We start from the raw sequence: 144,179 nt of genomic DNA, 5'->3' as shown, positions 1-144,179 counted from the left end.
GCTCAGGATATGGCACAAAGATAAGATAAAAAGCGTGTCACATTTTTCTAAGGGTTTGAGAGGTACTGATGTTATCTGCCTCTTGCAGTGCAGAACTTCTGAGTTTTAAGGTTAGATGCGTTGGATAGGTTTATTAGCCTTGGACTCCAAGCCTCCGTACGGGTGGGCTGGTTTTGACAACTGGACCAGGCTGTGAGTAAGGCACGTTCAAAGAGGAGCAGCTTTTTTGAGCAACCTCAATAAATCTTTGGGTATCTGGAAAGCAATGAGAAGGGGAGTACGCCTCTGTGGAACAAGGCCAATCTTCCATTAAGTGAATTTTGCTGTGCTGGATTGATGCTAATTTGCAGTGTGCATTTTGATGGGAAGAAACCATCATTTTAATTGAAGTGTTGGTTTTGCTGTAAGTCTCTTAGGCACTGCAATGCCACTTGCAGAAAAATCAACCTTTGGGCCACAACTTCTTGTTCTTTAGTCAGAAGCAAATACTTCTAGAAGTTTGATAAAGTCTACTTTAAGAAGCACATAGCACAGGCATTTTATCTGCTTTCAGAAATATTTACTAGCCTCAAAAGACACTTAAATTGTAGATTTAATCACCTGCGTATAAAGTTTACAGAAAAAGACACAAATCTTGCAGATCCGATATGTTCAGCACACTCACTACCCACAAGAGTGGTGGCCAATGTGTCTTTTTAAGGATCTGTTTTAGGGTTTCCTTATGTAGAAATCTTCCAGCAGCCAAGTAAGCAGCAGTGGCAATGCAGCATAAAAATTGTTCAAACACTGCCTAGCATTTACTCTTATGACTGATCTGCAGCACTGGATAGAAATAAATTGTTAATATATTTGTAAAATTCAAAATTTACTTAATATTACCCCTTGCAAAAGTGAGCTTGGACTCTGGTGCACACCAAATCACCCACCTTTTCATTCACCTCTCCCTGATCCCTGATATTTCTGGCTCGGTGCAGTTCTTCCTCTTTCCCAGACCTCCGTTTTCCAATACATCCCACCTAGCTCAGCTGGTTTTTGGCAGAAGGGGGACAGTGGGAACCGGCAGCTGGCAAGCAGCAGCTCCCAGCAGATGCGCAGCGCAGAGAAGGAAGGAAATTCTGCAGCAAATGGTACAGATGGAGCCTGACCCTATTGTGTTCGCTTGGCCCTGCCATTCAATGAACAAATCCTTTCCTTAGCCCTGAGCAGCTCTTTCTGCGGTTGCTTCAAACCCAAGGCTAGTCAACAACTCATTACACGACTGGACACTAAGAGTTTGCTTTCTTAAATGTCAGACTTGCCAAAGGTTTAGTCTGTCATGAGGAACAATAGCTTCTGCACGTATGAAGGAGTAACCCTTAGAAACAGTAAAATAATGGGAAAATGCTAAGAGTTACTTTAACAAGGTGTTAGGTAGGAGGTATTCCAGATGAAAATGCCTGAACATCTTTTTTTTCTTTTTTTTTTTTGATAAACACAGCTATCTTATTGCCACAGATTCCTGGCAAGCAAGGCGCACAAGCGTATATTACATATAATATGCAACAAGCTGTGCTAGCAAGCAAAAAACAACCCCAAAAGTCTAAAATCTATCTTCAAAAAACATCAGAAGAGAGCTTTTATATTAAATCATAGTGTTACATGCTCAGAAAATTGCCTCTGAGACAATTTATTAGACGAAGTTTTCTATTCAGCCTTAACCTACAACTTCCTGTTTACATGGAATTATATTATGTGGTTTATTTTCAGTCTTGTGTTTGTTTGCTTTTCTCTTCTTTTTTTTTCCAAATTATTTCAATGACTTGTAAAAGCTGATAGGGAAGTTCGTTCCAAGAAAGAAGTTAATGAAGGCAGCAGATCTTGATGCCTTACAGAATTAGAAAACTGTGTCCATGGAAACAAAAAGAGAAGTAAAACCTGAGATTCCCCTTTTCTTCTCTGCTGGATGACGTGATGAGAAATAATCAGTGTAGTGATATCTGAAGACAAATATTTTGTTGTAGCAACTCCAAGACATGAGGTGCCAGGAAACCAGCATCAGACAAGCTCCAAATGATGACACATACTAAAAGGTAACACCTGCCATTTCCCCAACCGCTGTGTCTTGGCATGCAGCTTTGCAACGAGTATCCCTAAACTATTGGTCTGCAGGTTTATATTGCATTTGTAGCTATTGGTTCTGTATAAAAACAGAAATTAGTTTTGGTACTGGCTCATCAAAATATGTCACGATAGCTCTTTAAACCATGAGTTAATGCATTACCATAACTTTAATGTTGCTAATGTCCCAAAATATGGTTTGGAAGATTATCTGCCTCACACAGCTACTTACGTTTTATTTGTTATTGTAATCTAGAAGGTTACAGCACATTTTGTGATCGTATGTCAGCAAGACTGATCTGGACTGGCTTTTTTTCCAACTGTGTTTTTATGTTCCCAGATTTTTTCATTTTCTATGGAGAACGGTGTGCATATACTAGAATTCCAGAGAATGCTGTATTTATAGCATATATTTTTTTAAATCTTTGTTTAAAGAAACACCATCTTAACAGGATAACTCCCCTCTCTTATTTCCCTCTGACATGACTCCCAACAGTCTTGTAACATCTTCCTTACTCCATTTAGAAACATTGGCCTCTCATCCTCCTACTTTTCCCAGAGAATACAGACCTGCTTTCCCTACTCTTTTTTAATAGATTGTTTTTTCTGTACCTCTCTTGGAGCAGTCTACTGAATCTTCTCTGTTGCCACAGATATAAGTTAACCACTTCTACTTTAATAACTTGTGGCAGCCCCTTCCTTTTAAACCTCTGCAGGTTTATACCCATTTGGGAAATTTGGAGGAACGATTTAGCAAATGTAGTCACAGCTATGAAACATGAGTCACACTGAGGTAAAATACACCCGTACACCCCCCACACATGCACATGCATACTGGTCATGAACAGAGCAGTTGGATTTAATTTTAGTGACCAAAAGCTAAGCCTTCCCACCTCCTCCAGCTAGGGGTTTGCTTTCAAAAACTTTCAGTTCTTCCAGACTGGGACCACAGGGACAAAAGGCCCAAACTTCATTTTGACCAGTAGCAACAAACTAAATGCTCAGAGTCCAGAAGACTACTACACAGCTACTGTTATTCTCTTTACTTTTTCAGCTGGTCAACCCAGTCCAGCCTTTCCTTCCTTCCTTCAACTGTTTTTGTACCTCCTATAACAGCAACCCTGTTCATTTAAAATGCAGAGCCCATTTATCCAGCTGTACTGCCTGATTGCCACACCAGTAGTGATCTGAAGCCTGGCTCTATCTCAGAATAATCTAAATAACTACATGAAGTGCAAGCCTAGCAAATGGTCAGCACAGGAACACCAGTAAGGTCTTCTCTGATTTAAAAATCAGTCTTTTCTTATTTATCTGCCCAGCTGACTAGAACCGAGCAGGAGATACTGAGCTATAGCAAAAGTGATGGTAATTTTCCATTAAATTATGCTGGGTAGCTTGAGCTAACTTAGTTGGAAATATGCCCTGTTACTTCGTCCTAGTCTGAAAAAATTCCTAAAGCTGAGTCTAGAGTTGGCAAGGCTTCAGAAGTACCTCCTAAGTGCACCAAAAAAACCTGTCTACCCCATGGCAGTGATTAATTTCCTTTGCATAGACTTCAACATACATCTTCTCCTGAAAGAAACAAAAGAGACAGATGCTTATGCTCTAACAAGAGCATATCTGGCTAAAAATGCTCCATAATCATACCTTTTTCAACTCTGAGTGACTTCATCTTTTAGATATCTTTGGGATATATTCTACAGGAAGGCTGACATCTGTCCTTTAACGGAGATTATCCAAACTCTTCATGCTATTTGAACATATTTCATTTCTAATCTCAGAGGGTCATTGACTTTATTGCAGTGTCAGAGATGTCCAGAGTGGGTGCTAAACAACATTATCTCCCAAACTGGAAGCACCATTATACTGTTATGCTACTGCAGTGTTCCCCTTGGGCTAATTAGCCCTGATTCAGGGGCACAACTGCTGCCAGGGTCCCCAGATAACTCACGCACAGAGCTAGCTCATGCACCTCTGCTGTCTAGACAAACCTGTAGTGTAATTTTTTCACTTGGGCTCCATAAAAAACTTTTTAGAAGTCCAGGATTATGAAGTCCTTGGCTTCCCTTTAAAATTCTCTCTGGAAATTCCTCCAGTTAGTCATGTGTGACTTCATACTTAATAGCTATAATTAAATCATAATTTACCCCGTGCTTTAACTACGATCTACATGAACAGCTTTGCTTTCCCTGGATAGGATAGTTACTTAAGTCAATAGTTTCCTGGCTATTCCATAGAAGCGACTCACATGGTAAAAGCAAGATTAACTTCTGGAGAGTGCTGAAACATCCTTCTTTCCAAAGGACAGTTAAAGTACTTGAACTCGTTTCTTTGCCTGGGGACAAAACCAAGAAGTCTTCCTGGCACAACAGCTTTACTATTTCTCCTAGTTTTTGCTTTTTTTTTTCAGCTTGCTTCTGGTAACATCTCAATTTCTTTGAGTAATTCTCCTTCCTATGGAGGAAAAAAAAAATCTTTCTTAAATCTACTCCTTTTCTTTACCTTATATGGTGAAAATTACTGTAATATTTTAGCAGTGTCTTTACAAACAAATTGCCACCTTTTGGAAGTCTGGTAGCCTCTTTCAGATGTTTCCTGTTTTTCCTATAACAAAAATGACTGACGTGTTATTGATTTCTGTGCAGTCTTCCTTTCTGTTGGTACCACCTGGTTCACAGCTATGGCACCATGTCACTGCTAAAGTGACACTCTGCTTAGGCTGACTGCTGGAAGAACAGACTGGTCCTGCCTCAAGAAGCACAAACAGATCACACATGCGGGGTACCGAAAGCCAAACACACTACAAACTTAACTGTGACTACTCAGGAAAGCCCACTCAAAGCATACCCAATACCTTGACCCACAGATCATGCTTGCATTGTCCTATTGCTTTTTTTTTTTTTTCCATTTTTCTATCTTTAAGGTCATTCCAGACAAGTTCCAATGTTTTCCCTTATCCTATGACATTTGGGCCCTGAATCGTGATTACAGCAATCTGAAAATGAACTTTCAAATCTATCATTATTAATAATTTTCAGCAAAGGTACCAAGCACATAGAACATGGTGCAAAAACAAGAAAAGATGAGTATTCTTGGGCTTTATTCTTGCCTTTTTTTAAAAAAATCTTGCTAGCTTTTTAAAATTCATCTCAAATTACTCATCCTTCTCTCCCACAGCTGCTGGAAATGGGTCATCTCCTAATTTTTTTCCCTCCCTGGCCAGTTCTGCTGCTTTTAGAATTCTCTTTCATCTTTATTTCTCCATCCTTGTACAAAATAGTTAACACTATTAAGTTAGAGATTTGCTCAGGCATGATTATCCACTGTAAACTTGGTTTACTGCGATACTGTTGATCAAGGTCCATATTTTAACTTTCCTACTGACTTCCCCAATATCCCTTTATAAGAACTGATGTACTTTGGTTGATCAAAAGTCTATCCAGCCCAATGTCCCAATCTTGATAATGGCTAGCAAAAGTTTTTTTTAAGAAATAGCAGAAGCATATGCAATTAATTCAGTGATCTTTCCCTGAGGTATCCGACCTGCTTCTGACAGCTTATGCACTTCCCGATCCAGAGGTTCCATCCAAAATAGTTGGCAGGGGCTGTTCTTGCAAGAATTTATCTGATCCCTTTTTGAACATATGTAAACTTCTGGCTTCCAGAATATCCTGTAGCAATGAGTTCCGCTATGTATGTATGTGTTGCGTGAAAACAATTTCATTTTGTGTGTGTTTTAAACCCAATCACTTAATTGGGTATGCTCTCATTTCCAAATTGCTACAAATAGTGAGTCATGGTTCCAAGTTTTTCTTCCCTTCACCATATATGATATTTGAACTTCTTCCATAGGCCCCAGTTCCTTTTTAAACTCAAATCCTTATCTATTTAATCTTCCTTTATCTGGAAGGAGATGAATAATTATTTCCAAAAGGCATCCAGGAACACCTCAAGCAGATCCACAGAGTATTTGATTTGGGGACCAACGCTCAGGTTCCAAGCACAGCCTCTCGGTTGTAAGACAGGTAGTGGTGCTCTGCATCACTCTCCAGCCATCTGTGTGTCTCTTTGGACTTATTACAATGTCTTTAAAGTCTAAAAAGTATGGGGTCACTTTGCAGCTTACCCTGTCAGAGAAGACTTACAGCTGTAAGCTGTGCATCAGAGTTATTTAGCAAAAAATATTGTAACGGGAGAGCACAGCACAGCATGGCAAAATCTCTCAGATCCAGCACATCTGGAGCTGAACTGAGCTTTTGGGACGTGCACGTAAGCAGCCAGGCAAGCACCTACTTAGTACTCAGCCATCTCTCCGTTACCACATTGCTTAAGAAAAATGTGTAATTACTCCAGCAAGCACTTTTACATGATATGTAGGCAGACTGTCTGTGCTACGCTTTAACAGCCTCTAGCTATAAATAACATTATTAGGAAAGCACATTGCCTTAGATGGAGAGAACAGAGATAATCACCTTTCTGACTGTCTAGAAACATATTTAGATTTCATATTTAAAGATTAAAAATAGACTCAACAAATGCATTCAGTTTTAGACATTGGATTAAGCTTCTTACCCAAATGATACAATTGACACAATAATGCCAACGGTTTATTAAAAGTTTTAAAACTCATTAAAATGCTGGTCAAAACCCTGAAACCTTAAAAGGCTCTTTAATTAAAAGGTGAAAATTAGGGCCATGACAGATTTGTTCCAGGAGGTAAAACACAGGTGGCTGACACAGCTACTCCCCAGCTGTGTACACGTACCACCCTCCCAGTGGACACCACTGCCCTGCAACTGGGGACAGCCCAACCACCCAGATTTCAGCCTGGGTTCCCACCCAGTACTGGGACTCATTTGTGTAAAATGTCAGCCTGCAAATTCTGGCTGATTTGGAGGGAGGGGGGCATTCTGCCTGACTCCCTGCCATGTCAGGGATGTTACGGGCTAAAGCCATGTCCCTGCTGTCCCTATCCCAGGATCAGCCTTGGGGCTACTTGGTGTGTCCTGCACTGTCTTCTTCCTGGAGTAAAATGGAAAAGCAGTGGCAGCAGCCTATTGCTCACATCTTTTTGCTCTCATACCTTCAGTTCTTCCTTCTTTACGTGGTGGGAAGAAAGACCCGGAGCCCTGTGCTTCTGTTTTTGCACCGCTCTGCCCATTCCTGCCTTTCGAGCACCGTTGGCCCATGGACACGCTGGCCTGCTGAAAAGTCTGACCATCCCACCTGGCAGAGCCTAACCTGGAAAACCTGAGAGCCATCTGCCCAACGAGCATCTCCCCAGCAGCTGGGTAACCACACAGCACGCAGCTCCCTGTGGGTAGCCACTTCAGCATTCATTCCGACCCAAGAAAGTGGCTATAGCTTTGTGGTAAGCTAAACAAATGAGCAAGTTTTCACCGAAGCCAGATTAACCCAGCCACCCTGCCCTCTTGCAGCGTGTGGACGTTGATGGACAGCTTTCACAAACGGTGTTAGGATGCACAGAAAGGTCTGCACCGGGTGTCAGTGGGACCGTTACAGCCCTTTGTGTTGTTTCTTTCGGTTCCGTCCACGGAAGGTCCAAGCAGCCTCAGAAAGAGCAGCATTGCTTCAAAGCCCGACCTGTGAGCAGCTGTAACCAGCAGCGGGTGGTCAGGTGGAATTTCACCAAGCGGATCTGCCTATCTCCATGGAAAAAATTAATTGGGCAGACTTATCAAAATAGTGAATTACCTATCGAACTAGGCTGGACTTCCACTTTCTGTTGTTAGAAATGCAAAATGAATACGTGCATACACTGAACCACAGCGCCTTAGCAAACAACGAGCAGAGGACGTAACTGGCCTGCAGCCCATGGAGGATATTCATTCACACAGGATACCTGCTCCGAACGCTCCTTGCTATAAAGTTTGTTTTGGTTGTTTTCTTGACAGAAGGGCAATCCCACACCCAGGCACTCCCCAGATGTTCTCAGCAGAGTTGTAAAACGAGCCCTCTGAGTCAGGAGTTACACTTCGTAGGTAAATACACCTGATAATGACCCACAGCCTCCCGAAAGACTTATATTCTACAAGGATATCTGGTGTGGGACTTGATCGGCATGCATGGCCTTGTGTAAGTACCAAATGCAGATGAGCTCTCCCATGTGAGATAAATTGGTTTTACAGTTTATGAAGAGTATAAATAAGGTAAAAAAATCTGTGTTTTTGTCTTCATCATTTGGTTCATGTGAAATAAAATATTTGCACCTTCTGTTGATTATCATGTACTTGCCTCTGCTCATCATCTGTTCACCTAGCCAGAATGATTGGTCCTTGATCTTCATGCCTTTCCAAACTTCATAGTAGCTGGCTTATTACCGTTGTTCATCTCAATTCCCTCTCGAGGAGAGAATGACCACAAATAGAGATGTGTCTAAACATAGAAACACTGAAGACATAAAAAAACACCTTTATGTTAATGGTTATATCACATGCATACAATATTAACCGAGTAGCTGAGAAAACAAGTGACATCCAAGTTAAAAACAAACAGCTTCATTATAAGCCAGGCAGTAAACAGACAGCTGGCTTCTAAAGGATATTCTACTTCCTGCTGCTTTCTACATACGTAATGTTTATTTTAAATTTCAGCGGGCTTATGCAAACTGGACAGCTCTACAAACTTCTGATTAGGTTGTTTAACTTTCTGGTGGACGAGGGGTACAAATCCCTCTTTGTGACAAAACCCAGAAGTTAAACGTATTGCAGACTCTTGCCATAGAGATTTGGCTCCTTAATTCAAACCGTAGCAGCTCAAGGCCCTGCTGTGATGGTGAGGAAAGAATCATCATCCTTGCTTACACACAACGTTCAGCCAGTGGATAATATCTGATATATGCAATTTTTGCTTGTTTGATTCTCAAAACATCTACTTTGCAATTGCTAAACAGGGAAATTGGAAGCTTCATAATAAGATCTTTCTTTAGTTAAACCAATTTCTCCCTAGATGATGAAGCTGTTACCACACTCTTTGATCAAACACAGTGCCTCTAAAGCAAAGTGAGTTACGCAGTCTTTTTGCATGAGCATTTCTTATAGAATTTTTTTAGATTAGTTTTAGTTGCTATTAATTCCCACGAATATTCCTGATCTAATCGCCTTTCTCACTAGGGGCATGACCCAGCTCTCAGCAAAATAGATGGGAACCTTTCCATTCATTTCAGTGGGAACTAAAGCGATCCCTAAAGATCAATTAACAGATCATTGTTTAGTTATGTGCAAAGCTCTGCTAGGGATGGATTTTACAACTATTTTGTAAAGGAGCCATCCAGAAACTGGAAGTTTGTTTCCTGTAATTCATGGCCCCATCGGGTAATGCAGTAGAATGCATTATGAGTGCTAATGTGAGCACCAATATCTAGACAAATATCTCGTTTATTCAGTGCCATCAGGGCTTTTGAGAAGAACACCCCATAAATTCTTAATTATAAGTACCTACAATAAGTGTCACTGAGACACACTGGATTGGAGTAGAAAACAAACAAGGTATCACATTCTGAGATCTTTTTAGTAGTGTTTAATTATTACACCTGAAGAGAGTACTGTCCTTCTTTTTGAAAGAAATATTTTTCCAAAGGTGACATTTACATAGATCATAAAATAAAGTCTCCTAATTAGAGCAGATGTGGGGAAGCCAATGCAGGAGAAAGGTTGCCTCACTGTTTTGTACTGCCTCCCAGCTACGAGAAGTAAAAACTGATTCTGATTTCCAGATAATCCACCTTTGTCCAGAACCAAATACCAACACTTCTTGAGGTTTTTGTTAAATCGGTAATAGTACCTAAATAGCATTTTGAAGAAATATTAGTTAGAGATGTGGAAAAAATGAAGAAATCAAATAAATTGCAACACATGCTTACCATGCCAGGCTGTCCAGGTATCTTTCCATGACATCTGTCTTTTAGGATGAATGAAAGGTGGGTAAATCATTTGAGGAGTGTCACTGGGAAATTCTTAATTCAACAAAGAGGCAATGGGTAGGGTTGAAAGGGGAACTTCTGGCTAGAGGAAGACTAGCTAAGGAGTTTCTAAAAGATCAGTCAGAGCCCATCTTGTTCAATACTGTCATCAGAGAATTTGGCACAGAAATAGAAATGAACTAATGAAAGCTGGTGACAATTCTTACTTGAAAGTATTTGTCATCACAGTGAGGGAGCAGGCTATTTTAAAGGAAGACTGGACAACTTTGAGCTCTAGACTAACAGAAATGGCATAAAATGCAACATTATGATTGCAAAGGCTTTCAATTACTTATAAGATTTTTTTGCTACAGCACGCTACTTGGAAATGAATGAGAGGGAGAAATAACTGAGAGCATCAGTTGCTCACAGGATGATTATGATCCATCAATGTGATGTGACTGTGAAGAAGGCAAGTGCAATCCCCATAAATCCTTTTTCCAGGAGAGATAAGAAACTATTAATGTCATTGTACTTGTGAAACCTCCTCTGTATATAGTTCTGATTGCTTGTGTTCAAGAAAGATGAATGTAAGCTGAAAGATATATAGTGAACAAAGTAATGACAAGCAACTGAAAGTCCTTAACTTGTCTAGCAAAACAAGAACTGCGAGGTGATCTGTTTGCTGCACCTCAGGGATAAAACAGAGGAGAGAGAAAAAATAGTAGAGCTAGAGGACAATGTCAGGATGATTAAGGCCAAGTATAAACTGGCCATGGGTGAACATAGCCTAGAAATTAGGAAAAATTTTGTAACCATTGGAATGCTATGACCTGGAACAGCTTTTCTCCTACAAGTGTGGGGCCGTACTTTTGCAGTGGAGCTTCATGAATCTGTAAAGAAGAGAATATAATGTGGCCACCTGAGATAGCAAAGATTTGCACTTCCATGCCAAAGGTCCGTATACATTGATTTCAGTCTTCACTTCACTTAAAATCTCCTGGGGTGTTTTTGATGAGTAGATAGGTGAATCTGGGTCACTCAGGGGCCCAGCTGTAGTTTTGCCACCAGCCCTTGAGGCTGATGACTGGTTGCAGCAAGTTCAAGAACAGATTAGCAATCAGACTGTGAGCCAGAGGTAGGATGGATGTAATCTTTGCCAGAATATTTTCCCTTGCTATGGCACCATACAGTATGAAGTGCACTGAAGAGATGGAACAAATTCTTTTTTCATTCCCTTCCCAGTCACCCCATATTTGCCTTCATAAATGTAGCCCATTACATTGACTGATGCATAAGTATTCCCAAAGGAGAAAAGCAGGATGATTCATATTCTTGACTTATTCCTGCTAACAGTTGAACCTAGGATTATTTTCTATGAGCTTTAAAAAAGCTTTACACAGGTAGAATCTACAGTGATAGCAGTGTTTCTTCAATAAACACTTTTTGGTATCGCCAAGATTTCTGTTCAGATCTATAGTCCTGCTAGGCATCTGTGTGGCTTACTTGTAAAAGCAAGAACTGTTGTTAGCAGGATTTAGATACCAGCAGTAATTTTTGTGTGGTTTACTTTCATTAGCAGTCTCCCCTTTTGCTGAAGGTATGTCCCGTGTTAACCTTCACAGTGTTGTGTGAAGTGCTGTTACCTTCGTTTTACACATGGGGACATGAGAGACTATATGACTTACTGGAAAAAAAAAAAAGCATAGAAATATTGTGAAGAGATCACAAGCAAGATCTCCCAAGGCCCGGAGTAGCATTCCAGCCATTGAATAACCCTTCTCTTTCACCCTAGAAAACTTCAGCTGAGGTTACCAGGGGTTCCTGCATGTGAAAGGCCAATGGGATTCATGCCTAGAATAGAAAGTACACAGTGAAGCCACATATATTTCTAGTCTGTGCAGCTGAAATGACAAACAAAAAGCCATCAATACTTCCTACGACATAGAAGAGATGTGGCTACAGAAGGACTCTTGGCACTCAAGCCCGTTAATTTTGGCTCTCTGAATAAAGGGTTGTGCTGTCCTGCAAAAAAAGGCTTTCTGTTTCTGTTGTAAAAGGGGCCGTGTAAGAACAGAGACAGGCAAATACACAAGAGAGCTTAAAGAAGGAAACCTCTGACGCACTATGTGTTTCAGATCTTTATCATTGATTTAACTTGTCCGTGGCAAGGAGCTGTTGTTTATAGACCTCATGTTCCTCTCTGATGAGTGATTTGGGCTGCGTTGATTTATAGAGTGAATGGTCTGACTATGTTTTTGAGTTATCTGCTTTGCCTACTTGCCCTGTAGAAGACACTCACAAGTTTTGTGGCTTCTCAAATTTTGTCTTATGTCCTCTGTTCAGGCTTAAGCACCTATTAGAAGTACGGGATAAAGTTATACTCACCCAGCTGTACTTTTAGGGACACGAGTCTGTCAGACACCTGAACATCCAGTACCAGCTGTTGGAGTTACACCCCTCAGACAGGTAATCTGAACAGCCCACTTACTGAGGCAGTCAGTTAGAGTTAGTCTATAAGCAACACCAAGATTAGGGTTGTGTTTGAAATCACTTTTTCTTGGAGAGTTAAGGTCTCTGAGAGACACCTGCAAGGAGAGATCTTGCAATATCCTTGAGGTCCAAACCCCCAGATTCTCATCTCTGGACAGGGTGAATCTGTACTTTTTCCTTACGTGGTACCCCTAGAGAAGGAACCAACCTTTTCTATTACAGCCTAGTGGCTCTAGTGTCTTTCTTTTGCCTGCAGAGGATTAGAGCCACATCTCCCCTGCAATGATTACATGGGTAGGCAGGTTATTGATTAGCCTGGAACTGAGAAGACTCTTCTCTCCCACTGCTAAAGTATGAAGCAAAAAAGGTAAAGACTGGTGAGAAAGAGAAGGAATGACTCCATGGTGCTAGCAGTCAGCCTGTCCCTTATACGAGAGCTCTGCAAAGCCATTGCAGTCCTCGCCCCTTGCTGAACAGTGGTGTGACTGACAAAAGAGATGAGTCCTCCTGCGAGTTGGGTTTGAAATCTCTCATGCCGAGAAGGGCTCCAGATCTTCTAGAGAAGAAATATAAGCCATTACAAAAAAGCTGGACTCCTAAATCTCTGGCTTTTCAAAAGAAAGTGGCCAGCACTGCTTTTCTGAAAGGCTTTATGCTGCCAGTGTATATTAAGGCTGCTCTGAGCATGAGGTGTCTCCCAAGGAACTTAGATGATGGAACAGCTACTGCTGGTCTCAGATGAAACCCACATGTCCGTTCGCTCAAAAGAGATCTCTGTGACAAACCACAGATGTATAACTCTAGGCACCAGGAAAATTAAAGGTTAAAGGAGTAAGCACATACTGAGGTTAGCAGCCTTTTCTACCAACAGGGTTTTCTATCATGAGTTTAGGTTAAGGTCTTCAGAAACACTTTGTTCCTGCTTTAGGATTAAAACCCTCCACGGTATATAGCCCTTGGTCCAGTCATGTGCATTAGCTGTAAAGTTCAAAATAAAAATAAGCATGAATTGTCAGCTTTGTCCACACAAAGATACTCATCGAAAGTGCAAATGCAAAAGGTCTCTGGAGGCTGTTACTCTGGATATGCACTGTGTCTGATTTGGGACTCTGCTGACTGCAGAGGCATGTAACTGAGAACAGATCCTCACTGTGTGCATCTAAATAAATATAAGCATTATCATCAGTTAACTCACCTTAGGAGACTTAAGTATTGAAGGTGTAAGTGAAGCTAAAGTGGTAAATAATGTGTAACGCTGCATTGCTACATACCAAAAAGCCTCTTGGCTTAATTCTTTGAACTCTGCCCGTTGGTACCGGTGATATCGTGGTATCGGTGTCTCCCAGGCACTGCATTGACATTCCTTGTGAATTCGCCAACCTAGCAAGAAGGCATAAAGAAATCACATTTAGAGGAACTTCCTTTTCACCCTGGTCACACTACGTTCTGAGAAAAACTGGCAGAAACCAGCTCTGAGGAAGAGCTTTGCCCTGCTTGGCAGCTGCGTTCTCTGTGCCGGCTGCCGGCGGAGCTCCAAGGTGATCTCACCATCACCTTCTCTTTAGCCTCATTTCCTGAGGAACTTGAGCTTCTCTGTTCGTGCTGTCTTTCCACTTGTATTTGTTTGTCTGTCATTCGCCTCCTACCCCGGTAGCTTTTAAATCTGACAGCTGCTGACAATCACGTCAGACAAAAAGGCAGCATTCCCAATGGGAGATGGGTTCCTACAAGCCTTGTGAAAATCAACAGGTGGGTAGAGGAAAGCGACTAATGCAAATTAGAGAAAAGAGAAGCAGAGGAAAGTTTCAATAAGAGCTCCGCAAGACCTTCTGGCTGGACGATTACCACGCATGTGTCTGCTTTCTGATCAGCATGCATATGGGCCACAGCATGTGCTACCTCCGCCCGTAGTCAAGGGACATGGGGGTGAAATGAGGTGAGGAAAAAATAGGGAAATAGGAGTAAGTTAGGATTAATGTGAGGATGTGTAGCAGACATGAGGGGACTGGGGAAGTCTTACGGGCTTTTGAGAGAAACTGTGATTATCATGGGAAGGTCAGATGGAAATCCATAGGAAGTTGGGCTTCCTTATTCTGCTTCTCATGAAACAGGATAAGTGATGTGTTTAGAACTGAACCAGCTCAAAGTAGAGTAGCAAAAATGCAGACCTTCAGAGTAGAGCCAAGCTACAATTTCATTAGATACTGTCTTCATTCCAGATTAGGCCAAATTTGTCACCAGATGCAGCTGCGCCTGTGCAGTAACCGTATTCAGAGTGAAAAGGGACTTGCAGCTAAGCTTTCAAGGCCCTCGCCAAGCAGCTCCACTGCTGAAAACTGACTATCTGAGTTTAAACTAAGGAAACGTTGGCTGCATCAAGTCCTGAATGTGGGTTGTTTTCAAGCATAAATGATACCCTTGCCATGGATGAAACAGGCCCCCATCAAAGATCAACAGACGTCTCCACTGTCACATACTTCAGCTCCCTCTTTGCTGCCAGCATCGGATCCTCTCATCATTCATGCTGCATATATGCTCGCTCACTCCCAGGCTCCCTTCTGAAGCAAAATGACTAGTTTCCTTGGAGAGGAAGCCTGGACGCTGTTGACAGAATAGTTTGCTCCAGGCTCCACTCCAGACAGACAAAACGGACTTGGACTGCGGCAGGTTTAACTCCCTCAGCCTACGAAAATTGTCTGACGTTATTCCAACAGGTCTTGTGTCCTCAGTCCCCTACGTGCGCCCATGGCACGCCACGAGCAAGCAATACATACTTTGAATTAGTAAATCACAAATGCTTAATAAGAAGCTCTCAGGGCCATGGAGAGCTCCAGAGGAGACCTGGGCCAAGAACGATCCCAAATCCGGCCACGCCGCCCTAAAGAGAGAAGTTACTCCTGAGCAACGTGGCCAGGAGTCATCTTGCACCACTTGGCCTGGGGTCAGAGACTACCCGTGGGGCAGCTGCCCTGGTAGCACAGACACGGCTCTGGAGAAGCCAGGGCAGACGCTGGAGCTCCCAAAAGAAGGGCTTTGCTTCCAGGCTTATGTCTGGAATGTAAACTATTCACACCAATAGGTGCCAGCCCTCGCCATCAGCTCTCACTTGGGAGACTCGGTCGGCCCCTCCAGCCCTTCTCCTCAGAAGGCGGTTAAAGTATTCTCTCAAAATAGATAATGAGGTAATAATTTTATTTTCCTAGTTGCTTAAGGAGAGTGTTAGAAGAGTTAATCCAGGGATCAAAGGTCTTTGTTAGCAGAGAGTCTTTTGAATCCCATGTGTGCTGGTCACAAAAATAACACAGAAAGCATACAGATCTGAAAATGACAGCCAGGAGAGAAGACAAATCAGCTACTACTTTCTAATGGCATTCAGTGTCTTTTAAATGTTTGGGTCAAGTTTGATTTCGCTGGTTTCTGTAATTTGTTGTGGGATTTAGCCAGCTGCTGAATCTTTTCACACAAGTAGAACTTCCCAAAAGGGCCTTAAACTCCAGTGATGAGTACAGTTATTTGTATGTCAACTGCAGCTTCTATTTATAGGATGATGAAAATATCCCCCAATCAGTAACTCTCTGAGAGACAAGCATTTCATAAAAATAGATTATAAAAAAACAAACAAAGAAGCAGGCATGTTTTAGGTTAACAAAAACATTGGTATTCCAAACTCTCCTCATAAGCCTTGCATTTAAGACACTGGTAAATTCAGATAGTAAACCCATTCAGACACAAACACACCAACTTTACATAGGATAAGGAATTGGGGTGTTCGGGGAAAAGGAATATTAATGTATCCTGTGGTGAATGAACACAAAAATAAGTGGAGGTTTTTAATGACTCATATAAAATTAAATTAACCACTTTCTGTGATACTCAGTAGAGCCTGCATGCAGGCACTTACCAGAGGTGTATGTGCTTTTAAAGGGTGTTGATTTAAGACCTGATTTGTTTGAAGACTGACTTGAAAGAATTTCAAAGGATGTAGCTTAATTAAAAATATTCCAAACTTTGCATTCCTCACAAAACCTTTTGACCTCTCACGACATTTGATGCTTGAAGGTGAGGAGTTGACTGACTGCTTCTCACTTCACCAAAGGCACTCCTGATCCTTCCCCCTATGCGACGACCATCATTAATTGTTGATAGGTGCTCATTACACCAACCTAAAACGAGCGTCTAGAGAAGCGGCAGGTTAGTACGCTGCAGGCACCCACTGCACCGGGGGTACGTTTTCCAGCTCATCCTCTCAAAGAGCCCAAGAACGGAGCGCGCACGCGAAGGTCCGCGCGTCGCCGCCGTCGCGAAGGCTGGCGTTCCCACCGACGGGAATCAAATGGAGCTATCCATTAACAGGCCAGCAAGGAGTCATTAGAGGGACTCCTCGGCCCCCCGCCGCCTCCCGTGATGGATGGCCGGCTGTCACCCCCTCCGAGGGGGCCTCTCCCCACGCAGGCTGTTTGCATTCAGTCAACACTTTGCTTTTATAGGCCTGTGGAGCCAAAGATTGCTAGACTTTTGAACCCCAGGCTAACTTCTGTCTGGCTACAGCCTCATTTTCTGGAGCCAAAATCTTTTTTAACAACTACACAATAACAAGTAATTAGGGTAAAGTCTGCTAATCTTCTCCTTTGGGCCTGGAGGTTGTGTATTCAGAATCCGTTGGGGTGAAGGTAGAATTACTGCCATCAAAGCCTGAGGTTACTTTGTAAAAGGGGTTGAACTCTAGGTCAAGGAAAGTTAACTGGACAAAGAGAGATCGGGGCAGATAGTGTTAAAATTAAAACCGTCCTACTGAGATAATGCAGAATTGACTGCTTTTGCTCTGGAAACTAGCTGAATGGAAGACGTGAAGGGAAGACTAGAGCATTTCTTTCAAAAGGTGAAAACATAGTTAGCAATAAAGGATCTATTGACTTACGTTCACTTGGGAATTTATTTTTAGTCTCTTTATTCAGCAAGACAAAGTAAAATATCTTATTTTTTATGTCACCTTGTATTTGGGCCACCCTGTTTCCTAAAGCTGTTTGATTTACTAAATTAAATATGCTATTTCTTAAATATCTTCTGTCTCTCTCCCAAAAGGCCCAGCGCAAAATTCATTAGAAATGGAGAGGTTTCTGCTCTTGACTTAAGAGTCCTGGGGACAAATGGGACCTGCTGGGTGGCCAGAAGGATAAACAAGCCCAGACTCACACGTACACGGTGGAAGAAACGTGCTCCAGAAGAGAGTGGTGTCCGTGCAGGGTCCTGGATACAGCACGAGGCTGATTTTTGTGCAGTGGAATTACCTCGCAGCTCAGTTCTCAGGGCAAAGATGTATTTAATGGTGCTGCAACTGCCGGCTGGATTAAGGCAAGCCCAGTAAAGCAGATACGGCTTTCTGCTTCCAAGCTGAGCTATCGGAAGGATCCTCTTGTGGGTCCTCTGAAAAGCTGAAGGCTCCTCGAGTAGGTGGTACAGGTACCATCATGGCAGAAAAAGTGTTTTGTACAAGACCGATGGTAGCAAACCCAACTCTCAGCTCTGTGGTGGGACGCCTGAGTGCACAGGGAAAGATGTCTCCAGGCACACATCTTCCCTGAGCTGTGGACAGGAGACTTTCCAGTCTCTCCAGAAAAAAAAGGCAATAGCCAGTCTTCTTTAGTTCCCTGTCATTTTGTTGGCATTTCCCAGGGGTTTCAGGAACCCCAGGCTGCTATTACCTTCATGGAAATGTAAACTTTCTCCATACATGAGCTAAATGAAAGAGGTTCCATCAGTAATAGCTTTCTTTTGTGATGGGTAGGTTTTGCATATATTTTCTTTTAATTTTATCAGAGTAAAATAAATTAGCGGTGATGACTAATCATGGACACAAAGCTTTTTTTTTTTTTTTTTTCTTTTAAAGCATTCTTCTGACATGGAGATAGAAAATGACAAGTGCATTTTTATGTTAATTATGGCCATGTCAATTACCCCAGATAGATGGCACAACAACAATGCCAAAATCCACCAAAGTGAAGGGTGCCTTTTTTTCTGAAACCTGGCGCAGGAGCAGTGTCCATGGTACAACAGACATTGGGATATGTTTCTTCAAGGTTCAGATTAGAAGTAACTGCTCTCTGCTGCACTAGCAGCAACATCAAAACTAGTTAACTTTTGCCTGGTTTAAATGCCTCACAGATTAAACTAACCAGTGTAACTGTACCGTGAAGAAATTCTGTATTTGTGTGAATATAAAAAATTGGTCTTTAGTCAGATACTTCTCAGACTGAAATGCAAACCTGTCTCCTAAGTCAAATGCCTCCATCCATAGTCTTCTCTGTTTTAACTCTGAAAAATGGTATTTTGCAGCTACCAGTGAAACATGCCCATCAAAACACTATAAAATACTTCTTCAATTAGGACAGCTTTTGGTTTTAGAATATGATTTATAAGCACATTGTGGCTGTTACACAAATGTCTGTTCAAAATGGGAAGAAAAAGTAGGCAGAAAATGATGCTGCAGAATAAAAAACTGGCTGCCCCCTCTGAGGAACTTGTAGTTTTGCATGTGGGTGTGTGAAGCTATTGGGCAGCTGGCAAGCCGGTTTGGGGGTCTTGCAGGCTTGTTTCCTTTAGGAAAGAAATCAAGTGTGTGAGTCTGGCATGCCCTCTGGTACCATCCCATTTTGATTCTTGAAGATTTTTTCCATGAACCCAACAGAAGCAGAGATCAGGAAGCACTTTCCTTGCCCAGAAACCCCCCAGACTGTCTTTCCAAATAATTCTATGCCTAGACACCCAGGCCATAGTTGGATTTTATAGCCAAGCCTATCTCAGTTCAAGCTAATGCCAAAAGATTCAGTTCTGTCTGTCCCTCTTTTGCCACTAATTGCATCCTCCTATTTCCAGCATTGCACGGCGTCTGATGCTTTTCAGGGCTAGATCACTAGAAAAAATATTAGTAAGTTTTGCAGAGCTTTGCAGACAGGCAAGTGTTTATGACAGCAAAGGAAGAAACAAGAGGACACAAGTGAAAACTGAGAAGAAGGAGAAAGGGAATAGACTGCCTTTTCAGAGGCATCTGATCATCTGATTGCCTGGCCTAGCATCAGACTGTACCCTGCACCCTGACTGTCTGCTCCAGCTCAATGTGATGACCATGACTGTTTCCCTTATAGTCCGGTGACTTTTTTCTTTTCTGTACAAACAACAGCTTGCCCATCATATTCTTGTTCTTGCACGCATAGACCAAGTATTTTAGTACTGCTCAAGCTTTGTCACACACTCCTTGCCTTGGGCCATAACCCATGCCTGCTTCCCACCATCTCTGTATGAAAGAGCATTTATTAAACTCTCCGGTACTGAGTCTGAAAGAAGCAAACCCACTGTCTTTAGCCAGGTCTGTGATTACCAACAGATCAAAGACCTGCCTGACAAAAATTGTGACTTCTAGGCAGACACTCGAGATACGAAAACACCTAGAAACTTCTACAGGGAATGAATCAATCCTCATCATCACCGTAGGTAGAAGGCGCAAGGAACAGAATCATCTGACATTCACTTTGGAACAATACAGGTTCCTTCCTATGTTTCTTGAAAAACAGTAACTCACATTTACAAGAATACATTAGAAAGTCTATTTTTCCTATTTTCCCTCAAGTAATGGCACTCACATGCACGGCTCCTGGGCCTGATTCATCACTGTATTAATTCAGCTTAATTTCAGGGACTTCATTTATAGTGCTGCAACAACATGAACTATGAATCCTGTCTGTGATGCTCTCAAAAGCAAAAGGGTAGGATGGACTTTTAAAGTGGCTCGTGACTTAGGACTGAGTTGCCTAAGTTCCCTGTTCGATGCTCCTCCGTGGGACCAGCTCCCTCCAGGGTGTGAGGGCTCTGCACTTCCCAAACAAACTGCTTCTTCCTTCCTTATGCTGAGCAGCCAAAACACAAGGGCATTTAGCTCATTAGTTAATTCAGAAAATTCTAGTAATGTGAGAAATTGCCCTGCCCAAGGATTCCTAGCTTCTTCCATCGTTAGTCAATATTATCAATTATTATGCAGCCTGCAGTGTGCAACGTGTCTTCACAGCCAGAAGAATGCCCCAGTGTCTGTTTTTCCCAATAGTTAAGCATGTGAATAACTTTACTGACAGGAATAAGCTCACTGAACTCTGTAATAAGACTCAGCAATCCAAGGATGTAGATGAGAACAGTCATTCTGGAATATAGCAACATGCACATTATTTGAGTCAAGCTACACACTGTACCTGGCTGTGCAGGACTCAGGAAAAAGGGAAATTTTCTTTTGACCTCAGATAATTATCCTATTTATTATTAACATCACAATAAGGTCCCATAGCTCTAACCAGCTCTCATTAGCCAAGGTACTGTATAAACATACCAGATGATTAAATCCCTGCCAAAGGGAGCTTACATACACTTTGAAGCATAAAAAAATGAGAATCCTGTTAATTTTATTCCACCATAATCGACAGGGTCTTTTAAAACCTTAATACTGTAATAACAAACCGAAGGCTTGAGTGTGATCTCTGCTACTCTTGTGTAAAGCCATAGGAATGCCATTCATTTAGACCTCAACAGAGAGGTTGAAATAGGTGTTGCTGGCACGAAGTAAAAACACTGTTAGAAGAATATTATTAAGGTTGCAAAGTCAAGCACTTTGAAGCTTAAAGAACTTGTGCACCTAGCTGCCACCTGAGACACCTCGAAGCGTACACAGTTTAAGTGCCCAGGAACCCCAGAAACAGCTACATTTTCTTATCTCTTGCCTTTCCAGCAACATCACCGAGGTACCCTGCTTTCTGTCAGCTGACATGCGTTTTCTCCTCTGCCAAACACCAAACCCATTCTAGGATGCCTGATCTCATCCACACTTTGCCTGGGGAAAAGAGGGATGTAAAGAATATTTATACCGCACAGCGCAGAGACACTCGAGACAGCTGTGATCGGTGCCGCTCACGGACAGAAACAGTATAGCTGTGCAATCAAACTTACCAATTTTGGGGAAAAATTACTGCACCATCCTCTGCCTCGCTGACACATCACCCATCCCCTCCCTCCTCCCAGGGGGGTCGCTGGCTGCCTGGTGGGGCTGGCAGCTCAACACCGGGAACCGGCTCGGCTAAATTTTACCGCTGCTAACTTTTAAAGAAAGTTCAAGATGCAGTTGCTTGGCATGTGCGAATCACCATCTTCCAACTGCTGAAATTTTGGGCAAAAGGAGCTTTTCACGGCAGCAGCGCCAGGCGCATTCCCGACACACCCTGCCAGATTTCATGTCCCTTCCTCCAGGCACAGAGTGCCAAAGATGTTCGAGGAAACAGTAACAGATTTTGTTACACAGACAAAAAACAAGGCATTTTCTTCAGAAAAAAAGGGCCAAGTCTTTTAGGATGACATTTTCAGAGGGATATTCATTTCTTTTCATCTTTATAGATCAGCCTGAGGCATTTATATTCAAGTCCAAACAAAGTCTAGCAAAGCTGTAAACCTCTGAAAAGAAAAGTCCTCTTTTAAGAGGAAGCACTGGTCCACCTTAATAATAGACATTGTCTACTGTCTGCTCTGACAGTAATTTGCAAATATAAAAAGCTTTTGTTCACATACAGTAGCCTGCAAAATTTCACTTAAAACAAAAAACCTGGGTGAGGAATTGTAAAGGTGTGTGTGAAAGACTAATTTGTTGTTCCTGTTTTGTATTCCCAGAAATCAGACACATTTTGTCTTTATTTATAACAAAAACGTCCTGCACAGAACCTGAGAATTACTCAATTCCTAATGCTTAAATTGAATATCAGCTCAGTGCTGGGCTTCAGCATGAGCTGAATTTCAGCCCAGGTGAGAGGTGCTGCGCTACATTTCTTCACAGAGAGCAGGGTTCGCCTAGAAATTCCTCAAACAAATGAATGTGGTAGAAATACTGCCACAGAAAATGCATTTTAGATCAGTGATAGCACAGGAAATCCTAATCAATCGAGAGACAGCTGAAGTCTCATTGATCCTGAATTTTTGTTGTTGTTGCTAGTAGGTCCCCAGGACACTAAAATTACCATTTTTTAAAATAAGGAGAAAAGTTCTCTCCCACCACATTGAGACATTTTGACTTCCTAGCTCTATGTCTAGTTCCAGAATCCAATAATATTACTGTATGCAGGGAAAAAGGATCTACAAAAATCACTAGTGCCCCTAATGGTCTCCATACAGCAGCAGATAATGTCTTCAGGGGGTTCAAGAGTGTTACGGCCACCAGTCTGCGGCAGAGTCTCCACTGGTAGTCTCTGCTGCTATCCTGATTTAAATCATTTGAGTGTCTGACCTACCAACTGAACAGCTAATGTGTTTTCACAAATACTAAATCCTAGTGCTTCCAGTCTGGTTTTGTCAGGACAGCGTTTCCCAGCAAAGGGAAAAAATGCCACCTTTAAACTATAAAGAACTTTTGCCCTGACTAAACCAAGTGTCAGCCATCAATATGTTTTTCAGATGGCTTCACTTGCAGATGGAAATTTATTTCCCACTGAGTTGAGGTCAGCAGGAAAAAAAGATGAAAAAAGAGACTTCCGTAATGCTCCAAAACACGGCTTTAGCAGAAAAACAGAGAAGTTCATTAAAATAAAAGTCTTGGAGTTAAGCAAGGACATCGCCCATGTGGGAAGGTGGAAGATCTCGGTAGCAGGACTTCCCAAAACACTTGTGCCTCTGGCAAAATGAGCAAAGTGCTTCGCCATGGTCTCCACATTATGGTAAACAGACCTCCCACGTAGCATCATTTTATGTCGCTGGTATCTGCAGTGCTGGAACAGCCTCGGATGGGAGAGTGCCAGCATTTCTGCGCGCTTCCTGCGCCCTGGGGATCGCAGCTGTGAAGTAGAGCAGGGCGCGCTTTCTGTTGCATCTCTCAAATATAGTCCTGAACGCAACTTCTGTCATTAAGAAATATTTCCTAAAGAGACACCATACCCCCACTCTCCGTCTGATAATCATCTCCTTGTGTTTGTGGTAAGTCAACATCCTTCATCTTTGCCTTATGAGGAAAAGCTATGGCTGTGAGCACTCCAAAATTCCCTCAGCGCTTGCAGATCCCTACGATAACAAACAACAGAAAGCATCTAACACGCTTTTTTCCTTCCCTTACAGAGACAACCACCTCACTCAGAAGAGTGCAGCTCCCACACCAGCTTTCTGCCTGTGCTATCGACTAAGTTACAGCACATGCTTCTCTCTCAAATTTGGCAACGAAGAAAGGAGACGCGTGATGCAGCACCATCCGTTTCTGGCTGCTGGGGCGAAGAGGAAAGGGCAGAGTTCATATACCCCAACGTCACCCCACGCCACGAGTGAAACACCAGTGGGTAGCCTTTATTTCCTCGCGGCTACGTGGCGTTTGGAGCAAATTCAGGCACCTTCCTTGAATGCAGCATCTCACTGGAGTCCCAGGAGTTACTCGTACGCGCTGCTGCGTGATGGAGGGGTCTGGCCCCATACTTGTGCTCCCGGGGTAACTGAGCGATGCTGAACACGCACACTCAAGGTCTAGGCGGGCACTGAACTGAGCTTAGCAATTTGTTCCACCATCTTCACTCAGGCAAAGCTTACAGTGATTTATAGCGGTGTGGAGAGGGGGCCTAAGCTGTAGCCTCATTTAAATGTTCACATGCAATTGTTTCTCCTGGAGCTCTGAATAAAGTGTCATCACGCTTCTCAACAGGGAGAAATTTTTGGATAAGCTTTTCAGAGAAGCTGAAGAAACGGTCTCCAGACACACGCTTGTTAAACCTGGCTTCAGTTTTGCTAGCAGAGCTGCCTTTGGCGGCCACGTTTTCGGTCTTTCCCCGCTTTCCTCACCCCTCCTCGCTCCTCAGAGCGGGGTCAGTGCCCTGTGACGCTGGATGGGTCCCGAGGAAAGGCTTCCTTGCACCCACCTTCCCCGTTAGCAGCTGGGTGCTACATAGAGAGGACCCAGGGAAGCCAAATCTACACAGCAACGGGGAACGGAGATGGGGAATAAGGTCATCCGCTAGGAAGCGGCAAGAGAACAGCAGTGGTATTGTCTTACTTCTTCCTCTCATATACACCTTTCTATAGCTCGCTACAACTGACCGAGTCCATGAGACTCATCCTGTTTTGCACTGTGAAAACAAAGAGGAGCAGGGAGGCTTAAGGCTGGGAGAAAGTGGAGTTGATTTAGGAAACAAGACAGACAGCAACCGAGTAACAGGGAAAAGAGGGTAAGAAAGGACCACGAAGCTTAGGAAAAGGTCTGTGGAAGGACAGAAGGCACGGAGGGAAGAGCAGCATTAAAAAAGGACAAGAAAGAGAATGGGGAAAGAGAAAACTACGGCTACAACAAGAAAAACCAGGAAGAGTAGGACGACATTTTGAAGGCGGCCATAAAGTGGTTTGAAAGGGGTGACCGGGAAAGAGGAACTGCAAGAAGGGGAACCAGCACAATGAGCTACCCGATGTTATTGCACAGAAAATGGAAAGCAAAGTGCTAATGTGCACCCAAACACTGAAGGGAACCTTGGCCTTACCAGAGCAAAGGGGACATGGATGCCACAGGACACAATTTCATCCTTTGCGTTAAAGGCACAGATGGATGGTGTGAGAAAGCTCCAATCGCTCCCAAGGGTGCAGTTTTCCTCCCCAGTATCTCCATAGCTTCTGAAGGAATTCAGTACCTCACACTCCTGCATCATCATATCAAGCAGGTTGCAATTTTTTGAGCTGCAAAGGGGGGATATTCCCCCCGCCCCTTTCCCCTATACACATCAGGCCTGTCCTTACAAGCACAAAGGATTTATTCTTCCCTTCACAAATTACTTTACCAGCTGAGGAACTACAATAGCTGCCAAACCCCCCAGAAGCTCAAGACCTCTGCCCCATCCCAGCAGGTTCTGAAATGAGGGAGGGGGGAAAGGAAGCGAGTTATTTTGAAACAAGTGCTGGGGGGGGGGAACAGCAGGAGCAAGCAGAGCCCGGCCTCGGAAAAGCTGGGAAACATTTTGTGTAGCAGGAACCATTCCCTTCACCGTGCTGGGGCAGAGTTACTGGGGAGCCTGAATGTTGCTGGTGAGAGCCCTCACCGCTTTTCCCTCCGAACCATTTGTAATTAAGAGCCAGCACGGGAGCGAGTGTGAACACCCTGCGCAAAAGCAGAGGTCGAACCAGGTTTTGGGTTGGCTCCAGTTCTGGTTTGGGTTTGCCTGGGACCGGAGCCGCTCTCGCCCAGTCCTGGTTCGAGTTCAGCCGAGGTTTCTGACTAACTAACAGCCCTGGTTCAGGCCTCGCTCGAGGAAAAATCTGGAACAAGTTTTCTGCCTGACTCTGCTCTGTGTGTGTGTGAGCAAAGCTGGTCGTCTTTGCTTGCTTGTCCCGAAAGATGATGAATTGCAGAAGCACCGAGCTGGTGTTAGTCATTCGGTGCAGCAGGAAGGAAGCAGGAAACCCTTGTGAGCACCAACTTTTCAAAGCAGCTCGCAAAAAAAAAGCCAAAGCCCTCCTCTCCTACGCCGCTCTTTACCTCCTCACCTTACCGGCCACCTCGTCGCAATTAACATCCGCGACTCGTTCAGCCGGAAATATTTGCCCGGTGCAAACAGCTGAGGCATTCGGCATCGGCCCCTTTCTCCGGGCGAGGGGGTATTAAAAAAAAAAAAGGGGGGGGGAGGGAAGAGGAGCCCTCCACTTGCTGAACGGCAGAGGCCTGATTGCACTCAACAGGTTCAGTTCACGCTGTGACCCTGCCCGGCTTCCTGCTATTCAGATGTGTTACTTCCCCTTTGTGGTAATGGCCTGTGGCAGCCGGCCAGAAAACACTATTAATTTCAGAAGTGGCCTGACAACAAACCCGCAGCGAAACGAGAGGAAGTGGCGGGGAGGCCATCTGTTGACTTCAGCAGAACAGTAGGGACACGGCTCTGTAGGTTCTACAAGGAAAGCAGATTAATAATCCACAAAGAGGAAACTGGCTAAAATTATCCACAGACCGTATTAAAAAAAAAAAAAAAAAAAAAAAAGAATAAAAGAAAAAAAAAAAACGAGGGAGTCACTTGAGCTGCAGCTGGACAGGAAATTGCTAGAGCTGCTTGCAAATCTCCACTTTGAACAGAGCAGCATAGGGAATGCCAAGAGCGGAAACCGTTCAAAACTGGATTAGCACAAGCCAAGTTTAACTGCAACCCACTTCTACTTTCACAGTTTATGCACTCAATCTAGGCCACTACTGCATGAGACACTGACTCACTTTTTTCCCATGTTTTGTTTGCTTTGCTTTTCACACACTTGCAGTTTCTAAAATTACTTGAAATGTGCTCCGGCTGCCAGGAATTCTGCAGAACCCCGGCCGACAGCCCCAGCTGCAGCATCAGCCCATCACCACGGTACCGCACGCGGATTTTGGCACCACCCTACCTTGGGCCACTTCTCCTCAGGAAGGATGTTAATAAGTTGCAGCAGGAAGTTTTGCAATCGCTATAATCCCCCTTTTTCCTTCTGCAGAGACGGGACTACTTGAAGGGGCCAAAGAGGAAATGAGGTGACTGAGGGTATAGAGAGACTTTTCCTCCTTGCCTTCACCTGCTAAGTTGCAACAGAGCTGAACAGCGACAGAAAAATCATTTACAGGCTGCAGACTGTTGATGGATCTCTGTGAAGGGAGTTCCTGCCAGACAGAAAAGGAGAACACGAACCCATCTCCTGGCACCTGTAACAGAGTGGCCCAAACTTGTAAATAAACCCAAAAACCAGCAGCTTCTTACTCAGAGAGGAGGGGAAAAAAAAGAAAAAAAAAAAAAAAAAGATCCTTATGGCCCAGGGTCAGGTGCATCCCTGGGGTAGCAAAGGGATGCCAGAATATTTTGCAATTAACCTAAAGGCCTTCAAAAGCATTCCCTTCACCAAAGCAAGACAAGAATCCAGCACATGCACTGTTTATTCATTTAGGCACCAGTGGAGCAAAGGGGAAATCAAGGCTTTATTGTCTTAGGGGCTGTACAAAAGCTATTGAAAGCAATCATTACCTTTAAACATAACCATATGTGTATGTGCAATTAACTACACCCACACGGAGGGGAAAGGGGGAATAAGCCAGCCAGGTTCTCAATAGCCAAAAATAGTTATTTATTTATTAATAATTTAAGGTTTTACATTCTTATAATAAATTCCATCTTAAAACTTTTACACCGTGAATTAGACTCTCCCTTATTGGCAACCATGTGCAGGTTCACTGTGCGTACACACAGGTACAAATGCTTGCACATACTTCCAGTTTTATACAAAAGAAAAAAAAAAAGAAAAAGATGCAAAATATTGCATTTGAGGTGAAGCTCCCTGAAGAATTTGTACAGAGGTAATGCACTGTTTAGCACATCTGAAAGTTTTAAAAAGTGATCAAAAATCTTTCGCATTCAAAGACAAACCTCCTCCCAGATGATCTATTTACAAAAGGTAAGGCAAAAAAATTAATTTAATTTAAAAAATATATATATATCATGTGGAAACTACATCAAGAGTGTGAGGAGAAAAAAAAAAAAAATCACCACAAGGAAAAGAAAGATATATGAAAGAAGAGACTGTACTTGCTCACAAAACGTGTTTTGCAAACTTCTCACCATTGCTATTTCTCCCTCACGGAAAGCTTGCTTCAGTTGAACAATAAAATTAAGCATGCTGCAAATATATTATTTGCAATTAAAAAAAAAAAAAAACAAACAAATAAAGCAGAACTTATGAAGAGAACAAAAACAGAGATGTCCCTTGGATTGATTTCTTGAATACATGTGAATTAAAAAAAAAAAAAAATTGCAAATCGATTTAAGATTAAATATTTACATTGATCAAGTAGAATACTACCGAGCTCCCGGCAACCAAGTACTCCAAATACGCTAAGCTGAAATCTCTTTCTTTGGCTCCTCTAAATTAAAACAAACCAACAAAAATAACCGGTCTTCACTGAAGACAAAGCCGCGCGTCACAGATCCGAAAGCAGAGAGGGATGCGGGACGGTTCCAGTCTCTAGAGAACACGTGCTCAGCCTGGCCGCCCTGACCCTCCGCCCCTGGAAGCCCTCGCACCCAAGGCGCCGGCGCGAGCAGGGACGAGCGCGCTCCCCGCCTGCCGCCTGGTCGCCGCGGTCCTTCCCGGAGAGCTCACCAACCTTCCCTCCCTTCGCACCAGCCAATTCCACACCGTGTCACCTTTCCTAGCCCGCGCTGGCGGCTGCTTTTTTTGGATAGCAGAGGCCAGAAAAAGAGAAAGCTGCGTTTGCTTTGTGGCCGCCAAAGAGAAACCGTTGAGGAGTGATCCCACGAAACGGACAGGAGAAGGGAGGCGGCGGGAGCTCACGTGGACTGCAGGGAATCCACCTGGAAGACGTTCTGGTTGGAAGGGGTGGTGAAGTACAGCTGCTGGTTCGGCACTCGATTGTCACAGGGGCTGCTCAGCCCCAGAGTCCGCTCAAAGTCCAGCAGCTGACCCATGAAGTTGAAGTTGGGCGAAATGTTGGACTTCTTCATCTTGACGATATCGTAGGCGTCGTTCATGGACAAGTTGAGCTTCTGCATGAGGTAGGCCACCGTCACCGTGACCGAGCGGCTGATCCCCGCCAAGCAATGCACCAGGACGCCGCAGTTCTTCCCCCGTGCTTCATCTGTGTGGAGACAAAGAGAAGGACACGTAAGACAGGGGGTTGGTAACAGATCCCTCAAAGCAAGGGAGATTAGTATCCAGTAGGAAGGACGGACGATTCGGATCCCAGCGGCCAGCAGCGCAACGCAAGAGTTAACTTCACCGGCTGGAAACCAGGACAAGAGGAGAATCCACCCCCCTACGTCCATGCACTCGAGTCCGAGAGCTGAGAAAACTAAGAATGAGACAAAGGGAGCAGGATACGCCGCATGACACTGTTTTTAAAGTCAGTTTTAAAAGACACGCTTTCGCCTGGAGATTTGCCTTAAATTCTTGCAGTCCCCTTGCCCCGGCATGGAAATCCTGCAATGTGTCACTGAATGCCTTTTATACAGACCAGCAGACTGCAAAGGTCTATTAAATTATTCTCCAACTGTTGTGCAGCTAACAATGGAGGTATTCAGGCATTTTAAAAGAATGAGGGAAGTCACTGGGGACAGCCCATTAGGAGGAACAGGATGTCAACATTGGTTGAAAATGGGTTCCTTTGTAATAGGAAATGCATTACAATGCCTGGAGATTAGTTTCTTTGTGGCTTCCAGCCCACATTTCTTCCTGCTGGGCTCAGATTACCTACATTCTCCCCTATTACCGGTATCATTCAACCGGATTACAGCACAGCTTCCCAACAGATAATGCGATGCCCACCCCACCTCACCCCGATGGGGTGAGTTTAGTCCTCCCCGAAGCCAAGGAGAGTGAGAATTTTAACCAGGACTCCTTGAGCCCAAGGGGACGTGTTTCCAAAGCTGACGGATAACGTCTAAGGGCTGGCTAACCGAGGCAGCGAGCCCGAGAGGTATATCATTATTACCACGAGATTTAATTAAAACTCTGACTATACATTTGCCAGGGCTACCGCTTATGAATAACTTGTATTTAAAAGCTAAAGTTAGCTTCCCGGAGAGTTTCTTTTTATTACGCTGCTCTTCAGTAACCTCAAGAAGGGAAAAAAAAAAACCAACAAACCAAGAAAAAAAAGAAAAGGACGAATAAGCCATCAAGCCCGGACTCATTCACACACACACCCCCCCCCCAGGAAGAGATTTAAAAGCACACACAGCTCAGGAAGGAATCCCTCAGCCAGCCACCCCAGGTATGCATTTGCAACCTGCAAACATCCGCTTAAAATTAAGCGGGGCTCCTCAAGAACCCCCCGACAAGTCCCCTCCTGCCCCTCAACTTAAGCCAGCTTTTAAAACCCGAAAGCAGGGCATCCCCCAGAATCCCCGCTACCGCTTCTCCCTCGAAATCTTTAGAATTCTGCCCAAGAAATTGAATTCTGCCCCTCGCCATAGAGCTGTTAGCAAATAGCCGGGTCTCACCTATAAAGGAGATGGCCTCGGGAAAGAACTGAGACAGATTTTGGCTCCAGTGGTCAGAGATGGGGATCTGTTTGTACTTGAATTCGCCGGCGTTTTCAAAGAGATTAGGCAGGTTGGGGGTAACATTCAAGATGTATTTAATGCCGAACTCTTCTAAAACGTCCAGGTTAGTGGAGTCCTTGGCACAGCCTAAGTAGAGGTAGGGTAAAATCTCCACCGGGAAGGAAGGCTGGTTGTTGGAGAGAGGGCTGCCATCGGAGTCGGTGGCACTATTGGGGTCTCTGTCAATGTCAGATTCAATGTCTGAAGAGGAATCGGAGCTGATTCGGAGGCCTCCCAAGCCCAGGACTGGCAAAGGAGGAGAGCTGCTGCTACACGAACTGTCTAGGTTAGTTTCGCAGTGCAGGGCGAACTCGGCCTGGAACTTGCTGAAACCACCTGGGGAGAAAAGCAAAGCGGGGGGGGGGGGGGGAAGGGGAAAAAAAAAAAAAATGCAACCTGATACAAGATGGCAAACCGACTTACTGCCCTGGGACAGCCCTGTCTGCAGAGGGGCATTTGTTTCCCACCCTCTCGAGCCCCGGGAAAAAAGGAAAAAAATAATAAAAAAATAAATGTCACACTTTCACACAGACAGACTAACCTAAAAGAAGGTTTAAGAAAATCGCTCGCTGCGGCGGCGAGCTCGACACATTCCAGCTTAAAGCTCTGTGCCGCTTCGCCACCTCCGGAGAGATGGTTGGGCGACAAATTCCTCCTGCCCCCCCCCCCCGGTTCATACCGGGACCCCCGTTAGCCCCGTCCTCCCCCCCCCCGCTACGGCCATTCCGGTCCTCGAGGTCCCTTTAAACAAAGCGAGGACAGGGATACTGGGCTGGGAAGGGGAAAAGGCCAAGGGGAAAAGCCCCCCCAGCCCAGCTTGGTGTCCTCCCGGAGGGAGATGCCGGGGGGGGCCACACACTGCGGCCGCTTCCCCGGGCAAAGAACGGCGGGGGTCCGCTTCCCCGACACCCCCAGCCCCGGTTCCCCGGGCAGACAAGCCCGTTCTCTCTCCCAAGCCCTAACGACCCCTCTCACCTTCCAAATAAAACGCTTTACAGCCTTCGTCTTTGAGGCGCTTGAGGAGCAACCCCAGCACGGATTCTCCCCCGGTGTTTTCGTTCCAATCGCGGCTGTGCTCGTCGTACAGCACCACGGTGTCGGTGCCGCACCGGCGGGCGAAGCGTTCCCGGTCTTCCTCGCTGCTGGAAACGAGGGAGCGAAGGGGCAGGTTGCCCTTCTGCAACCGCCGCAGCATGATGCCGGGGATGGCCACGTTGATGGCCGATTCGATGTGGGACGATTCGTACAACTCCTGCGGCCGACAGTCCATCAGGAGGAGCCGGTCGTTGCCCATCTCCAGCTGCTCGTTGAGCCACGCCACGGATTTACTAATCGCCATTTCCGACGCGAAAGGGACGGGTCTGAACGTATCTAGCATGAGGAAGGGCTGGGGGGGTAAAGGGAAGGGGGGGGGAGAGGAGAGTGCTCTGGAAGCCCCTCTCTCGCTCACAGAGGCATGAGGCTGGGCTGCACCGCTCCAACTCCGCACAACTTATCTCCCTCCTCCCCAGGAAAATGAATCACGCAGCTCCCCCCCCCCCCCTCCCCACGCCTCGCCTCCCCCACGCCGGGCGGCGGTGGAGTCACGGGGAGGGAGAGAGAAGCAACCCCGGGGTGTGTGTGTGTGTGTGTGTGTGTCTAAGTAGAAGTGTCTCCGTGCGTGTGCGCAGCCAGCCTGCCCGCTCCCCTCCTCTTCTTCTTCTTCCTCCTTTTTTTTTTTTTTTGTCAATGAATCCCTGAATGAACCTGCCCTAATCGCCGCGGCAGCCCGAGCCCTTGGGGGCTTTTTCCTCCGGCCCGGAGGGAATGAAATCCAATGAACGGTGGCGCCGAGCTGGGGCTTAGCGCGGAGACACCGGTGCCGTGTCCGTCTTCCCGGTTTTTTCCCCCCGCGCTCCCGGCCCCGCAGCGCAGCCCCGGCCGCGGCCGCGCTCAGCCCGCCGGCTCCTCAATGGGTACAACCGCGGCGCCGTCTCAATGGAGACGTTCTCCGCCCCGGCCAATAGGGAAGCGCGGAAGGGGGTTGTTGCCGCGGCGACGGGCCGGCTGGAACAGGTTGTGTTGATGAATCGTTAATGAGTTTGTCATTCACAAAAACGGAAAGGAATTTCCGCTCCGGATAAGCCGAGTGCAAACAAGCGGCAGCCGCGGCGCGGCGGGGGGGGGACGGGGACGGGGACGGGGACGGGGACGGGGACGCGGGGGCAGGTGAGGGGGCGCGGTCCTCCCCTCCTTTCCCTTCCCTTCCCTCCTTTCCCTTCCCTCCTTTCCTTTCCCTCTTTTCCTTTCCTTTCCCTCTTTTCCTTTCCTTTCCCTCCTTTCCTTTCCTTTCCCTCTTTTCCTTTCTTTTCCCTCTTTTCCCTTCCTTTCCCTCTTTTCCTTTCCCTTCCTTTCCCTCTTTTCCTTTCCCTTCCTTTCCCTCTTTTCCTTTCCCTTCCTTTCCCTCTTTTCCTTTCCCTTCCTTTCCCTCTTTTCCTTTCCCTTCCTTTCCCTCTTTTCCTTTCCCTTCCTTTCCCTCTTTTCCTTTCCCTTCCTTTCCCTCTTTTCCTTTCCCTTCCTTTCCCTCTTTTCCTTTCCCTTCCTTTCCCTCTTTTCCTTTCCCTTCCTTTCCCTCTTTTCCTTTCCCTTCCTTTCCCTCTTTCCCTTTCCCTTCCTTTCCCTCTTTCCCTTTCCCTTCCTTTCCCTCTTTCCCTTTCCCTTCCCTTCCCTCTTTTCCTTTCCCTTTCCCTTCCCTTCCCTCTTTTCCTTTCCCTTCTCCTTGGACACCCGCTGTGGGGTGGCCGCCGGCGGTTGAACAAAAGGGCATTTATTTTTTTTTTCCTCTCCCTCCATATTTTCTCTCCTTAAATCTGACGCCGCGGAGAGCCGGCTGAGTGTCGTTGTTGTCCCCCGTCCCCCCGTCCCCTCAATTCCCCAGCGCTGATCGCAGCTTGGCTTTTCATTAGGGTGTTCCGGGAATCCCATTTTTAGGGAGGCGGGTAGCCTCTGTCCTCAGCTGATCTCTCCACGGGTGAAGGGTAAACCCCGAGCTAATCTCTTCCTACGCGGCCCGGCTTTATCCGCCGGGGAACCAGCACCGCTTCAGGAACAAACCTGCGGGGGTTATTCAAACCCAGGTGGGTCACCCTAAATAAACGGGACCGGGGAAAAAGCCTCCAGGTAGCCTGGAATGGAACGGTGCTCGCCCGGTTGTGGCGGAGGGGGGGCAGTGGTGGGGGGGAACCCGGAGGAGTGGGGTTGTTCCAAGTGAAAAGCCAGGAGTGGAAATAAATGGGGAGAAGCTTGGTCTAGGTGCTAATCGCGTCGCCAGCATCTGCTTGGGGGTCAAAGTGAAGAGGCTGATCTCGTTTACACCGCTGCTGTGCTTTAGGGCTCGTTCTTTTTAAGCCCAGCTTCAAAAGGTTCCTTAGGTAGCGAGCAGAGAGCGTTCACCCAGGGAAGAGACAGTGGCGTGGACAGTCCGGCGTGTTCTGCGCAGAAAACGTCCGTGACGTTAGCGACAGTTGGCGCGTCGGTCGCTGCAGTTTCAAGGCAGGCTGACACCCAGATGGTATTAATGACATCCTCCCCAGCGGGGATTTTGCGAGGATCCCCGCTTGTTACCTTTTTCAAAGGCCTGCGAGTGGGACTGAAGCATTGCACAAACCTTGCGCTGCCCCTAAGCAGGGGGATTTGGCCAGGCTGATGCGCGACTCGCTGGGCGCACACCACATACCTTGTCCCGCCGCTCAGTGGGGGCAAATCGTCCAGTCCACCTCGCCCACCTCTCATTGAAGAGCTGTCAGGCTGTTCTACCAGGTGCTTTTCTTGCTGTTCAGCTCTGTGTATTCAGGGTATGGTGTTTAAATGTTCAGAGCGGTGATAGATCAAAGCAAGGAGCCTTTGATTTTTATTTATTTATTTGTTGATTCCGCCCCCCCCTCCTCTCTGCTATATTTAAGTCTTTTGTTTTCACCCACGTCAGGGCTCAGGCAGGAAAGCAAATTCTTTGGGGCTGGCGCTGTTTGTCACTCTGCATTAGTATGACAAATAGCACAGTCCTAGTAAAATGAATAATCAGGTCATAATTTAAGCACTATTTGTTTTTTGTCCGCCCCCCCCCCCCTTAAAATTGGCACCTTGTTTATTCTTTATCCTTCTTCTCAAGTCTATCAGATCAACATTTGTTCAAATTTTACAAAGTAATATAACCTCAACCTTACAAAGTGTGGATTTCAGGCTTAAGAAATGAAAGTTCTGGAAATGGAAGTTCTGCAAAGCATGAGTGACTGAAATAGAAATTCTCAAACTGCCTCAGCTGTAGTTATCTCTTAAGGTGCAGTATAATGGGATGCTTGTCTTACAACCATCTCAAACGTTTCTTATTACTCATTTATTCTAATAATAAGCTGTATTTTCTCTGTCAACCTTCATCCCAACAGGAGCCACAGCCAGAAGAATCCTCAAATGATCAATTGTCACGTAGGGATCAACTTAGAAAACAAGCAGAAGGAGTCCTATTAAGCTATAGTGAATGTGACCTGAAAGTTAAAGACGGGGACAATTTCAGTATAACATTGTGACAATTCCCAGCAAGCTTGACACAATGATAAATACAATTTGTTCCTTGTAATCCATGTTATTATTAATTAACATGGTTCTTGGGGGTTACGTTGTACTTTGATTACATTTTTAAAAATGAAGATGCATAGAAAAACATCAGCACACTGCAGAGTTAGGATTCGAAGAAAACAGAACAAGCCCCAAATTACTTCCATCAAACACTTCCATATTCATATAAGGTAAACTTGCCTCCCTGATGACTAAAATATTTTAGGAAGAAAATATGTTCTGATTATCATCTTCAGGGCATCTTCAGTGACGTTTTATGGCAGTGGTTTAAAATAAAAATCTTAGTCATTCAACATTTTAACTGAAAGCTACATATTATGCAAGCAGTTTATCAAACCCATTGAGATACCTGCCTAGTAGTAATGCAACAATAAATAATGATAGCATTTAAAGAGATTTTTATCATTGGTACTGTCAGATCTGATTGAAATGTTATGAGCATTGAGGTTAAGTATATGGAGGCAATAGAACGTTAGATGAAGCACGCTCGAGAGAGTTGTATTTCCCAAGTGGAGCTGGGGGCAGAGACTTGTAATGATGATGGCTGTAGCCAGCTCATTGCATGGCAGCAGTCTGAGGGTGGTATTTGGCGAGTTGGGAGCCAGGCAGGAGATTCTGCACTCCAGGAGAGTTAAACAAGTAAAAATAGACACCCTTAGAATTTGTAGTAGTGCCTCCCTCAGCACACGCCACCTGAAGAACTCTAAAGGAGAATGAAAACTACGTGGCACATTGTTATTTTTGTCTTTGCACGCATCTACGCGCTCGCTTCTCCTCTCTCTGTCTGAACCACGCTGTCCTGTCCGTCGCTGAGGGATGCAGGAGAGGATTTGGTTAACCGTGCTACCATTTGATGCTGTATCAGAGACCAGATCTACAACCCAAGCCTCACCAGGAGGTCACTTATCCTTCAACTTCCAGAAGTTTTTATAGTACCTAGGGAGTAAGAAGTGCCTATTCCTGTTAATCATGATCCCTTCATTCATCCAGTCGCTGGCGCAGTTAGCTTTTGAACCCTGAAATGTTTATTTCTGGGTGGGGTTTGTTTTATTTTGTTTTGGTTTTGTACCTCCCTGGCTGCACATGAAACCTCTTCAGCCCAGCTCAAAGCTTATTCATCATGAAAAGCCTATTTTGCTGGCTTTTGGACCGTAAACCTTTTGTTCATTCTTAGCATGTGTAGAGGCCTGAATAGATCTCCATGAGTGCTTATAACCTGCGCTTGTCTTGGCCAGAGATGCAGACACAGAGGACAAAAGCCTTGCATGGCTGACGGACATCAGAGTTTAGTGCTGCTTTGCCCAATTCCTTCCTGTCTCTCCCTGTAATAGAAGCTCTGTCCCGGAATTAGGCAGCCAGGCTATCTACATAGTGTAATGGGAGAGAGAAGCACCAAAAAGGCAGGTATCGATGACATTTTGAAACCAGGCCAACTGGGCCACTGTGAGATGCTTCACAGCCTGGGATACTGAGGCAGCGACGCAGAGGCGTCCTCAGGGGGCTAAGTACTGATGAAGTTTCTTCTTGCATTAGACATCAGGGATGGGAAAGTGGTTTTCCTTATGTAAGTGTTTTCTTCCTCTAAAGATGCAAGTTCATGCCTCTCTTCTACTTGATTTGGAGCAGAATTGGATAGGAGCCTGTCTTTCTATGAGAAGATGGGGCCTAAAATAGGAAAGGTTTTTCTGCTTCTTTGGCCAGACCTTTCCCCTGTTGCATCGATCAATATTTACGAAAGCAGGGACTCCAGCCTTGGTTTTCCACGTCCTGCCGATGACCCAAATCAAAGTGGCGGAGACACTTTCAGTCTCTGCACTGGTTAATGTCGGACGAGTGAAGGACGCTCGGGGATTGCCTGCTGGAGAAGGCCAAGGAGCGTGAAACATGCTGGCATCAGGATTTTGGATGAGATGCCAACTCGACTCAACTCTGGGAATGCAAGAGCTTGGAAAATGTGGTGGAGACAGGTTTCTCCACTGACAGGTCACACGCAGGCAGGAATTTTGAGGATCTCGACTGTCAGCTTTGACTGAAACAGCAGATGCCTGTGATTCAGCTGGGTAGTCATGCAGCTTTAGATGTCAGAAGGTAGATGTTCACAGTTTAGCTAGTTATTTCTCTTAATGATCACTTTCAGGGGGTCTTCAGAGGGGACAAACTGCACCCTGGAGCTGCTCAGTTCCCTTCACTGTCTCTAAATGGTGCCTGGTGTAACCAGCCCTTACTTTTAGGTTCTCACCTCTGGGTTTATCTGTAAGTCTCTCTCACAGTTCCTTTTAATTTCAGTAAAAGTGAGAATTAATGCTCTGCCTGTGTTGGTTTGTGTGAATGATCTATTTGAAAACAGAAATAAACAAATCATCCTAGACCAAACTGGCCATAAAGTACAGTGCATTCGGTGCAAAACTGGTTAGTGCGGGGTGCCTCAAAGGAAGAACGAAAGTGCCTTATAAAGCATTTTATTTGTTTTATGTAAAGCACAAACAATTTATGGAAATGGCATTTAACTGATTATTCAATGTCCAATTATTCACATCTAAAATAATTCCTGAAGTTGGAGAAATAAAACACTGAATGACTCCATTTAGGAAATCCTTTTGACTCAAGTGCTTTCCTTGAAACAGCAAATAGCTGGATGACCTCAAGCACATATTTAATTGTGCCTTGTAATAAAGTAATGTAATTAGCAATTACTTAGGAATGACGCTTTAAAATACTTAACAGCTACTACAGGCATTCATTTATTCAAGAGGTTTTGTTTTCTTTTGACTTCTTGTAGTATAAACTGAGTTCCCTTCTGAACGTAGCTTACACGTGAGCTCGCCAAATGGCTCCTCAGGGTCTGCAAAGGTGAGCAGATTTGTTTGACAGCAGATCGCTAATGGCTGTAGGGTTTTCCTTTCTTAGAGGATAAAACTAAGCTTGCAGGAGGGCAGCGCAAGGCACACATTTAGCCAGGCTCACAGTGTATTTGCCAAGCACACGGGCCAGCACTTTAATCTTTTTTTTTTTCTTTTTTTTTTCCTTTTTTTTTTTCCCCACCAGGTACTGAAATGGGTAGTGGCAGGTTTGGTGGCACTGACCTGTGTATCACTTCACGGTGGTTTACATTTTGCTGGCAATAGAAACATAGCACAGGTGGGCAGCTCTGTCTTAATAAACATGAAGAGAACAGAAGGCTATATGTGTGCACAGTTTTCTTATCATTAATTACATGTTAATTTGAAAGCCTTCAAATAAAAAATGGACTGTATAATAGAGGCAAAAAAGAGAAGCAGACTAGATTTATTTAAAAGTGCTACTGGACTGCGATTGCATAAAAATACTGATATGCCCTTACATTTGGAGAGAGTGATTAAATTAACAAATTGGCTTACTAGTTGGAATCCAGATTTACATGGGTTCTGTTACCTTAGCTGAAGAAAATAGCAACTCCTGTTGAAAAGTCCTGATCCACGGTGTGGGAATATCATGCTATTTGTATAGGGACAACAATGTGCTTAAATTATTTCTTTGCCACTACCAAAGAGTTCAGTAGTGCCCAAAGCCTGTTCTCATGTTTTGCATGCCGGTGTTTCTCTCTGCTATTCAGGGACAGCCTGTATCACGCTATACTGGGGACATACATCACACCAGATGAGGCTGCTGAGAAAATGCGATAATCTCTTTAGTGCTGCCCATTTGGATGTGCTTGGAAGGGCTTACTAGGCACTAACATGTGGGCTTACCTGGGGAGGCATTAGTGCTATGGCTAAAGTACGTTCCCTCAATAGCGCTGTCCCATTTTCATCCCGTTCACTCGTCCTACAAGGAAGCAGACCTGACAGCATCAGCCAAGTGTAGAAAGCAACTCTCTCTTCCCAACGCTAAAGATTTCTTTTCCTCTGCGTTTACGAGCTCCCCTGCTCCCAAATCTCTCCCTCGTTCCCACCATGGGAATAAAGCCTACCCTGGGGACGACTGAAGGCTTGTTCTAGACCGTGAAAAGAGTAAACAAGGACTGCGTTTGCACAGTGCAGGGTCAGTCAGCTGTGCAGGGAGCAGAGCAGGGACAGCAAATTACGCAAGAGCAAGATCTTCATCCTGGGCCAGGCGTATTCAGGAAAAGAAATGCCGCGCAGCTATCTTATATTCTGGTTCCAAAGAGAGGCAATTAGGAGTCCAACCCAGGCATGAACAATTCGATTTCCGCTGTCTGTTTTTTATATGGCCACTGGAATGTGTCCTGGGGACCCGCCGGAGCCGAGCGCCCAGTTTGGCTCCAGGATGTCACAGGGGGAGAGATGCGGACAGATATATGTCCTGGCACCTCCGACTCCCATTTAGCACATCTGCTTTACTTTTCACAGGCAAAATGTCCTGCGTGGGGACCTCTCCTGGGCCAGGCAGGACCTGCACCAAATGGGGTAAATGCAGGGACAGAGGCAAGAGTTTCCCTATTACTGAGTCTGGGGGTTTCCCCGGTGACCTGCTGCCATCAAACACAGACTGGTAAAAGCTTATCAGCTTATCGAGGGGGAGGCACCAAACCACCTAGGTCCCAAAATGTCCTACTCTGTTAAAAAAAAAGGGCTCAAATCGCATGCCGAATTTGAAGCACCAGCGGCATTGCTGGCTTCCAGGGGACAGCATGTGACGCAAGTCTTCATGTCCTGCGGTGCAAGCGCCTGTCTTTCTGGTTTAGTTTGCTGCATTTTGCACCACCCTCTCCCCCCTCCAAAAAAAACCCAAAAACAACCAAAAAAACAGGACATAAAAAGAAAACTGCCAAACTACAGTGGTCTCAAAGGGTCAGTCACCACAACTCCGAAGTCCCACAGGTCAGCCTAGTAATTTCTTTTCATCTGGAAGCTCGAGAGACTTTGGTTGGTGGGAGAGGGAAACCAGTAGAAAGAATTTGGTGTAAACAGAACAAATAAGGAAAGGATAATGCCCTAAACATGGAGCAGTATTAAAAATGTCTCGGACAGTATTGTGTTGTGCACATCACTAGGAAAGGGTATATTTAAGGCGTAGAGTCCTTTTGAAAGGCATACATCTCAAGGTATAGCCATAAATGGGTACGGTAGTTATTTCTTCATCTTTGCTTCAGTATTTAAGAGCTTTGCAGTATACAACATACCTTGAAGACTGGGTGTGTACAAGCGTTATCTCTGCAAATGTTGACAAGCGAATTGCTGCGAAGTTTATCCTGGCTTTAGTATGCTTAGATATTGATGAGGACTTAATGGCAGGACTGTCCCATCCAAATACCAGGGTGTCACCTGGTATGTCAGAGCACAATGGCATGATGATTACAGCACCGGTCATGGTCACAGTTTATGTTACTGGTTTGGTACATTGGTGCCACCAGCATACCGCAAAGGTAAATTATATTAAATTATTACTTTCTCTGAGCAGTTTTGTAGTATAGCTGTAAAGTATAAACCACTTTCACAACGTTTCCTATTCTGGCTAAACTGTGGACGTAAATCTCTGTTCAAGTGTTCACAAGAGGTTGTAGAGGTGCCCACACCCCTATGCTTTCCAGTGACACACGGGAGCCTCCCTGCTCTTCCTTGGAGGTTTTGTCTGGTAATTGTTATAAACATTGGTCTGTTACTTTGGTTTTGCTTCTGGTCCTGTTTTGCGCCAATCTTCTTCATATCATGTGGCAGTCCCATCAGATCAGAGAAGTTAAGCCTTTATCCCAACGGAATTTGAATGGGAATAAGACAGAAGCGTGCAGAAGGCAAGGACCAGGGTTCAGCAGCGCCCTGCTCCCTTTCCAGCCCGCGCCAGGCCAGTGCCTCTGCACAGGGCTAGGATGAGCCGCGTGGAGGGGAGCACTGTCCTGCAGATCAAAAAGTTGGCGGCCAGCTGTAATAACTGGGTTCAGAAAGGCGAACATGACAGCAGGGAGGTCAACACTGAGTAGGTTGGAGGTACAGTTGCTTCTGTGTCTTGTTTCAGCAAGGAGAATTCGGAAGACCGTGACCAGCCACATCTAATCCCAGTCCTGCCCTTGTACGGGGCTCAGGCAGAGTTTTGGGAGAGCAGATACCCTCCGCAGCACTGCCAGTTTTGGCTGCTTCCTCCATGATGGGTGGGCAGGATCCCGAAGATACAGATTATCCTTCCCCCCCCCCGAGTGAAGTGTAACTTTATTGAATCAGGGAAATCACATTAGAATTACGCTGTGGATGATGTATCCAAGATGGTTAGGTCTTCAGCTACGTAGAGGAACGCTCAGTGAGTCAGCCCTGCAATTTTTGGTGGAGTAGGTCTATTCCGGCGTGTGGGTGTTCGCAGAACAATTACGTAAGTGTCAGGGTAGTGAGGAACTTTTGACATTTCTGGCAGCTTAACGGAGTTCTTTTCAGTCAAAAATACACTAATTGTTGTTCTCTTGCATTAAACACACATCATTGCCTTAACTGGATTTGGGGGGCATTTTTTTCAGCGTCAGTTGTCAGGGCAAGATATTGGAGCGGTTTTATTCTTGAGAAAACAGGAGATTTTTCACAGTTACAGTGAGACGAACATTTGTGAGAACTGTTTTAAATCATATAAGAGGGTGCGAAAGTTGCTATGCCATATGCCTGGAATTTACTATGGTAAAGCTAATTGCTGCCACTGAATGCAAGGGCCCGTCAGCATTTTCATCATCACACCCACCCTCAACACCTTTTCTCTCTCTCTTTTTTTTTTTTTTCCCCTGAGTTTTAGTTTGCCTGACTTTTTTGCCTATATAGTTTTTGGCCTGCAGAATGCTAATGCAACCTCCAAACTAACACTTGAAATGCCTTATGGCCCATATTCAAGGTGAGTAGGTTCGGTACCCCACTGAAGTGTGGTAGATTAAATTACAAGGCGACTGCTTTTCTACATGTATTTCAGAGGGAAAGAAGCAGAACTGGTTTGTCTCCCAAGAGCAAGATACCAAAATTAGTCAGACTAGGTCAGTGTCCAAATGGCATCTTCAGAGACAATTTCTCTCTAAAAATTAAATATGAAAGAAACAAAAGCTGATAGCTGTTTTCTTTCTTATTTGATCCGAGTTGTGCCTTTGGTACCAAAATCCTCCAGTCAAACTAGCCGATGGCTTTTTTTTTAATCTGGATAAATATGAAATATTTCAAATGATCATGACCTTGGTATACTGTGTCTTCTTCTACATGGTACAATTAATGAGCCAGGTCACAACTCTGAATGGTGCTGGGCATCCAGCTGACATGCCTGAGCGATCAGCTAGCAAAACAGCATTTGTCCACGGATCTTGGAGAGTCAAATAGCTTTAGGATGTTTTTCACCTATAAAAGTATACTTTCTGAAGTCGGTCAGAGAAAAGGGCTCTGTTACATGTTCTGTGGGTTCAGAGGAAGAACTGAACCTACCAGCTGTGTGGGTGCTTGTCCACACACAGCACGCTGGCTGTGTTAGGAAATCCTTACCGAGACTGGAAGTATGTAAGAAGAGGACTTCACCAGTGACAGTATGTGGTGAGGAATCCCTGGGATAACCTGTGTTCTTTGGGCTCCAACCAATATATTTTTGGCCAGGAATTTTCCTAATTAGTGAGGACAACTTTGGCCTGGATGTTCTGGTTTCATGGTATGTACATTATGCCAGCTCAGACTCTTAGCATAAGGGGGTACCTTTTATGACTTGTTTCTGAAAATAGCAGACTTGAAGTTTGAATCTGAAGTCACTGCAATCATCCAATTGCTTCTGTAAAACTTAGAAAATTCTGGAGATCTGCAGCGTGAATCCATGGCCTTATATCACTCGCAGTCTGGTGGACTGAAGGGATTCATTGTTCTGGTGTGTGCAGGAGGAATTGCTTAAATCCAGTGAGCAAAAACAAAGGGACTCTCAGTGCCTCATATTTCCTCCCCAGGATTTATGCAAAGTAAATAAAGGAACCGAGTCTTCTGCCTTGAGTGCTCGGGATGAGAGCACTCTTCACTCCAGCCCAGTGCTTTCAACCGCCACCCGTGTTGATTCATGCAGTTACTCAGAGAAAACTGGAGGCAAATAAGCATGAGTTCTTGCATACCAAGAGCTCTCTATGCTCACTGATAAAATTAATGTCTTTTAGAATCAGACACAGGCTGATTATTTAAGAACAATTGCTCCTGCTCCTTTGAGGCTCATTAACAACACACGTGATGCCTCAGCTATGTCAAGTGGACAAGAACTGTTACGTACAGGTAGGGAGAGTTCACCTACCCACACCATCCAGCTTCAGGGCAACTCAGAAACGTACAACGGGATATTTCCTTGGAAGGGTTTTGTTAGCTGGACTTTTTTTTTCCTGAAAACTTACAAAAGTGAATGTATGAATACTGACTGCATTATTAGTTGGTAAAGCTAAGAGATATATTGCTATGGGAAAATACTGATTACGATCTGCTAATTGTCAGGTGCATACCTGTCCCTCTCTATTGAGGAGATATCACTTGAGTCAATCACTTTGATGCTATTTATCTCATCTGAGTAAGATGGGCAGTATTCTCCAGCTAGAGACTGGACTAGAAACAAATAGAGCAGTAGGTATTCTGGTCTTAGTGGTGAGGCAAGTGTAGGTGAATTGACCCAATTCCCTTCGTCGATATGTTCCACAAAAAATAGCAACTGTGACATTAAAATAGTAGCAAGAAACAATAGGAAAATTCATTGCCATTAGAATAACAGCAGTCTATGCTGTGAAAACCACTTTAGATGTAGTGCCTCGCCTCCCTGTGAGTGGTGTTATGGTGGTTTTTCAGACTAGGTTAGCTGACATAGTAAGGCGAAAGCAGTGCCTGGAATAGGACCCATGAAGTTGATTGGCTTTTTGCTCTTATAAGCATAGCCCATATCGATTTTGCAACTGAGTCCTGCAAAAATATATTGCATATTACTTTGGAAGGCAAATGAGGCCAAAATTGCAGAGGAATTAACCAAGGGCTTTTTGTTCTCAGGGTTTGGAGTTGATCAGTCGCTCTGATCATCCAATAAGCTCGATTCAGCACATCATTGCCTTTAGAAAGAAAGGGAAAGTGAACTTCTGACCACAAAGGCAGTAGAGATGAGATGGGAGAAACATGCCGGAGGGATCTGGTCCAGCTGTGGCAAGGTGAGCTCCAACCAGGGATTACAAGCCAGGTGAAGGTGACCCCAAAACCTCCCCTATGCCAACAGCTGCCCTGTGGATCTGTGCAGCTCCAGCCCCGTGCCCTTTGTCTCCTTTCCTCCCAAATTCCCACTTGACCTTCATACTCAGGCCTCCAAAAACGTGTGAGCTGCCTCCATTCACTACGGGTTGAAGAGTTTGCCTGCGAGCGATTCCTGGGCATCTGATGTGTGTCCTACATGCACTGTTGGAGACGCACCGGTGAAAGGGTTACGCGGGGGAACGAAGGATTTGCTGAGGTTGTTTTTGCCTAAGGCCACCCCTTAGAGCAAGAGCTCGTCTGGGAGCAGGCGGGAGACTTTTTTGCTCACTCGCTCGGGGTGGGGTGATGAAGGGCGGCTGAGGTCAGGAAGGAAGGAGCAAGGTCTCGACAAAATGGGGCTGAACCTGAGATACCAGCCCCGGCGAAACGTGGTCTCTCTCTCTGAGAACAGGCTGCCCACCTAGTCCCGTCTCCGTCTGAGCTCTTTTTAACGGCATGGGGAGAAAATGCCTTAGCTGACATATTCTTAGATAGAGACTATTTTCTTTAGCTCCTCCTAATCTGCCCAGCAACGGCGTTTGTGGAAACTCAAGGTGTCTATTTTCGTTTCTGCCGCTGGGTGAAAGGGCACCTCGCAGTTCTCCATGGGCACGGTCTGGTTCGCTCTCGGAGGAAGTACGAACCGCATCTCCAGAAGTGGCAGGAGGACTTTGGTCTCTGACTTCTTTCCTTCCCTCATGTCCAAAGAAGGTTTTCTAGGAAGCAATTTCTTTGGGTTTTTTTGGAAGACGTAGCACTTCCAGGAACCTACAGTCACCGTATACTTGGAAGAGAGAAGATGGGTGTATCAATCATTTCAGAGAAATCTAAATAATTCCTAAGAAGATCTGTATGTCAAAGATTTCCTCCAAGGGTTTTCTTAGCACAAGGTCCATGTTCTTCTGAAATTTCCCATATGTTTTCAGGACTTTCATAAGAAAATGTGGGCTATATTTCCTGTGGAGTGGCCCTTGGACCAGGGTGAATTTTTACCTTCCAAGAATCAACTTCAGCTGAAGCAACCCAAAGATCACGTCAAAACTTTTTTTTTTTTTTTTTTTTTTTTTTGCCCCGCTGTCAGTGACATTTGTGAATGATGGAAAACCATCCATATGGCTAAACAGACTATCTCCACTCCCCCACAAGTAGTGACTTAGAGGATGAAAGTAATATTCATCCTGATCATCTGTTTTGTAACAGGATATTTATCTCAAGCTTTCAAGAATGTCATTATTATTGGGGGAGGAGGGGAATGGGCAGTAAGGCAGAATCTGTAATAGATTATTGATGCTGGGAAGCGAGTAAGCCGGAGGGAAGGAAACCTGCCTAAACCCCACTAGTCCTGCTATCGCCCAGATAATACGAGGACCCGTGATAATACGAGGAGGAGGAGGAAGCATTCTCACCGTGGTCAATTAGGAGTCCAAGGAGACTAAGTGGGGTTTGAAAAAACAGTAAGACCCTGAAAAGAAGAGGAGGGACGACACATCTAATGTGTGTGAAGAGAGGACTGGTTAGGACAGGGACTAGGGACAAGTAGAAGTGTTTCTGTGAGCACATCCTTGAAAAGCTAATCCTGTTGCGCTGCAGGGAGGCTGGCAGTGCAGGAGACTCAATCTCAGCTCTGGGACTCTGGTCCAGTTAAGCAACCGGCACAGTTCTGATTGATGCCGGCCCAGAGTACGGCTCAGTGGTTGTGGCCGCCTAAAACCGACCTAATTTAAACTCCATTTCTGAACTAAGGAGCATGAAAATTTCAAAGCTTTTTGCTTCCAGTCAGGACTTCCAGGGGTGGTATTAATAGCTTTGCTGAACTGTACGCCATTGATTTAAAGCACCTGTGCTTCTGAAAGTCAGGATTTTATCAATTTTTTATCACTTACACAGGAAGCAGTGCTGGGCTTAATGCTATTTATCCAGCTGGACGTATTGACTTTGACTTAGGAGATCAAAGCATTTGGGTTAGGGATTGTGTAACATCTTCCTATAAGAACTGTCAGGGGTAAATTTACCAAAGCCTGAAACTTTGATTGATGATCATTTTGCATGAGCGTTCAGCATCAGGAAGTACACAACAGACCCTTTCTCTTAATGGAGCTGCAGGCTGTGGCACCTTTAAGCACACATATTTTGAAATACGTTTCATCACCTCCTGGAACATAACAGTACACAAAACCCTGGAGGTACACTTGAAAGTGAGCTTTCCCTCGGCTCCAAGGAGGTGACCCAAGACCCTTTAAGATGCATCTTGCTGTAGTGCAAATTGGGAGCCAGTAAGAAGGATAAGTTTATTTTTTTTTTCTTTTGCCATTGTAATAACAGCATTTCCCAATAGGTAAAAGGCTGGAAAGTGCTAGCTTAGGAGCTCAGACTCCCATGAGTCCTCCCTGCAGCACTGCAGGCAACAGCACAGCTTGGCAGATAGATGCAGCCCTTCCTCCGAGGCGAGATAAAAGAGACTTGACTTCTTGTCCCAGCTTAAGGTGAGACGTATCACCTACTATGAACCGACTTCCCCCATCTATTTATATGTGAAGGGTACCAAATACACTTGTGAAACACTTTGGCATCTTATATCACCAATTATTGAGGGTTTATCCACATCCTCTAACTTTTAAGAGGCAGGACACTGGCCCCCTTCACTAGGGTGATGAGAAGAGACCGCACAGAGCAGAGCTCGGCAGGGCAGCCTCATTTAGGGGCTCTAGCTGCCCCCTAAGAGAGAATATCTTCTGCTGTTGGCATAAAGGGAACCGTGGAGAGTAATCTCCTGCCTCTGTGTCAAACGAAGCTGTCCAAAATATCTGTCCCAGCCTCAGTGGAATTAAAATGATAGCGGTCCCCTCATCACAGGAGGTGTTGTCAGCATGGATGTACTCTTTGGATAGTTGCCCTTGCTGCAGTAGTAGGGGGCATGTACAGAACTAAAATAGATGAAATACGACAGATGGTTGTCTGAGTTTTTCTCTCAACATAAAATTAAAACCCAGTAAGTTATATAGCATTATACTGGCCCTATTACTGTCCATCCGTGGACTTGAAAGCCAGGCAGAGCTTTGAGCTGCTCAGAAAATTATTACTGTTGCACAAGACAGTGTTACTCCTTTTTTTTTGGCTAGGTGCTCAGAGTGCAAACTGTGCCCAAGAGATGGACCAGCCCTACTTTGGCCTGTCCAGCCCGCGCGCAGCTGTGTTACTGCGGTGCGCAGAGGTCTGCTGTCCTGCAGAAAGGCGGCAGTTTGAGAAATGTTCTGTGGGCTTTTCCTTTCTTTTCCTTTTGTTTTTTCTTTTTAGCTACAAACAAACAAAACCTAAATGTTTGAGGTGCAGATTGCATGGCTCAAGGACTCAGGATGATTAAAAGCAGGAGCCATACAGAGACATCCAGAAATGATTGTTTTTAACAAGACAGGAACTTTGTCTGAAAACAGGATGACCTGCTGCAAAAGACGCCAACAAATCCCTGTAGAGCTTTAGAAAAAAACAAGCAGGCGCCTGAGTGTGCTTTAAAAAAAAAAAAAAAAAAAAAAAAAAATCCTGCCTAGTAATAAAAAGGGATGTGAGGGTAAACAGGAAAAGAGCACTCCACACTGCGAGCAGCCTGGAGGAGGAGAGGCTGGGAAGAGCTCTGATCTGAAAACCTGATAGGGAAACTGAAGGGAAAGATTTCTTAATAGTCCCCAGGACAAACTCCCTGTGAAAACACAGCCTCGATGCAGCTTCGGGGTGGCAGCCGCCTATTAGTTCCCGTGCGCCTTCGTACCGGTGGTGTGGAGGGTTTGGGAGGGTAGTGTGGGCTCTGCAGGTTTTGTTGGCTGTTTTCCGTGGCTGTAAAGAAATGTCGTTTCTGACTTGCGTGAAATACAGGCTTAAGAGGCATTTCTACTGCATAACTGTATTTCCTGACGGTGAGGTTAGCGCAGTTCTGCACACCTGTGCTGCAGTTATACTGCAGTATGGCTCACTCTCCCAATTTCAGTGTGAATCTCATGACATATGTTGTTTTCCGCTCAGCCCTAGCTCCTCAAGTCTTGCGATTTCATGATAATCTTGATTTCCATGTATCTGAAACAAGCCTTTCTAGCCTTCATGCCTAAGAAAGAAAAGCTTGAAATCATCCAGGCAGCTTACGATAATGCGTAGACTAGAAACCCCTATTGTTGCTGGGTTTTGGATGGTGAATGTTAAAATCAAATACTATTGTGAGGAATTAGGATATGGATATTGGGGCTTGATCACGTTGACAACTGCTTGTTGGCAGAGTTTGCAGACTCAGATATTAAGCGGGTTTCTCATACCCTCAGTGAGACACCCGTAGCGATAAACGTGATGGGATATATATGCACCATCAGGCCCAGGGACGGCCAAATCCTTTGCAGCAGGTTTCTCCTCAGTGCTGCTCCAAAGCCAAACACTTCTTCTTTTCTGTTTCGGTGGGTCCCGTGGAAAACGCCGCAGTTCAAACACCTATGGCCTTACAGGTGCGGATGGGAGCTACAGGGAGGTTTTTGGGTGGCCTCCCCTGGACGTAACCCTAAATCCTCGGTGATGCAACTCGGGTGCTCCGATGCTCCTCCGGGTCCCCGCCAGCGTTTGCCAGCCTTGCCCTGGGAGTGCCGCCGCGTCCCTCTGTACCAGGCTGCCTTCCAGAGAGGCTTCCAGTCTTTTTGAGTGGGGGGAAGCGGGGAAGGAAGACTTGTTTGTGAGCTCTTCCGATAATGGAAAAGACATTAGTCTCCACCCTCTTCTGGGTATTGCTTTAAGTTTGACCAAGAACAGCTTCTCCTCACCGAGGAGGAGGAGGAGGAAGATGGGTGCTGGGGATGCTCGGCGCGGCGGCTGCCCTCAAGTTGGGCATCTCAGATTGGGGACCACAGGGGTGACAGCGACCCCCGCGCGCTTTTTTGGCCCCTGCGTCTGGTGCAAAATGTTTCCCCGCTCAGGAGCTGTTTGGTTTCGATTTGCGATGGGTTCACCTGCACCGTTCCGTTTTGCAACTGCTTTCTCAGGTAGCCCAGTACCTTGGGCACGGGTTTTTAATTTGCTTTTTTATTATGTAATGGACATGGGGTTTGTTCTTTGCTTTGGTATAAATGAAAGGTAATTTGCTACTGGTAACATATGTGACTGCCCACAGATAAAATACTTATCTGTGCCCTGCAGCACCCTTCAGCACTGCGCTACCTGAGACTAAGAATTACACAGTAGACACTATGATCAGAGAAATTTCCAATTTCTGAGAAATGAAATTAAAACTGAATTAATTTTTTATCTCATCGAGATGGGTAGAAATACCAGCTGCTTAGTCCACCGGTTACCTAATTATCTGATCCTCACACGCACGCTCACAGGGACACAAACAGCTGTAGCAGCACGCTTTGGTTGGCTTCTGTAACTTCCAAACTCACTATGAACACAGAAAACAAAAACCTACTTGCGGGGTGTAGATAAGCGTGACTGTGGAAGGTTCTTGAGGATTTTATTCTTACAAGATGTTCTTGTCCTCCTCAGACAAGCAAAGACATGATATCATTTATGTTGGTCTAAGAAAAATTAATTCTAAGTAGACATGTCAAGGCCATGACAGCTTGATTTAAAAAAGATTGTAAAATAAGTGTGCAAGATACTTAAATACATCATTGGGGGGGGGGGGGAAGTTAATTCCTTCTCCATAAGCAAGAGATGCTTTAAACTCTGCCTGAAAATGAATACAAATTGCCAAAGGAGCACAGCAGAAGCAGTGTCACTGGAGATCTAACATGGCAAAAAATGTTTCATTTATGTTAAAAAATGGTGAGTTCAGGGGAGCTGCTTAGATTTCTGCAAATACTTTTTTTTTTTTCGCATAGCCCTGTCTTAAGTAAGAGGTAATGGCTTCTGTCTGTCACTTTTTATTTGAACAGTGAATCTTATGAGCCTATTTTTTGTGTGTGTGTGTGTTTGCATTTGAAGACATTTTAACTCTTGCGAATGAATTGCTCACCTCAGCTTCTTGGAAGGGAGTCGTGGAGGACTGATGTCCTTAGCTCAGGATAACTTTTAGGCCATTCACTCTAATGGACTATGAAGTAATTGGCTATTTTGGTGCTGCCCGGCGGGGTCTCTGGCTTGGCCCGGCGTTGCTCCCTCAGTGGCTGCCACGCCAGCTCCCCGCAAACGCCTGGAAGCACAGACCTTCTTCATTGACAAAAAAGGCCATTCAAAAAATTTTGCTGCCAAAAGCTCACCAGTTTGGGCCGTGAAAACACAACCTCTTCACAACACCACCCTCGGTCCAGGGGGGGGACGCTGCCCTTTGCAGGGTCCGGCCAGGCAGCACAAAAATTCGTGGTGGGCACGGAGAGGTGCGGGACGGCGTTGGCGTCCCTGGCAGGGCTGCCTTGTGCCAAACTTGTGCCGAGAGGTTCTGAGCTACGGGGGGACGTCGCTCGGAAAGGATCATTGCGATGAAGCTCTTTTTCTTTGTATTCCGACCCGTCGCGGATTACCTTTTCTTCTTGCGCCAGACAGTATTTTGCGTCGTCCTTGCCATATGGAAGAAAGGAATGATGCCGTTCTGATGCGCTGCCATAAAAATATGAAATGTTGTTTGTGTGATCGTCAGAGTAGATTAGAACTGGGAATTTCCACTTTAGGGGAGATTTCTGACATGTTGAAATTTGTTTTCCTTTCAATCTAGACAAGCTACAGTAGTGTCAAGTTTTCCTACAAATTAGAAATCCTGTCAGAAATGGATTTGTAAAATATGTAAATGTTTTAATAATCTTTATAAACAGTGCTTCAAAGCAAGATGTTCATTGATAACTTCCTTTTATTATTTCAGTTACTTTGATCTTTAAAAGTCAAATTTGATTTTTTTGGCCATTTCGATTCCCAAAATACTCTGTGAAGAAGGACTCTCAGAGACAGCACTGGCATCACTGCTCCCTCTGAAGTCAACACTGACTTCTGGGAAGAGAACATGACAAGAACACAAGTGCTTTTAGCAAGCCCAATGTTGAAGCATGCTGTTTAGCACAAGGAGTTAAAAAAGAAATACTGTGAAGATGGGAGCCCTGGGTAAGCATCTCTCCAGCGATAACGTGTCATCTATGATCAGTTATACCTGAGTTGCGAGGCGTGATGATGGAGCGGCCAGCGCAGGGGTTATTATGGTAAGGGTCTGTTTTCCAAAATGACGTATGGATCTCCTTTACAGGAGGTTGGCTACCTCTGGTAATGGAAATATTACAGACAACACAAGTACGATTGCTTCTAATTCTCACGGAAGGTTTAGATATTGCCACGTTACCTTCCCAGCACTCTGGTTTCTGAAGAGACGTGTTGGCTGCGGTGGCAGCAAGCCAGCGCTCCCCAGGGCAGGTTCTCCTCTCCGGCTAATAAATCCTCCGGGAGCTGGGCTGGGAGCACAGTGCAGTGAGCTGGCACTTCAGTGGCTTGAAGAAGAACTGGCCTGAGCGTAAGGTTCGTGCTCCGGCAGAGCCGCGCTGGAGACAGCCGAGGTCTCTCCGCGTCGGGAGGCGGCACGCTCACCTCCCAGCCAGATCTGCGTAGAGCCAGCGGGTTTGGGCTTAGCCCCAGGAGGACACAGCCATCCTAATTCTTGTCTTACCTGGCTCTGGAAGCGGTACAGGCATGTCTGCGTGGTGCTTCCCCCGAGCCAGGAATCCCGGCTGGATTGAGCCATCTCCCATGGATTGAGCTCATGGATTGAGCTACCATACCCGATGGTAGCGTTCGTCCCCCAGTCGGCTCAGCAGCCCAGACACTGGGATAGCAACAGACTTAGAGAGACCAGCCGGCATCGTTATACCTCTGTAAGAATTAGACAAGTTCGTTACTCGTACAAGGGCACTTACAGTCCAGGGGAGATTGGACTTTGCGTCACGGAGTTGACACGCTGTGGCCTGGAGTGTGCCAGCCCAGTCCCATGTGAGGATGGCTTCTTACCCCTTCCCACCTCCATTTCTTAATCAGACATAAGCAACGCAATGCTGAAAGGTGCAAAGCAAAATGTAAAATGATTTATTAGGGTACATTATACCAGTGCTCAAAAACAACGCAGCAAACAGAAGAACAGCAAACGACATAGAACTGTATCCCCATGTATTTTGGGTAAGAGTTTGCAGTAGCCCAGAACCGATTTCTGAGACATTTGACATACAAAGTGCACGTTATGGCCTTTCCTGGTACGAAATTCAGAACATTTTCAAAGTTTCTTGGCAGTGCAGACGGCAAGTTACTGTTGATTAGATGAAGTGATGCCACAAGTGGGAAGTGATAGATGAGGAGACAACGACAGCTCTCGTGGCGCAGACGGATGCATCTCCAGTGCAGCACAGGGACAGATGTACCTTGTTCAGTCCAAAATCACTTGTAAGTTGTTATTGTCCAGTGTCACTGCTGAGTGAAAGAAAGCCGAACTGATTACTAATACAGAGTCTCCAGTCCTTTTCCCGTAGTCTGACTCTATACATCATAGCTCCAGGTTAAATCATATGTATTCAGAACGAACGTAAAATAGCGACAGAGCTCAGAAGTGCAGATGACTGGGGAATCGTACGCTAATGAGATAAAAATTGTATTTTTCCTCCCAAATGCAAAGGGTCTATTTAAAGAAGAGAATTTTCCTTGGAGGAAAGACCTTTTCTGAGGGTTTTTTTTCCACTGTTTTTCAGCGTCATTCCAGCCCAGCCAAATAAGCCAGGCTACCAGGAACAGGGCAGTATCACCTGCGAGCGATGGGGAAGGGGAGGAAGATGGTCAGGGACAAGTTGCTGGGGGAGATACCTGCAGCTTTGGCAGGGTGTCGAGCTAATTCCTGAAGAAATCCAAGCAGAGTCCAACTGGAGTCGAGAGCTGCTGCATGAGGGGGAGGAGGAGACAGGGATGGATTTTCTTTCCCCAAAATGATGCTGTGTTAGAAGAGGACCAATAACTATAAGGAAAAAAGAAATTGTCCTGGTTTCAGCTGGGATAGAGTTAATTTTCTTTCTAGTAGCTGGTACAGTGCTGTGTTTTGCGTTCAGTATGAGAAGAATGTTGATAACACACTGATGTTTTCAGTGGTTGCTGGGTAGTGTTTAGATTAAGTCAAGGCTTTTTCAGCTTCTCATGCCCAGCCAGCGAGAAGGCTGGAGGGGCACAAGAAACTGGGAGGGGACACAGCCAGGACCACTGACCCAAACTGGCCAAAGGGGTATTCCATTCCGTGTGACATCAGGCCCACTATATAAACTGGGGGGGAGCGGGGCTGGGGGGATCACCACTCGGGGACTAGCTGGGCGTTGGTTGGCAGGTGGTGAGCAATTGCATTGTGCATCACTTATTTTGTATATTCCAGTTCTTTTATTATTATTAAATTCTTCCTTTCTGTCCTATTAAACTGTCTTTATCTCAACCCACGAGTTTTACTGTTTTTGGCTTCTCTCCCCCATCCCAATGGGTTGGGGAGGGTAAGCGAGCGGCTGCGTGGTGCTGAGTTGCCAGCTGGGGTTAAACCACGACAGAAATATAAGGGACAAGTGGAGAAAATGCTTAGTAAGGGACAGAAAATGCCAGGCCTTCTCATGGTGCGCTGACTCCCTTGCCAAGCAGCTGTGTCCTGCAGCTGATGGATAATCCTGGACTGGGAACAGCCAGCCAGGGAAGGCATTTCATGAGTGGGGTGTCTACGAGGCAGTACTTCATCTCCAGGCCTCGGTGGAGGCAAGGGAGCAGAGATAATGTCCTGATGGGTAATAGCAGGCATAGATGCGATGTTCTTTCATCATGCTTGTTTACGGTGCGGCAGCTGGGCTGAACACGCTCATTTATATTGCATTGCACGGTGCACAAGTGCTCAGCAAACAGAGGCAGGTATCTGAAAACAAGGCATTAATAAAGGCTGCAGATCATGGGGAACTGAACCTGGTCGCAAATAGGCTTTAATATTGCACCGCAGGACAGTAGCTCCCGCACTAAAGCAAAGAAAGGGCTTGAATACGTGGGCTGCTGGCTTCGCGCACTCTGCAAGGACCACCACACTGATGTTTATAAATCGTTCTAGAGGGGGTCTGAGAATAGCACAGGGGCTGAGCAAGGGCAGACTTGGTCTCCAGCAACCACTGCGGTTGAATTTAGGGGGTGAGGTGACTGCATTGGGCTTGGACCACCCAGCAGCAGTCTGAACCTGGCCGGTCATGCTGGGCTACGTACCTGTGTAGACTTAACTTGAGCAAAGTGCTCCACTGGGGCTACCACAGCCTGGGCAGCCTTTGCTGGTGGGACTTTCTGAAGAGAGTAGAAGAAAAACAAGCTGGACGAGCAAGGAGGAGAGATTTCGGACTGTACTGTAAAGAACCCAAACTACAGCAAAACATCTGGAAACGCGCTTCCTGAGAGCAAACTGTTGCACGTGAAATGCTATGCTATGGTAGGGAGTTGAATTAAAAAAGCTCGGTGACTTTGCAGATGAACGACCAAAGCGCCGACACGAGAAGATGAGCTCTTGGTTTGCCATAAAGGCGTTTGTTAAGCTTTCAAGTGTCGAGCAACAGGATTGTAAAACGTCTTCCAATTTGGTGGTGAGAGGCGGCTGAGAAGCAGGGGTACTCGTCTGAATTAAAAATCAACTTTTGCGAGACTGGCGTTCCTGGCAGGTTCCACCTGCTTCCCACCCCGTGCCTTGCTGCCACTCTGTCTGGAGCAACGTGCTCTTAACAATAGCTGGTGGCTGGAAGGTACAGCGTGTGCTACGCTCTCATTTCCCCTTCCTCCCAGCCTGATTGTTATTGCAGCAGTCGGCAGCGAGAAGGGCTCTTTAACGCCATTAAGCCGTGAGAAACCGCGGCTGCGACAGCGAGGGTCTGACTTCACGAAATACGAAGTTGAAGGAAAATCTTTAAAGAGAGAAAATGCCTTCCTGTAAGTACTTTGTACTGTAAAGCGTATGTATACACACAAACGCTCCCATGCACGTGCTTCCCGGAGGACGTGTGCGTCCACGGGGGGGGAAATCCTGCCTGCACCAAAGTCAACGACAAAAATTCCCACTGACCTTGGCAGGGCTTCGGCCACCATCTATGCACGTGGTGGGACGTCGTGCAAGGGCTGGGGGACGCAAGAGCATTTACTCGCTGCGGGGCTGGGGGACGTCAGCCTGAGCCACGCTAGCCGTGCACCGAAATACGGCCGGGGAGCGAGGGCTCGTCCTCGAGCCGAGACCCACGCACCAGCGGTGGCACATCGCCGTGTTGTCACGGCTTTCTGCGGCACGTCGGAGCCGGAGCAGCTTCGCCTGCTTGCAAGTTATGAGAGTATTCCCAGGCAGGGACCTTGCCTGCCTCAAGAGACTGGCAGGGGTCTTTGCTTGCTTGTTTGGTTTTGGCTTGGGGACTTTTTCTTTGTTTGTTTGCTCCCTTGTTTGTTTGTCTTTTAACATTCGTTTGGATTAGTGTAAAAATCGGTGAACCGCCTTCATTTACTCTGCTCCCAAAATAGGTAGGATAGTTTTCCAGGGTCAATTAGAAGGGCCGACAGGCCCTTGGGTAACCCTAATCCTGCATTCACGGATTTCATCCAGCTTATTTTACCCTTGGCTCTGCCTTTGGTGAGGCAGAAGTTCAAGAAACCTACTTCTACAATTGACTTTAGTGGTTACGGTCTTGAAAACTACTATTTTAAGGTTGATTATAATTCTATTCCAGTGATTTTTTTCAACTGTTTCGAATTTGTGCAGCTCTAAGCATCTCTCAGTGACAATACAGATGGAAATTTAAGATCCTAGCATAATGAATATAAATCTTGGTTTCCTTAGATACCTAATGGAGATCCATTAAAAGTAATTTAGGGGCCCAAGGTTTAAAGACCTGCTCTAGTATGTTTAGCTATAATGTGCCAAAACTGAAGTGGCTATTTTCACATCAATCCCTGCATGCAGTGGGCCAGCCACCTGATTTTATTAACATAAAAATGCGTATTGTATTTATGGATTCCTCCTGTTGATACCTATCATTTTGGAATAGCTGGATTCTCATTTTTTCTGTCCTTCTCTGGCACCGCAAGCATCACAAACAAGCATCACCATATGACAGACACTTACCTGCCACCTTCATCCTGACCACACACGTCCCAGCTGGGACTCCTCTGTGGGGTACAGAATTAGGTGACTCCCAAAGCCGGAGCTGTGATTCCTGCAGGAAAGCACGATGTATCCATGCCTGGGACCAGATTTGGGGCAGTATGCCAAGTTCTTTTGAGAATTTGGCCCTAACTCTAATTACCATAGCTGATGGTTGCCCGCTTCTGAAAAATCTGCTGCGATGTTACGGGTGCTGAACGTTCGGAAAATCTGGTGATAAAGACCAGGCGGTCGGTGGAGTGCTGCCTCGGTTCGAGGGTGACGTGAAGGACAGCAGAACGGGGGCTGTTAGTAAAAGAAAGCAGAAACGCGTTCAGAGTAATAGACGGTGTCTGGTCAAGATTCCAAATACCTGGCGAAACCAAACCGAACCAGGAGTATTACTAACAAATGTCAAGCATACCTAGTTCTGTGTAACAGGTATAAAATGCTAAATCACTTCCAGAGCAAACGGTCTGAATTACCTTTGCAAAAGACTAGCCTGTCCTCAGCTCCTGCAGAAGAGCTCTGAACTAAAATCCTGCATCCAGAGCCTTCCCGCTGCTCTGGGCAAATGGATCCTCACTTGCATGCAGAGCTGTCACCCCTCAGCCATGCTCTGCATTTCACTGGAAAAGCTGGTAATATTGCAAACTACTGAAGAAGAAAAACTGCTGATCTGCTTTAGAGTTCTGAGGTCTGGGTGGGTGAAATTCATTACGATTTAATGAAATTTTGGTTTTCATTCATTTTAAAGACGTGTATGAACTACTTTCAGAATGTCATTATCATCTGTAATTTTTTTTCCAGTGAATAATCTTTACACTTGCTATTTACATATTCTTTACGCTCTCCTTTTGTCACACCCTGTATATGGAAGCCTGTACAGGATAACGCATAAAGGATTGTGGTAGCCACTCTATAAAGATGTAAAGTGCAGTCACTGCCACTGTACCTACAAACCAGATTCTATCAAATTTACCTTCAAACAGGGATCTCAGCTGCCCCTGAACGTATCTGGATGACCCCCACATGTGTTAGCAATATGCTGCAATGACATACATGTGTTCCCACACGGCCTATCCCCGCACTGATGGCACAGGTTTCTTTGTTCGGAATCACATTATGCATGTGTTTGTTATTCATGTTTCTGCTTCCCCAACTTTCCTTTGATGTAAATTTAATACAACTTTTTTCATCATTATTTGAAACAGAAACTCTGGGACAAAAGGAGCATCAAATATAGGATATACTGAATAACATTAGGCAATGTTTTATACTTTTTCTGCAAGTCTAAGCCATAATAAAAAATGCATATTTCTCAGAAGAAAAAGAAAAGTCTTGACTTTTATTCAGGAGTTGCAGACTTGGCGTTAGGGTCAGGCTGGGATGCCGTGGCAGTGAGCTGACCGACGTCTACCGCAGAGGGTTTGCGTCAAGGGAGGCAGGAGGAGATCCAGATTGCCTTCATCTGAGCTAGAGACATTTTATTTTAAGTGGACATTAGCTTCTAAGCCCCCTGCAACTCCTATACTGTGTCATATTCGGCTCTGGGAAATGAATGGAAAGACGCTGATGTGAAGGCTGAGAAGGATGCTTAATCTTAAGCTTTACATTCCTCTTTAAATGTTTCTGAGCGATACCTTCACCTGTTACTAGCTTGCACAGCGTACGAAGATAACGCTCCTCTGTGTTTAACCTTTAAACGGAATTTCTGGGATTACTGGCCCTGGTTCCCAAAGTGACTGTGAGAAATGAACTGGGCAGATGGGAGCAGGCTTTCCCAGTGGATGCCACAGAACATTTCTGTAATGATTTAAAGCCATGTTAAACAATAGCTTGTTCACATTCAAATGCAGAGCATCCCAAGATGCTGCGTGAGGCAGGGGAGAGAACTGAAATGGCTTTTGCGGAGATGCTAGGCATAATTAAAGGCTTATGTCTGAATCTTACAGCTAACAAACTGCTGTACAACAAGGGAAACAGCTCCCGAAGTAGCTTTTTACAAAACACTAAATATACTATCATAACAATAAAACCTAACTATCCAGCTGCTGGTGAGTTATGTACGTGTGGTACTGTGGTCATCACATCCCCTTGAATCCAGCCCTTTCTGCTGCTGGAAAATAGCAGAGGTCCTCCAAGGAGCAGCTGAAAAGTTTAATAAAAATAAGTCGGAGCCGCTTAATCTGCTTTCGCAATCTGGCTGCGCTTTTTCTGAAAATCATGATTGTTCCTTTGGCAAAGTTCAGGGCGAAGTGAGGGCTGTTAGCATGGCCCCAAAGAGGGGGGAGAAAAAGCCGCTTGCCGTCTCCCCTTTTGACATGACAAATAAAGGCAAATGTGTGAAGGTATTAGAGCCCCACTGCAGAGCAGGAAGAGGAAAACAAATGGCACCGCACCATATGCCCGTAATCCCAATTAAAATGCATTCAAATTCATTTCTCTTCTCCTCAGCTTCCCTTTTCCACCCCAGTGAACAAGCATGTTTGACAACAGAGTGTGGGAATTTCTAGTTCACCGAGCAGGTTCCCTTTCTCTTTGCCCTTGCATCTACCTGAGGCCGCCGCTCCAAACCTTGGCCGTACACCCCGAAGCGATCCCTGTCCCCCCTCGCCATAGAGCCCGGCGTTGAGCACTGGGACTCTGGCAAAAAGCAAATTGCGAAGCAGCCGACACGGCTTGAGGTGAAGCATTTTCAGTGGCAGTGCCGGGCTTTGTCGGAAATCAAACCTTTTAGGCTCCCGGTTGATGCTGTGCTTAGCTCACCACATTTTCCAGGCACGGAGCTTCCCGTGCTTGAGGAACACACACGGGGAAGAATTTGGAAGGTGAGTGGGACCTCCTGCCTTCAACGGGCACGGAGCAGCAGGCACGGCAGCCAAGGTGATGCCCACTCAGTGTCACCGGCAAGAAGGGGGCAGGGGAAAAATGTGCCGCCGCAGGGTACTTAGGAGGCTGGAAAATGTCTCGGAGTCAGCAGGGTGGTGAACACACGAGAGGAAGGCAGCGTGGGCTGTTCATTAGAGGCTGAACGGATCGAGAGAGGGAGAGGATGTTAGCGTAGCAAATCAATCTGCAAGCATCAAATTGATTTTAAAAAAATGCAATAGGATGCGCTTACCATTAGAAAATCAAATAGGAAGAGCAACAAATAAACGCGGTCTACAGTTCATAAAACCATGGTTAGATAGATAGCAGAACCCTTTTCTCAGGCAGGATAGCAGGCAATCTCATCTGCAGCTTTTCACATTTCTACTTTTCACAGTGCCAACGCAGAACTAATTACTTCCCTCTAAAGGCCCTTCCCTCTCCTCTTCATCTTCCTGTTGGCATAAAAGCTACTGACTGGACTTACAATCACAGCATTGCTTTTCACTGTCTCTTGCTTCAAACTCTGTTGCTTTCTCCCTTGGAGCATCTCAGAACTCAAACAAGAATTCAAAACACTTGCTTATAACTTCACAGTCTCCAGGTTTTGGGTTTTACATCCCCCTCCTTGCCAGCCTTTTCACATCTCCATCCCACTGCTTCCTACACAGAGTACAGCTGCCAGGTTGATGATACAGATGCAGAGATAAAATTCAATTCTCAAGAGCTGCCTTAGGAAAATGATTTTAACATACAGTTCCAGAGAGTTTTCTCTGTATGCATCTTTTTTTATGCTTTTAGATTCACCACATCGACCTTTGCCTCTTGAGCAGGTGGAGCAACCAACGGCAGTAGCAGGGTCTTATCCTCTGTGCCTCACCCATGCCGCAGGGAAGATACCAAGCAAGTGGCTCGATAGAGGTTTAGGCGAGCAAGAAGCTGCTCTGCAAACCGGTAGGAAACAAAGTCTAATGGACCAGGGTCATTTCTTCAAGTTGCCTCAAGCTTGACTTCTCCCAACACTACAAATCTCCTCACTCCTGCTTCAAACTCATCGGTGTCTCATACCGTCCCCATCCTCTCTGCAGTTCTCAGATCTTCTCTTCTGTCTCCTTACCCCAGTCTCAATCTCCATGCTGAGCTATGGTCCCACTGTAACCCCATTTCGTCTGGCCTGGGTCGTTCTCTGTCACAGCTATCGGTGAGCTGCCTGCCTGTGTCCTCAGAAGAAACGTCTCCTACACCAGTTCGCTCCCATCAGCTGTCCGTACGCTTTCTGATGCCAGAAGGTCTCCGGGAAAGATCCAAAAGGGGGTCACATATTATTTCATTCTTCAAAAAGGCTGAAAATCTCTAGAAAATTTCATCCTGAAAAGGATACCTAGCATGGAAAATTTCATTCAAATGTTGGGAAATTTGTGGGAATGGCCTCCTGCAAAAAGAAATGTAGGAAATGAGGGCTATTTGTGGCACTCCTAGTCTGTGATTGAAATAATTATAGGAGCTCTTGCCCACCTCTTTGGTAACCAGGAGTAAGGGCTCCCCAATGAGCTAAGTGATTCTGCATGTCAAGCCATACTAGTGCTGTATGAACTCTAATATTTACTTAAAATCCTCTTGTAGAAAATGTACTGGTTCAAACTTGATCCCATAGCTGCTGCAGACAATGTCATTATTATACAGCTCGTTATCCCACGACAGCTGGCAGAAATGAGCTTGGTAAATCACACACAACTTTGAAAATGTGCCTGCACTTCTGTGTTACCCCTCGTGACTTCTTAATGGCCACTTGGACAAGCATCTACCAAATAATATCGGCACCAACGCTTCGGGCCGATCAAAAGAAATGAGTGAACATGAGGCAGGTTCCTCCTGGTGTGTGCTGAGGTTATGCCCATGGTCATTTTTTGCTGTGTGACGGTGGAGGCCACGGTGTCTTTGTTGGGTGAGGTAACCCACGAGAGAAATCTGTGTGGAGACCCAACATTTTGAGGTTGCCTCATGGTACTCAGGGTTTGGCAGGCCCGTGGTTTATACAACATTAATCCCAAACTGATGCTTTTGGGAAACTCCACCCATGAGCGATCCAGAAAACTTCCTGATATGCCCAACAAGACTTTAGCCAAGCGTGTTAATTGTAGGCTGCAAAATATTTTTTCAGAGGAAAGGGACAGGAGAGAAGAGAGGGTGAAAACAGAGAGAGGAAGAGATAAGCAAAGAACTGGTGGGCTACAGTAGGATGGACAACATAGGCAGAACAAAGTATTAGTGACGAAGGAGGCAGAGATTGTGGGTACGTTTGGGAAGACTGTTCAACCTAGTTATGAGAGGCTGTACTTAAGCAGAATGGGGTTCATGTTTGTCCTCTCCCTCTCTCTCTGCCTGCATTCAGCTTCTGCTGGCGTTGCCTCTTCCACTCACACCCCTAAAACTTAAAGCCTCTTCTTCTCCTTGGAGGTTTCAGGGTCTGGCAGGGTCAGCATTGCCTAGAAAATTACACTGGGGCACAACCCTTTCTTCCCCATTCTCTCTATAGCTCCTGGCCATGCTGTGACAGCAATACAGTCTGATCCTCTTGGCTGCACCAGCCTTTTGGACAACCCACTTTTGGATGTAATGGGTTTCCTGATTGAGAAAATATCATTAAAACTGAGAGGTCTGGAAAAAATGAGATAACTCTAATGCTTAAAGAGAATATTAAAATGATGCTTACAGCTGGGTTCTGTTGTTTGGTAACACCAAGACCAAATCAGCTCCAGAGTTTAAATCACCAGATCTTCTCAATGTTGACCAAATGCTGCTTCTCCATCGGATGCTTTTCAAAGCCAAGTGAACCCAAGTACACAGAGACAATTAACAAACTGATGGAACTCATAGGCTGATGGAAAAAACCACGTATAGGAGCTTGTTAGAGGTTGAGAGTCTGGACTACAAAGGCAGATAAAGTTGACTGCCTACAGCGTGAGCCCTGAGGTGAATTAGAATTTATCTGCTTTCCCCAGCTTGCTCTACCTATTGAGCCCCCCGGATCCTGGGCACACGCCTGCACAAGCTCCTGCCCTCAGATAACCCCACATTAAAGAGAAAAAATGAAACAACCGGCCCCCCCCAGGTGATTCAGACTGAAGTGCAGAGAAATATCTCTGGCTCCAAGGGAAGATGGAGCAGATAAACCAGGGAGCAGCAGTCAAAGCACAAGCAGCCAGCCACAGAGATGGCTTTCTACAGTCTACCTCTGTGCCTAAGGTTCCAAGAAAACCACCTCAGCCCCATAATTCCAGCAGCCACGAGTGCTCAGAAGACACTGGAGAGGTTTCTGTACCAGAAACTGGCCTGGGAGAAGCGAGTGGAGGAGACAGTGCTGAAGGGCACTGCTAGTACAGAGAAACTGCCATGCAATTAGGCATTTTAGAAAATAGAGAGGAGGAGACAATACTGGCATCGGAAGGTGTCCCGAAAATGCTCAGAAATGAAGCTCAATGTGGTATGAGAAATATTTTACTTCCAGGGCAGTTTAACCTGAGCAGCTTCTCTGGGAGGGAGGAAAGTTGCTCTGTGTCTCCCACATAAAAACCCAAGGGGCTGGGCTGCGTGAGGTCCTTATTATCAAAATACCTAATTCTGAACAATCAGAAAAAGCCAGGCAGAGCCAATGTGTATTTCTCCCAAGACCTTTTCCCTCTAATTTAAAAAAAAAAAAAAAAGAAGTCAGGAAGAATCACAGGTTCAGTCCAGAGCCGTCCTGGAGCCTGGAGAGCTGCCAGGCGAGCTGGCAGGAAATCAGGCGGGTTTGTGGTGGAAACCTGCCTGTGTTTCATCGGAAGTTCATCCAAACAGAGACGCTTCTGCGAAACATTTTGCTTACAACAAATCAGCATTCGCTGACAAAAACTTGTGCTGTCGGAAACCTCCCAGCCAGCGTTTCTTATGGCATAATCATTCCTTAAATAAAAAAAAAAAAAAAAAAAAGAAAGAAACTGGATGTGTCACAGCTAACACTAATGGGCTACATTATATGTAGTTTTGTAAGTGCCTCCTTATATAGGGCAAATCTTAAAAATGGCATTTCAGTCTGGTTTTTCACGATGAGTGCTGAAAGCTCAGCTTTGTTACCCTACAATGTACACAAATGTAAAAGCAATGGTGAGATGCTAGGTGAGAACGGAGCGATTTTATTGTATGCATCATGTTTTCATTCTGAATAGCATTTTTCAGATATTACAGATTGTTAGTTTTGTATTCCTCTCTGTTCCTCCCAAATCCATTAGACAGAAAAATATGGATAATTCCCTCCCAATACTCAGATTATGTAACAAGGGCATAACTTGTCTCATTTTGAAATTACTGACTTAAGCATTTAGAGAAAAGAGAGAAATGTGCAAAACACATACACAACTTGGAATAGCTGCATAGCTGAGAGTATTTTTCTTTACAAAAGAAAAAAAAAACCAAAATGAGGGATATTTCCTTGTTTATGGTTTTGAATGGTACTGGAAACCTCTCTCATTTTAGCATCTCTTCCAAAGGAGCACCCAAAACGATGTAGGATAAGGTCTGCATACAAATTGGGGACTTAGTTCTGCATACTCTTCATTTACCTGAGTGCCAGAGCCAGAAGTGGGAGGTTCTAATTCAGATAGCTGTGATATAAATAGCAAAGTACTCATTTAAACTAACCAGAAGCTCGCGTTATAACGGCTATATTTGTTTTCCACATACCTTTGAAAGAAAGCAGCCATCAGCTGCCATTCAAATTTTCTTTCCTTGCTCCCCAGTGATGTGAACACAGCGCACAGGATTAAGACATTTTTCAGCCCGTAACTTCAATCATGTGAGAAGTCCCGCTGATTTCAGCCAGCGACTTCCTATTGAGTCAGCAAAGTGCTTCTGCCTGCCTGTGATTTTAAGATGACTAATCTCCCTGGCTGCCTCTGCGCCCGCAGGTAGGTTCGGTGGGCAGGATGTCCTGAGCCCCCCCCGGTCCCCAGCAGACGCCCTTGGCTCCATCCCGACTCTGGGCTGGGACGAGGTTGGCGTGACCACGAGGCCCCACGTGCTGTTGTGCTTTCGTTCGGAAAGAAATCCCCGTGGCCGGAGCTGGCAAGAAGCGGAGCGTACTTTTGCGAGACTCCGCAGCCGGGGCGATGGGGGGGACGAGCGGTGGGGCAGCGACGCTGCTGCGTGGCCAAAAGCCCAGCTTCGTGCTGAGCGTTACCCACATGCCGAAACTCTTTGGTCACTTGGAGCGGTACGAGATCAGCCCTGGCTCAAAGGAGGCTGTCACAACTCCTCTAATGAACCTCTCACGGTCTTTCAATAATGCAGCTATTTATAGGCTCGGTCTATACTGAATAGGTTGCAGAAGCTGCACAAAAGCTCACAGTGTTTCAGCGATGAAGCTGTAGAGGGACATCAGCGCAGGCCGAAACCACTTAGTACGGTTACACGCAATCAAATATTATCATCTACTACGCTTCGCCTGATTACACTCACTGCTTAACTGAAAAGTTAATGGCATCCTACTACATTTATAAAATTTTCTTAGAAGTGAAAGCTGGTTTTATGAAGTACAAGAATTTTCAAGCCTTACAGATTAAGAGCTAAGCCCTGCTTTTTCTCAAAACACCAATTTTTAGGTGTAGCATCACTTAATTTCAATAGAATACCCCCAGTAATCAGTGCAGAACTTGGACATAGTCAGGAACCATCAGCAACCATTTCATCTTTCTCTTTCAAGTTGATCTTTTTAGGCTCTAGCAAACACCCTGGGTCTTGTGCTCCCAGCATGTATCATAGGGTGAAAAATATTAATAAAAAAAAATTATTAAAAAACTGTTTGACAAGTGCTCTCGTGAGGAAGAATTGCTGCTGGGAGCGTTCTGTCCTTTTTGCCACCCAAGCACATTGCATCTTAAACGTTTCTTTTTGAGAGGTGCGAGATGAAGGTAGCACGAAGCAGCAGGACCCTTTGCACATGGCTCACCTGAATCTTTCTTAGAAGAAATCAGAAAAAGGATTTTACTGCTTTGACCTTCCCAGACTTCTGTCTCTGTGACACTTGTTCATAAAGTCCCACTATACAGCAGAGCGCTGCAAACAGGCTTTGATTATGAATCTTATGAATCTTATAAATCTTCTTCTGAATCTTAGGAGAGAATTGATGTTCTCTCTGATACAGGTATTGGAATAAGCGCTGTAAGCCTTCGGCTTCCACCACTGTGGCCAGAAAAGGCTTCAGTGACCCCCTCTAGCGCAGAGACTCACAGTTCCTGCTACTTTCTCTTTGTCCTAAGGTTTTCTCTGTCTAAAAGGAGCAGAGATTTCCTCTGGGGATTAGGAAAAGGAAAAAACTCGAGACAGAGGTACTATTTCATTACAATACAAAGCACAAAAGGATGAAAAAGATAGCTAATGGTTGTCTTTTCTTCTTCTCTTCTGGCACTTGCTTCCTCTTTAGCAGCTTTGAAGAGAAGTTGGGTCCCTCTGTTTTACCCAGGTCTGTAAGGGCACAAGCCACAAAGGGACTTACAACCTCAACTACTCCTCTGAGTTGCAGAATCCTGTATTTAGGTGGCATCCAGACCCTCGGCCTTTCTTCTCAGCCCTCTCCTGCCTCTGCAAGGACGCTGAGCCCTCTGATGCCCAGGTCCCCGCTGTAGGCGTGGGAAAATTGTGCGAGCCCAGTCGCCAGCAGACGCGGTATCCCCCTTAACGCCAAAGCTCCCGAGGGATTCCTAAATTAGATGTTCCTGCACTGGTCTAGACTGTCGCTGCTTCCCAGACAGCCAAATTTTACGTTCACAATCCACAGGTGAGAGAGAGGGACTTCTGAAGGGCAAGCTTAGGTTAGGCACATGGATCCAAACTGAAGTCTCTGCTCCAGTGGGCTCATAGAAGTAGCCTGGAAATTCCCAGAGACCCTTGGAATCAAACTATTAAACTATCAAACAACAGCTCTTTTGACCCTGACACACCCAGATGGTTTTTTCCACTTGTTTTATTAATTTTTGTTTCTGAAGACAGGGAAAATGAAGTGAGGCAAGGTGAAGACCTTGATCTGATCACGTAGCTTTGTGGCAGGAAACGTGTTAGTGAAAATAAGCAATTTTTCTGCTTTAAGTTGCATTTACAAATACACTGATGGTACCTTGTCCAGAACTGCTAACTCTCCTATAAAAGAAAGATTTTGGAAGGGATGACACGTTTTCTCTTGTACAAGGTTTCTCGGTGCTCACCAGTAAAATTTTTCAATACCAATAAATAATCAAAGACCTTATTTTCATATTATTAAGACGTTTAAGTGTGAGTACAATACTAGGTTATAAGTATGTTCTGTAACAGGTAATAAATGCAGCTTATCACTCACTGACTAGTTTAGAAACTCTTTTTTTGGCTGGATTTAAAATTTCTGGTGAAATTGGTGAGGAGTGTACTCAGCACATCCTAGTAGCTGAGTCAACTGAAATTGCACCTGTTCTTGGATGCAAGTCATAACAAATGCAACCCATATACATTGTAAAGAAAAAGACTTGTATGCACTTTTTCCAATTAACATCTGCCTTTTGGCAAGTCATTAACCTATTTTCTCACAAAGAAACGGCTTCAATTGTATTATGCATCCGAAGCGTGCAAAAGTCCCTGAGGGGGCACTCTGACAAAAACATACTGTTCCTGGATCCAACGTGAACATACATATTCATTAATTGTTTGGGGCAAAGAGTACAGAATTTCTGATTTTTACAAGTCTTACAAGGTAAACAGGTTACATAAAGCTATGTCCCTGGAAACACATTCACATCCCAGCTACTGTCGCTCAGTAGAAAACTCAAGAGGGGTTTTGTGCTATGATATAGCAATGAAAACAATCCAGCAACACTGTAATAAGACCTCTAGGAAGAAAAAAACCTGTTTACCCTAAAAATAGTACAGTGTATTTATTTATTTAAATAAATTTATTTATTTATTTAAATAAATAAAGGTGGGAAGTTGTATTTCTTGAATCCCTCATGCTACAGGGATCTGTTCAGGCCATCCTAAAATGGTGAGGAGAACCTATTCTACCACAATTTCTCCAGCTGGAAGATTAGCTTAATCAAAATTTAAAACTACAGTTTAAGTTTCTTGCCATAAAGATAATGAAACAATTAATTATTACCTTACACATGTAAAAGCAGGAAACAACAATCCCCCAAAGATGAGGGAGTTGTTCAGATACATTTGCCTCCAGGAACTGGTTTTCCAAAACTGTAAGTTTATAAAAAAATATGTCAGCAGTACTAAAAAGTAAAAGTAAATACTGAAGATTTTTGGAGAATGTAATGGTGTGTTTAAAAGAAAAACAAAAACAACCAACCAACCAACCACCCCACCACCCCCAATGAAACAACCTTCAAAAAATAAAAAAGAAAAAATCCAGAATACAGTTTGAGTTGTCAGGTTTGTCCATAAAGCACAATGATGATTGGCATAAACTGATGTCTCGGTCTGACTTTGCCCTGGTATTTAAAAACCTCTATGTTCGGATCAAAAGAAAAAGTGAAATGCCTTAAGGTCCAACGTTGCAACATTTAACCATTTGATGTCTGCCCCCATGGTGATAATTAGGAATTTCTAAACATGCTCCCAAAGGAAGTGCATATTGCCATCCATAATGAAAAACTGAGAAAAATCCCTTTATTGCCTCAACGACATGCTTTATGTAATGCCCAAGATAAAAGTTCCATTAAAATTCCACTAAACTTTGATGGGAATTACAAATAAAATTTAAGACACAGTAGTAACTCACGGCATTTCTTTCAATTTGGAAGAGTGTTTTTGTTTCGAAACGTCTACAGAAGCATGTACGATGAGTTGCTGAGCTACTGCATAATGCTTTGGCACTTCAGGAATTTGAAGTTGGGTTCCTCCAGAGACAGGCAGGAGAGGTTATTTCTGCTGCCACCTTCTCTCTCTCCCCCGCAAACCTTGGGAATCTACTGCACGTCATTCAGACATTGGCGTTAAATTTTTCAGTAAGTAATTGAGCTGGTTTTGCAGTTAAAATTTTTTTGCAGTCTTTCTCCAGCAGGGTGGCCTATTTACATTTACTATCCGAGGGTTAACTTAGCTGGAGGAAAGCTGGACTGCACCAGCTACGTGGTTTAGAACAAGTATGGATTCTCAGTACTTCACTGCACTCTGCAATACAGATACACTCTTCGTAATCATTTAAAGACCTGTGCAATTATTTTTCCACATGGTGCAGAAGCACAAGGCTAAACAGCAGTCATTTTCCTCTAGCTCTATAAGTTAATTCAAATTAATCAAGTCACCAGTTATTTGCTGGAGCACAAACCCTGGAGTAAATGCTTGTGAGCGTAACCAGCCTCTTCAGGTGCTTTTAAAGGAAGTTTTTCTATTCTATGGCTTTATTTGAAATGATATGGATCAAAAGAATGAGATAACTAGCTCACATCAATGTTCCTTTAAAAGAAACATCATATTAGCTGGCTGTGGTTCTGTTTTAGGAGAGCCATCACAGCTTGAGGAAAATACCTCCATCCTGTTCTCAACCAAGCATCTCTAGTTATACAGACATGCGTGTTGAGTTTCAGTATCAACAGACCACCTGATGGAATGACAAGAACATATCTTAATTTGGAAATGTTATGTTAGTTCACCAGATTCACAAACAGCAGAGGAATAAACTGGATTAAGTAGTGAATGCTCCAGATAATAAGTACTGAAAAGGAAGAAGGATTAGTGATAGGAAATAAGGCAGAAAGGAAAACTTCAACAGAGATTGTATTAAAAAAATACAGAAGTAAAAGACATTTCCAAATCTCGTTGATAAATAATCCTGAAAAGCTTATAAAAAAAGTCTACAGATTTAAAACATATATATATGTAGTCCACCCAGAGAAAACAAGAAACAAGCAAAGGTTTTCAATAGTTACATGGTTTTGTGTCTTCTAATGGAGCCAAGAAAAGGCAGAGACCACGAGAGTATTTGCAAATGCATAAAGCAAAGTACATCTGACCTTAAAGACAGTATTTACATAACTATGCATTATATAGCATTATAAACAATTGCATAATCAAAGGTCAGGCTCTTTACACTGGAATAGGTAAGACCATCCTTTCACAAAAAATCTGTGGTTAAGATGCTGCATAGAAAGTTGCATCTAAAATTTTTTATAAGAGGCTGCTTTTTCATGATAAAGAGTACTACTTAAGACTGAGCTGAAAATATGTCGTACTTGTTGGTAAAATTCAGTCTACCAAGCAAGTGAGGTCATGTCTGGCTATCTGAAGGTGATTACTATGAGAGAAAATGAAAAGTTATAAAAGAAAAATTGACTGCTCATTGCTTTGGCTCGAACCGCAACAGTATTTACACAGTGAACTTCTGTACTTAAGCTGCTCTATTGATGTTAATGAGGTTCGGCCTGGGAAATGGGCTTTATCTATATACAGTCAGTTGCTGAATTGGATTAAAATGTTCCCCCCATTTCAAGTGTCCTATATTTCAACATACAAAATGTGAAGTTGCAGAACTGGATGACTACCAAGTTTTGATTGTGGATTTACAACAGGTGTTCTGCAATTGCCATTTAAAAAAATAATAGGTAGCCATAAAGAAGAACAGATTCTACTAAAAGCATATTTCTATTAAAAAACAAGACCTACAATCATGTTTCTAAAAAGTGCATTTTTATAAAAAAAAAAACAACAAAACCAACAAAATCTTCATACATTGCAAAGTCTTTCCTGATTTATGGCTTCATTCATAACACATTAACTGATGGGGAACATTCATAGCATGCAAAACTTGAGCACCTGTGGAGGTCCTTGGAGGATAAGAAACCTCTGTATTTATGATATAGATTTCACATCATTTTGTGTTTGGTTCAAATACATTCTTCAGAAGTACAAAGCTGATTTTTATTTTTCTAAATGTAAAAAATGAATTTTGATGGGGATGAGATAAGCAGAAGTGCTTGACTGCATCAGTCTTGCAGCTCAACTCACACAGATACAATTATAGTTTCAAAGCTTAAATGACTTCATTTTCATATTTGTAACTAGAAGTTTTTACACTACACCTTACAATCATCACTAAAATGTTTAGAAGATATGGAGTAATTGTTGCTACTTTCTGATAAAATATTTGGGAGTATGTAAGGGACAAAGAAAACCTCTAGCATTTTTGGAGTTAGAGTTATTTAATTTACAAATTTGAGTAACATTGCCTTCACACAAAGCGCATTTTTTCACAATCCTTACCTCACTTAAAAAACCTGTATGGTGCGCTTCCATAATAACTGCTATTCATATAAAAACACATAGTTTGTTGCTTAGTCATATTCAAAGATCTTATTAGTTTGAAATAAGAGTCCTGTAATGTTCAATGGGAATTATTTTATAAAATATTAGTTTTGGCTGGGCTATACTTTATTCAATATACAACCAGAATATTTGCTGGCTACCAATGTTTAAAAAGTATTGTATTTTTTTTTCCTTCAGTTTTTATTACATTGACTTGTTAGAAAAGAAGGATTTTTTGCTTATAGCAAAATCCAATGAAGTAACATTTATTATTTCCTTGTGAATATATGAAACATTCATCAATACGGTTCATTTTCATCTTTTATTCTTCCTGTCTTCCCTGAAGTAACATTTTTTGCTGATTTTCTAAGCATTCTTTCAATTTATCTTCAGTCAAAGTCAGACGTTGTTCCAGGATTGAAATAGTCTGCATGAAGAGGACAGTAATTTCAATTTGTTTTTATATTACTCACACAGTATTATAAAAGCATGCAACATAGTAATGTAAGAAAAATTGTTTTAACTCAACAGGAAAAAAAATCCTAAGATAGCTTTTCCTCAGCTATTCCACTATTTACAACTGTATTTAAAAATAATGGCTTTGTATCTATGGAGATCATCTAAAGGTTTAAAACTGTTTTCACAAAATATTTTCTCAGAGAGAGAGAAATATATACATGCGTATATAAATTGCTCTGAAATACTATGAGAAAGTTGCATCCATATTTCTATAGAAAACCAGCCATTGCTGGTGACCCCAAATGATGTCTTCCAAAAACCTAAAAGAAACTTCCAAGGCGTCCCCCCAAAAAAAGGAAGTGAGAAGAAAAAATATTATTCAAAGGCATTCTCCAAGAGATTACCTTCATCAGAAAACGTAGGTTTCTGGACACATACTGGCAGTTTCCTTTTAATCCAACTTACTACACAAATCATTTTCAACTGATGACTTGACTCCACACTTCCCAAAATTTATTTCTTGAGTTAACATATACATTGCAAAAGAACATAGAAAAAAACCCTTAGCCACTCCCTTTTGATTTGGTTTAATGTTAATATATTACAGACTAGAGAGTGGTATCTTAAACCATAGATTGGCTAAACCTGGATTACTAAAAAGAAGTATTGAGCATTTGCAAACAAGTGACTCTGAGCCACTGGCTGAGACTGGTATTTGTGCAGTTTCACTGACACCAGGAATTATTGCACTGATTAGATTCCCACCTAAGCCAACACCTTGAACACTAAGTTTGAAAAGGGATTTAATGGTACATTGCCAATTTACTTTGTTCATCCCCTGCTAATGCAATGCCTTCAAGCTGGAATCTGACAACGTCTGCTAAACAACTGGCTTCTGGCAAAGCTACACGAGATCTTGCTACTGAAAAATAGTGACTCTTTTCCTCCAGAGTTAAAAATACAGCAATAATCTTTATGATTATGTAGCAGGAAGCTTTCACTTCAGCAAACACAATATGTGCGATCAATACTTGCTGAAAGGAAAAAACCAAAAGTCACTTGACTATACAACTATTCAAAATAATCCCATAGACTTTAACATTCTGATTTATGAATGTGGTTCTGTTGGTGGGGGTTTTTTTCCCCATTGACAGCATTATCTTTTTCCACTGCAAGTGTTATCTGTTATTGCATACTTACGAGAGTTAAAACATCCAGCTGCCCCACAATGTGCTCCAAAGCATTACCCAGGGAGGGGGAGATGCCTGTTTGCGTGTCCCCATTATGCACGGCTGATTCGCTCCCATTCTCCGACTTCTTTTTTGAACTTGTTGCCAAGACTGAAGCAGGGCGATACTGCAGATCTTCACTGCCGACATCATCCTTGAATACAGAAACACCATTTGAAGATTCAGTTGCCTTTGTCTTCATTTAATTGGAGCCATACAAGAAGATGGGCAGTAAAGTCTGGCTTTTAATTTTTAAAAAAATCTGTTTACACATACATGGACACACACAAGGGCCTTCAGATTTGCTTCTTGTACCAGGTCGAACTCATAATGCTTCAAATCATTCCGACCTAAGAAAGAATTTCATCTGTGATGGATGAGGCAGTAAGAGAAATCTCAGCAGTCTTTAGGTACATGTTTCAGGTACTTATGATTGAGGAACTACCTGCTGTACTACTAGAGTTTGAATTAAAGCTCGAATACATACTACTGCTGACTGGAGTTTTCTTCAAAAAGTCAGCTGTAGTTCACAAAGGAATTTATTCAGAGCAGTCATATGGATTAAAAATCCATACATTACTAGAAGTTCGCAAGGGTTCCTTCTGACTTCATAGTACAAAACCTTTGTTTAGTATGAATTAACTTCTTTCAGAGTAAAAAATAAAATTAAGTAGTTTTTAGTTGTTTATTTGGTGGCATTATATTCTCAGAAACTGATTCCTTCAGAAAATGGGAAGAGGAAACAACAGAATAGACCCACACAATGCAAAGTTAAGAGAGAAATAACTCTGATGTATAAACATTGCTCCAGGGTAAGTGAGAGAGCATGATCCTCCCAATCACTTCTGGCTTTGTGCCTTGAAGTTCTTAATGGCACTTTTGAGTCATGAAAGGTTAAATTGTCACTAATTCATTAGAAGGTCCTTCATAAGAGCTTTACCTGATTTATTAATCACTTTTTGAGATTTCTTTGAGAACTTTTTATACTTTCAGATAATTTTAGTTTATTTTTACACTAAAATAAACTGAGGCAGTCAAGTTTTATTATCTCTAATTGTATTTCCAATATCCACAACATGTACAAAATAAAACTTTTAAATGGTTACAATTTAACACTTTCTCTGAAATTTATCAACAGCTGATGAAAATATCCATTAGCTATGCAAAGGGTAAATTTTAGTCTTACCTGGTGTATTTAAAATACACAATATTTACAATGCACCCCAAATATATTTATGTTGTAAAGCTGAACAGATTTTCAAAAGGAAGAGTCTTAAAATCAGTGTCAGCCATTAAAAAAACCAAACTCTCCTAAGTCTATAAAATAATCTTGTAGAATATAAAGTGCTAGGCAGAATTAGTGGCAAACCTTTACAAGATTACTAGGCAAGTTGATGAGTTTCCATCAAGAATGATTTATGTGTAGTTGACCCTGCCTTTGAATCAGGTCGGATCGGAGCGATGGATGAAATACTACTACTCCTGCTATGATAATATCATGATTTTAAATATAAGTAATACTAAATCATACCAACATTATCAGGAACTTATACTGCTGCATTATCCACAATACTATTTGTGGCTTCAGTGCCATCCTGCACTCTCCTGACCAACTACCATGCTCTGTTCTCTGGACTCACTGCTGCTGATTCTCCAAAATCTTTTCTTCCCTAAGTGCTGGGGCTGTGCTATCTACACCAATGAGAGAGAACCAAGCAAGAGAAAAGTTGTGCCCGCACCTATCTGGAGGGGCTTTTCTTTTTACTAGCAAAGCACAAGAGCAAACCAAAGATGCCACACACACGGAGTCAGCAGAAAACCGGAGGGGAATGGCTGAAAGCAGAGACTGTGGTGGGGGAAGAGCATTTCCTATCTGAGGGCAAAGAAGAAAGTCTCACCGCCCTCTCTGGATTAAAAGCTCCCTTGTTCCATTAAGTTCTGCAAGGACAGGTCTCAGCCACGAAGCAAGAACCCATGAAGTGCAGAGCACGGGGTCGATGGGGCTAGAGGGAGATACCCGTGCATATATTTCAGACCTTAACTTACAACGCTACAAAACCACATGGAACCCTTCTCAGGGTTTGATAGTACCATGGTATTTGGTGATATGCCACTTTCATTGATTTCATTATGATGAAAGAAACAGATAAATGAACTAGAAGATACCTCCAGTTCCTTTTCAGCCCTCTTTTCTGTGCTTGGTGACTGATTTATGCAAATGAACTAAGCATGTCAAGTAATAAAGGTCTAGTGCAACTAATACTGAAATCCATCAGTGATTTGTATTGATACTGGGCTGTGTCAAAAAATAAAAGGGTGCTAGATGTCCAACTACAGATTTCACACATCAAACATCCGAGGCTGTTCTACAGAATGTCCTAATGGTTACAACATTTGCATTGGACTATAGAGCCTTCTCAGTCTAAAGCTATTTAAACTCATAGCACAATGCTTTGTCAGCCAGGCTGTTGCCTTTTAAAGGCATGAAACTGTGGAAGGAAGGGCACTCTCTCCAGCCATGCTGTTCGAGTTTTGCCACTGGTCAACAGAAAGCAGCTTTAGTTCAGTGGTGAGGATGTTCAGTCAGGAACAGGTACGTCCTGTTCCCATGAGAGGCTTTATATTTTATATAAAGGAGATACAATGAATAAAAACTCCATAGGAGAAAGGATTTGAACCCAGAACTTCCCCACAACTAACTAGATGGTTTAGTTGCATCTCTCTTTCCAGTACCATGAATTTCAGTTTCTTCTCAGTATGAAAAATCTTGTGATGTCAACTTCAAATTATTCCAAAGAATTGTGTATTGTGAAGGAGTCACTCGTTAGCACAAAAGGAAACAGAATACAAATGATTTGATTTTTGGACAAGGTAGGAAGGAAACAAATTTCCCATTTAATTTTACTCTGCTTTAGCTCCTTGCTTTAAAGTGTTAAAAGTCCTCAAAAGAAATATCTCAGACTATTCTGGCTCACAATGCATCCCCTGTACTTTTAGATGAGCATGAAGTATATAGGATTATTGCATCTTAAGACTGTCCATATCTTCCCTTTGCAGATTTCGTTATATGAGATACCATTAATTCTATCCTAGAAGAGCTCAGATTCACTCTGTTATTTCTGACTTACCAAGTTATATCTGAGGTCCTTGGGAAACAGGATTAATGGAAGCTTTATGGCACGCTTACTACATCACAAGGTGGAGATAGTCTCAAACGCTGATTAACATGGAAAAGATTAAGCTCAGTTTGGCATTCAAATGTTAAAGAAAAAAAGTATTGCTGTACATTAAAGAATTCCTGCCTTACAACCAATCATACTATGAAGAACATCCTTGTATTTAACTACAACAGGAGAGTCTGTCAGAATAGATGACTTAATGAGATTTCTATAGAAAGATAGTGAGATTACAGAAACCTTGCTTCTGTCCGTAAATCTTGACTGCTTGCCCAGAAGCTTCCAAACCTCAGCCAGGATTAGCTAAATTTGACAGAGATGTAGAAGGGTCACTGATTAAGTTGCAACAAATTTCAGGAAAGTTGGAGGCAGGGTAGATGGGACATGCTGCAGGAAAGAGAGGTAGAACTCACGCATTTGGATGGCAGCACTAAACCTGCCCGGTTATCACATGCAGAAACCATTTCAAACCTAGTGTAGTTTGTCTAATATTAACAAGGCTACTTGTACTAATGTTTTGAGAAGTACATTCATTTTCTTGCCGTTTGAACGATACAAGTAATTAAATAACACAGCCAAAGCAGATGTAACTGCAAACTTCAACTGCTATCTCTCTGACTTTGCTTAAAAGCATACTGCTTTGCAAGTTCAGTGGCCTGTGGATAATCTATTAATTCTCAAGTACTTCAAAATAATAAAAAATAGATTAAACATTCAATGGCACTCAAATTAAAAATTTGCTGTCTGTGATTTGAAGTATTAGGATTTTAAAATAATTTAAATTAATGGAGCAGGAAAGGAAAAATGATCTGAGGTTATTAGACATTGACAAGTTCTTCTAAAACCAGTTCTATTCTGAGGTTGGTGTTTCTCAGTTTCTTTTCAAACAAGCCTGCTGTACTTCAGACTGAAATAAAGTAGAGATTTCAGTTTAAGCTCCCACAAAGTAATTACAAATTGTGCTATTAAAGCCAACCTAAAGAGATTCTTCCAACCCAAGGAGGAAAGCTGTCAATTCAGGTAAACAGAGCAAATGCTAAGTTACTAAAAATCTCACCAAACATTTTTTCTTACAGTAAAATTGATCCAAAATTCAATGTATCAGACTAATAGGCTGTGGAGAATGCTTTGTAGCTCAGTAAATTGCCACCAACACTGCCAAGTCAGAGTAGTGGAAAAGTGTTCTTGTAATTTAGTGGGTTAAGCAGGAAACTGAGATTCTTCTGTTATATACTCAAAGACGTATAGGGACAATGTGACACAAAAGTGCTTATATAAATAAGGCAAAGGCCGCGATGTTTGTCAAGTCTGAAAGGATCAAATACAGATAAGCAAATAATTGAACTTTCAAAATTAGCAAGAGAGAAATTAAATAAGATAGTTTCAAATTTTCAACTTTCCTAAGAAGTTGTGCCAAACCAGTTGTTATTTTTATCACATCCTGGAAATTTGTAGAGATTTTTAAATGTTGTCATACATCAAGTACACTCTATACCCTTGAGGTGCCTGCTTTATATTTTAACCTTTTCTAGTATCTAAATTTACAATCTCCTCCAGACCAGTGAAGGGTCCAAACCTGCTGAAATCTAATGCAACACAAACGCCAAAATGTTGTTATAAAGGAGTGACACTGGTCTCAGTAGATTTCCTTTCCTTCTGGATACCAATCAATTCATGTCCACCACTTTCATTCAGCTTAATCTTTTATAAAAAAGTTCTTCAAAAGAAACTCTTTCTACCCAACAGTCTATTTTACATAGAGTGTTTCAAGAACTAGATGTTCCATTTCCTTCAAATTAGCCCATTTCTAAAGTACTTTAAATACTACCAATTCATAAACAACAATTCTATACGTTGCCAGCAATGTAGTAAAAATGCCTTATAATTCAAAAAACCAAGCTCTTCTGAAAGACTTCAGAGCTACAGCTTATTTTGAGAGAAGAAATTTGAATGAGGCAATCAGTTTTAAATTGTTACTTCTGAGCAAAGCTAAAAAGAAAATTAAAATGTGTACAGTGTTTCCATTCACAGCCCGTTAGTAATAAAATGGACTCACATTTGGGCAACTTCATGCGAGTTACAAATAAGGAGGAGAAGGAACAGATTTAATTAATCAATAGGAAGTTATTACCATGACATTACCAAGCAGATGTTCAGTAGAAAATTAAATTTAGCTTATAAATGATGTCACAAACAGCAAACTATAACTGCTCATCTTTGTTTTCTGTCAAGCAAAATAGCCAAAACTCTGTGGGTGGTACTTCATCAATTTGTGAAAAATCCTTACACATAACCTTATCACCTCTGCCTATTCCCAAATGTTTTCCCATGAAACATCCACAGATCAGACAGAAGAACTCTGCATCCCAGTTTCCCTTTGCTTCATGATGTGTAAGAATAGAATCTGAGTAAAATGCATCCATATATAAAGATGCCTGAGCATCTATTTATAGAGGAAAAACATTCCCTTGAGGAAAAAAAATACAAAAAAACCCAAGTCTCTGTCACTAAAATGAAAATCATTAGTCTTCAATCTTCTAAGAGCTTCGAATTCAGACAACATAGACAACGGCTTCCAAATGAATATCTTAATGTTCTTATAATTAAGATGGGCTTATACAAAAAAGTGACATTGGTAAGCTTCCTAATGAATCACAAAAATTGGCATAGTCTACTTTTTAAAAATAATCCTTTAAATTTTGAACACATGGTACATTTGCCTACTAATACTAAAACATTTCTGATACTGTGATTAAAACAAGTACAAACAATTAGTCATAAGTAGGGCATTAAGCTCAAACAGACCAAAGAGCAAAGGCATAAGAGAGTAGTCTCCCATCTTACCAGACCTTGATTTTCCACGTTTTTTTGTTACTTGAAATCATGGGAAGTTTCTCAGAAGTAACACTACTATCATTATCACTGCTTTTTCCTCCATCTTATGAACGTACCCTTGAACAAAAATGGTTCACTGTGGATGTACTAAATTGATCCACTCGGAAGATTTTTTTTTTCTCTGTTTTTTTCCGTAGGCCATAATTATTCACAGATCGCTTCTATTGCTTTGAAATTATTTTTTTCAGTCAATAAGCGATCTACATAAAACAGAGCTCTCTGATCTATTAGGCTAGCACTGAGTATGTTAAATCACAATCTGTTTTATCAGTTTCTACTGCAGAAAACTTCCCTGTAGTTTCAGCTGATGACAGCACTCTTCATTTCCTCTCCTCTCGCACGCACATGAATCAGCACAGCAAAAAACTGCCATGTGCCAAACTGCAGCTTTCTGCCCCTTGCTATCTGACGAGGTAGTTCTGGCAGAACTTATTTGCAAACTTTAATCAAAGTTTTGCATTCGAGCAGTAAAATACAGATAAATTATGCAGCGCATAAAACCAAAGTTCTACCAAGGATTTATAGCTTGAGCAGATCTCTTTCAGAACAACTCGTAACACGGAATTTCACACTTAATTCAAAGTCTTTCATGGCTTCTTATGCATCTCAGTCTTCTCTAGCTCTTAAAAGATTGTCCAAGCTAAAACCAAAAATTGGAAGCACTTAATGTAAGTGCACCTCATCCAATCTGATAAGGAAATATTTGGTCTCCTGCTCTCTGGCACAGGAATCTTCACTGAAGGTAGCACAACATGCAGTTTAGAACCTGACCACGAGTAGTAGGGTCAGGATACGACCTCACAGCCGACAAACCAAGCCAGACTATCAGACTGTATTTCTTAGCAAAAAAGGGATTTTCACCTAAAATGGAATAGCACTTTCTTAAGTCTTGAAAACAACAAATTCAGCCTGAAGCTAACTGAGTTTATAAGGGTCACGAGGCCAGTACAGTACAATGAAAACTAGTTGCTACTGTGTTTGTTTTGTTTTTTAAATATCAGTACAAAATTAACTGAAATCCTGATGCACTTACAGCTATGGTCTGATCAATCAGATTTCTTTCTTTCTTTCAGGATTACAGCTATCTTTAAATTTAGCATTGCTGTAATGCCATGAAATAATGAACTCTTCTGTTTACAGGCACATCTCAAGATATCCTGAATAGATAGTTTTATGTAAAGAAATTATATCATACAAGTGTTCTTTCACACACATAACGAGAAACTGGCTACGTGGTTTTGTTATGTCAGCTTTTTCCCAGATTGCTGCTGATGGTCTGAGAAAACACAGTAAAACAGCACATATTCAATGCACTGAGTATTTTGCAGTTCCACATATACATAAACTAGTACAGAACAAAAAATTTTCTCCAGATTCCATTCACATTGAGAGAACACAGAAAACGAACCAAAAATAAGCCTTGTATTCTCCCAGAAATATAAAAATTAATTATATTTCCCCAATAAAAACCTCATAGAAGTCCACAAATACTTGAGTGCATCCAGTTAGAAACAAATAATATTTCTGAAATATTTTTCTAAATTCTTAGATCATCAGTAATACCTAGGCTTTATTTAAAAACAGATAAAAAAAATTTTTTGCTTGCTCATTGATGTTAATTTCTAACATCAAGAGTTCCCTGCACAGTTAGAGTCTGATTCAGTAAAAGGATCCACAAAAACTGAATAGCTATGCTGTTTCCACTGGATTTACATAAACCTAACCCTTAAAATGAAATACCATACCTAAATACAGTAGCTATACAGCTTGTAAAGGAAGAAAAAAACACAGCCCCCTCAAACATGTTCTAGTCAAATCAGCATTTAGAGAAAACTGAGGATTTCCCCCCCACAAAACAAGCAATACTGCTGGAAAGTTAATAAATAAAAAAATAAATGTCATGAACATCTCACACAAACTAGACAGAAATCATCAGAGGTTCAACTTCCAAAGGTGAGAATAACCCTGCCAGGAAGTCAATTCTAAATATAACAACAGTTCAGGAAGACCATATTCAAACACTTTCATAAATTATAAAAATACTTGCACCACAGGCACCGAAAATAACAATATGGAATAAAGGTAAAGGAAGGTAATAAACGTCTTAATATAGCTTCAGCAAGAAGCTTTGTAAAGCTGAGGACAGATAACGTGAAACCATAGAAACATTCCCACTATCCACAATTAGAAAATAAAGTAGCCAATTTTAATTCAGCCAAATTACTTTGGACTGCATGTGTGCACATCCAAGGGAACATCTTATAGCTAAAATCAATGCTGAAGCTTCAAGTGATGCCTCCTTTTTACCCATATAGAGTCCTAATAAAAAAATATATTACATACTCTGCTTGACCTTCTTATCCATACTAGGGCAGGGAAAAGCTGAAGGAGGGCAGGAGGAATACTTGTAACAGAAATCGGAAATATCATGAAATAGATACTAGAAATGAAATAACGACAGCAAATGAATAACCCTATATGGACAAGGCCTCCTTTCTAAAACTATAAATAGAATATTCTGCTAGATTTGATACTACAAATGCTAACGAATAAAACCAGAAGTAAAAAACCCTCGGACTTTCCTAGCATGTGGGCAAACTCCCTATGCTCCAAGTAGCAGATTGTGGAGGTTGACAGAGGGCATCCAACACCCGGAGGGAAGGAGGCAGGATCACCTCGAGTGGGAGCCCAGCATCCTCCCCAGGAACACATCTACGCAGAGAAGTGACAGCCGTTCCTCTGCAGTGCCTGCTCACGGCTCCTCTCCGTCCTCTTCCCTTTTCTTAAGAGACTGACTGAGAGTCTCTGCTTTAGACCAGGAGCTGGCTAAATAAGTCTGACTGCACTATACAAAGAAACAATAGCTGGTAACAGCATGAATTATCGTGCAGACTCTTAAAATATATATATATAAGGGCTAACACTTAATCCATCTCATTCAAATGGCTGGCAAAGTCACCTAGTATATTCATTGGTGGTGTTCAAAATGAATTTACAATGAGAAGAGATCGTTCAACAAACCCAAAGGAATTTCTTGTTCTTGAAGGCATGCTTACTCCTAGGAAAACCAAACCACAACCAATTTTCTTAAGTTTAATTTTTCAAACTAACTCATATGCTTTACACTCTGTAATTGATTTCTCTTAGGTAAGTGTCTCTTAACCTGTTGGGGCAAAACAAATCTTGATCAAGTTACACTGTACATAAACGAGAAGAGCTAAATGATCATACTTCTGTCTTAAACTCCACCTCAATAAGAACGAAGACAAAATCCTGAAGAGACAGACTCTGCCATGACAGGGAGAAGGATTGAAGGACGTGAGTAACCTCCTCCAAAAAAAGAGAAGAGCAGAAAGCTGAGAGGAGCTGCAATCCCTGCGCGCCAGTCTCCACAGACCAGGGTCTGGTGGGATGCTGCTGCACGGGAAAACCAGGGGAGAGCTGTCTGTGCTGCAGAGCCTGCCTTCACGCACACACATATGCACCACATTAACACACTACACACATATTACATACTACACACATATTACATACTACATTAGCCAGAGCCCCCTGCTGTAGAAGGGGCACATACGATTTTTGCCAGCCCACGCGTGTGTACTCATATACTCCTCCCTATCTACACACAACCTTCTTTCAAAGTTACAGGCAAAGCCAACAGTGGCTCCTTTTGCTGCACCTGTACCAAGGGGTTTTGTCAGGGTAATGGGGTCAGTGCTATGGTATTAAATTATTTTTTTTTTTTTTGGGCCTTCATACCAACATAACTTGTGTCAATAAAACTTTGTTGCATAGACAAACCTAGCGTGCGTCCCGTTACTGGAGGCTAGGAGATGCAGGGTGTCCACACACAGATTTCACAGAGAAATTCTCTGTTATTAGCTGAGATCCGGCAGTTTTGACTTCCCTTCAGAGCAGGGGTAACACCAGGAGGGTGTACCACTTGACCGGCTGGCTATCAACCATACCATTGGGTTTTTACTTCTATGAAGCAAACAATCTCCTTCAAATTATTTACAAGAAAATATCAAGGAGTAAAAAGCATTAGAAACTAAGTTAGCAATCCAGCATAGTAGAGTCCAAAGTTAAATCCAACAGAGCCAGCACAATTGCTTGAAGACTTTGCCAAAGAGCCAGATGCTACTATTAGGGAAAAAAAAAAGAAAAAAAAAAAAGATGCCCAATATTTCACAGCTTGGAACTGAAATCCCCTGACTATAGCCAGGAAAAAATATTTTACTACATAATAGAGGAACAATGTTCCTCAGCATTTGGCCAAGGCTTTTGTTAATAAAACGGTACACCTATAATGGACGATGAAGAATGGTCTGACAAGCACATCAAATACTTCAACAGTGTCACAGAAAAATCCCACAAGGATAAAATGAAGCTTCAAAATTTTCCTTGAAAAGTCAAATTTATGTGCTTTTGTTAGGTTTCATTTAATACCTGGAGAGAGAAGCAAAAGCCTACACTGAGCTATTTCAGTGCTCAGCATTAGTAATACGCTGAAGGTTTGGACAAGCTGTCCAAAATTGTCCAGGTGAAAACAATATTCAGCACTGCTGAGCTTAGTTCAGAGGTGATATTTTCAAAAATTGCTTTAGCAGCACTAGCATAACTTTGTATTTAAGTCAGTTGAATTTTACAGCTCACTGTGTGGGAATCAAATTAAGAAACTCCAGAAACTGAGAAATTTGAGAATTGCATACAAATATCCAAGAAATGTTAACTTTGGAGTGGTCTGACACGCCTGTTATACTCTTGAAAAATCATTTATTTTAATTAGTATTCTATTACAAACTTCTGTCAAAATACACACATTGTTCAACACCAATTAAAATGCTAAATGTGTTGGCACATAAGATTGGTAGGTAGATAGGTTCTGCTGGGCTGCATTAAAAAAGGAATTCAACAATGATAAAAATTACAGTTAAAGCATTAGGGTTGCCAATAATAGCTTTATTTTGAAATGCTCCATAATTTCTCCCATGTTGGGCTGTGACAGTTGGAACTTTGAGAAAACCAAAATAAACACCTTACTGATTTAAGAATATGTTCTGCAGTTCTGCCAGTTCGTTAAAATGAGAATTCAAATTAAAAAAACCCAAAGAAATATCTCGGTGATAAGCTGAGAGAGTGGGCTTCATTGCTCAAGCAATTCATTAGCTACCAGTTCTAAAGATTTATCTTCTCCCTATTTGACACTTGGTATTTGTATTTTAGCCAATTTCTTCCGACCTAAAGTGACAAAAATTAACAAACTATTGGAGGTGACTAACTGTCAGCATGGGATAAACGGCAACACCGCTCTGACTGAATTCGGGTGGTCGGGGCAGGTACGGTGCCTGACTAAGTGAGTTACAATTCCAAGAACATTTGTTATTCTTAAATTTCACAGGAACATACCACTAGAAGAGGTCTTGATCACTGAATCTGGCCTTCCGGTACGAGAAGGAGTTTGCCTCTATACCATTCTCATTGAGCAATCTCTTGTTTTGGAACTGACAACATCTCCCATAGTGAATTTTTTATGACTATTTATTTTAATTTTAAAAAAAACCCCATAAATATGGACAAAACTTATTTTATACAGATTGTGTTCTAGCCAAGTAAAAGCATAAAACCTTCCCACTTTTGCCTCAAAAGCTGCTCTTAATATCACAATGGTCACACCCACACCGCTGTTGACTTTTGTTAAAATAAATATGGATAAATAAATAACAAAAGTAGTCAGCTAAAATTTAGGGGTTTGTTTTCCACTTCTGCAAATGATGCTGGGAGAAAGCCCCTTTTTTCCTTAGTTCTTTGTGTAAGAATATCTTATGGATTAAGAACCTGATTCATATTATTAGTGACGTGACAGGGCTGGCTAATGTGCAGTCAGCTTTTCCTCCCTGCCAAGCCAAGAGAGGGGAAAAAAAGAAAAAAAATAATCTAGTACAAACTCCTGCCTCTCTCAGCAGCAAAATGCTACGAGGCCAACAACTTGAGGATGCTCTGCATCATGATTCTTACAGGATTCCTTTGGCACCGAGCTGCAGAGAGGCAGTCGGCGAACACAGCAGAAGGGAAGCAACCTCCCTGGTCTAGTGGCCGCGACAATTCACAACTTTGTGTTCCAGATGCAATCGCTGTCACACCTTATTACTCTTTCTTGTTACAAGAGAAAACTCCACTTCCAGTTCTGTTTTGAGTAGCGATGCTTATGTGACCAGAAAAGCTGAGGCACTACAAGCAGATACACAACTCATAAGAAACAAGACCAATGCTTACTCCTTCGTTCAGCAAGGTGTAGCACCTCTTGCACAGAAGAGGTTCTGAAGAACAGGCTCACTGTGGATTGGCACATCTCTCCTTTTAATGTATATAAGTAGAAAATAATAATGTAATTTATGATTTTTCAAAAAAATAGCATAACATCACACAGGGAAGTAAAAAAATACATACACAAAGAAATATCTCCTTAGAATATAAGGATATATATAAAAGCCTATATATACACTTTTACGTATGTATTTTTATATGTAACATTTTTCTATGTGTGTGTATATACATACATGGATATACTCCATATATATATATATGCATACACACACTTATATAAAACACCTTACAAACTCTTGTTACCTTAGAATAGAAATAAACTACAGCTCTGTCCCCTATAACATGCAAAGTTTTAAAACTGTTTGTCGTATATATATATAAAAAATAGGAAAATAAATGGAAAACACTACATAAAGGGTTTACCATTTGAAGATAAATACTAAATTCCACTGGTCACAGTGTATTATTTTATTCACACATCCACCCAGGTTTAAATTAATTTGTTAAATACCCATGCAATTCTTCTGCACACATTCCATGTTTAATTATGTTTGCCTGCTACATTACTAGCACTTGTGGTGTGTTTGGGGTTTTATGTTTGTTTTGAACAGCCAAATTTAAAACATTGACTAACATTAGTATTCTCTATGTGTTCAACATGGGAAAAACTATGACAACACACTTATATATACTAAGTAATTGTTTAACTTGCTCACCTTCTCATTGCTCTAGTGTACAAAAAGTGTCTTGGAATTACATTTGCATTAGTGACATCCAGGTCAGAACCATCACACTCTAAACCAGTATTCAATATCAATTTTCTTTATATAGGTCTACACAATTCAGTATATTCTAGCATGAATGCTGTATCAAAGTCCTGACAAAAAAATGAATCTACATCGTCAACCGTTTCTTTTTGGTGTAAAGGAACATTCTTTTAACGTGACTAATCACACTGGCAGCCAAAACAGGAGCGTCAGTATGTTCCACAAGTAGGACCGAAAGCCACAGTACATGTACAACTTGGAGCTGAAGCACAAGGGTAGAACTTGCTCGTGTCACTATATCTCCATAAACTACCACATCTCTGGTCTGGAAATCTGGTGCACTGGTTAGACCAGGACAAAGAGAAACTGGAAAATTTTATTCTACTCCTGCTTCTGATTTCTTTGACATTGAGGTCTAATGCTTTACTGAGCAACAGAACAGAAATTTTGTTAAGAATCACCATGGATTCAAATTAAAGCTCTCTTGCTTTGTAATGATGACTAAGTTGCAGTCTCTCTACAACTTTTCTGTTTTTAGAAAAAACTCCCTTATTTGTACTAATACTATGAGCTTTTAAAACTTCTGAAAGGAAAATTACTTTGGTATTTTATTATCACCAGCAGCAGCCTGGCGAAAGCAAGAATTTATGGAACTGTATGTCCATGCAAGGTACAAAAGGATGCATCATTTCCCATACTGTAATGAAAACACAGCATCACTAGCACTCCCTGTCAATCTATGTCCCCGCATCTTAAGGAAAATAATTTCTAATAATAATAATGGACAACATGAACACAAATCTTTCCTAGAGATCGATCAAATTAAGCGCATAACACTTACTTATAAGACACTCCTACTATGAACAGCAGCTCAGATTCTGAAATGTGCTTGTGCTCCCTCGTGCTCATGGCCATGTGGCACTTTCTTTGAAAGTAAAGCATATTTCTCTAAATGGTTTGGTTGTACGGGTTAGAGTTGGATTAAGGATATAACTGAATTGAATGAAAGATATTTAAAGATATAAAGAATATCTAAATACTTCACTAAATTAGCATTAATAAAAAACTGCATTAAATCCTATCCGCTGGGGTATAGATAAGAAATACAAACACAACTATGCTAAAGTGCATGCAAAACAAAATATCATACTGTCACATCCCCTTTATTAATTTATTTTGATTAAGGTTGACCGTGTGCTTGCAACTGCATAGAAGAACTAAACAACATGTAATCAATTGTATGGTATCAGTTATGACAGGTAGTGGTCTAGTCAAGATGCCACACTCGGTGGGATATGGAAGACAGAATATCCCGACTGTGTGCCGCACTCTGTACTTGATGTTAAAATGACAATAAAAACGATAGCAGTTGGCACTATAATCCCAGATCAACAGCTGACATTCCAGTCCTAAACGCCAAATTCCTGTTGGGGATTTAGAGCCTTCACGGATAAAATATACTGTTGCTTTTTACAGCTGTAAAAAGCAGAATAATACAAATGACCATAAATTAGAAGTGATGAAACACAGCTGATCAGGATAATTGAAGGACTCAGCAAAAACTCCATAGGCATTAGAATTAGGAGCAATAAAAAGGACGTTTCAGCCCACTTTCCTAAGGCAACAATGCTGAGACTATCACTTCTGTCTGCTTGTCCCCACACCTCATTTTGAGGTTTTGAACTTGTTGCAGATTTAAGAGGGTCTGATGGAGGAAGAGATATCCTAGAGAGAGCTCATTTCAGATAAGTTTCCAGAGAATAGATTGCCAGCTAAAGAAGAGAAATCAGTAAGTACTCCCAGTGGGAGAAAGGCTCTGGCATAAGTTTACACATTATTGGAGACCAGAGAATGCATATGAGAGAAACAGAACTTCTAATTATCTCAAAGCAAGGAAAAAGCTTCAAATAAAACCTTACAGTCAGCTATGAAACACAGATTTGTAGGAAGCTAGGCTACATAACTTCTGTTACTCAAGGATTATTTGTACTTTACAAATATCAGGAACAAAAGAAGTCCTAGCAATGGCATACTTATTAGCTAGAGGTTTTAAAGAGTGACGCAGAAATTTTTTGAAGTCGTTAATTAAGTATTTTTATCTTCCATTTTGGAAGATAATAAATGCTGTAATTGTATTTCTGGCAAAATACTTTATTCCAGCTGTAGCAAAAAAGACTGTTAAACAATTTACACTGTATGTAAATATTGTTGATTACTGGGTTACATAGTTTGATCTCAATGGTTTTGAAATAACTTACCAAGTAAGGTAATGATGTTGACGTTTAATATGTCCTGTAATAATGGGGAAATACCAGGGGAGTAGGGAAGCTGTCATCCCATCAGTTGTTAGAAAGGATAAACAGGATAACTGGGTGGTCACAGGTCACAGTCAGCTTGAGAATTGTGTCAGGGAAAAACATTCAAAAGTTGATTTAGGACATACATAGCAAAGATTTAAGGCATAACGTCAAGCAAATCAATATGGTTTAAGAAAGAAAAGAAATGGTGTGTCAAACTGAAGACGTCTCTAGTGAAATATTTAGTCAAACTGTTCCTGATAAAAGTACTTTTTTTTTTAAATCCATAATATGCATGCTACAATTTTAATTAACACATTTCAGCTTGTAATGCAGTATGAAGTCAATTATCTAGCTAATGTTTCTTCAAAAACAGATAGATCAGAAACTACAGAATTATGCTACTTTTAGTGATTCCACTGAAATCGGTTCTTGCTTCAGTCGCATGCAAAACGTACTAGTGATCTGGAAGATCAAGTTTACAGACAACACAAAAAGGCATACTGGAAACCTACCAAAATAGTCAGGGTTACTTGGGAATTGGACTTTATTCAGCTATCCAAATACAACCTTCTGTACACAGGAAAGATCTCAGAGATGAAGACACTCTGGACTAATACACTATAGGAAGCAGAGATGTTGAAAAGAATTACGATAACGTAATATATAACTGAGTGAAATGATAAAACTATGATGTGATAAGGTTATCGAGTGATGAATTACAGTAACTTCTTACATGTCGTTATAACCAGCTGAAAGTACTGAGCAAGAGGTAGTATTGTACTGTTACACTATACTGGCAAAAACTGGAAGCATGGACACAGAATTCCTGTCCTAAGAGACATGTAAGAAATGAGGAAACACCTATAAGAACAAATCATGGCTTCGAAGAGTAATCTTTTCAGTGAGGAACATTTGATACTGGTTTGTCCTTAACCTATTCTTAGATAAAGTAAGTAATTCCCTTAAATCTCTGTGTCAAGAAAGGGGTCTTCCTCTACAATAAAGATACTGTAATAGCCAACTCAGAGTTGCACTGTAGCGCCTGTGTTTCAGGTATCTGATGCGCAATGTGGGATGACATCTCAGCATCCAGGCAGCACAACCCCCGTGCAGTTAGAACAACCAGAGGACAGCATCCATCTATCCCTCCCTCCCTCGCACCAACCCAAGCTGGTACAACCAGAGTACCGTACTGTGAGGGGATAAAAAACCAAACCAAACCAAAACCCCAAACCAAACCCCAAAGGTACAGCTTTTCAGAACAGTGATGCCATGTGTCTCCACTTATGGCATCAATCACATAGCTCCTACATTCTTTTATTTATTGATTTATTGCAAAATGCATAAAGGCAATGGGATCCAGTGTTTCTTTTCCAGAAGAGCACCCTAATCACTAACCGTGAACTGCTTCTCACTTGCTTTGCTCTGATGCCATATGCTTTCAGCTTTTACAATGCTTCAAATTCAAGCATGAAAGATGGAGCTGCCTCCACTCTGCCTCTGTCTGGTTACCTGCTGTTTAGGCTATAGCCATCAGACACAAGCAAGCAAGCTGAATCCTCTTAGGCTGAAAAAAATAGCTGAATCCAACACACCTACTGCATGAACGAAAGGAAGCCATTACTACCACCTCCTTTGCTTGCATTTTTCCATTGCATCTTAAAAAAAGATGATGTTCAGATGTGTCACGCATGTAACACACCTGTACGTGTCACAGCACAATCACATTGAACACATGGCTCATGGACACTGGGCAACCTCAGTTAGGTTACAGCCAGTGCTAATCTCTTACTTAATCTCCAAATAATTTTTTCTCATTATTTCCTTTGTGCCGGTATTACTGTTTGGATAGCTGAGCAGATCAGGGAATTGACTTGGATGGAATTAACCAGACAAAACCAGTCATTAAGTTAAAATGACTGTGAAACCATGCTTTATAATTGTCCTACCTAATTTCTGACCCCAAAACTATTTTGGTAGAAGATACAAGCCAAGATGCTTTCAGAGCTTTTCTATATCAAACATCTATCTGACGAAGGAACATTTTTGCCCTTGGTGCCAAATTTTATTTGAAAAGTCTCAGTCTTGTTTTAAGCAACCTATGTCATTTTGGGATCTGACTCAGTGTTTCCATTATCTCACATGAAGCAAGTAACTACTTCTCTTATGGCAAACTAGATAGTAACGCAGCAAGTTTTGCAAGGAGAGATGTGTTGTATTAGAACAATTGATATATTTGGAAAACACACCAGCTTTTAGGCAGAAAGCACCCTCTGGGTTTAGATATCACTGTAATCTAACTGATAATAGAATTTGCTAGCACTTGTTCAAGCCCTGTCATTTAGGAAAAATAAGATTTAAACAGCATTAAAATGTTTGCTTTTGTAACAAATGTGCATTAACCATTCTGAATAGCATTGGTTATATCTATCTCTCTATATTTCATTTCATATTCAAGGTTCTACCACACAGTTGCAAGCATGCTGTGCTAAACTTAGACTCCAGTAGTATTTAAGAACAAAGGGTAATTCAAGGGCAGTATTTTAGCTTTAGCGTCTTGTTTTCTGACATGCTTGATCTGTAGCTCAGCTTTATTATCCAACTTAAGATAAACAAAAATAAAACCTTGCAATCTTCTCTAAGAGAGTCACGCAATATGAACCAATCTAAACATTCCCTTGTTTCTCAGTCCCCCAAAATGTGCAGTCTCAGAATTATTGAAGTCCCGTGAATACCAAGAAGTCCCAAACTTAACTTGTGCTACTGCATGAAAAAAAATTAAAACAGGTGTTTACGGAGTAACGGAGCTACTGAATGCTAACTTCATTAACTTCCATTAAGCTAAATGACTCACAAATGGCATTTAGATCAGTAGTAAATCATCATCTAGGTCAGCAGGAAGCTCATTACAGACTGACAATCCAAGTGACAGAAACACTTTTCTACAAGTGCTATAGTAGTAATTTCCTGTGTGAAAGGCTCGCCGCTGTTCCTGCATTCCTCAGGGGACACTTCTTCTCAGAGGATGTTACTCTTCCTCAGGAAGAGGAAGGAACCAGTTGTTATGGGATGTGTGGGCTGAGAGCTGTCGGGCATTTTCTGCATGCCGCAGAATCAGCTGTGAGAACGGTGAATACAGCTTGGATTCCCAGCCCGAGCGGGGCAAAACACTGCTTGGGCAGACAAGGTCAGAGCGTACGCGGACAGTATCTCAGGAAGTTGAAACAGAAATAATACCTGGAACTTCCATCCTTCTAGTTCCCAGAAATGTGCTGATTTGCTAAAGGAACAATATAGAGACGCGGATCAACTTGAAAAGCATTCCTGAAGCGTTGCACTGTTGCCATGAGTAAGACCTTATACAAAGTAAAATATTGCCAGTTCTAAAAGTGATCCGCAACAAGCCAGTTATCTCACAAAACAGTACCAACAGTCCAGCAATAGCATCTGTTCATAGTGTCACTATGGGCAAAGGCAACATAATCAAACAAACTGCCTTGTGAGGAAACTAAACACTGAAGCTTGATCTTTTATATGGCGGCAGGAGGGAGATTTTTTCCTGTTAGGTCCCTCTCCTGAGGTTCCTGCCCTACAGTAACTCAAGCTCCCTCCGTATGTGCTGTGACGCTCTTATGGGGCAGGTCACCAGTAGTTAGTCTGTGTCTAGTCCAGTATCAGTGAATTCAGTGTCACATCCCACTGGCTTTTTCTTTAGTGGCAGCACTAATATATTTCCTTATTCTACTAACTGCTTATTTCCAGATTTGGTTTAAAAACAGCCCCACCAACTATTTGATTCAAAAATTATTAGGGAGATAGGACAGAGACAGACAAATAAACAGTACAACCTCATAAGGTACATTTCCTCAGGAAAGCAGGCTAAAAATAGTATAGGAAATATTATATTCTTGCACTCTCTAGTGCTCAAATTCAGAATTCTGTCTCCAATGAAAACTTGACTTTCTCTCAAGCTCCAGTTCACTCAAAGAATATAATGAAGCCTATTAAGGAACATCAAGACATGTATTATTACCTAATTATGTAGCGGCACAACACATTTCCTGTTCTCTCCTTGTAAACCAGCAGTTACACGCTGTGTTAGAATAGCATCGCTGCAAAACGCAAGGGCCATTTGGATCATATTCTTCTTTTATTACAAATGTTGACTTCACCTTCATGTATCTGATCTTTAAGCGTTATTTGATGCTAGAGGAATCAAAGCATATTGCTTTTAAGATTAAGCACACAAATCTTTTTAAACATGCCTGCGCCTCTGCAGAGGCTCAAAATGCAAGTTTAGAAATTCACTGTTCAATATGCCAAACGCTTCATCCTTTTGGCACTTCTGACAGAAGATGAGCCATTTTGTTCGTATACACCATACCTTCTTTGGAAGGGCCCTAGCTGGGCAACAGAAAAGGCTGTCTCCACTGCTTCATGGTTGTTCCAGAGGGATTCGGTGTAGCCTTTGGGAGGGACGAGAGATTTTTCCTTCCCCGAGAGCAGCTGAACGTGTTTAGCTGCAGAGCTGTAGGGAGAAGGCAGCCCAGCCTCTTCCCCCAGCCCCACACGCTGTACCTGCATAGCGTGCAAAGAGTAGAAAAGTCTGTCTGGAGTGTGCCATAAGCCAAAGTGACACTAAAAATTGCTTGTCTAAGAGCAAGACTGGACAGAAGAGAAGGATTCATTTGCAAAGACATAAGAGCCGAGTTTACAAATTCTTATTTTTATTCTGCTGCACTGAACACTTCCAAGTCCCTCTATTTGCAGCATTTATTCTATGTTTTTGTAAGACCTGGCATCAGAGATTCAGAGCCTGTTTGCAAGGCTTTAGTATGCTCATCTATGGAAAAGGGGCAGACAGTTTTACCTCAAACCTTTGGAGAAACAGGATCTCTTCACATTATTCCCTAATTTCACTCTGTGTTTGTGATTTGGAGTTCAGGTCATGGAGTTGGCAGTTTGTTCAAATATGCATTTACTGGTAATCAGAAGAATGGCAGCATATGAAAAAATCCATAACTATTCAGGGAGTGGCCTTTCTTATTTCTCTGTCTGGGAGCAAGGAAAGTAAGGTGATGGGAGAGGCTGGGAACTGTCAATTTTTATCAAAGCCCTTCTACAGGTGGGATCACTCCTCAGTGCAGAGCTCAGTCTAATTGGCAACTGAGTTTTGAACAAGGAACACAAGCAGGACATTTTTCTCTTTTTCTTAGAGGACAATGATTCCAGTCTTCCTTTCAAAGGGATAGTGCCAGAACTTTCCTTTGGTAGAGAAAAATGTATGAATATCACGCAATGATCAGAGTTTAAGTGAAAGGCTAAATGTCTAAGGTCCCAAAAAACCTTGATATCCATGAACTACAGAAAGCTGTTGAGCTTTCAGATGAACTATACCAAGCAGTAAAGGCAACCACCGTGCACAGTGAAGTGCCATATGAGTTTTGCTCTACTGGCTCTTCCCTTCTGAACTGGACTTGGGCCCCAGAGGAAATCATCTATGCATGAAATTCCTATTCTTTCCTTTCTTCCTTTTTCCCTCCCCTTAACCTCACTGAAGATAGTTGATGTTTATTTCCATGTAAGGCTGGAAGCAGGAAAGGATGTAAATCAGAAAAATTTGAAGTTGCATGGTAGGGAAAATATGCAGTGTTTTTAGCTTTTAAGATAAAATTTCTTTTGTCATCCTCTTCTACAGGATTCTGGAGTTGTGTTAAGCCATGCAAGGAAGAGACATTACTCTAATGTCTTTTCAAAGTAAGTTCCCATGAGGAAGAATAGTTGTGTAAGCCTTCATGTACACAGAGATAGAAGAATAGATGCAAATTTTGCATTCATAATTGCTGTCTTTGCAAAATATATGGGGTGTTTTTTAGGTTGGGGTGCATTTTTGGGGGGTTGTACTCAAAATAAAGGCAGAAAAAATTGTGTCAAAAATCCTAAACCCTGAAATACATACTGAGGAAGCAATGTGTATAGGATAAATTGAGAGTACAGCTACTTCTACTTTTTGCATCAAGACATCTACTACAAGTGCAGTACAGATAAACCATCATTGTTTTACCTTGAGGAATAAAAGTTGCACATGCTCTTATTTGCTTTCACATATTTAACAAGCTGGGCGTAGGGGGGAGAATTTATTTGGTCACTTTCTATTTTAAAACATAGTATGTTCCTTTTGCTCCAAACAGGAACAATCCTTATCTTTCCCCTTCCAATAATTAATCCAGTCTTAGCTTTGTAGAAATCGTACTGTAAATGAACAATAAACATGTCTTGTTTTCAGCGTTAACTAGCACTGGAAGAGAAAAAAACAGCAACCATCTCCCAGCCAGCGCAGACATTCTGACTTCCAGATTACAGTACATTGCTTTGCTTCCTCCAAATCCTGTTTACATGAGCAAAGTCAGGGGATGGAACATTAGAGAGCCTCTACAGTGATTTCCTGCTGCTGTCAGTAAAAAGTACCTAGACATCATCAACTTTCCCTTGTTCCCAACAGCTTATCAGGGACCAGAGGTTACTGATGTATTGACTTACAGACTTGAAAAAACCCAACCTCCCTCAAAACTAAAAAGTAAAATCAGAGGATGAAACACGAAGAAATACTCCCAAAGGGAAACAAGGCTTACAGTTTTTCCTTTTCAATAGTTCAGAAAACAAAAGCAATATTACGCTGCTTGGTACATGGAAAAGAAGGGGTGGGAGAGAGGCAGTAATGATTTCAGAATCTTCGGTGAGATAGAAAGGAGAAAGAAACACCACCCCTAGCCCCCAAACCTTGACCCCAATTCAGTGAACATTTTCAGAGTGTAAAAGGCTAGAACACACCTCATTTTTAATAACTGCAACATATGAAGGCTCTTACCATTGGAAAAGTCAGGGCATTATGCAAATTCCAGTTAGCTAAGCATATGCAGCTTGGGTTTATACTGGTTTTAGTAACACACAGGTGAACTGAATAAATGAATCAAATTCAAAGCTATTTCCCTGACAATAATAACATACAGACAGGAATTTCTAATGTCTTTGTAAACATAGTCCAAAAGAAAGCTGCTCCATACTGAAGATTACCCTGAACTTTTTCCACCAACACAGTGACCACATTCCCTTCACAAAGTTTACAAAGGAAGTTGCATCAATGTGAATCTTGGATGAAAACAGGTTTTTCACCATGTTCAAAAAGAGCTGACCTTACAGCTTTAACTTGGAACACAAGCTGAAAAGATAACATGTTTAGAGTTCAGGGAGTTTAATAATTTAAGTGTTTTCTAGCAAAATCCCTATGAGAACATTCATACCTGCATATCTTGCCTTAGTCTTTGAAGCTGGAAAATAAAAGTAGGTAAATTGAAAAAACCCACATAAGTAGGCATTTTAAGTGTGGAAGTTGTTATGGATTGTTGGCTTTGATGAAGCAACAAATTAAAATTCCTTGAAAAGAAGAGGAGGAGTGGGAGGAAGAGATAATACCAGTATTTCCTCATACAGATAAAGCTCAAAATATAATTGAATTACAAAGAAAATATCTAAACATGTATTTTAAATACACAATAAAGAATCAAGAGTGATAAATTTTTAAATATTTGTTTTGCAAATCTTCTCCAGGCAGACAGTTGTCAAGAACAGATGACAGTGATACTTAGCAGCAACTTAATTATCTAGAGTTGTGTGTCCCCTGTTTTGGGCTTCTCAATAGAAGACAGACATTGACATCCTGGAGCAAATCCAGCGGAGGGCGAGCAAGATGGTGAGGGGGCTGGAACACATGATATACAAGACAAGGCAGCAAACCAGGTTTGTTCAGCCTTAAGGAGGAAGGATACAGGAAGATCTTACTGCCATCTCAAATATCTAACGGGTGGATAAGTGAAGTCAGAGCCAGACACTTATTAGAGAACGACTGTGTTAGAATTAGAGGCAACAGACAGGTTGGAACATAGGAAATTCTAGCCATATATTACGACAAAAAAAACCAAAACAAACCAAAACATTTTCACCAGTCACACACTAGAGCAAGCTGCCCAGCGGGGTGGTGGAATCTCCATCCTTACACTTATTAACAAATGAACTGGACAAGGCCTTTCGGAACCTGATCGAAGTTGGCCTTGCTTTAAGGGGGAGGTTAGATGAAATGACTCCAGACATCCCACTCAACCTGTACTGCTCATCATTTTTATTAATAAATCTTTACAGAAGGGAGGAAAAGGAATACCTTTTTGATCTGCCACAAGTCATCTTAGGGGCAGTAATAGCATATTTCCTATGAGCAGTAAGGCCAGTCACAGTTCCAATAGCTGAAGAAGAGATTCTCAATAGGGAGAACACTTTCTCTTATTTTCTGGACTGGCTTGAGATCTACGGGAGTTTGCCCGCTTACTGTCAGGACTTTTGATAGCCATTCAACAAAACATCACAAGGTTTTGCACAGACTTCCAATTTCCCTGAAGATATTTCAGGGAGCTTTAGGGAACTCATCACAGATCCTACAAAAGCTTCAATGTTGTTATTTGTCCCAGATAAGCCAGTCTTTAAATACTTGAGACAGTGATCCGAGAAAGGCTGTATCTCTTCTTCAGCAGAACTGAAGTAAATATGTCGATTAGCTACTTCCAGTGATCCAGGGACTTGCCAAGGTGTTTTGTAAATAACCCTTAGGCCCTGCTGTGCTACATGCGTGATAAAGACATTGAACAAGAACCCTTAAAGATATGTAAGTGCAGAGTGCATTTTTCTCTCTCTACATATCAAAAGGGTAGAAGAACTGCTTAAGCTAGAGCAAAACACTTCAAAAAGAATAAGTAGGTATAGACAGGACATTTGTAAATTAACCTGGCAACCTGATCAAAGATTTTTAGTCATTTGAACAGCATTCTTCCAGTAGAAGTAGGAACAAAAAGCCACAAGCAGCTTTAAGATGGGTCTTGACAAGTTTAAAAAAAAAAAAGTGTACAGTGATATTGTCTTTGATAACCAGTAGAAAAAGAACAACCCGGGGGGTTGGAATCAGGGAGAGGGATGGGGGAGGAGGATGAATTAGACTAGAGGTTGGTAACCTCAAGTTAGAGGAGGATTAAACAAATAATAAATACACAAATAATGCACAAACACAGTACCATTCCAGTGAGGACAACAGTAACAAGAGGAAAACTGGTAGTGAAGGTGGGATGGGAAGAAATCCAGCATCTGCCCTTTCCCCTTTGATTTTTATAAAGAACACATGAAGCCTCTATAGGCAGGGCTTCTACACATTAGGGAAATTGAGCCAGCTTCAGATGAAAAGGTCCAAGTCAGTGCGATCCAGAACCCTTTGGGAACAAGACACAAAGAGACTGGATGGCTGGCCTGATTAAGAAACAGGTGATAATTCCACAAACAACAGAAGCTGGTAATGCAGCAGACAAACACTGAAGAGGATGATGACACTAAAAGATGAATTGACATTAGAAAGTAGGGAGGACCAGCCAGACTGGCAAGGTTGGGGAATGTGTTACTTACTATGGGGGAGGAAGGATGCTAGTGGCAGAGAAGACATGCAAATGGTTTCTGGATTTGTGTCAATAGTGGTGTGTTGGACAGAGCTGTTGTCCTTAAGGCTGTAGTCCAAGTAACAAGTATACAAAAATGTTGCTAGATGGAAAAAAGATGCAGACAGTGAGTGCTGAGATGCAGAAAAGTGAGAATCAATGGTGAACAGGAGATTAAGATAACGGAGGAAAAAAAAAAAGTAGCGATTACCGATACAGCCAAAATGCGTGAATTCTAAAGCAACATTTTTGTAACAAGAAAGACTGTAAAGCGAGCCAGCCAGTAATCAAAAGGGTGATGTCTCTAGTGGGTCAACTTATTCCTACTATGAGTTCTGGGCATGAAGTTTTATAAACTGTTCTCATACTAGAAGAATTAATGAAGGAGATTAAATGATTGGCAGATTTATAGGTATGTAACAAAGAATTACAGTGTAACCATACGTTTGAATTCTGTGATCATTATTAAGATCAGGAAGTAATGAACACAGACTATTTTAAAGTGATAGGTAGCAGATATATTATATCCACCACAATCCACTGTCTGTCAAGCCCACTAAAGAGACTTCTGTAAGTCTGCAAATTACTTTTGACAGAAGTTACCTTAAAGAACCGTATTTACATTGTGAAAACACAACTGCTAAACCTTAATATATATGGAATTATCATCTCAAATAAAAGTTATTATATGATTATTTGTTTTGAAGAAAAAGTTTCTCTTAGACATCAACCTCTGTATCATGATCTTCAATAAATGATCTTAAAGAATTTTATAAAGTACTTTCACAAAATACCTTTTCATAAAGCATTCATGACAAAATAGAACAGCAGAAACCACACCTGCTGCCTATTCACATTTAACCCTTCAGCCACACAAACTCTTGTTATGGTAACTAAAATTGCTCAAGATACAATTTATGCCTTCACAGGAACAGATTTAGAGCTAAAAGAGAAATTCTCATTTTAACCTAATACTAGAACAGTACGTCTTTTAGATTTCATACCAGGAGAGCATATTTCTCCTCCTACGAAACTACCGTTAAAACATTGCCTTCCTTTCCTCCCACATGCCATACCAATGTCATATGAAAAGCTAACACTAGAAGGATCTAATCCTATAATTCTGTCTTAAAATGTGTTACTTTTTTTTTTCTCCTAGAGAACTACTAGGTGCCTTAAAAGGAGAAAAATTAAAGAAGAGAAAAAGAATTTTGGAATTTTATCAGTGAGGCAACTATTCTTTAGGTTTCCCATTATTTGCAGATAAAGACAAAGAGTTACAAGAAGTGTTTGAGAATAAGCCACAAATTTTAACAGTAATATTTAGATATAATTAGCATGGGCTTATAATTAGAATTTCTGCTTAGTATATGGGTAAAATTACTAGTAAAATGTTAAAGTTTTGCTATTACACCATCTTCTGGTTAGCCTTGGGAACTGTGAAAGAAAGCTTGATAAGTTTGGATATTGAGCTCTGAGCAGTCAACAGTTGTTAAAAAAAAAATAAATTCATTCAAACAGACAGAAAGAGCACCTTTCCAATAACCTGTTAGTTTAAGCTATACCCTATCTTTTTTCTCCCCCCCCCCCCCCCCCTCAGAAGGCAACTTACGGCAGTGCTGAAAGATGAACTAATCTCTATGACAGGTGGGTCAGGTGTCTGCGTATTAGTCACATCAAAGGTAGGGTCAACCTGTTGAAAATTAATTATAATATTATTATTTCAGCACCAGTAGAGAAAGGGAAATAAGACTGAAATAAAAAGGACCACTTGCTACGTTAAGGCACCACTATTCACTAAGGACTGGAAACAGACTTTAAAATTAGTAAAAATAAAGGTAGGACGTTACCCTGCAACCACGTAAAATGCAATCATATAATACAGAAAGAGAATCCACATATGCATTTATTACAGAAATATAATTTATATTTCATAAACTTCCATCACCCAAAACTAACACAGGGGATTTCTACCACAAGAGGTGCAAGCATTAAGAAGATTAGTTGTATGACAAATCAATAAAAATGAAATTACTAGTTTGAAATTGATTTACTAAGACAACTAACTCAAAACCTGCCCAAGGCTGAAGCCATGCAATTAACAGTGGCCAACGATGCTGTTGAAATACTGAGCAGTAGGAAGTATTCAGAAAATTTCCCAACTCTGTAACTGCCTCTTGCAGGTGCTTTTGAAAGTTTTTGCATGTGCACAACAACTATAAGGGCTCCTGAAAGTCACCTTAGTGTTTCACTTTCCAGCGTCAATCACTTGTGGGGGCAGCTCAGGCCGTCTTTCCTATTCCTCCTTCCACTAAAAGAACTGTCCCTGGCAGAAGCGGACTCTGGACTCCAGAGCTGCCTTCTAGCAACGATGCTCGATCAGCTTGTTACAGCCCAAGGACAGCAGTAGCCCTCCACTTGTGGAGGTTTCCATATACGACTATTTTTTTTTTTTTATGTTACACTGGTCCCCTGCCTGTTGTAGTTTACTTAGGGCACATCCTCACTCGGTGTCATACCGCAGCTTCCAAGTCCCACCACCACTCAGCTTAAGCTAGGCTCAACGCAGTTGCAGCCACTCTGGCTCAGCAATGCATAGGACGGCGTGCACCAGTCCAGTCCCTAAGCCCCAGTTGCCTTACTGACGTGGGTACACCATTAGCACTAAAGCTGAAAGCGAGCACGCACTTCGCAGCCCAGATCGATCAGTTCCCAGCTCACACTCGAGTTCCTCAAGTCATCTATCGCAACCAAACAGACTGTCGACATGCTTGCTTCTGACGTGCCAACCCTGATTGTCAAAATAACTTGAAAAACACTGTTGTGGAAAACAGGTAGGAGGTAACGCTGAAATCTGTGATAAGTTAACCAGCCAAACACAAATCATAATCTTCCTAAAACTACAGGAAAAGCTACTTTATACTGGGATAATGTCAGAGGCTGATTGATCAGATATGTCATCATAACATCTGCGATTTCAATGTCTTAATATCACAGTTGGACTACTCACTTATGGTTGGTTATAGGAGTTAATCTTTAACTTGAGCAATATTTTGCTCATGTCCTTTCCTGAAAGTGAAGCATTAACAAAATATAACAGAATATAAAGTTTGAGAAAGCTGCTGCCTTTATTTATCTTATGGTTTCACCTCAGGATCAAAATATCCTCCCTATAAAAATCTGGGTGTGTATTTTTTCTACTATTGTATTACCCAGGTGTATCACAGCCTAATACGTTTGCCCTCTCAGTGCGATGTATGGAAGTACTATTCTTATTATTTTATGAACCGACAAAATTCACAGATAGACTAGATGACTTTCAAATCACCAAGAAGTCTGGTGTAGTAAATAGAAATGAACTTTCCTCTATTCAACTTGTCATCAGTAACCCAACAGCGACCTTATCAGAGGCAGCATTAATTCCAACCATCTTACTTGGAAGTGGAAAAAAAATAAAGAAAACCCCTAAAACTCACACTTGCCTAGTGACAGGTTTATCTTTTAGTTGCTGAAAGTTTATTAGATACAAGGGTCACTTTATTTTGTCTTTTCAAGGAGAAGCCGCCTACTATTTCACCTGAAGGCTGTCAAAACTCTGGCTCAGCCAGAGCTGCTCACTCAGTAACAGCTTCAGTGCTATTTCCACAAGCAAAAATCCCTGCCCATACGTTGGTATATAGATTTTTAGGTCAGAGATCCATTTGTTAAGTAGCCAGAATGAGATCTTAAAACTGGAATTAGTAGCCAGGGAAGGCAGGCAATAGCATCTTGTACTGCCTGAAGCCTTTTCATTCCGTTCATTTGGATTTCCTTAACTTACACTCAGAAGTTTGTTAAAATCAATAGAAATAAAATCTTCCTTGGTAAATGTGGGTGTGGGGGAGAAGGAAGAAGATGAACAAAGTTTACTAGCAAGCTAGAAGGCAAAAATACATTTAAATATGGATGTTACCTGATTATTCAAGCTGAAAGTGATCCTCACACTTTGCAGCACTTACAAATCAGAGATGACAACCCTTCCTTAAGGGGAGATCTTAATTCTGTTTTTAAGCTATTTCACCTTTCTGACTAGCAGTGTTTAGCTCCTTCTTGGATTGCAGTTTCAATAAACAAAAAAGAGCTCATGGATGAAGAATGGTAGGTTTTCTGTCTTTTAACTCAGATTATAGTTGCATCAATTGAGAATGAGCTACCCAGAGACAATCAGGAAAACCCATCCTGCTACAGGACCATCAGAGCTGATAACTTAAAATTCTCCCTCAATTTGTAGATATTAGGATCAAGTCTTGCTTTCTTCCAATTTTGTCAAATGGACTTGGAGGAAAGAAAGGGAAAAAGGAGAACTGAAGCCAGATAACATGGTCTAAGTGATAATTTCCCATTTATCTGAAAGCTCTGCCATTTTAACTGGACTTCTCCTTTAGTTTCTTCTCTACAGAAACATGACTAATGAAAGTCTCCTCTGCATATAGTATTGCTTACCACTTCATCAGAGTTAAGGCGAGGAAGAGGGGAACTGCAAATTTTGCTTTTTCTCCCTCTCTACATACCCTGTATATTTAAACAGACAACTCCTGAAGAGCTTACATTTGTTTAGTGCCCAGCATAACCAGGGTCATTTGCTTCTGACCTTCAGTCAGTCCTGTAATAAACATAATTAACACATTACCTGAACGTCAATCACACTATAGGCAGCTAAGCCTACGGTCTTTTTCCGACATGCATTATTTGGGCACTGAAGAGAGGACAAGGCACCTGCAGGACTCTGCAGAAGAAGGACATCAGGTCCCTCTCACCTATCAATATTCTAATGTGGAGGAGCTACTGTAGTATTATTACTAATAGCTCTTGAAACATTTTGAGATAATATCTCCTTGTTATATACATCAGGGATATTATAGAATGAGTTAAATGCTTTTCTTGATACAGGGTTGCTAAATAAATACATGGTATGATTAAGTTAAGAAAATGTGCTCTTTATGTGCAAGTGTCACACCCTGGAGCTGGAATGAAAGTCTCCTCTGCATATAGTTCTGCTTACTGCTTTATCAGAGATAAGGGGAGGATGAGGGGCATTGCAAACACTGACTAGTGGTGCAGAAACTGTCATACGACATATTAAAAGCTATATCTATATATCTATAAAATTGTTAAACAAGAAGTCAGAAATAGCAAAGTATCTAAAGAAAAGAGCAGAAAACCACGAAGGCTGTAGCTAAACCCTTCTTGCAAATATTTGTATTTAATATTGCACTACAAATTAATGAGGTAATAGGATGAAGCTAAGTGTAAAAGTTTCCAATTACTTGACATCTCCTGACAAGGTGATGCAGTTAGCTGCTAAATAATCTCCCCAAACATATTTGGAAAGACATAACTTCAGAAAACAAGAAAGAAAAAACAGAACACTAAAAAGCAAGGTAGAAAGAACTATCATGTATTAAAGGTTTTCAAAAACACTCTTCCAAAGCTTTCCTTTAATTACCTGGTAAACTGATATATCAAGTATTTTCATTATCTTCTTCCAATACGATGATGCAATTATCACATTTTGATTCATAGCACAAGAAAATATATTTGAAGGAAGGTTTTTACAGAACCTTTCATGTAAGGAATTACAGATTTCTGAAGACTGAAATGGAATGAAACCAAAATACTTTATTTAAAGAAAGTGAGAGACAGGAATTAGGATCACTGCTTAAGACAGAGCACTAGGGGAAGAACAAAAGAAGCAGGCCCAACTAAGAATGTGATTCTCAGCCATATGCTTTAATTAAACGATCATGCCCCTACAGATATCCCTCTGTTGGTTTTAGTAAAGCATATCCAATCTCAGCCCCCTCCCTTCCCTTTATTTTTATAATGCATTTCATAAGGCATTGGTATTATATCAAAACCCTAAAAATTAATAAAATTAAAAGAGGAAGTTTCAAAAGACTTGCACAAAATATTTCCTAGGAAAGTAATGCAGCTAGCTGTGAATAGCCACTCCAAACATACCAAGAGAAATTTAGCTTTCAAATTGACTAAGCACTGTTCTTTGGGCTAGACTGGCACCCTCACTCCAAGCAAGCCATATATTCTTATTTCTACTGCCACCTAGCGTATATTTGGATTTCCTTCAGGTAAGAAAATACAACTGAAATTACACTGAAAATTTTAAGATGTAACTAAATCAATAGTAGCTTTTCATGCTCACGATATAAACTCTACAAATCTTAAGTTCAAACCTCAATGCTATGTTTTTAAAGAAAACTTATTTCTATCTTCCATCTGCTTTAAAGACACCTCTAGTATATGAAAGATTAATTATGTACAAACACAGGAAATTCAGAAATACAACTGTCACCAAGTGGAATGCATTTCTTTTAGTGTATTGCACTAAAACTGCATTACTGATTAAACATACTATTTTCAAATATCTCCAAAAGCTCCTTATTCCAAAGACAGACAATGACTGGGATTTATCTCAGCTAAATTTAGACATACTGCTAGACACCTGTATTTGAACTGGTCACCCAAGATTACCTTTATGGTCAATGGAAAAAAAGTAGATGCCTTCAGAGAACAATTTACTTACATTTCCAAGTTGTCTGAATAATTGTAATGATTATAAGCTTTAAACCTCTACTTACTTGAATATTCAAGAATCGCATTGACCAGTGCAGTTGGAGAACAGTTGTAAAGATTTATAATTCAAGGACAAGAAATTCAACACTGCGTTAAAATTGATGCTACTGCTGGTCTGAAGAGGAGGAGAAATGAGTAAGGAATTTCTTGTAAAAGTTAATTATGCTTCAAAAAGTAGGCAGGGAGAGAAAAAAAAATGAGAAAAGGTATCTTAAATATTACTGGCTCTGTGTATAGCTTTGAAGAGTGAATAAAGAAAAGTTCTGAGAAAAGGTGAAAGTACACTCAAGCTCCACATTTCAGTCACTATCCTGAAGGCAAATTACCAGGTGGTACCTGCACTTCTTAATGGCCTTGTGCAAGCTGTTTCATTCAAAAAGCATTTCCAACTGTGGTGTGTGAAAACACTACAACTGTCTCTCTGAACCCAGCTGAGTAAATTCTGAGCAAAGCCAGCTCCATTTTGTGTGTACTATTTCCCCAGAACTAGGTTCTGGAATAGCGGGGACCTTGCCACATTGAGGAAAACAGGGATAGAGAAGCAACAGCTACACAAAAGCAGTAACAAACCTAGAGAAACATGAGACATTACAAATTCAAAAAAGTATGGACAGAATTACTTCCCTCTTGAGTTCTACCTGTACATCTCTTGAATTTTTTTTGTGTTCTTCCACTTGAACTTTATCCTTAGGTAATCCATCTTCATTCCTGCTAGAGGGGACTAAACTTAACCAGCTCAGCATAACTCAAGGCAATGTATTATAACATCTCTCAAGTGTCTAGATGACATTGCAGTGGCTTGTAGCAAACCTGAAAAGGTCATCTATGCTTTTAAATACCCTGTGTTTGAACCGCCTTTCCTGCCTCCCTGTAACTCTTGCATATCTTACTGCATCTCTTAAAATACCATCACTGCAGTTTAGTTAAGATCAATCATCTATCTCTGTTTCTCATGAAAAAGAAAAATAGAAAGCAAGCAGTTCTGCATTTTGTCTGAGGTGCAGATGGGATACTAGGAAAAAAAAAAAAGAAAAAAACATATGGAGCAACAAAACTTGATAACTTCACTTTAACAATGTCTAAACTATTATTACATTAATTCTGAAAATAAGCTGCAGAAGAGATCTTAATAATTATTATATTATTAAATATACAAATATGTAGTGCACTACAGTAATATCAGTTTTGTTGAAGCTATCAGACACTGTTCTGTCTTAAAGAATATAACATACTCCCTGTTTATCTGAGAGCAAGATATTCTACAGATAATGTGCTATTAATAGAAAACTAAACACAGCAACTTTATTCTTAAAATCCTGAAATCAGGCTAGAAAATATACCACAAGAGTCCAAAACTTTGCTATGACAAATGACAAGGAGATAGAGCCCTTTCACTACTACACAGCAGCTAACCCAGAAGCCTGTAAGCTGCTACAAATGTTACAGACATTAAGAAAGGCAGACATTAGGTTAAGTGAAATCTGTCAAAGCTAACTGATGAATAATTTCTTGACATTCAACTATCAGATTTCCTTTATGTGCCTTTTCAGTATTGGTAATGAGGTGCTTCCTACCCTTAGTTTAACTTTAGCCTGAACTCATTAATGCTTTTCCAGAGCTTCTCAATTACCTGGGACCAGGGATGGGAAAAAAAAAAAAAAAAAAAAAGACAAAATCTGGAATATTACTTTAGAGAATATTCATATCTTCACCAAGCATCTGAACAGCAGAGATCTGGAAAAGTTGACCTGAAAAAAAAGCAGCTGAACCCTGCAGCTATAAGCTACTGTGTGTGTTTAGCACGTGTCATAACTGGGTGCAATTTGAATGGGTCTTGAAGCAAACTGTTGATGCAGCAAGAGTGGTTTAAATCTGCTGGCAGATACTGTGATTGAGTTTGTTCCATCACTGATCACCTATACTGGAAGGCTGCGACCAGTAAAATTAATTTCATTCATTGACCTTACAATGAATATGACAGTCTGGCAAAGAAGTTTGTTTACGAAGCTCATCATACGTGCAGTTGCCCTGCTCTTGTTCTGACCAAAATGTTAAGTATCAGAAACCTTCATATCCAAATTGACAACAGAACCAGACACATGAGACTACTTAGTGATGGATTCTACCAGGGTTCCTCTCCTCCACCAAAATAGTTTCAGTCTTCATACTACTCATATTGCACTCACCTCAACTGACTGAGGCTTTTCATCATGGAGATGAGGTGATCTCGGGTAAATATCAAGAAGATGAGGAGGATCATCAATATGTGTTCTCCTAATATGGTGTTTAAGAACTTCTTTATAATCAAATGAATCAAAGTTGGTTTTCCATAGTAATACCTGCAAGAAGCCATCATATCAGTAACTACATGAAGCATATTCAGTGCTCAAAACAATTATTCAGTGAAGTCTGTTATTACTAATAGATCACAACATCAGAATGAGCCTGCTGTCATCACTTACTCTGATCCCTACTACAACACAGGCACTTCCCCAGAGTATCTCGTACTTCAAATCTGCAGCTTCATCATTACAGATAACAAAAATTAGTAAGAGTAAAACCAGCATGGAAACATCCGTATATGCCTTGAGTATCTCAACTGCAATGCAAACAGTGTAAAAGCAACTATGCACAACCTTAGAAAAATAGTTATTCCATAAGAAAGTATTTCCCTTTACATCAAAGCAGTCACCAGACACAAGGAGTTGTCTCTTCTATATGGTAAGAGCTGAATTAACAGCACAGGCTACTACCTTCCAAAGGAATAGGTACAACTTTGGTTTTTCACTTAAAAGTAAAAGGTCTTATGTCTTCCATGGAAGCAGGTAAATGAAATAATTTGTCATGTGCACATATAGTCAAGAAGTGTGAAGACCATGAACTTCAGAACTCTACACGTTCTGGGTTTTTTTTTGATTGGGGAAAGAAGCAAACAGGAAGAAACAGAAAAAGTATCCAATGCTAGCTTCAAATACTTAATATGCTTCTGAACAAAGTTTTCAGCTGGGTCTGCACCAACCAGAAAGAAACTTGAAACTAGAAGCAGACATACTGCTTTTTCTTCTTTGATGGAGAAAAAACAGATTTTATCTGTTGTTTGAAAATGCAATAGTCTTGAAATAATATGTGTATAGAGCAAGTAATCTGTGGTAAACTTAGAATGAATCAGCTGCCTCCAACTCATGCTGTGGGCAGACAGTATCTTTTGGATACTGCACAAGGGATAGATGATACTTTTATGGCCAGCCTCTGCTCATCAGCTTGACGTTGTTGATCTGCCAGCAGAACTTTTCAAATGAATACACACTACATTTACAGTAAACCAACTGAATTCTATCACAGTAAGTTAAGAAGAGGTCCCACAACTATCCTCCTGGCAGACCTGGAAAAGGGCTGTGGACAAGTAAGCAAAAAAGGATGTTTGTGGAGTACATGTATGTATACACCAACAGAAAACGGACCCTGAAGAATAAAGTCTTATGTGTACTATAGATAACGATATGTACATAGGCAGTTACCACACAATGGTTAGCACTGCACATTTTAAAACTTAGAATACAAAAGGAAAGTTACAGCAAAATAAATAGCCTACTCCCACTGGAATGTTCACAAGAAAAAGGGAGAAACTTCAACAAATAAAAACATGCCTTTCTGTAAGGTAAATAAAACCAGGATTCATTACTAGACCTACTATGACCACTTTTTAAATTCAACATTTACCTAAGAAAGCACTTCCTGATGAAACCGGATCGTACCTCTCACACATTCAGCATGAAACCACTATACCAAACTGCTGAGAAATGAGTGATCTTATAGATTTTTGCACTAAAATACCTACTCACTCCATGATCCCATGTGCCACCAGCTCTACAGCATGGAGTCAGAGCAGAAGAAAGGCAAAGACATGGCTGCACTGAACACACAAGTCATTCAGGGTTCCCCAATTCAAAGGAACCTTGCAAGAAGACAGGCATTCCCAGGGTATGCTGGCATTTATTTGGGAGGTTGCGTAAGGCTTACTTAATACTCTAAGTCCTTTCCATCATCATAGCTTCTCAGATGAATCTTCTGTCATGTGACGTAGTTTATTACATGCACTTCACTTCCTCTCAAGTTAAGTATAATATATCAATCGTCATAAAACTCAAAAAAAAAATACTCATGAAAAATAAGGTCAACAATTCAGGATTACCTAGGAATCAAAGGTTCATTTTGGAACAGAAAAATTCTTATTAAAAAACCCTTCAGTATGGAAAATAAAAGATTAGACTAGTGGCTCAAGGAGTAAATATCTTTTCCCCATTCTTGGGTTGTTTTTTTTATTTGTACTTGTAAAATTAATATTGGAAACTTGCTAACGTTTTCACTTTTCCAATAACTGCAAGTCTTGGCACTGCTTCTTACTAACGCCTTGTGATAGAAAGCAATTTTAATTATTTTCTTTGAGTGCTTTCAAATCTTTCTAGAAAGTGTGCTACCTGAAGCATCAAGTAAAAACCAGAAACAGACTGTATTCTTTCTAATGATACTGAAGTTTTTAATTGAAAAGTATTTATTATTTTCGAAGACTGTCGCTGTAACTAGCTGAAACATATTTCAAACTCCACAAAACAGAATATAAACATCATTTATGGTAAATTCAAAAGATCTTCATTTCTACAGCATGGCTGTCTGTGTCTACATTGAGCTTTTAGTTTTTTATAACAGGAAACAATGAAAAAGACAACTAGTATTAAGGGATATTTCAGACAAACTCTAAGCCTTGGGCTACAAAAGTTCTTTCTGGAGAAAGTAAAGACCTGATAGAGATGATTCTAAGCTTGATAGTATTTTTGTAATTATGAGATTTATCACAGCAGATGAAGATTAATTGTATGTTTTGCTGTCCAATTTAAAATAATTTTTGTTTTAAATGCTCAAAACAACTCTTCCCTGTACGAAATCCAGTACTTTGTTGTTTCACCAATGTAAATTAGCAAAGCTAACACAAGATTTTTTTTGCCAATTCTAGACAAAGTTTTCCCAGTATTACAACTTAATTCTTACAATTACAGAGTAGTGACTTTAAAAGAAGTGAAAACCTAATGGCACATGTAGACATTAATACTAGTTGCAACACAACTACTTTGTTGACAATGGATTGCAACACTTAAAATATTTCTATTTTTAAAAAATCATTATTTTAATATACAAAAAAAGAAGTGGATAGTATTGTGGTCTTCTCGTTGTAACATCCAATTGAAAGTAGTTAAGATCAAATTTTTAAAGGATGTATTTATTTTTCTCCTCAAATTTAACTTTAGGATAAACAAAGTCTATATAACTCACTACTAGACAGAATGCATGTGAACATACTGTAATTAGCATGTTACTGTGACATACTGTATTTAACTCCCATCCACTGTAACAAAGATTAAGACATTTAATTTAAAAAGACAATACCACAAACCTGAGCATCTGCTCCACCTGAGGCAAATTTTTCACCACCTTTTGAAAAAGCCACAGAAAGTACAGGTCCCTAAAAGAAAAAAAAATAGCATACATTAAAATTACACTATTACTGTAATCATGGTATTTTAATGCAAAGAGAAAAACACTTATGCATACATTAAAATTACACTATTACTGTAATCATGGTATTTTAATGCAAAGAGAAAAACACTTATGCTGTTACCCAATATAAATAGATTCTTTCGAGTTTAATAAAATAAGGAACAATTTAACTGTAGTGAAAGTTTTGCAAAACAACTGGATTGGAGAGTTAATATTGCACATCTTTGTAAGATGTTGCATTACAATGCATTACGATCAATACTAGGAAAACAGTGGCATTTTCCTTAGAATTTATGCTTCAACTCTGCAATGAAAAATTATCAAATATATATTAGATTACTCAAGAAAATGTGATAGAGTGATTCATTATCAAAAGTGGTGTTTGTTTTGCATTAGGAGGAAAGGGAAAAAGTGTCTGCCATTCTTTACAAAAGTTATCTTCCATAAGCTTTCCCCCTCCTTAGAAAGCACTGTTTTTCAATAGACAAAAAGACTAACGTGCCAAATAATTGATTTTGACAATCAAAAGAGTGAATTATTAATTAATTCGGAACCTGTTTTATTACTTAACATTAAGCATGCATACAATATTGACAGATTGACTGCATGGTCATAGGTAAAATTGATGCATTTCCTTATGCACTTGTGACAAGGTGTATTAATACAGCACTTTGCTGTCCACTAAAGTTTATCTGCAAGTTGCAAGATACAGGACACAATGGCATAAGTGTTACTCTCCCTTTGAAAAGATACTGAATAATCTATTAAGATCTCCACTTAAATAGGATTATTGCATATACCTTGTGTCCATGAAGAGTGTAAATAAGTCTTCCTTCTAAGAGGTCCAAAATCTTAAGGGTACCATCAGTAGAAGCAGTGATGAGATAGTTACCAGAAGGATGGAATGATACACAATTAACCCCTGCTCTGTGAACTAATTTACAAAAGACAATATTCAAAGACTGTAGATATCTACTAACAAGAAATGTACACTTTATTTCTTTGCTCTTTTCTAATTCTCAAAGAACAACCTACTTCATTTAAGGGAAAAACAACCAAAGTGCTGGGGCATAGCAGACTCTCCAAAGTATTTGCTTAGTTCTGTTCTAAAAATTAAGATAAGCATTGCAAAGGAATGATCAGGATTCAGATTGGATTTTTAGGGTTGCCAGACTACAAAAAGATTACTTAGAAAATGCCAATATGATCTGTTTTTTCAGTTTCCTCAATAAGGAATGAAATCATATAATCTACATAAATCACATTTCACTGCAAAGAGCTCTTTTCTAAAGAAAATACAACAAACTACATTGGTTTTACCTTTGTAATGCTGCAGTAGCTTGTTCATTCGAATATCCCACAGTTTCACTGTATGATTAGAACCTGCAGAAGCTATACACGTACCACTTGGGTTGAAATCCACAAAATTTGAAAATCTAAATATAATTAATGAAAATAGATTGATTACATGTTTCCATAGAAATATTTGGGTGTATATGTATGGCTATATATATATAAAACATGATATTAACACTGAGTTGCCACAAACTCTTATGGAATCCACATATATGGAAACTCAAATGAGGTATTTCAAGGAACTGAAATAAGCACAAGAAAACAAGATGTGCATGATAAATCAGACTGCATATCCTGGCTTTTGTTAAAAAGATAGTATAATTGTCCTGACTCAAACCTTCACAGCTTGTGTTGGAGTACAAAGTTACTAGAAGAAAGTCTGCAAAGAATTTGTAAGCAGCAAGTAAAATATTTTTGTCTAAGAATAGAATATTTAGCTATAGTCACCTTTTAGCTTGGAAAAAGGATAGAGAAGGCGGCAATGAAATTAGCAAAGCACATATACAAGATTAATATTCTGTTGAATTTGTTAATTAAAACTCTGGTTCCAAGACGTTTAAGAAAAACACAAATAAGTAAAAACAAGTATTTTCTAAACCTAAATAAGGCAGGTCACTGAAGCTAACAGAATACTGTTTTCATCAACAAGTGAAGAATTCTTAAACTTCTCTTCTTGTTGAAGCATCCAATAACAAATAGCATTATCTAAACTGAGGAAACAAATGAAAATGTTCAAAAACCTAAGAACAATATGAGTTCTCTCTGGCCTATTTCTTGACTGTTGGAAAACACCTGGATAAGTGCAACCAGTTAACCTCTTTAGAAAAATGTGAAATAAATTATTTTACTTTACACGGGTAGTAGAAGTTTGATCTATTTTCAGATGTAACAAATACAGATGTTAATACCACAAAACATGAATTTAATCTCATTAAAATTATACATTTACATTTCTCCTTTTTTCTAGTAACACTTACCCTCCATAATCCAAGAAGCTATCAATACAAGTTTTATTTCTCGTATCCCAGATCTTAACAGATTTATCCTCACTGCAAGATGCTATTAGTCTTCCATCAGGTGAAAATCTGGAACATGCAAGTGTATACATTACTAAACAACTGACACTACCTAGATTAGCATTAGAGACATCAGTAGCAAAACACCCGAACCAAGAAAGACTGTTTGGAATTAAAATGTGTAACATTCAAAGGACATTTGAATTCCTCACATTTCTTATGGAGTAATAAAACTGAAAAGAAAAGCTCCCCCCCCCCCCACTCCTTCCCCCCTCCATTTCACAATCAACTACAATTAAAAACAGAGCCATAACCAGTGGCAGGGGGGGAAGGTAACAGCAGCCTAAGGTTGTCACTTCCGATGCCAAAAAGATTGTTATAGAAAACTATAGGCAAAAAGACAAAGAGGACAGAGAAGAACCTTGCGTTCAATGTTAACCTACATATATACTCTCCTGTGAGCTCTCTCTAGACTTGGAAACTGTCAGCAAAACATTCATGATTATTCCTAGACTAGCAGACTAGGTTTTTAAACAGGAAGAATGATTTGTCTATCATTTCACCAATCATTATTATTTCTCATTTTGAGCGACTGCACAAGGACATTAGAATAGTGTCCAAGAACTTTCACATACGATTTCCTAGAGCTTTTATCATTCTTTTCAGTGATCAGATACTTTGGAACTTTGTAAGGCTCTGCACTTCACCAGTGTTAAATTTCTTTCTCCAGAGGTTTAAGTCAGGCCTCTCTTCACTGCAGATTTTCCATTAATATGGAGGAATGAAAAAAAAAAAAAATCAGCAAAGAACAAGCTTTTCTTGTCTTTGAAGAGCTGCCCTGCCTTCAAATAGAGTGCGAATCTTAACTTGCAGTACAAAGGCCATTTCTTTTACCTTTTCCAATTACGTAAGCTTAACTCATTTTGACTCATGACCATTCTTTCATGCCACTACTCTTCCAAGATTAGTTGAGAAAACCCCTACAGTGCACAATAAATCTAGAAACAAGTGAAAGCTGTGTAATAAGTTAATACAGCACGAAAACATACAAGACCGAGGAAAGACAGGATACTCACTGAAAATAAATACAAAGACCCTATTTGTCCTTTAAAGTAAAAGAATTAATACCCAGCAACAGATTTAATATGTGCATACATTAACACAGAGCAAGCTTTCAGACTTCAACTAGGAGATATATAATAAATGTGCGTGTGTAAGTGTGATTTATTAAAATTTAATTATTAATGGTAAATAATGATTCACAGATTTTTCTTCTTTTAGTTCTGCCCTAGGAAATAAAACCCCTTTGTTAGGAGTTCTGTTTCTTTACAATAAGAATAAAAACAAAGCTTACTTGGCACAGCGAACCCAATGAGTGTGTTGGAATAGGGAAAACAGAAGGCGCTGATGGCGAACACTCCATATTTTTATTGATTTATCATTGGATGCTGAAACTAGAAAGTGGCCGTCATGCGAGAAGTTCACGCTACGAACAGATGCTGTATGACCTTTCAGTACCGATGATTCTCCATGACTAGAGGAGAAAACAAAAAAAACAAACCCAAAACAAACAAAAAAACCACAACCAAGACACAAGACACAATTATATTAAACTGAAAGAGTTTTAAAACCCATAAAACTCAAAGTTAACATATTTGGAATCTTATCCAAGTGAGAAAGCAACATATACAGGCTAAATCTCAGTGCCACCAATATTTTTTGCCTTATTTGAATATTAATTATTAGAAAAACAGACTGTAAAGTAATTGTATTTAATATGACCAATTTTATGGAGCAGTGCAATTAACTAGCAGCATTAGCCTCCATACAGTATATGAAGAAGAAGTTATTATATTTTTTGGTACAGTTATCTACAAAATGCTTAAAAGTTAAAGTAAGACTGGTCTTTCTAAGATCATTCTGAATAGCTCGTAATCACTGCTACTTGGGAAAAGTCTAAAAAGGCAAGCCAATTCAAATTTTTTTTTTCCAAAAATGTTATTTGTTTCCGTTGTCACTTGTCCCCCCCAAAATGAAGTGCAGCCATGCAATTCTTATTAAAAGAAATGTATCCTTTAAGCCAGCATAGCCCCACACACATGAAATTATGACCTCTGAATTGCTACACTTTTCTTTTGAAACTACAGAGTATTCAGTAAAGAACAAGGAACACAGTCAAGAACCATGTTGCTTGTGCTCCCCAATCTCTGTTTCTGTCATAGCCTGGGGATGTGGGAAGGAAAAAAGAAACTTTTCTTGGGTAAAGACTGCAATATTCACATTGCCCATTAATGAAACACGTAGCCAGCATCGCCCAGTTATACTCACATGCAAGGGATCCACAGTCTGACAGTACGATCTTGCGAAGCTGAAGCAAGCAGCTGCCCATCTGGTGAGAACTGTACGCTGGTCACCGCTTCCACGTGGCCTACAAATTTATAAGCTCTGCATTGTGTCTTCAGCTTCCACACCATGAGAAACCTATCCAAAGAGGAGGTAGCTGGCAGGAAATAAAAGATATTATGAGTCTGCTCACTGTTATTAGAAAAATCAGAGCTAACGACTACAGATTTGGATTTACCAGTGAACTTACTGGGTTTTAGGGGGAGGGAGGAGTTATTGGGTTTTAATGGATACTCGGCCTGAGCAGAAACTTGGCAGGCAGCAATGCCAACACCAGGCTTTTGGAAGGACATCAGAAGACTGGGAGGAGTAAAGGATAATTCTTAACAGGTAGCTCTCCCATATATTAAGCAAACTGGTTTACAAGTCCTTTAGAAGATACAGAACAAAAAATCCAAAGCCGAACATCAGCACATGTCATTAAGTATGAATCCAGGTTTGGCATTACCAAATACTAAGAACAAGAGACAAATTCTTCAGTGATCTCACTTTGATCTCTGAGATGGAATTTATTTCAAGTATTGAGTGTTTAACTCTGAAAAGACAGGCCAGCCTACACCAAAGATAGAATTTCTAACACTTCAGCTATCTGCACTGAAGTGAATATCCAAATATGATAATTCTATAATCCTATTTAAGTACCAATTTTTTTAATACTAACATTTGTCTAGTTCAAATCACAATGTGAAGTTTTCAGTCTGATAATAGAAAGAGCATGAACTTTTTTTTTTTTTTTTGCAATCACTTTGCAGGTGGACCGTACTATCTACATTTGAGAAGGCAGTCATAGTTTTTACTTGAGGTTGATAATTTTCAGGAAACTATATGCAGCAAAAGCAATGAGCATTTGAATTGAACTGGCAAGTGTGATATTCCTATGCCCCTCTTATCTTCATCTCTGCTAAGTGCAAACATGCAGGACAAATAAAAACAAGGGATTCACACTCCCAGCCCTCAGTTATAAAATTCCTACCCCTAGGACAGAAAAGGGAGGTAGAAGAAGAACAAGAACCTCCTGGAAGCTGAAGAGGACATGAAAAGGATGGCTATTCTCTTCCCAACCTCTTTCAGGCACCAACATAACACAAAGGAATGGAGTCTGTTTATTAGCACATGTGTCAAGGCAAGCCTTGAACAAAATATTAGATATTAAACTCTCCTCAGGGATTTGGCACAGAGATATTATTTTACTCCCAAAAGACTAGCTTCTGGTAAAAGATGTGGGACCAGGCTATCCCTATGCCCATATCAATAGGCCTAAATTTGACACAGAAGTACATGCTATTTTCCCCCTCCAACTTTTCAGAACTCTATTTTACAGCAGGCTCTTTCTAACTGTACTTGAATGATTCCTTTTTCCCTTTTGATTCAGAAAAATGTGACCGAGAGTGGCATAAAACAGCAAGGAAAAAGTGAAGTGTAAGCTAAAACAGAATTTGAAGGCATCATGTTGGAAAAGTGCAACAGACAAGACTGACGGTTTTTAAAACAAATAATGCAGAACTACCAAGCACCTGTGGTACCTTAGGAACTGCATTAAGGCCATGTAATAACAGCCCTCTTTGCTTTCAGTTCTAAACCCCAAAGGAAATGTTTTAAAAGATGACAGTAGAATAAATTCAAAGCCTGGTTTCTTGTAGTTCGCTCTCTCGCAGATGGATTATCCCAAGGTTAATGAGACACAAGCAGCAATCTGAAGTTCTCCTTTCCCTGGCACATCCACAAGTGTCTTGTTCTCCCTCTGGGCTCCCCGTTGCCTACGCTCACACAGCATCCTCTCCCCATCCTTAGGTAGGTTTTTCTCTCAAAACCACCCGCTCATTACCATGCCACTCAAAGGCTGCTATTATCTCCGATAGTGCAGTTCCAGCCCGGCTGACACCAGCCCGGGGGTGACAGGGAAGCAGGTCAGGACCCGCACAGGAAAGGGTGAATAACCGACAGACCCGCTGCAGAATTATTTTCCTACGGCACACAAACCGACGTGACTCTGTGTCTGAGCAGCATGGGAGAGGCGTAAACCCAGAGAAAGAAACTCTAAGCCACAACTCTGAATCTATATTCAGCTTTGACCCCTATCCTGCCAAGAAAACCAGGTCCCTTTACCATTAACAAGCCTCAGTGAAGCCAAGCTATTCAAGCTATGTTCAAGCAGGCTGAAATCAGTTTTGGTGCATACGGCCAACACCTAAGCATTTTGCTCTAACAGTCAATGTTTTATCTTAGCTAACCACAGGCACTAAATACAAGAGTCTATAGGGTAATGATGTTGCCAGCACTAATTTCCATTATCAATACTAACCTTAAAAACAGTTTTATACATGAAAAATCTACTATTACTATTATCAAATGAACTTCTCTATTTCTCTTTTTATTATATTTTAAGGGATTTTGCCTACTTTATAACAATGCTGCTCCAATTTACTCAAACAGTGTATTTTAAGGATTGCTTCTTAACCCTTTATGCATTTTCCTCCCCTCAAGTTCATGTTGTCCATGCATTTAGGTGTTCAAAAGCAAGAACCTTCCAGGACAGATTACACATGAAGTCCTACAGCAGTGCAGATCAGACCCAGTTGATGCATTCTGTCAGCACCCTACAGTCTGACTTTCAATTACCAGACCACCAGTAAATGGTCCACAACAGATCTCCAAGGCTAGTTTAAAGTATTGGAACTGAAACAAAAGAAACACAGAAGGTGCAGAAGAATTTTTTAGGATGGGCCATACCACAAACAGGTCTGTTGCACAAGCTCCTCAGAAAACACGACTTAACCAGAATCATGTTTAGAGGTGAAAGACAAAATTTGCCCTTGCTGTAATAATGAAAATATTTGACCAACTGCAAAATATAGCTAGAAAGAAGAACGCTGAAAATTCACACTGAGCTGACTCCAATATGCAACTTAGTCCAGTTTATAATATCAGTGCCTTTTTAAAAAAAAAAAAAAAAAAAAAATTCAGTGTTTTCTGTACACACCCAAGTATAGCTGACGTGTCTCTATGTGATTTGCTTTTCTGGTGATGAGTCACAACAGAATCAAACACCAAAGAATAGAGACTTGGCCTTTGTACACCACTTTGCGCAGTTCTCTGAACATGTATCTGGGCTTCACATATGCCATGAAAAAAGTTTTTTTGGTACTTACAAATTGAACTTGGCTTCATTGCAAGTTGTGTATTTATGAAAACGCATACCATCAATATTCACATGTATATATGAAGATACAAGTTGCCGCAATAGGGGATTACCATTAAACTCCCATTTCCCACAATACCACAGTAGTGACTATAAGAAAGTTGGGCAAAGATCAGAAGAGACATACTCAGCCGGGCTTTAACAGCTAGATATACCTCTTGGTCATCTTTTTCTCCTCCCAAAATACTGAAGCATCCCCAATATAATTAACTCAGTGCAAGAATTACAGGTCAGATAGAGCACAGGGCTGTGCACATGATGTGTACGTGAATATTCAAACACCACCACAAAACCCACACACTTCACAGGAACCTTGCAAATCTGTGTGATAACTTGCAATGTCAAAATACAAACACATTTAAACAGTGATCTGCAAGATTTCCTACTTGGAGGAAAACAATTATTAATTGAACCTCTGTCAAGGGAACCAATCTGGAATTCTAATCACAGTGGATGAATTATGAGGAACTTTTAATAACTCCCATAAGTTCAAATTCATAGCAGTTTTTATTGTATACTGTATGTACTTACACAAGCAGAAGAGAATTGAAAAGAGTCAGCACACTAGCCAATATTTATCATTCTGGATTTTATTTTTTCGAAAGAAACCCCAAAGCCCTGCCACATTTATTTAGTGTTAAGTTTACATTCAATTTCTTTTAAGTCACTTAAAATCAGTAGTTTAAAATATATACAAGTGTTCCCCAAATTTTCAAAGTCTAACAGAATAGACAATCTTTCAGAGTTTCAGATTTTCCAGAAATCTTAACACACTGAAAAAACATCTGGATTGGAGCATTTCTGTAGAATTGCTGCAACTCAGTTCAAAACTAGTGGAAATGAAATGCTAAGGTTTTTTTACTTCTCTCTTTCCCTCTCCTTCTCAACCCCCTCCTCCTCCTACCACCCCCCCAATTATTTTTTTTTTTTAATGGTGAGGTTATTTACTTTTGCTTATTTTTCCTTTTAGTTTTTAAAAAACCACAAAAATAGAATGGGAGGTGGTGGGGAGAAGGAGGAAGGGTTCAGATACATACATAGAGAATAACTTTTTAAAATTTAAAAGGCAGTTTCACTTAGACTTATTGCTTAAATAGATAAGGAGCACTTTGTCAGTTTTAACATGAAGGTAGTTTTCTTATATGAAATGTAGTTTTTGCCAAGTCCTAAAAAAGTTAACCATATAAAAGTTGCATAGTCTATATTCACACCATTTAATTACTTTCATCTGAGGAAACATGCATTGCACATACAACTTATGCTCTGCCATGTAGGAGAACCCAGGCCTTTTTCCTGTCATTTCTACTGAATGTAAGAGTCTACAGCAAGCTTTTCACAAAAGCACATACTGTATATAATTTATCGCCCCAGTACATAATGACTGGCTGCCTTTTAAAATTTGATAAATGGTTCATAACTTGTAGGTCCACAAAAGAATTCCTTGCTGCAGAGTGGAATGGAATTTTTCAGGAATGCCTCCCTTATATAGTAAAAAACTTCCCTTTTCAAAAAAAAAAAAAAATCAGTTTAGGGAAAAAAAGAAAAGGAATAAAGAAAAGAAAAAAAAAAATCAAATTGCAACTAACCTCCTAAAAATAAGTTAAAGACTTAAAACTACCCATGCCACACAGTGGCAAGCATTTTTAGCATGATTCAATGCTACGTCCCCAGCTCCAAATTTTCTTCTTCTGTTTCCCTTCTATCTTAGCCTGCTTCCACCCAAGCCTCTCAACTCTTTAAAACCACTAAGATTCAAGAATACATCTTAACTTACTCTTGGATTATTTTTGGCAAATCTTCACTTACTTCAGGTCTCACTTCCTCCCTTTTAACCCTTCTACCTACTAACACCTGCAGCAAATGCACACCTACTACATTCCTCAAGTATCCAGATTCTTTTTGCTCACTAGCTCAAGTTCCTACCTACCAGCCCCATGTCAAGAATTACTACACTCTAGCTACTGAAAAACATTTATCACTTCAGTGAAAGTAATCAAAAAAGCTGGAATGCCTGAAACATTAAGAGAAGTGTTCAACTTAAATCATATAAAGCTAAAAAACACAGATACTAATACAAGATTTTTTTTCCAAGAACACAATATATCTATCACCTCTACTGTCTATAATCACACTTAAAACAGATTAGTGACATGATTCTAGAATCAATATTCTTCAAAACTCAGCATAACAGGATACAGAAAACATTCTAAAGAAGTTGTTTTGTGAACCACCTAACCAACAAATCTTGGTTTCCTCCAAGCTGCCCTTTGCCTTTTCAACTCCCCTCACTTCAGGAACTCCAGCATCCCAACCTTACCCGAGGTGTCCCATGGTACTATTGTGACTAGAAAGAGGCAGCGTATACTGCATTATTTCAAAACTCTACCTAGGGCCGATGCCTGCTAGCTGTTGCCAAAATACTTAAAATAAAACAGCCCAAGTTTTCCTCTGTGTCTCCTTCCTCTACCCCACCAACAGAAACAAAAAAAAACAAACCAAAACAACAACAACAACAAAAATACACGGTATAGTCACATAAGCTATGTGTCCCCTAGGATGCCAGGCTTAACATGGAAAAGCTTACACAGAGGCAACGTAAGTATTAAATGTATACCTAAAGAAACAGCAGTAGCTAATGCAATTCTGTGCTTTCTTTCCTTCTCCATTATCTTTGTACAGAATTTTTACTTGTAGCTACCCCTATTTCTTCCCATTTGTGGTACCCACCAGCATGTCCTTGGTTCTGCTGCTGCTACACTCCTCTAAAGGCATGAGAGCTCCTGACTCACCCTCATGAGGTAAGTGTTCCAGAATAGGCACAAGGCTGCAAAGCAGTGCCAAAGCCCATCTACTGAAAAAAACTTGCTTTTCTTCAGTGTAATAGAGCTAGTTGTCACCTCGAAACCCTTAAGAGCATGTAAGTTCCCAGAAAACTGCAGAGTATTGCAAAGCTTCAGATTCGACTTCCCACATGAATGTAGATTCAATCACATGCTACTGTAGCATTACTTAGTGTGTTAGATACATTATAACATATGTATCTGCAACATAGGTCAGTTAATTCCATTGCAACAACCCTAACTTTTACTTCTGTAAGATACTTTACTTTCATGTAACATGATCTTGCAGGTTTAGTGTGGGTTTTTTTTAAGGAAAAAAAAAAAAATCCCTCCTCAGTCCCCTCAGAAGCCTTTGTTTAACCATAATCAAGACAGACCAAAGTACGAAAATAACGGATCAAAATTTTACAAAAATAAAAGGCATTAGATCTGTATTCGACGTTTTAGAAACTAAACCCCAGCATTTACTTTTGCTTTCCATACAGTTCACCACAGCAGATGCGGTTTCTACACCACTACAGATGCATCTGAAGACATTCCAAGGTATACAATCAAACATGTAAAAACCTTGGAGATTACAGTCCATTCGGTTCATACTACCAGCAGTGATTATTTCTCAAATTTCCAAATCTGATTTTTATCTGCAGCATTACAAGTTCTCATTTGCACATCGGCACGCCCCTCAGTTGTACGATAAGCGGTAAGGCACTTTCCCGAATGAGGATGGTAAATAGTCCCATCTTCTTTGAAATGCCATATAATAATTTCCGGGGTGGGAGATCCATCTTTTGGGCAGCTCCTCATACCTATGAAGTCTTCATGCTCAGGGACTTCAGCACATAGCTCAGTTACAGAGTTAAATCTAATCTCCTTATTTGATGTGTATTCAAAAAATTGATTGCCTCCCTGACCATGACATCCGAAGAGAGAAAGGTGAGCCCCAGTAGGATGATGTTCTGGTAAGACGTAGTCGAGGCATTCTGAAGCTATTCCTGCGCTGCGGATAGCACCATGCCAGCCAGGACGATCTTCTGGTACATGCAACTCAGCAAATATGTTTTTTAAATACCAGTTAAAACTCTTGCATTTCAAACGTTCTCTTAATATCTTTCTCTCAGAAATATCTCCATAGTTTTCTTTTCTTGCTGAAGGATTTCTGTTGTAAAAGTGCTCTTTGTACTCATCCATCCACACCTCAGCAGCACGTGCTGTGTTCTGAAGGAAATTTGGTCTAGCATAGGGCGCGCGCTTTGGAAACACATGGCCTACATGGGAGCACGGATGAATTTCCAACATCCCTCCACACTGCCAAACCCTAAACGATAATTCTAAGTTCTCCCCTCCCCAGACATCCATTCCTGTATCGTAGGTACCCAGGTACTCAAAATACTTCTTGCTGACAGCAAACAAGCCACCAGCCATAGTTGGGGATCTGATTGGGTCAGTTTCAGATTTCCGCCTGAGCCGCTCATGTTTAGGCACTGAGTGCCACTGGAATGTCAGCCGCCAGTCAAAACCCCCAATCATGGGCTCTGCCGTTTGCATGTAGTATTCAAACGTTTTCCAGTCAATGGTGTCAATGACAGGGCAAACAATAACAGTCTCGTTCTCAGCGATCCTCTCGAGCAGTGGCTCCAGCCAGCCGGAGACACATTCACAGTGACAGTCTAGAAACGTGAGGACATCACCAGTAGCAAAGGTAGCGCCAATTAAGCGTGCACGAACCAATCCTTCTCGTTTGTTGGTTCTTATCAAACGGACTCTATTCAAACTGCTTATGTATTTTTCAAGGTCACTCTTCAAATACACTTTATCGCTCAAGTCATCCACCAGTATAATTTCTTTTAGAAGCACCGAAGGCGATGTTTCAAGAACACTGTGTATCGTCCGCAGCAACGTTGACCAGGCTTCATTGTAAAAAGCGATTATAACTGATGTTGTGGGCAGCCTCCTGTAGTTGTAAGATTTGGTTTTACAGCCACTCAGTCGATTATCTTCAATGTGCCGGTGGAGAGAGATTTTATCGCTCACGTAAATATTAATTGCATACTTCTCGATCAGCTCTTCTTCCTGTTTCTTCTCCTCGGGAGTCAGCTGCAGGCGAGAGGGCTTACCCCATTCTCCTGGGGCGTAAGGATCGGGTGGGGATTTGTCATACACGGGACGAGCCAAATCCACAGCTTGTCCTGCTCTGTCAGAAAAGCGCCTCTCCCATTTCCCTTTGGTGATGCTCTCCCCGGCGAGGGAGGCACCGAAGGAAGAAACCGACAGCTCGACCGCAAAGTAAGCGATCATCAAGAAGCCGAGAAACACGCAGCTTTTGCGGACCCACGTCCATCTTCTCGCCAGACGGATCCTCATCGCGGGCGGTTAAAAGCAGCTCCTAGCAGAGAGGAGCTCCGTCAACCACCGCCGGGCTCCCCCCCCTTCTCCCCCCGCCCCAGGACGGAGGGGACTTGCGGGCTCTTCCAGCTTCGGGCTCGGGCCGCCGGCCGAGAGCTGGCAGCCGGTCCCCCCGTCAGGGCCCGGAGGTTTCCCGGGGGACGGCGGGGCTTGGCGGGGGGGGGGGGGAAGTGGTGAAGGCGCGGAGCAGCCCCCCCGCCCCCGGCGCTCTCCTCACTTACTTCCTCCTCCTCCTCCTCGCCGCGGGACAAACCCCTCCTCCCGCCTCCTGGTTTGCTCAAAAAGTTGTCGCTTAAGGAAGGGGCAGAGACTCCTCGGCCCACCCGTCCGCCCCGCCTCCGCACCCGGCCCGGCCCGGCGGTTCTCCGCCGGCTGCCGGGGAGGGAAGGAACGAAGGAAGGAAGGAGGGAGGGAGGGAGGGAAGGAAGGGAGGAGGGAGAGAAGGAAGGAGGGAGGGAAGGAGGGAAGGAAGGAGGGAAGGAGCGACCGGCCCCCCCGCACTCACCCAGCCCCGCGGCCTCCGCGTTGAAGGCGACGCCGGTCACCGCCGCTCTGTGGCCTCGGAAAGGCCGGATCAAGACGGGGTCCTCCTGGGGAGAGGATGCGCACCGTCAGGCTCCGGGGGACGGGGTGAGGGCCGGCGGTCCTCCCCTCAAACCCCCCGGAGCCGTGAAGGGCCCCCCACGGCCGGGCCGGGCCCTCACCAGCGCGGAGGCCATGGAGCGGAGCCGGGCCGGAGCGGCGGCCCCTCAAACCCCCCGCGCTCCAGGCGCGTCCAACCGAACCCCGAATATCACCCCCGCGTGTTATCGACCCGCCCACGAAGGCCGGCCGGCCAATCCGCCAAGGGGCTGGGCGGGGCGGCAGAGGCGCCTATCGGTGGTGTAGGTGCTCGACTCCTTCTTAAAGGCGTAGAGCCGCGGCGCCCTGCTTACCTCAGCGGCGGGCGGGAATTCACCGCACCGGACCGGCGAGGCCCGGAGCCGCCTTCCCGGCCGGGCCCCGGTAATTAAAGTCTCTCGTCTCGGTCAGGACACCGCGGCTTGCTGCTGGGAGAGGTTGAGCTGCCGCCGAGGGAGCGCGGGCCGGTGGGTGCGGGAGCAGGAGGCGGGAAGCTGGCCCTGAGGGTTATTATTTAAAATAAACAACGACCACGAAACCTTTCGGGGTTTCCCCGTCAGCGCTTGTGCTTGTGTCGTACAGAGTTGTCTTTAAACAGGCCTTGAGTGCTCTAAAAATGCCCAACTACCTTTTTTAAAATAAAATAATAAAAAAAAAAACCCCAAACCAACACCACAGAAGTGTCAGCGTTAGCGCTGCGAATGTCGACGCAGCTTCGTGGTAAGGGAACCGACCTCACCGAAAAAACACGGCTCCCACCGCTGTGCTGGTAAAACGAGAGTTGACCTCGATTAGCAAAAGGGAGGGATGCGATAGCAACACTGTCATTCGATATGGAAGTGTTCCTCAAGAAGGAGCTTATGCTGCAATTACCCTCTTCTCTTTTTTTTTTTTTTTTTTTTCAAATCCGGTCTGCATTTTGCAGAGTTTCATCTGACATTAAACTCTTACATCTACAGAATCGGGTCAGTAATTAGGCCAACATGTACGATTCGTCAGGTACAGGGCAGTTCCAAATCAATTGTGTTTAACCATGAAATGCACATTTAAAATAATAACTTTAAAAGTGCTAAAAAAAGGCAGGATTATCATAAGTAGGTAGTAAGGTTTCTGTGAAAAATCTGCTAGCCACTCCTTGCATTGATGTTATGCAGGCTGATAATTTGCCTTCACAGCTTCAGAACATAAAAAATTCCCCGCTGCGGTCCAGGAGAGCTCAAAGGGTCTCACTCAGTACCACTGCTTACAGTTCAGGAGATGATTGCCTTTAGTCATTAGGAAATTACTAGCATTCCAGCTGCGCTGGTACTGTTTCACATCAGTGATGATTCAGATAAGGAAGGCTCCGAGGCTGTCAGGGAGTGACTTAAGATTCAGATACGGGATGCTCCAAGATTGTCAGGAGAGGACTGGGATATGTCTCAAGGTTGTTATGAAAGTACTAGTTATCTCTACTTTCGTTTTTTGTTTTCGCCAGGCAACAGGAGTCCTTGAGACAGTCCGCATGGCTTCCCGTCTTAGCCCTGTGAGAGTTCCTGGTACGGTCAAGGGACACTTAACCGCCCGACTCATTACACTTATGCTAAGGCCTGGTGAGACTTCCCGAGTTTGTAGATCAGCCCAGAGAGGGGAAAGAAGTGGACCACTACTCCCAGTCTTACTGAATCTTTTCCCTTTTGCCTTCTTCACTGCTGCTACACTTCCAGCAGCTCAGCATCCTTTACTCATTTTGAGGTGCTAGCAATAAACTGGAATCTGTACCAGCCCACAAAATTCCTGAATTATAAAGTGCCAGGTGATAGGCATAAAGCAAAGGAAGGACTGCGATTACTGAGAGAAAGAGGGCAGCATCCCTCTTTCTACGAACTGCTGGAAGAGTGTTTCTCAAATTGTAGGGCTTACAAAGTTAGTCTGTTCTTTGCTGCTTCTCCTCACCTGAGAGTGTTTTGAAGACTCGCAAGTGCTTGTAGGAAGCAAAGTATTCCCTTGCCACAGACATATAATTAGCTATAATGACTGTAGTTATAAAGCTGGCAGGTAATAGTTTTTACGCTGATTATTTTTTCTCATTAGCATGCATAGATTTTATTTTTAGAATGATTTTAAGATTATTGTAATTCCTAATAATTTAATACAATTATGAGTTGGCATTGTCTTTTTAAGGTTGAGAATAACTGTTCAGCGATACACAAGTGCAATCTACTGTATTAAGTTGTTGTGCCCTGTGATGACAATGATAAATGGTGCATCAGAAAATATCTTCCAAGCGTAGGCTGTTGTTTCAGCAGCTGCGTTTTTTTTTCTCAGGCGCTGAGTTAAGGTATTGTATGTCCAAACAGAAATTGTGTATATGGAGGAACACTTTAAGATTGTAACTCAAGGTTCGTGCAGGCTGCATGGTCACTGTAGGAAAGGGCCTAGTAAAAGTACGTGTAGAATTCAAGGACACATAGACAAACGTGGTACTCTTTGTGCCTGTGTATTGCAACGACCACATAAATTACACTGATCACAGATGATTTCATAAAAGCGGTAATACAATGCATGTGCACAAGGGGCAAATGTAATATACTAGCCCACCTAAAATTCTGTCACATCTGAGATGAGGACTTTTAACTTAATGTTAATCCTGCCTTAAAATAAAACTGAGAACCCCAACTTTAATTACGTGGGATCATATTGGGAGCAACTGTGTTAGCAGCAGAGCTGTCCAGACCCCCGGAGAGGCCTTTGGCCCTCAGGCTGTTGGCAGACAGGGAACACAAGCAGGCAGTAGTGCGCCGTGGGTGCTAGAGGGGAGTGTGAGATATGCTTTGCCAGCGTGGTGTCGGTTATTCATCCACCTACATGCAGGAGAAGAATGTAGTCTCAGGGCACAAAGATTTAATTATAGGCTGTCTTGCAGTTGTAGAACCATTATACCTTATGCCCCTGGCATCTTTGCAACCTCTCTTCCTACCTTTTTTTCTCCTACATCAAAATGGTTATGAAAATAAATATTAACACTGTAAAGAAACTTGTGAAGTACTGGTTTTTTTGGTTTTGTTGAAATTTTCTTTTCAAAATCCCATTAAAGTCTGTTTGCCAACAGCAGCAAGAAAATGGAAAAGAAAAGGATATCAAGTAGGTACATATAGATTTGAAATGCAAGGATGATTTGGAATATATAGGATGTTACTTTTAGTCTAAGAAACATCTTGGGGTCCTGAGGGAATTGGCAGCTGTAGTTGCTAAACCATTTTCCATCATATTTGAAAAGTCGTGGCAGTCAGGCAAAGTCCCCAGTGACCAGAGAAAAGGGAATATCACACCCAGACCCTGGGAACTACTGACCAGTCAGCCTTACCTCTGTGCCTGGTAAGATCATGGAGCAGATCCTCCTGGAAGTTATGTCAAAGCATATGGAAGGTGAGGAGGTGACTAGAGACAGCCAACATGGCTTCACCAAGGGCAAATCATACCTGATTAATCTAGTGGCCTTCTATGATGGAGTGACTGCATCAGTGGACAAAGGAAGAGTAACTGGTGTCATCTACCTGAACTCCTTTAAATCCTTTAATACGGTCCCCCACAACATTCTTGCCTCTAAATGGGAGTGGTATGGATTTGATGTATGGACTATTAGATGGATAAGGAATTGGCTGGATGGCTACATCCAAAGAGTTACTGTCAATGGATCAGTGTCCAAATGGAAATGAGTAACAAGTGGTGTCCCTCAAGGGTCTGTTTTGGGACCAACACTATTTAATATCTTAGTTAATGACATAGACAGTGACATTGGGTGCACCTTCAGCAGGTTTGTGGATGACACCAAGCTGAGTGGTGCAACTGATACGGTAGAGGGAAGGGATGCCATCCAGGGGACCTTGACAGGCTTGAGGAGTGGGCCCATGCAAACCTCACGAGGTTCAACAAGGCCAAGTGCAAGGTCCTGCATGGGGCCTGGGGCAACCCCCAGTACCCATACAGACTGGGGGATGAATGAATTGGGAGCAGCCCTGTGGAGAGGGACTTGGGAATACTGGTGGATGAAAAGCTGGACATGAGCCGGCAACGTGTGCGCTCGCAGCCCAGAAAGCCAACTGTATCCTGGGCTGGATCAAAAGGAGCGTGACCAGCAGGTGGAGGGAGGGGATTCTGCCCCTCTGCTCCGCTCTGGTGAGACCCCCCCTGCAGTACTGCCTCCAGATCTGGGGTCCCCAATATGGGAAAGACACGGACCTGTTCAAGCGGGTCCAGAGGGGGGCCATGGAAATGATCAGAGGGATGTTGTAGCTGATAGATATTTGAGGTTTTTCCGTTGTTCAGTGTATAGATTGTGTTTGTACTGAAGAACAAATAAGAGAACTTAAAGTGCCTGAAGGGAAACATGTGTAAAGGAAAACTGCATAATTTAAAACCAGCACTTTAAACCAAATAACCATCTAGATTAGAAGCCGAGAGTGACAATTACTCTGCCAAAGAACTTCCCTCAAAGTCATTAGAATTTGTATAAAAGTGGGTGTGTTATCCAAAGGGGTTTTTCCGTTTGTTCCTTTTAATTAGATGCTTTTGTATAAAAGATACATATCTTTCTGATGACTACAGTGATTAAATTCCTTAATGTTTCTCCCTAAGTACCCAAACAGCACAGTAAAAATACTGACATAGTAATATGCAGCTGAAGCATGCACTGAACTGCATGTAAACCTCTCGTAGTGTTACCTTCAATGTCAGATTATAACTCATACTCTCTATAATGTATGTGCATTATTTGAATCTGAGAATGTTTGCAGCCACTGACTGTGTTCTGATAACGGGACTGGTTTGACTATGGAATTTTGTGGGATAATCCTATTATGGTGTTTTATAGCAGTGGCATCACTACCTGGCTGGATACCCACATGCAATTCCATATCTAAAGAACATCTTTCTCTTTCTTCTTTTTTTTTTTTCCTGTTAATGCTCTAATGGATGACCAATGCCAGTAATGCTTGCTGTGTTGCCAGGAACATGGCTATGTTGGTAAATATATTTTTATTTCAATGTGCTTGCATCTAGCTTTTCTAAAAATAAGTAAAGCAGTTCTTTTCTAAACAGATATGTGGTATGATGGCTCTTTGCCATTGTATACAATAGCTGAGAAACTGTCATGTGGCAAAATTCAATTTGTTGGAATCAAGTTAGTTTAGCAAGTTGTTTGGTAACGTGTATTTAAAATCAAGAACTATTCATGTGTCTTACCAAGTTCATGAGCATTAGAACAAGTCTGAAAGAATTTAGTACAATGTAGCACAGGTTAGAACAAATTCATTAATGCTTCAGCAGATGCCATATAGAGGGATGTTTATAGAATATCTTCCATTTAGTACTGCTTAACAACAGCATCATCTAGTATAATGCGGATATTAACTGCAAGAGTGAGTTGATGAAAACTGGTGAATGGTGAACCGTTCCATGGAGATACCCAGCTTGGCAGAGTATCTGTTTAGGTATGTATCACAAGGCAACACCTCACCTAAAGAATCTGGTAAGGAGAGTGATCTAGGGAATGGAATAAACAGGACCAAGAGAAATTAAAATAAGAAATGTAACTAGAAAGATGAGGTCTTGATATCGGAGCTCACTTAATTCTAGAAAAAAAAGTAGCTTTTACTTAAGTCCAAAGTCTGTGAAACCAAATTCTGGCTTAGGTGGCAAATTTATGAATAAAAGGTTGCAGTAAATCTATTTGCTGGGTGTTAACGAGGAACTTGGTATTTGCACAGAGCAGAATTCATATTAGTAGGTATTTTATAAGTTCATGTGGTTTGTTTTAAACCAGACTACATTACAACTGTATGGGTGAGGTTTTCAACCATTAAACTGAAGATACGGAGAATATAAGGCATGATAAAACCTTAATACATCATGCTTGACTCAACTTTTCAAAAGGAAAACTCCTATATGCATTAGCTTTAAACAGAAAATGTAAAGAAGCACCTGTTTTTACCACCTCCAATTACAATTGATCAGGTTATTTCAGGAACCCAAAAAGCTGCTAGAAACACTCAGAAAAATACACAGGTTCTCCTTTGTACATAGATAGACAAACAGGGTATGAGACAGAAACATGAACTGAAGGCTGTGTAATAATCAGGAGTATATCAGTGAGGTTGGGTAGTTGATGATACACCAGTGAAGACCAAAGACAAGAAAGTATTTTTTCCTGTACTTGAAGGAACAAAGCAGGAAGGGCTGCATAGATGTTACTATGAGGCTTTGGGAAACTAGTGGGATTGAATGAAACATCACAAGAAGTGCATATTATAGCAAAAATAATCAGATACGTTAATACGGTGCTTTTTATTCAGAGATTGTTAAGTATTTTTCTAGTTCTATTAGTTGTTCTGCAGGTAGGAAGTTGCTTGCTTTCACATTTCTGTAGAAGCATACACAGTGGTGAAGGCTATTGGAAGACTGCTCTTGAAAATGTGCGCTCCAAATAGACTGATTTTATGGGGGATTATAGCAAAATCAGAAACAGAATTAATGTCTGACTCCCAGTTCTGATTTCAGGGCTCCAGGAAATTACCAGTGTGCCTCCAGGGAATACTTACCCCTCAAAATTATGTAGAAATAAAATTCAGAGTTGTAAGAGTTGGGTTTTAAGTAAGGCCACTTGCTAAAATTACCTCTAAATAAGCATAACACAGTCCCAGTTGACTAATGACATTTTCTGTTCGATAATCCTGATATTTCAGATTTGACCAATGTTTTGTGTGATGCCTTGTTCAGATCCCATTTCTTATTGTACTTTATGTTAAGTGTAAGACAGAAGTAGTCACTTCTGGCATCTTAGCTGGTTAAATTCATACCAGTAGTATTGTATTTGAGCATGTCTGTAGCTTTTGTTTTCCACTAGCTATTTGTTGGGGATTTTTTGGGTGGTATCAGAGTCATACGGAAGAACAAGTGAATGGCTGTTTCTGTGTTTCTTGCATTGCCTTGGGTATGGCAGTTTATAGCAAGAAGTATATAGGTACATAGGCAGTACCTGGATTCACAGTGTGGTTTAGGCCAGAGTCAGAACTCAAGGGTTTTTTTAAATACATCTTGCTTACGTTGATAAGTTCTAAATTTGCTTTAAGTGTCTCCCAGCTCAGGCTGAAGTTCAATGGGCAGTCCAGTATCAGCAAGGTGTCTCAAGGTTTGTGCATTGACAGTGTCTAAATATGCTAGTTTAAGACTAGCTCATTTCAAGTGCTTTTAAAATAAAGTTACTGTGTTAATTTTGAGTTTTCTTGCATCCCTGTACCATATGTATACTTAATTGTAGTACCAAACCAGACATAAATAAGTCTAGTGGTTAGCAGCTGCCAAAAGGGCCACCATCACTCCTTCTTTTCACGTTGGCATTAGTGATCATCTGGCCTAAGAGTGAAGTGGTTCAGAAAGCTAAGCCAACACGAATAGTAGTGTGGTGGTTGCTTATTTATTGCTGGTTTAGTGTTTGGCCAGTTTAGCGCATTGAATTGGTTCTTCTCAGGATCAGATCAATGTTAACTGGCACAGAGTAAGTGCCTGGAGCTTGCTGCCGAGTGCAGGACTGCTCCTTTTGACAACACTTAGCCAATACATTATCTTAGAGAAGTTAACAAACTACACCCTTAGACAATACGTTTTTCTAGTTTCATCGGCATACAGCTGCTACCTCATGCTCAACCAGTAACAACCACCATCTGGATTCCTATGCTAATTTATTTTTCCTGCTGCTGATGGGAGGGGAAAATGGAAGTTACTTTACTTTCTGTCTTTTGTATGTTTGCTTGTCTGCACTTACCCAGGGAGGACTAGGGGAAAACACACATAAACATATTAAATATGAGTGAACAGTGAAGGTACAACAGAAAAACTAAAGCAAGTGCTTGAAAGCAATGACCAGAACTGCCAGGTACAAAGTCTGAGAAATGATAACAAATGTTATTACAGAAACAAGTCAGGAAAAACAATATGCCACTATTATTGGAAAACAAGGAACCTAATGGTGCCTGAACACCTGCAGCTACAAGCAGAGGAAGGGAGTATGAAGCTGTAAAAAAGGTCAGTGGGCCCCATTGATCTTCTGGGTCCTCCACTGTGACTTCCAGTTCAACAAGTCTATTTGGAGTGGCAACGGAGGGGGAACGTGGTATCCAGAGAGATAAAGAAGGAAGCAGAACGGTGCGCTCAGTGGAACAGGGGTGGTCTTCAACTGCACAGCTTGGTGCACGTACCAAGTTTTATCTGTGGCATTAGCTGCTTCTGCTAAATGCTTGCTGACAGCCAGGGTCTGACCCACCAGAGCCTTCGGGTGCTTAGCACACAGCTGTGCTACCTGCATTTGTTTAGCAATGTCATAACGCTAGTGTCCCAGCTCCACACCACCCGTGCTTACTATGCCTCCTCTAAAAAGCATCCTTGACTCCGTATACTCATGACCAGAGATGAACTGGGGCACTGAATTAGAAATGTCACTGTTCTCTCCTCTCCTGCCCCTTTGTGGAACCTATCTAAAGACCGAACCACCACTTTATTTTACTGGAGCTGAACTATATTTTGTTACTACACCTAAAAGAACAAGGAGATCTTAATTCCACTCTTCCCTTAGGTTAGTTTCCAGCGGGACAGGAGTAAGGCAAGGTGTTTCTGCCCAGGAGAGGCACCTCTTTCAGGTTCAGGATTGTTACAGGGAAGACTGGGTCACATGAGAGGCACAAAACCTTACAGATTATTTTTCTGCCACTTCATAATACTTCTGGCACTTCTGCCACCCCTAAATACTGATTGATCTGCATTCATTATTGCTATACCAGAGCAGGGTAGGGCCTTTGTCGGGTGAAGGAAAGCCTGCATCTGTACTTTATTTTTTATTTTTGCTATTGCAGCACTGGCTGCTCGGGCAGGAAAAGCTTTCCAGCACAACAGTTGGCAAACCCACAACACGACAGAGTACCACAGATGCTTCCTGCTCCTACCATTTAGATTTTCTTTTGAATATTACTTGTGTGTCTGGTGCACACAGAAGGGTGAAGGGGGTACCAGTAGTTTCAGACTCTCAAAATTTTTATTATTAAATACACTGCTCTGTTTGCGTGCCTGCATCAAGTATAAAAGCTGCCACCGTACATGAGACAGCTAGACGCTGCTCTGAGTCAAAGAGTAAGTGGCAGAGTTACAACTTGTCAAATGCTGCTTATGAAATGATAAAAATCTAACCAAGGGTCCCTATTCCACTGATGAGGCGTGCAAGTACAGTGGGTCATTTTGGGGGTAGGATGTCCAAACTGCAAATACCTTGCCCACTCCCCACCTTATGTTTTTAAAACTCCCTTTCCTCTCCTACAGGAAGGCTGCATTACATGCCTAGCTGGATGTGTGTCAGCTTGCTTTAAAACTTCTTGCAGGGGCTCTAATGCTATGAAATTTTGTGCTGATCTCAGCATAGTGACTGGGTTTGTTTCAGAGAGGGGTGGCTTCTGAATGGCTGAACAACCCACGTACTGTACAGCGGAGAGAAGCAGAAGGTGGCATCCGCTTATTATCACAAAATGGAGCAGAGAAAAACGCCCCTAATTTTCTTGTTAAAACAAGTTTGCAAGAATACTGCTCAGGCTCCCTGTAGCGTTCTGTTGTAACACAGGACGTGACTCGTTGTTATCATTTTGCACACTTCTAATCACAAGACTGCTGCATATGGACGTGCTATACCCAGAATCTCCATCCCAATCCAGTTGGGGTCCCGCAGGGTGTTTCGCAGTGGCCGTTAACACACAGGTTCTGCAGAGCCTGGTCCCAGCTGCGCGGAGCATCCGTCGGGCCTCGTAGCGGACAAAATACGCAGCACACCGGTATCACTGCAGCCCGTGAGCACTGCAGAAAAGAAAAGAGAAGTCAGAGCGCCTTCTTTTTCCAAGTTGGAAGGGATACGTGGGCGCCACAGCTTTTGCAGATGCAGTGGCAGCAATCGCGCGGGAAGCGTGCTCCGATGGCTTCTGCCCGGTCAGAACTAACCCAGGCAGTTTTCCTTCAGCACGCCCTGAGGCTGCAACCTAACAAGTATTTTCACACCACACATTCTCTCCGATGGAGACAAAATATTCAATTCGTGCTAAAATGATCGCAAGGCAACCTGTTAGAGGTGATAGCACCTAACTTACTCTGTGCGCTGCTTGCATTTGTTTGCACGAATTCTTACTTAGAAATTGTTTGCTGGCTACTTTCACTCTAGTTTAAGAGAATTCATCCTTAACCAGACTTTTGTTTTAGAGAACACAGCCTGCCATTAGTATAAACAGCTTGTTCTAGCACCCGTGGAACAGGCAGGGCGTGCTTTGAATTTCCCATTTGTTGTCAGAAAAGGGCCCTACATGCTTGCTACAAGAGCTGCCTTCAAAATCACTCCTGCTGCAAGGAAGTTTTCCTGCCATAGTATTGAATATGATCGTGAAACTTATGTCTTCACCAAAAGCATATGAACACTTGCAGACAGGCATATTTTACTGTGACACACCCCTTAATTAGGTTAGCAACATTTAAATTTGGTATTTTAAACCAAAAGCACTGGATGAAGTTTCTTACATCAGTTTACTTAGAACAATTGATATTCTAGTCTTGTTACGCTCCCTCCAACCTATCATGATTTTCACATATGATTTATGTGCAATCATACAATGATCGATAGCGGTTGCCAAATTTCAGTATTCAGATTCACAGCACAGTTCAGAGTAGGTTCTCCTCCAAAGCAAAACAAGATGACGACTGAAATGCTCAAGCAAAAGTATGAACTGATAGAGGGCATAGTATGTAGGACCCTGACATTAGTGACTTGAGCTGAAGGAGCCTGCTTTAAGATACACGCTTTTCAACTTGTACATTCATTCTTTTTGCTCCTCTCGCTCCTATGCTGGTATCCTGCTTCCCTTCCCTTCCAGCTTCCAGCAACCTCCTCGCTGCTCAGTGCTTTTCCTTCCACTCCCACTTAACTTCCTTCATCCACAGTATTTTAGCTGGTGCTTCCTCCACCTCCAGTTACCGGGGCACGAGGAACCGCAGAGGGGAGCCCCTTTCTGCTCCGGTTTTGCTGTCCGGAGACCAGCCCGTGCAGCCGACAGCATCCAACAAGCATCAGCTGGCAGCAGCGGTTTGCCCAGAAGCGGTTCCTGGGCGGTTCACCGCGCTGGGGCAGAATTGTTGAAATGTTGAAACGGCACAACCGAGGGGGTGCTGGAGGAAGAGAGGAGCGGAGCAGAGGAGGTAACCTGGGCCAGCATCACCGACTACGATCCTGCTGCTGTGTGACAGGCTCAATTGCAACCCAGTTTGCTCAGAACGAGTACAATTTTCGGGGAACGTTGCTGAACGACAGGCTAAGGCTGGTTATATAGATGTTTAGGTTGCAACTTGTCCATGCTTTCCACTGGGAGAGCAAAAGAAATCCGAAGCATCAGGAGATCCTCCTTGACAAGTGTCAAAGCTTGTTCAAAAGCTTGGAGATGCTAGAGTACCAGCAGCAACAACCGTTAACAGAAAAATGACACTTTCCCCTCAAATTCCATTCTTTGAAATGGCTAAGCCCTTTTATTTCATAACATTACTCTTCCCCCCCACCCCAAGCAAACCTCTTGTATAATTTTATTAAGGTGGTCAGTGGTTAAATGTATTTCTCCATGAAGTTTCCTCAAAGGCCTGATTTCTAAGTTATGGTACAACCATCAAGCTTTGCAAGACTGAAATAAGGCAAGAAACCCACAGGAGCACTTGTCTCGTATTTGGCAATCTCTCAAAGGCAGGCAGTTTGGAAATAACTATCTGCAGCTTAACTGTTGAACTTGGATCGTTCTAAGTGCAATGTTTCAAACTGGGTTGATGACAGCACGCAGGAGCATGTTTCAGCATTTCAGTCTTTTTGACAATGATTGTCAGAGATCAAGCATGACTTTGGGAAAACAAACACTGAGGGGTCTTATGGGTTGTGGTGATTGCCTTCGGGGTCAGTAATGAAGAACGCTGATGTAAAGTAGTATTCTCAAGTGGTATTTTATCAGCTCACGCTCCTTATCCGATGATCAAAAAGCCTGTAGCACTTCTTCATTCAAAACGCTGATCGTGTTGATTGGTATCAAGCTGACACATGATCATTTAGTTGATATTCAGACTTGGACTGTTTGTGGCCCTTTTGAAAAAGAACGAAGTCAGTGAGTTTTAAAGCTGTAATAATTGTATTCAAGTATTGACACGCCTGCAGAATGGCTGGGGACCCCTGCTATCCCAAGCTCTTTAAAAATGGCAATTCAGAATACTTTTAACCTCCTGCTGTCAAGTTTAGTTCGTCTTTTATTGAAACATTATTACCTTTGAAATGAAATGTGCTGCAATATACTGGCCCTACAGAAGAAAATTCAAATTATTTCTGCACCTTTAAGGTGGAGAGCCAGAATGCAGCATATTAAGTTTTAGTGGTGTAGGCAATCCCCCACATCTTCTAAACATACGTATTTTAAATGTTTTAGTTTCAGAAGCAATGTGTTATTTATAACAAAAAAAGGCTATGACAACTGTTTTGCAGAAACCCAGCTATTTTTTCAATAGTTAGAATGTCAAATTTCTATTTGAATCATCACACACTACATTAACATTTGGTCAGCCAGCTAGTTTTACTGTGCAGCTTATACGCAGAATATTTGATAGAACCTTTTTCCGACCAGAATGGCAGTTTTGTAATGTCAGGCTTCCTACATTAGCATTTAAAGTTTTATGTGCAATTATCTGAGAACCAGTAAAAAGAGACTCCAAGTCTGATAAAACACTAAACTCTCCAAGTGTAACAAAATATTTCTGTAACTCAAGGCAAAAGAGGGAGCTTTTGTATGTAACAGCAGAACCGGTATTGCATTTAATTTAATTTCACTGACACTTTGCTCAATTAAATAAAAGCCTGTAACACCACCACTCTATGAACTAAGGTAAGGAGAGAAGTCAGCTTCTCAATTCCATTTAAATTATAGGCTTCCATAATTGAAAACATATTTTTGCAGTGCTCTTTATTCTTGACCAGTTAGAACAATAATATAGATTTTATTAACTTTATATGCCTGCAAAAGAATGTTCTTTTTCAGAAACTGATCTTAAACACATAAAACCAGAAAAAAACCACAGTAGCTTTGAGAAAAAGGAGCCAGTTCTTGCAAGAGAGTCCTAAGTAGAGAGCAGGGCAGTGAAACCACACGCATCTGCAAGTAAGTCAGCTTTTCATTTTCCTTAGAAATAGCTACAATTTTTATTCTTTATACACCTGAAAGATTTGAAAGAGACAAATAGCAGAGTGAGAAATCCTCTCATTCTGTGAGGACCAGCTGCTCTACGCAGGTCTGCAGCATAGCTTTCTGGAGATCACATTAAAATCTGTGAGCTTTCCTATGAATTACAGACTGTTACTTTGAAGCGGTTAAGCATGTCTGGCTTGTAGTATAAACCACAAATATTAGAAGGCATAAGCAAAGTTGAACAGATACCCATTGAAGACAATTTAAAAATGGGATTACAGGATAGGGGCCTTAGGAAGTCATCTAATGCAAACTCCTGCTCAAAGCAGTAGAACTTCATGAAGTCTCATTCAGATTATTTCATGAAGCATCATTCCTTTAATGCCTGCAAAGACAAAAAGACTGTGAATCTTCCTCACTGAACAGTTATTTTCTGCTGAAGTCTCCCATCTCCATAAAAAAAAACCCTGAAAAAGCTGTTATTTTGAACATTTGAATACTGATTTAACCCAGTATCTCTCTTCACAGCCCAGAGTATCCTCCCAGACAGCTGTCTGCAGAACTGCATTGCACTGCGATGGGATACGCTCAGGAAGGGGCAGGGACTAGAAGCCACACAAATTCTATGCAATTCAGCCCTGAACAGTAACAATTAAGCTCTGTGTTATTTCTCCTGCAGGTTTCTCTCCTAACAGGAGATGAGAAAAGCTCAAGTCCAGTTTAAGCTTCACCAACCAGCTAAGATTTGCTAGGAGTTTAAAAAAAAATAAAAAACAAACCCAAAACAACCAAGGTATCTGAAGCTTCCTACAAGGAGCTTTTCATTCACGACCAGTAACTTAATTCCTGACCATCTCTGAAATTTAGAAATATCACCAGTGAAGAATTCAAGATTAGATGTTAGCTTAAGTCCAGCTCACCAGAGAACAACTCTAAGAACTGTAAAAAAACTGAAGCGTAACATTGTTTGCACCAAGCTTCACGTTACTAACATTAGCCATAGGACAAACTTTTAATTCTTTTTATTCCATTTTCAACTGGTAAGAAGTTGATAAGAGAAAGAGCTGCTAGAAGAAAGACAAGAAAAACACATGCTTCTGTTTACTAAAAGATGCTTCTGCAGAGGAATGGGAACTGCAAGTTTTTTTTCGATGCACATATGCTATCCCCTTTTTTCTGCACCTAATGGCCCCATCCTTCCAAAAAAGATCAAAGTCACTGGTAACATTTTAGACAACCCGAGTCCTTCTCTTGTAAAAAGCCTTCTGGGATACCTAACAGGCCAGCAAGCATAGGATATCAACTTGCAGGCAGTAACTTAAAAGCCTGGAAGCTGTAGCATTTTAGACAAAAACCAAGCAAGGTAGGAGTTGCTTACACTTAATCATTTTGGGAATACTTTTTAAATGGTAGCATCTTTCAGTGCTGTTGGCTAGAGCAACTCATAGGAGAGCTCTTTTGACAAGATGAATGGAAAGAACTGGCTTTGAAAAAGATATATTTTTAAGACAGAGCGACAGCTGTTTTCCCCATTAGAAAAACAACAGTAAGAGTTTCATTTCAATGTTTCAGAGCCCAAAAGAGCTATCACCAGAATTACTTAGCTGGTTACTTAGTGCATCAGGATTCCAGGAGGCCCATCATCTTTTTACAGAACTGAAGCTGATGCTATTTAAGACATTAATTTTTTACTTTCCCAGACAGTCATCATTGCAAAAGGTTTACTATAGCAGAAGCAATCCAAGCTTTGCCATCACAGTACGTGTTACAGCAGGCAAATATCAGCAAGCCCACTGGTCAGGTCAGCTTAAGGTTCCTTTCTGACTTTAGCTCAGGTTTGGTCACTCCAGCGAGTGATTTCTTTATTGAATTCCATCTGGGTGTACATTGTACGTAATATCCATGAGGCTAATGGGGAGACCCTATAGAATTACACCTCCTGCTCCAGAATTTCGGGATCACAGAATGGCCGAGGTTGGCAGGGACCTCTGCAGCTCATCTAGTGCTCAGGGCTCTGTCTAGTTGGGTTTTGCGTGTCTCCAAGGACAGAGACTCCACAACCTCCCTGGGCAACCTGGGCCAGCATTTGACCACCAGCACAGGAAAAAAAAGTGTTTTCTTGCGTTCAGACAGAATTTCACATGTTGTAACTTGTGCCCGTTGCCTCTTGTCTTGTCAGTGGGCCCCAGTGAGCAGAGTCTGGCTGATTGCTTTGATTCCACCCATCACACATGCCCAATTGTGGCAAATGAGACCCCTACACAGCTGAAGAGCTTAATGCTTGGTTTTGGGGTTGGGGAGGAAGAAGGGCTGTTAACCACGTGTTTTGCTACCCACGGCCAAGGGGTCCGTGCAGCGCAGCGCAGCCTGCGCCTGCCCACGTTAATTGTGGTGCGGATCCATCGCTCCTCTCTGTGCAGGGGTCTGCACGTCAGGACCACCACACTTATCCAGGTAAGTGGATGTTTTATTATCTAGCTACCTGACATTGCCTTTGCGTGTGTTTTTCCTATTAAATCCTCATAGGCCTTTTATGCATGTTTTCAAAGCCCTGCCCTTAGGGCTTTTTACTAGAAGAGGGTCTTTAAGATATACGTGACAGAAGTCTACTGTAAGGCATAATGCTTTTGAAATTTCCTGCCCAAGGCTTAAATTGAAAAGTGTTATCCTAATTCTCAGCACCTGTACATCTGCAAGCCTGACCAAAGTCAGGCTATATGTGGAGCTGGAACCTTGTCTATATACCAAGGTGCTTTCATAGAAGCAGGCACAGAGGTACGAAGGAACATCAAGGGCTCAGCCAGGTTTTTATGAACCACCTGGGAGAGACATTTGGTCTTAAATGTTCATTCTCTACTGCTCATTCTTAGTTCCTTAGTCTAAACCCTAATTCTTCAAGCCTTCGCACCAATTAAAGTGGAAGGAGCACATGAAGGACCCTGCACTGGAAACACCAAAAGCCACATTGCAGAGCAGTTTTCCAGTGTGTTTACTGATAGCGGGCGAGATCTTGAACTAGAAATCAGAAGAGAAGATCATAAGGCAGGGTAGAAGGATGATAAAAGGAGTCAAATCCACAATTCCATCTCTTACTCCATCTGCCCTTCACTGATTCTCTACAATAGTCCTTGGCAGACTGGAAGGGAAAAGAGGAGAAAGGGAGAAGATACCAACTTTTAGGTCATGTCCATACCACTGCTAGATTTATTAGAACAGAGCCTAGTTGATTTGGTAAAAGGAAAAAAGCTAGGAATGACTCATTTTTTTGGAAATTGAAATATGACAGAAAGTACCTTTCCCAGAGTGTTTTTTTATTTAAAAACACTAGTTTAAGAGAGTGCTTTTTGGATGATGGTCCTCTGTGAATTAGACTGTTACATTGATCAGACTATTAATGACCAATACATGGCTAGTGAGTAAAGACATACCTTCCCATCTTTAAAAGTAGCGTTGTCAGAAAGCAAATCCTATCGCTTCCTACCCAAATATCAATTACAACAGCTCCCTGTTTCATGTAGACCATGTCTGACCCATGTACCCTTTGACAGGTCCTGTGACAAGGATCTGAATGTTCTAAATTGATAGTTTTGCAGGTTCTCTCCTAAAATACGTAGCACAAAACACTATGCAGTAGCTGCCATCCCAGTATTCAAAATAAGCTCTGTATTTCCCCACAACCATTGGCCAAATAGAGGCTTACCTTCAGGAGATCTTGAGACTAGCTTAGGTCATAACTGAAGATGTTTTGTACCTACAACCATCAGAGCAACCAACTTGTGGAAAAGGGAAAATGTCAAGTGAAATCCTGTGTTAGTAAAACTGAAACCATCAAAGATAAACCCTAGACGATACATCCTGTTATTTGTGGAGTTTAGTTTTGTTTTTTTTTTTAATTGTCGTACCTTAAACCAGAAGTTTTGGGAGGCTATTCACACAAAGTTTAGAAGCATTTGAGCTGTACTCTCCGATTCTCCACAGGAGACTCTGAAAGCTTTTAAACAGGAAAAGCTAGTATTCACTTTGTGCCTTAGCAATCATCACAGAGCAACACCAAGATTGTGCCTTTGCTAAGGAGGAAGCCACAGAAAGTTTTCTGTATGGTCGTACTTACAGTCTTCCAGCATACTTCAGCTTCATGGCCTGTAAGAGAGGCAGCCTAGGAAAGCAGATGAAGATATTCAGAATACTGTTAGATACTGCTAGCTCTGCAGGGAATCAAAGGGATACAGAATGCATACTTGCATTTCAGCGAGCAACTGCTGCTTCATAGTTGGATTGACATTTGTCACTACACCAGAATTTGAGATGCCAAGTGATGTTGCAGTATTCCAGAATGTACGCTTTCCTCAACAAAAAGCTGTTAATTCCCAGAAATCCCCTTACCAGTCATTTTTCCAAGTTTGAACTCCCACTGTCTTCCAGTAGGGGCAAGCCAAGGAATCCTTTTCAGCCAAACAATTTTATAGATTTCTGGAAAACTAGATGTAGGGTGCACATAACAGTAGTAGAGTTACAGAGGAATTCACTAAACCTTGAAGATCAGATACGGCTGAAGCAAGCAAGCAAGCTTACTGCCGATCTTCTGCAATGCTAGGCACCCTTACCTATCTTTTAAAGGAATACACCCAGAACGCTAACAAGACCCAAAGTGGTCATAAAGTTGTGTGTGGACACAGAACAAAGTCCTCTTCCTACTCCATACAGGGCAGGAGAAACCTGCTTGCTTCCTTGCAGCAGTTCATGTTTTGGACATAAATTATATCAATCTCTTCTCCTTTTATATATATCTCCTACTAATGCTCCTGGGTTACTATGAAAGCATAAGAGCCATGTCCAATTTGTTTCCCCTACTGAGGAATAGTCCCTGCTTTGCCAGATTTGCAGTGTAAGCACATACTCTGGCTTTATGCTTTGTAACTAGACTGCTGCCGCTCTCCAGCGAGCTACCTTTTTCATACTGTCTTCTTGCAGGTGTTTAAGCCCATCCCATAGTTTTCTAAGCAAATCCTCATCCTAGACCTCACTTTGAACAAAAAGGACAAGTAGTACCTGTAGGAGGCTTTTGGTTTAGACACCATGTAAGCCATATCTCCTTGATGGATGCTGCGGTCTCTTGAAGAAGGTGGTTAAGTAGTTCTGTGTACAGTCCAGGGGAGAAGATAAGCAGGAACAGCTCTAAAGGCTCTCGATTCTGGCCCAGAATTTCTCATGACATGGCCTTGAATAAGCAGGCCAGTTCAGTCTGGAGATAAGTCGGAGCTGGACCCTCCGCGCTGGCCAGGCTCATCCAACAAAGTTAAGGGATTTCAGTGAGGGCTTGGAATCTGTAAGATCAGAAGATATGCACTGCCTGGGGAAAGGGTGGAGGTGGGAAAAAAGCAGGAGGTCTTTAGAACCAAGTCTTTGCATCAGAAAAGCAGTAAGGACATGTAAGACATTCTACTTTAATTTACGCAAAGCTTAATATGATCTGGATTCTTCTAGGGCTCTGCAGAGGCTGACGCTACTGGCAGTAGAAACTGAACGTATCAGGCCTTTGGAATAACTTTGCAATACAGTCAGCCATATGCAGGTTATCCTTCCGTGAATATTACAGTTGCTTGCTCACTTGAAAACACATCGGAAAAGTTCCTGTTATTCTAAGAAAGTCTCCGAGAGTGTTAGTTCATATTTTTTGACTGCTTGCACTTGCTACAGACCCCTGCATTTACCTATTGGTTTGGCATTAAGGCATTTGTTTCCATTATTCTCTCCAGACTACTCCGTGATGCAGCATTTTCCTCTTCCTGTTAAGACCAATACAGAAAAAATGAGTCCTCTCATATAACGATTTTCACCCCTCCCTCAAAGCCAAGATTAGGTGTCCTAGAATTTGTCTTATATACGAGTATAGTAGACATCCTACCCAGGATACTGAATGTTAAGCCACTTCAAACAGTCGTCAGTCTAGAACTGCTTTATGTTAAAAGTTACTATTGCTTGATCATAATACCATGGACACCACGACCTCTTGAAAGGGAATGAGCTTAAAGGTGTAGCAAGAGCTATTTTATAGAATTGGCATGCATTTCAGGTTTAAATCAGCACTGCACTGACATTCAAGAACTTCAGTCCCCATACAGACTGAGATGAACAGCACTTTTATTTATTTCAGTTACAAGAAGAAAGACAAGTAAACCTTACAACCAGAAAGGCAATGAAGGCCTCATGAGCTTACTGATAACCATTTCATAATCTAGGCAACATGTTATGATTTCTTGAGATCACAAAGAAAGCATACCCCCCTCTTAAACAACTTTTCCTTATTTCTGTAAGGAAATATCCTGTAAGAACAGCACACTGATGTTAACAGAATCAAGAGGGTCCACTGATGTACAAAGTCTACGTTCACCCTCCCACCCCTCGTCAAAAGGCTTCAGTGTAGACTTTATTCCAAAGAAAGGTAACACGCAGTCATGATCACAGTTAGAAGAGAGGGGAAAAAATTAAAATCTGTTTTCAAATGAAATCAAATTACAGTGCATTAATGAAGATACTTTCTTACGTGGCAGTGTACTTCATGGGTAAAGAAACTCTCCTCATTTTAAGCCAATGCTTATCTGACTTTTGTAGTAGGGAGAAACCAGCTTACATAAAAACTGATCCCCCTACCAAGCACTCTAGGTAAGAACTATCACATAAGTGCTAGAAACATGTGGGAGAAATTACTATACAAAGTGTCAAGTGCAAACCCCCCTTGCCTAGAATTTGGTGTATTTACTTCGGTACAATAGAAAAGACTGAATTCAGGAGTGGTTGACAGTGGGATACAGTGCTACAGGTTGAACATTAGCTGCTAAAGGACAAACCCAAGCATGCATGTATCCCACAAGGCAAAGATACGCTTGAGCTTCCTGACCTGCTCATTTCTGCAGTTTCCTCTAGTATTATCTCCTCCCTCATTACCAACTTAATTCTTGCACTCCTTTGAAGGGACCCCTTTAAAAATCTCCAAAATTCTGGATTATTCGGCAAAAAAATTCACTCGCTATTTTAACGAACACAGAGCTGGAAAAAGAAAGGGAAAAAAAAGTTCACAACTCATCTCTTCGGTTGCTCTTCTAAGCAGTACTGGACCTAGAAAACATGAGGAAGTACCAGATCAAGTACTGTTCCATCACCCTTCACTGTTTAAACAATACAGTTGACGCAGACCGTAACTCCTTCAGTCAATCGCTAGCAGGTCAGTTTTGGTACATAAGATATTAATCAACTGAAAAATGTATTTTCACCCATGCTGTATGTCAGTTCTCAGTTTCCCCTCACTTAAGTGGTCAGGGATACATTTATTACGCAGTACTCACAGTAAGTCTTGGAATTTCAGGCAGACCTATTCATTCCCAAGGAGTATCCTTTTGGCTCAGTGAAGACTTTTGAATACCTTAGCTTACATTCATTCTGGAGGCAGCCACCATGATTCCATTTACCCAAAGTACTATTTTTAATGGGGCTGTTACCATCTTGAAATTGCAGTTTGACATTAACCAGTAATAC

At 41.9% G+C, this 144,179-nt stretch overlaps 3 protein-coding genes and 1 long non-coding RNA gene across 11 annotated transcripts; all 4 read right to left on the bottom strand.

Moving 5' to 3' along the window:
• Nucleotides 1-27,416: 27,416 nt before the first annotated feature.
• On the bottom strand, nucleotides 27,417-32,559 carry DUSP6 (dual specificity phosphatase 6). Of its 2 annotated transcripts, XM_075057980.1 has the most exons (3): nucleotides 31,591-32,559; nucleotides 30,514-30,951; nucleotides 27,417-29,150 (listed from the first exon to the last, which is right to left on the bottom strand). In XM_075057980.1, exons 1-3 carry the CDS (start codon nucleotides 31,991-31,993, stop codon nucleotides 28,843-28,845), a joined length of 1,149 nt encoding a protein of 382 aa, XP_074914081.1. In that variant the 5' UTR covers nucleotides 31,994-32,559; the 3' UTR covers nucleotides 27,417-28,842. The 2 variants fall into 2 exon arrangements, with proteins under 2 accessions (XP_074914081.1, XP_074914082.1); XM_075057981.1 differs by lacking the exon at nucleotides 30,514-30,951.
• A 19,848-nt stretch (nucleotides 32,560-52,407) lies between these two features.
• LOC142045036 (uncharacterized) lies at nucleotides 52,408-65,006 on the bottom strand. Of its 3 annotated transcripts, XR_012654505.1 has the most exons (5): nucleotides 64,096-65,005; nucleotides 62,090-62,254; nucleotides 56,488-56,811; nucleotides 53,196-53,343; nucleotides 52,408-52,808 (listed from the first exon to the last, which is right to left on the bottom strand). It is a non-coding gene; the product is annotated as an uncharacterized LOC142045036 (long non-coding RNA). The 3 variants fall into 3 exon arrangements; XR_012654503.1 differs by having other exon boundaries at nucleotides 52,408-53,343; nucleotides 64,096-65,006; XR_012654504.1 differs by lacking the exon at nucleotides 62,090-62,254 and having other exon boundaries at nucleotides 52,408-53,343; nucleotides 64,096-64,999.
• Nucleotides 65,007-66,404: 1,398 nt separating this feature from the next.
• POC1B (POC1 centriolar protein B) lies at nucleotides 66,405-123,572 on the bottom strand. 4 transcript variants are annotated; one of them, XM_075058147.1, is made up of 12 exons: nucleotides 123,468-123,572; nucleotides 123,269-123,353; nucleotides 114,247-114,418; nucleotides 113,273-113,452; nucleotides 111,880-111,987; nucleotides 110,867-110,982; nucleotides 110,347-110,480; nucleotides 109,443-109,511; nucleotides 106,180-106,332; nucleotides 98,976-99,056; nucleotides 72,343-72,525; nucleotides 66,405-71,110 (listed from the first exon to the last, which is right to left on the bottom strand). In XM_075058147.1, the coding sequence occupies exons 1-12, from the start codon at nucleotides 123,480-123,482 to the stop codon at nucleotides 71,006-71,008; spliced, it is 1,401 nt and encodes a 466-aa protein (XP_074914248.1). In that variant the 5' UTR covers nucleotides 123,483-123,572; the 3' UTR covers nucleotides 66,405-71,005. The 4 variants fall into 4 exon arrangements, 2 of the variants coding, with proteins under 2 accessions (XP_074914248.1, XP_074914249.1); XR_012654501.1 differs by lacking the exon at nucleotides 66,405-71,110 and adding an exon at nucleotides 84,719-84,799 and having other exon boundaries at nucleotides 72,362-72,525; XR_012654502.1 differs by lacking the exons at nucleotides 66,405-71,110; nucleotides 72,343-72,525 and adding exons at nucleotides 72,706-72,721; nucleotides 84,719-84,799.
• On the bottom strand, nucleotides 118,057-123,389 carry GALNT4 (polypeptide N-acetylgalactosaminyltransferase 4). 2 transcript variants are annotated; one of them, XM_075058146.1, is made up of 2 exons: nucleotides 122,985-123,239; nucleotides 118,057-122,743 (listed from the first exon to the last, which is right to left on the bottom strand). In XM_075058146.1, the coding sequence occupies exon 2, from the start codon at nucleotides 122,719-122,721 to the stop codon at nucleotides 120,970-120,972; it is 1,752 nt and encodes a 583-aa protein (XP_074914247.1). In that variant the 5' UTR covers nucleotides 122,722-122,743; nucleotides 122,985-123,239; the 3' UTR covers nucleotides 118,057-120,969. The 2 variants fall into 2 exon arrangements, with proteins under 2 accessions (XP_074914247.1, XP_074914246.1); XM_075058145.1 differs by lacking the exon at nucleotides 122,985-123,239 and adding an exon at nucleotides 123,269-123,389 and having other exon boundaries at nucleotides 118,088-122,743.
• Nucleotides 123,573-144,179: the final 20,607 nt, after the last annotated feature.

The sequence above is a fragment of the Buteo buteo genome, chromosome 26 (assembly GCF_964188355.1).
Source record: "Buteo buteo chromosome 26, bButBut1.hap1.1, whole genome shotgun sequence".
NCBI classification, from domain to species: Eukaryota; Metazoa; Chordata; class Aves; order Accipitriformes; family Accipitridae; genus Buteo; species Buteo buteo.
Note: the sequence above shows the minus strand (reverse complement) of the source record. Positions and strands in the feature narration are given on the sequence as shown.

Excerpts from the sequence above, each read along its gene's own strand:
- DUSP6 (XM_075057980.1), bottom strand. The coding sequence starts at position 31,993 with ATGCTAGATACGTTCAGACCCGTCCCTTTCGCGTCGGAAATGGCGATT. Across the intron at positions 30,952-31,590 it reads TAAAGCGTTTTATTTGGAAG|GTGGTTTCAGCAAGTTCCAG; the intron begins GTGAGAGGGGTC and ends TTTTCTCCCCAG. Across the intron at positions 29,151-30,513 it reads CGAGGCCATCTCCTTTATAG|ATGAAGCACGGGGGAAGAAC; the intron begins GTGAGACCCGGC and ends GTCTCCACACAG.
- GALNT4 (XM_075058145.1), bottom strand. The coding sequence starts at position 122,721 with ATGAGGATCCGTCTGGCGAGAAGATGGACGTGGGTCCGCAAAAGCTGC.
- POC1B (XM_075058147.1), bottom strand. Across the intron at positions 110,481-110,866 it reads GCTACTGCAGCATTACAAAG|TTCACAGAGCAGGGGTTAAT; the intron begins GTAAAACCAATG and ends TTTGTAAATTAG. Across the intron at positions 72,526-98,975 it reads GTTCATCTTTCAGCACTGCC|GATGATGTCGGCAGTGAAGA; the intron begins GTAAGTTGCCTT and ends TCTGTATTCAAG.